The 144,179-nt window shown below is 43.6% G+C and overlaps 2 protein-coding genes, 1 long non-coding RNA gene and 2 pseudogenes across 5 annotated transcripts; 2 read left to right on the forward strand and 3 right to left on the reverse strand.

Annotated features, from left to right (window-relative positions):
- The first annotated feature begins 22,538 nt into the window (after positions 1 to 22,538).
- Positions 22,539 to 64,567, forward strand: LOC122444987 (NACHT, LRR and PYD domains-containing protein 1b allele 5-like). 3 transcript variants are annotated; one of them, XM_043473887.1, is made up of 17 exons: positions 22,540 to 22,718; positions 34,846 to 34,877; positions 36,757 to 36,801; positions 43,457 to 43,492; positions 43,842 to 43,871; positions 47,730 to 47,774; positions 48,815 to 48,862; positions 49,021 to 49,067; positions 49,164 to 49,213; positions 49,728 to 49,945; positions 50,057 to 50,307; positions 53,624 to 53,758; positions 56,528 to 56,666; positions 58,070 to 58,123; positions 58,379 to 58,459; positions 60,959 to 61,231; positions 63,067 to 64,567. In XM_043473887.1, the coding sequence occupies exons 1-17, from the start codon at positions 22,687 to 22,689 to the stop codon at positions 63,084 to 63,086; spliced, it is 1,536 nt and encodes a 511-aa protein (XP_043329822.1). In that variant the 5' UTR covers positions 22,540 to 22,686; the 3' UTR covers positions 63,087 to 64,567. The 3 variants fall into 3 exon arrangements, with proteins under 3 accessions (XP_043329824.1, XP_043329823.1, XP_043329822.1); XM_043473889.1 differs by lacking the exon at positions 53,624 to 53,758 and having other exon boundaries at positions 22,539 to 22,718; XM_043473888.1 differs by lacking the exon at positions 47,730 to 47,774 and having other exon boundaries at positions 22,539 to 22,718.
- Positions 64,568 to 70,250: 5,683 nt separating this feature from the next.
- IL12A (interleukin 12A) lies at positions 70,251 to 77,366 on the reverse strand. Its single transcript, XM_043473890.1, has 7 exons — positions 77,237 to 77,366; positions 76,465 to 76,616; positions 73,415 to 73,528; positions 73,018 to 73,059; positions 72,900 to 72,941; positions 72,658 to 72,801; positions 70,251 to 70,931 (listed from the first exon to the last, which is right to left on the reverse strand). Exons 1-7 carry the CDS (start codon positions 77,250 to 77,252, stop codon positions 70,776 to 70,778), a joined length of 666 nt encoding a protein of 221 aa, XP_043329825.1. The 5' UTR covers positions 77,253 to 77,366; the 3' UTR covers positions 70,251 to 70,775.
- LOC122444989 lies at positions 76,869 to 83,128 on the forward strand. The gene is made up of 3 exons (XR_006270410.1): positions 76,869 to 77,317; positions 77,809 to 78,139; positions 82,882 to 83,128. It is a non-coding gene; the product is annotated as an uncharacterized LOC122444989 (long non-coding RNA).
- A 3,024-nt stretch (positions 83,129 to 86,152) lies between these two features.
- Positions 86,153 to 98,177, reverse strand: LOC122444770 (annotated as a pseudogene).
- A 43,503-nt stretch (positions 98,178 to 141,680) lies between these two features.
- Positions 141,681 to 141,776, reverse strand: LOC122445653 (annotated as a pseudogene).
- Positions 141,777 to 144,179: the final 2,403 nt, after the last annotated feature.

Raw genomic sequence — 144,179 nt, forward strand, 5'->3', positions numbered from 1 at the left:
ATGCTCCTATAGATTATTACTTATGTATAAGCTTATCCAGTGCTTTTTATTTTTTAACTGGGAGTCTTTATTTTTAACTTACAATCCCTCAAATTCTGGCCTCTCATCTTGGTCTCTACAGGGAATCCACACAAATCTGAGTAAGAACCTGCTTATATCACAACTGGTTTTGTACAACAGCGAATGTTTTTGGCTCTAGAGGAAACATCATGCAGGGAACATTTGTGAAAATGTGGTTGTGAAATCATGGCAGTAGTAGCACAGTAACATAAATCAGAGGAAAAGAAAAAAAATTTACCCATAACCCTTTATCTACCCCTGTAAATCAAACTACCTTCATTTTGTCTGATTTTTTTCTATCCTTGTAATCGTGGCTACATAAACAATGGAAAAGTTGATGTGATTCTCAATGTATGCTTGCACCTCCCAGAGGTCAGACCAAAATGAGTTGATATTTCCAGATGCTTAAGCAATTACCCACAAATTATCTGGCTTTGAACCTTCTAAAGAAATAAAAATATTTTTCAGACATCGTCTACCAGAAGCTAAATGTGGCAGTATTTTATTCTCAACTAGCTACTTAAAATCCTCAAAGAATGTATTTTAAAACTTTCAAAAGAACATGTTTTCCAAAAGTGTCAAATCTATCTTTTTTCTTTCTTTTATGAGAAGTTGATAAGTGTCAAAATAATGATAAGATGTTGGAAGTTTTGTCTTAAAGTACGCAGTTTTTTTTTGGCATTTGGTTTCAAATATGAATGTTTCAATTTATCTGCTTATATTTCTCAACAGATGAAAGTGACAATAAATATTTTTAAGACGCAGAATTTAATTTTTTCTTTATTGTTTGCAAGTGTTAGTATCTTTCATAATTGGAGTCTTGTGCAATGTGCTTATGTTTTATTATCCTTGAACATATGGCTAAGCAACTTTACAAAACCCACAAGGCTTTTACGTAATGTGAGCCTCTGTGACTCCCTCAGGTTCTTTTTGGCACCATCAATATTTCATTGTTTACCATTTACTTCATGGTTTGGAATGCTTCCTGTCCTCTTCCCAACCCCATAAAACTCTGCAGCTTAAGCAGCAGCTTCAGGGAATGAGGGAGGCAATTGGTTGGGGTCTTCTGAATCCAGAGGACAGGTACAGGAGCCTAAACCTACTTTAAGATGAACTTGTTGGACCCTTAAGCCCATGAAAGAGAGTTTTAGGAGTTGAAATATAGGAGACAGGCCATTTTATATTTTTCGAAAGTTATCTTCTCTGATTCACGTGGAGCTTCAGTGTTGCTGACATAAAATTCTTACCCTTAAAAAAAAAATCAAACTGCACACGATTATGTTTAAGAATGAATAAGCAGGCTTCTCTGGTGGCTCAGAATCTGCCTGCCAAAGTAGGAAACAGGTTCAATCCGTGGTCTGGGAAGAGCCCCATGCTGTGGAGCAGCTAAGCCCGTGCGTCAAAACTATTGAGCCTGTGATCTAGAGCTCACGTGCCACAACCACTGAAGCCCTAGAACCCGTGCCGCACAAGAGAAGCCACTGCAATGAAAAGCCCGTGTACCGCATCTAGAGAGCAGCCCCTGCTCACTGCAACTAGAGAAAAGCCCCCGCAGCAATGAAGACCCAGAACAGTCAAAAAAAAAAAAATTTATAAGCATATTCCTGGTACAGACTCTAAAAGCAATCAATCAGTTCATCTCAGTCACTCAGTCATGTCTGACTCTTTGCGACCCAATGGACTGCAGCACGCCAGGCCTCCCTGTCCATCACCAAGTCCTGGAGCTTGCTCAAAGTCATGTCCATCGAGTCAGTGATGTCGTCCAACCATCTCATCCTCTGTCATACCCTTCTCCTCCCACCTTTAATCTTTCCCAGCATTAGGGTCTTTTCAAATGAGTCAGTTCTTTGCATCAGATGGCCAAAGTATGGGAGTTTCAGCTTCAGTGTCAGTCCTTCCAATGAACGCCCAGGACTGATTTCCTTTAGGATGGACTGGTTGGATCTCCTTGCAGTCCAAGGGACTTTCAAGAGTCTTCTCCAACACCACAGTTCAAAAGCATCAATTTTTCGGCACTCAGCTTTCTGTATAGTCCAACTCTCACATCCATACATAACTACTGGAAAAACCATAGCTTTGACTAGATGGACGTTTGTTGGCAAAGTAATGTCTCTGCTTTCTAGTATGCTGTCTAGATTGGTCATAGCTTTTCTTCAAAGGAGCAAGCGTCTTTTCATTTCATGGCTGCAGACACCATCTGCAGTGATTTTGGAGCCCAAGAAAAGAAAATGTGTCACTGTTTTCATTGTTTCCCCATCTATTTACCATGAAGTGATGGGACCGGATGTCATTATCTTAGTTTTCTGAATGTTGAGTTTTAAGCCAAATTTTTCACTCTCTTCTTTCACTTTCATCAAGAGGTTCTTTAATTCTTCTTCAATTTCTGCCATAAGGGTGGTATCATCTGCATATCCTAGGTTATTGATATTTCTCCCAGCAATTTTGATTCCAGTTTGTGCTTCATCCAGCCCACCATTTCATATGATGTACTCTACATAGAAGTTAAATAAGGAGGGTGACAATATACAGCCTTGATGTACTCTCTTCCCAATTTGGGAACCAGTCTGTTGTTCCATGTCCAGTTCTAATTGATGATTCTTGACCTGCATACAGATTTCTGAGGAGGCAGGTAAGGTGGTGTGGTATTCCCATCTCTTTAAGAATTTTCCACAGTTTGTTGTGATCCACATAGTCAAAGGCTTTGGTAAAGTCAACAAAGCAGAAGTAGATGTTTTTCTGGAACTCTCTTGCTTTTTGGATGATCCAACAGATGTTGGCAATTTGATCTCTGGTTCCTCTGCCTTTTCTAAATCCAGCTTGAACATCTGGAAGCTCATGGTTCACATATTGTTGAAGCCTGGCTTGGAGAATTTTGAGCATTAGTTTACTAGCGTGTGAGGTGAGTGGAACTGTGGGGTAGTTTGAGCATTCTTTGGCATTGCCTTTCTTTGGGATTGGAATGAAAACTGACCTTTTCCAGTCCTGTGGCCACTGCTGAGTTTTCCAAATGTGCTGGCATATTGAGTGCAGCACTTTCACAGAATCATCTTTCAGGATTTGAAGTAACTCAACTGGAATTCCATCACCTCCACTAGCTTTGTTCATAGTGATGCTTCCTAAGGCCCACTTGACTTCACATTCCAGGTTGTCTGGCTCTAAGTGAGTGATCACACCATCATGATTATCTGGGTCATGAAGATCTTTTTTGTATAATTCTTCTATGCTTTCTTGCCACCTCTTCTTACTATCTTCTGCTTCTGTTTAGGTCCATACCATTTCTGTCCTTTATTGTGTCCATCTTTGCATGAAATATTCCCTTAGTATCTCTAATTTTCTTGAAGAGATCTCTAGTCTTTCCCATTCTATTGTTTTCCTCTATTACTTTGCATTGGTCCCTGAGGAAGGCTTTCTTATCTCTCCTTGCTATTCTTTAGAACTCTGCATTCAAATGGATATATCTTTCTTTTTCTCCTTTGCCTTTAACCTCTCTTCTTTTCATAGCTATTTGTAAGGCCTCCTCAGACAACCATTTTGCCTTTTTGCATTTCTTTTTCTTGGGGATGGTCTTGATCACTGCCTCCTATACAATGTCACGAACCTCCGTCCATAGTTCTTCAGGCACTCTGTCTATCAGATCTAATCCCTTGAATCTGTTTGTCACTTCCACTGTATAATCCTAAGGGATTTGATTTAGGTCATACCTGAATGGTCTAGTGGTTTTCCCTACTTTCTTCAATTTAAGTCTGAATTTTGCAATAAGTAGTTCATGATCTGACCCATAGTCAGCTTTCAGTCTTGTTTTTGCTGACTGTATAGAGCTTCGTTTTATAAATTTAAGGGGCATATTTTTTCGGTTACTTGCCCAATAAAAAGTGGGATTTTTATTTTGTTATTTTTTTCTAATAAAGATTTTTATTTATTTATTTAATATTTATTTATTTTGCTGAGCTGGGTCTTAGTTGCAGCACCTGGGATCTGTTGCACCTGGGTCTTTGTTGCGGCACCCTGATCAGAGATCGAACCCAGGCCCCCTGCATTGGGAGTGTGGAGTCTTAGACACTGGCCCACCAGGGAAATCCTGGATTTTATTTTGAAGTTGCCTTTGGCATTCCATAAAAGTGTATTTTAATTTTCAGTGATATGGATGGACTTTGTCCCTGTGTATAATGGGCCTAAATAGGCTAGCTCTCATGCTAGTGATAAAACTCTGAATCCTGCTCCTCATTAAAAGCAAATTGGCTTACGGCAAAGTGATTCAGTTAGACATATACATATATCTACTCTTTTTCAGACTCTTTTCCCACACAGGTTATTATGGAATATTGAGTAGAGTTTGCTGTGCTATCCAGTAGGTCCTTTTGACTATCTATTTATATACATAGTAGTATGGATATGTTTCTATACACCTGAAACTAACACAATATTGTAAATCAACTCTGAAAAGTGAAAGTGAAAGCCTTAGTCACTTAGTTGTGTCTGACTCTCTGCGACCCCATGGACTGTAACCCACCAGGCTGCTCTGTCTGTGTGATTTTCCAGACGAGAATACTGGAATGGGTAGCCATTCCTTTCTCCAGGGGATCTTCCCAACCCAAGGATTGAGCCTGGGTCTCCTGCAATGCAGATAGATTCTTTACTATGTGAGTACCAAATCAACTATACTCCTGTACAAAATTAAAAATTTTTTAAATGATTAAAAGAAAAGAAAAAGTAAAGAGAGAAAGCAGACTGGTTTATCCCATGCTGCCTAGACTGGTACCCATGTCCCCTAAGGCCCTATTTCGTCCTGCAGGTCAGTGTTGAATCCACCACTGTGTACTGATGGCCCAACTGCAGATGTGATACGTATTTTGTACTCAAAAATATTGAGTCCCCATACTAGGGTTGGATGAGTGGTTCTTACACCTCAGCACAATTTAGTCTTGACTATGCCATTAGACATCTCATAGCCTTATTCATCTGGGGAGTGGGGTGTTCCCCAGGGGAACTCAGATCAATTGTCTGAAGCCCTCTGCTTTATTCCCATCAGAAACTCAGTGTCGGGACTTCCCTGGTGGTCCAGTGGCTAAGATTCCAAGCTCCTAATGCAGGGAGCCCGGGTTCAATCCCTAATCAGGGAACTAGATCCCATGTGCCACAACTAAGACCAGGCACAGCCAAACAAATAAATAATAAGTATTTTTAAAAAGAAAGAAAGAAACTCATTTTCTTTCTCTATTCTGTTCTACAGCTTCCCACCCATAAAAAGGGGCTTCCCAGGTGGCTCAGTGGGTAAAGAATATGCTTGCAATGCAGAAGACACAGGCAGATGCAGGTTTGATCCCTGGATGGGAAGATTCCCTGGAGTACATGGCAACCCACTCCAGTATCTTATTCTTGCTTGGAGAATCCCATGGACAGAAGAGCCTGCATGGGCTACAGTCCATAGGGTGGCAAAGAGTCAGACATGACTGAAGCTATGAGCACGCACGCATCCACAAAGACAAGGGGGATATGTATTTGTGCGTGGTGCACTGTGGGGTGGGCATGGCAACGCTATATTTGACCGTTAGAACTGTAGACTTTTATTAATATAAGCATTTGATCATCAAGGCTTATTGTTACACAGCACACCACAAGCTATACAATATTTGGCCCAATAGCCCAGTGGGAGATGTTTTCCAGGGATTTCCTGGAAATTCCTATTTTGATATCCTCTGTAATAGATGTGACCTGAGGGGGGGCGGAAAAAAGCCAAAAGATGCTGGAACATACTAGAGTTCCACTCAGTCATGGATAATTACTTTGGTTCATCATTATATTGTATGACTAAAATGTCTCCCAGAGCAATACCACTCAGGTTTGCAGATTCCAAAAGCTGAGGTGGTCTTGGCAAGCATACAGCTTTACTCTTTTAGGCATCTGGTATAGTCATGCTAAGAAACAATATCCTTCTGTTGCTCTGAGCCTCTCTAGAGGCAACAGTGCAATATTAGATTTCCCTTGTTGCATAATCCATTTATTCATTCCTCTACTCCCAGCTATTATTTCTCCTTCTCTCCATTGTCTGTGATTTTAATACCAATTTTTCCAGATTTTGAAGGGATATTAGGTTCAGCCACTGTGCGGGTCCAGATTTCTGGCAGTAATACCAGCCTATCAAGTGCCTCCCACTTAGTCCACCCTTGTTCCTATAGGGTATGGTCACATCACAACATGGTTGCACTCATTGTCACCTTAAATTTTGCTAGATAGAGTGAAGGCATGATGCAGCTCATGATGCCCTTAGGAATTCTGGCATAAAGTTTTAGAAGGTATAGTTACAATTTCTTGCTTAAGGATCACCCCTACTTTAACCTGCTTCAGTGACCCACGGTTGCAACCATGGTCCCAGAATACTGAGTCAGTTAGGAACACAGAAAGTTGAGGTGATGTGGGGAATAAGTGTATAGTTATACTAGCATTCTTCATATGCCTCCTCCCTTAACCACCCCTCCCCCAAAAAAGCAGAGGAAATCTATTGAGTGTGAGCACACACTTGGGAAAATACATAAAACCAGATCTGCAGGCCTTTATCTCCCACAATTTTTGCAGTAAATGTTTCAATTGTCCCTGCCAATTCTCTACCAAACCACTACTCTGAGGATGATAAGCAATATGACACGTCCATTAGATGTGATATCTCTTTGCACACTGCTGCACACCATGAGCTGGAAAGTGTGTTCCTTGGTCTGAAGGAACGTAACTCACTTCCTGGTCCAAATTGGTATCGTAGCTTCTGCTCCACTCCTTCCATGGTGTTTTGAGCATTCACATCTACCACTGGGTATGCAAAGTCTAGTTTGAAGTGTCTATTTCTGTTAGGACCTATGTATAGCCTCCTGGGGCTACTGGGCAGTGGCCCCATGTATTCTACTTACCAGTTGTACTTGAGGGTCTTCTCTCCGGGAATGGACCTCACGGCCGTTTGCAGTCCCTGTCTTGTTGGCAGATAGGACAGTTCTGGTTGGCCCTTTGTGCCTCTCAAGGGAAGGAGGATTGTGTAGACAGTCACCGCATCTCAGCACTGCTGCAGCTCCCCCAGAGCCACTCATTTCATAGATCCAGTTGAACACCTTAAGAGAGTGTACCAGGATACCCACTTGTTGGTTTCTATCACAGTCGAATCTGGAGAAGAGATTCTCCTGGACATTGACGTGTCCTGTTTAATTGTGATGAATTGTGCTCAGTCGTGTCTTACTCTTTGTGACTCCATGGACTATAGTCCGCCAGGCTCCTCTGTCCATGGGATGTCCCAGGCAAGAATACTGGAGTGGGTTGCCGCTTCCTTCTCCAGGGGATCTTCCCCGCCCAGGGGTTGAATCTGTGCCTCCTGCCTCTCCTGCATTGGCAGTGAGATTCTTTACCACCGAGCCAACTGAGAAGCCCTATATACATATATCAAAGGTAATTAAAATCATGCCACACACACATATCAGAGTATTATCAATCCAAATTATGGCAGTCAGCTGGTAAATCCAAATAACCCCGAGGCTTTACAGCAAATGTGAATTGTGATTCTTCTCACATGAAGGCAAACTGTAGTTGGCTCCTTTTTCAGACTGTGGTTAAGAAAAAAGCTGCAGATGACCCTACTTTATTCAAGCCTTGATAATCTACTAGAAGTCTCTATGAGCCAGCCACCCTTTTCATGAGCCACACAGGGCTAGTGTACAGAGAATTTGTTGGCACCAGCACTCCAACTTCCAATATGTCATTAATTAAAGTGGAAATCGTTTTGTGTCCACTAGACATCCAGTATTGTGTCAAGTTAACAACCTCTGTGTGGGCAAGCAAATCTATGGGTTCTCATTTAGCTTGTTCAAATAAAGAGAGCCAAAAGGCAAACTTACATGCCTTCAGTTTTACAGTACAAGATACACATACATATACATGTCAGACATAATATCCATCTCAGTAATACATTCAAGTGGAGGAAACACAACCACTTCACATTAAGTCTGTTCAAACATTCCAATTTTGACCCTAACTTTCACATTAATCCCATCACTGCTGCATCTCCATATGTGCCCAAGCTAACCATGGGCTTCTTTAGATTTTGAGCTCACCCAGAATATTTTGTGTCCACCTTCTGGTCACTTGATTCACATACATGAACATGACCTTGGGTCCCCAGCTACGGATCAGACGAAGGGACCCTGACCCTTTTTGTCACTCTTCACTCAGATTAATTTGCTGGCCCTAGCCCCCAAGGATACAAAGTTGGGTTTTTCAATGCTGTCTTTGCCTTCCCGCTTTAAAATTTTCTCTAGAATTTTACAATTGGAGTCAATAAAATGGGTTTGTTTCGGGCCCTTTCATGTTGCGGCACCAGCAGGAGAGCCAACAGTCCACTCAACCTCCAGTAGTGTCTCGTGCTTTGACCCCATATTCTTCCCATTTCTTAGTAACTTAATGAATATTTCCACCCTGGTGGGACTAGCCCCTTGACTATCCCTCTTTCCTCCACGATGCTTTTGTGAATGATTCCATTTTCTTAGACCAAGGGTAAGCTGAGATAACAATTCTGACACGATTTCTCGGACTGTTGCTTGATTTCGCAGAAGTAAGTTTACATGGGGTGTCTGTGCAGAAGGGGCTCCCTTAGTCACAGCATTTGCTCTGAGCTAAGTAAGGAGTATATAATGTGGACGCACACCCCGGTCATCATAAAGTCAATCTAGTGTGGACTGCATATTCAGCATGTGAGCTGCCTCATCTGGGGAGTTCCACTCGGCATCTGAGGGGAGGAGTCACCGGTTAACATTCTCAGTGGATATAAACCATACACTGGCTTTCGTCCAGTCCCTCAGTTCAGCTGTCCCTACAGAAACAGCCTACTGTTTGTTTGGATTATATATTGCCACCTCTGATTGTTCAATAGTAAGCTATGGGTCCTGCATCAATCAAATGTGCCCTTATTCTCTGACATTCAAAGTCAAGAAGACCACTCCTAAGTTAAGTCACACGCATTGAGCGGGGAGGGGCTTCCCAGGTGGCCCTCGTGGCAAAGAACCACCTGCCAATGCAGGAGACGTAAGAGATTCCTGCAGGAGATTCCAGGGGACGTAAGAAAACTCCCTAGAGGAGGGCATGGCAACCCAATTCTGTATTCTTGCCCGGAGAATCCCATGGACAGAGGAGCCTGGCGGGCTACAGTCTGTAGGGTCACTAGAAGTCAAACACTACTGAACTGACTTAGTACGTATGCACGTTACCCATTTTAGTAAAAGTTCAGGAAGCTGATGATATTGATCTACAAAATGAAATCGCTTCTTCAGACTATACCCTTTGGTTTAATAGTTCCTCGGTTTTGCACAGCCTTGATACCACTTCCATTTACCACCTGGACTACTTTCTTTAGGGATTGTAGAGGTATTATCTGATGTGCCAGCATCATTTGTCCCTTTGGCAGTAGTCCAGAGGGCAGCAACCGTAGCTCTGACCCACTGGGGCAAATGCAAGCATGGCACGGTTTCAGGATCTGCTCCTTTTACTTTCCTTTTAGTGATTACAGGTAAAAATAACCAAGGGATTATAGATTTAATTTGTTTCCCATTGTTCTGCTCTTTACCCCTCGGTATCCAGTTAGCCACCTCTCTGGGAATGGGATCTATCGTTTCTGATTTCCATTTGTAACCTTTATCTCTGTAACTGACAGGAGTGTGCCTGGTATTCCATCTCTATTTTGAGAGATGAGGAAACTAAGGTGCAGAGAGGTTATGTGGCTTGCTCAAGGATACACGGCAAGAGAATGACAGAGCCAGAGTGTGAAATCAGGCCTCTTTGACTTCGCGGCCTTACTTTTAACCATGAGAAACACTTCCTTTTATTAGCAGATTCTAAACCTTAAAAACTAGACTTGTGGATGCAGCTGGGGAAGCAGAGGGTGGGACTAAGAGAATAGCTTAGATACATGTACATTACCGTATGTAAAATAGCCGGTGGGAATTTGCTCTATGACACAGATACAGCTCAGACTGGTACCCTGTGACCACGGAGGGGGATGGATGGGCTGGCAGTCAGGAGGGAGGTTCAAGAAGGAGGGGCCGTGTGAATATCTGTGGCTTATTCATGTTGGTGTATGGCAAAAACAAACACAGTATTATAAGGTAATTATCCTTCAATTAAAAAGAAATAAAATTTAAAAAATTCTAATGCCCAGATTCACTTTCTAAGGAGACTGATTTAGAGATTTCCCTGGTGGTTCAGTGGATAAGACTCCACACTCCCAGTACCAGGGGGCCCAGGTTCAATCCCTGGTTGGGGAACTAGATCCTGCATGCATGCAGAAACTAAGATTTCGAGTGCCACAGGGAAGATCCCACAAGCTGCAGCTAAGACCCAGAACAGTCAAAATAAATAAATAAAATTTTTTTTAAAAGCCTGATTTAATTGGTTGATTTCTGTCTTAGTCTTTTTGGGCTGCTTTAACAAAATACCATAGACTTGGTGACTTACAAAGAACAGAAACGTTCTGAACGCCGGGAAGTCCAAGATCCAGGTGCCAGCAACTTGGCATCTGGCGAGAACCCACTTGTTTTAAAAAAAAATTATGTATATATCTTAAAATTTCTTATTGGAAGATAATTGCTTTACAAGATTTGGCTGGTTTCTGCCATACATCAATATGGATTGGCCATAGGTATACACACGTCCCCTCCCTCTTGAACTCCCCTCCCACCTCCCACCCCATCCCACCCCTCTAGGTTGTCCAGAGCTCTGGGTTGAGCTCCTGGTGTCACATAGCAAATTCCCACTGGCTATCGGTTTTATAAATGGCAATGTGGATATTTCCATGCGGCTCTCTCAGTTCATCCCACCCTCCCCTTCCCACACTGTGTCCACAAGTCTGCATCTCCACTGCTGCCCTGCAGATAGGTTCATCGGTACCATCTTTCCAGATTCCATACACATGCGGTAATACACAGTATTTGTTTTTCTTTTTCTGACCTACTTCACTCTGTACAATAGGCTCTAGGTTCATCCACCTCATTAGGACTGACTCAAATGCATTTCTTTTTATAGCTGAGTAGTATTCCATTGTATATATGTACCACAATTTCTGTATCCGTTCATCTGTCGATGGACATCTAGATTGCTTGCATGTCCTAGCTATTGTAAAAAGGTGCTCCAACGAACATTGGGGTACATGCATCTCTTTCAATTATGGTTTTCCCAGGGTATATGCCCAGTAGTGGGATTGTTGAGTCACATGGTAGTTCTATTCCTAGTTTTCAAAGGAAATTCCATACTGGAGAACACACTTTTTAGTTTATAAATAGCCTATCTTGCTGAGTCCTTACCTGGTGAAAAGGGTGAGGAAGCTCTTTGAAGCTTCTTTTATAAGGTAGTAATACCATTCATGAGGGCTCCACCCTCACGGCCCAATCACCTCCTGATGGCCCCACCTCCAAATAACTGCACATTGGGGATTAGGTTTCAGCAAATGAATTTTAGGAGGATGGAAACATCTAGTCTATAGCAATTACTAGTGGGTTGCACAGCAACAAAGACCCAGCACAGCCATAAATAAACAAATAAACATTTAAAAAAATTATTAGTGGGCCGAATATTTATTCCCCAAAAGGTATATTCACTTCCTAGAACCTGTGAATGTAGCCTTCTTTGGAAAAAGGGTCTTCACAGATGCAATGAAACTGAGGATGCTTCGATGAGATCATCTTGGATTACCCCAGTAGGGCATAATTTCAACAAGTATCCTTATAAGAGACATTCAGAGAAGAGAGACCTGAAGAAAAGGAAAGAACCATGTGACGATGGAGGCAGTTACGCAGCCACAGCCCAGGAACATCTGGAGCCACCGAAACCTGAAGGCGACAAGGAAAATCCACTCGAGCCTTCAAAGGCTGCTGACACCTTCAATGGCAACCCTGCTGACAACTTGATTTCAAACTTCCAGACTCCAGAATTGTGAATCAGTTTCTATTGTGTGAAACCTCTATGTTTCTGCTGATTTGTTGCAGTCACAGGAAATTAATACAGTTGGGGCATGGCCTGGGCAGCATATGTTTTAACCCCTGGGTGATTTGAAGGCACAGCCAGGGTGGGAATCCCTGGATTAGGGAATGTGGGAAGCATGTCCCCTGGCAGTTTTCCTCAGCTCTGGGAGTAAGTGCTTTTTGCAATATTGGTGGTGTCTTTTTACTTTAGCTCTTATTATTTTTTAGCAGAGCAAAAGGATATACAAAGTTTATGGTGTGTAAAAAGATATACAGGGATTCCCAGATGGCTCAGTGGTAGAGAATCTGCCTGCCAATGCAGGAGACGCAAGAGACACATGTTTGATCCCTGGGTCAGGAAGATCCCCTGGAGAAGGAAATGGCAACCCACTCCTAATCCCATGGGCAGGGGAGCCTGGCTGGGCTACACTTCATGGAGTCACGAAAGAATCGGACAAGACTGAGTCACTGAGCAAATAGGCACAAAGGACTTTGCTCTGTGTGGTCCTTGCTCAGGGGCTCAGGTTGACAGAGGCTGAGCTGTCTAAATGTTGCCAGTGCCAGGGCAAGAGGAAGGAAATATGGAGAATTACATACTGATTCTTTTTTTTTAAATTTTATTTTTAAATTTTTATTTTATTATTATCTTGTTGGAATATAGCTAATTTATAATGTTGTGTTGGTTTCAGGTGTATTGCAAAGCGATTGTTATACATACACATATATCTATTCTTTATCAGATTCTTTTCCCTTGTAGGTTATTACAAAATATTGAGTATAGTTCCCTGTGCTGTATGGTAGGTCCTTGTTGTTTACCTATTTTATATACAGTACTGTATATAATTTATCCTAATTTATCCCTAATTTATCCTAATTTGTCCCTCCCGCATCCTCCCCATACTGATGCTTACATGCTTCTACCCAGAAGTCACAAGCATCTTTTCCATTCACATTTTACTGGACTGAGCAAGTCGCACGGCATCAGCTAACTTCGCAGGAGCAGAGAAGTGTCCTCCCTCCTGCCAGGAAGTAGAGGGGAACAGGAAGTGGGTGGGCAATTATCCTGCCTGTCACGCCCGCTCTCACCCGGAGACAGCAGTGTGGTGGGGCTCACGGGGTGCCCTCTGCTGGAGGAGGGTGACCAACTGTCCCTTTATGCCTGAGGAGTCTCCTCCAAGCATGGCACTTTCTGTGCTGAGACTGGGTGAGTTTCAGGCCAGTTGAGCTAGTGGGTCACCCTTGCTAGGTTCTGCCTTGGGTTGCTCATCCTGAGGAGGGAGACTGGAGGCATCTCTCTGCCTGTTAATACCTCATAAGGCTGGTGTGGGGACTAAGCAAGACAACGCATGCAAAAGAGCTCAGCATTATTGCCAATTGCAGTATAAAGAGCAGTGAAAACTGAGCCAAGTCATTGGAAAAGACCATGATGCTGCAAAGATGGAAGGCAAAAGGAGAAGGGGGTCGCAGAGGCTGAGATGGTAAGATAGCGTCACTGACTCAATGGACATGAATTTGGGTGAACTCCAGGAGATGGTGAAGGCCAGGGAAGCCTGGCGTGCTGTAGTCCATGAGGTTGCAAAGAGTCAGACACAACTTAGGGACTGACAACCACCACCACCACCATTACTGTAAATATTCAACCGTGTAATCAACTGCAGAGTCTTGATAATATTGTTGATAGTACCAAAGGGGATTTAAGATAACATATTTTATTAATTAATTTTTGGCTGCACCGAGTGGCTTGTGGGATCTTGGTTCCCCATCAGGGACTGAACCCATGCCCTTGGCAGTGAAAGTGCAGAGTCCTAACCTCTAAATTGCTAGGGAGTTTCCAGATATATATTTAAATACTTGGCATAATCTTTCGCGTACAATAGGCACAACCACAAATGGCGGTTATTATCAATAGATACATATTCAAAATAGAAGAGAACCCCTTTCCCCACAAAAAAGGCAAGGAAATAAATGTGAATAAATATATTTCAGTTTAGATAGAATGGTGTTAATACATATTTTTCATCATCTATTTGCAGAGCGGGGATTATAAAAATAAATAAAAAAATAATATTCCTTTCTCTACTATTGTAACTGAAAATCTATTTCCTTGAGCAGGCTATGCAAAGACATTTGACCTTGAGACCTCGGCCAATTTAGAACTCTGTTGAAAAGCCTTTCACTTAAATGTAACATCAGTGACAAAGAAAGGAAGAGAATTAGTGGAATTCATAACAGATGATAAAAGAAACATAGGTTGTGACCTGTTAAGAGACAGGTGAAAGGAAATTATTGTGAAAGGAAATTATTTTTTTCTAGAGAAAAAAATAGAAGAGATTCATTATTTGAAAAACCCAAAATAAACATTGATTTTGAGAACAGAAGGCCTGAATCCTGATCTTATCATTATCCTGGTCCTTTAACTTGCCTTTGAACCTCCTTGGATTGGTCATAGGAACTTGTTGAAGAATGTGAAAAATATGAGGATAAATAACAAATAATTAAAATGGTCATGATTTTATTTCTTCAAAATAGTTCTAAAGAAACATTGTAAATCTTTCTCAGTTACTTCCTGCAGAAGACTCTGAACAATGAAACAACGCAAGGGTGATTAGTTTTTTCCATCTGGGTTGCTGGGGTTTCCTTTATTGCTCATTCATATGCACATCATCACTGATATTAATTATTAGCTTTTCTTGGTAATAGTTTTACCACGACACAAGGAGAGAAAGGGGGTTGCTGATGCTGGGACCCCTATCTTGGTGGGTGAGTCAGTTCAGATTGCTGTGTGTTTGCGGAATGTTACTAGAGTAATAAGGAACACCTTTTATTGGGAGAACGTGTTACAGTTTTCAGTTTACTTTCACACATGTAAACTCATGTGGCTGTGGTTCCAGGGTCACAGTACAAGGGCTTGAAGCTCTGTGGTCTCAGCACTCAGGCAGGTCACTCTGTGCCTCTCTTTTCCAGTTTGTGAAATGGAGGTAACACTGCTGTGTTCATCTATTGCATGGAGTTGCTCTGTTAGCTCAAATGAAAATAAATGCCTTGCCAACTATAAAGTTCTGTGTCAATAGAAACTATCATGTTAAAGATGAGGAAATCCAGGCTGTGAAATGTCCTTGCACTTGCTAAAGGTGTCTGGGTAGGTGATGGTGGAGTTGGACTCCACCATTCTTCTTAAAAAAAAAAAAAAAAATCGGGAGGGGCAGTCTGTTATTTTTTTGGCCACCCAGCAGCTGAACCCTCTTGCCTATGTTTTGAAAACGCCCTCTCTCTCAGAGGCATACCCCTCCTCTCATCATTTAAATGCTCACTAATTAAACTGAAAATGCTACTGCTTTACCTGGCCTCACTTAAACTGGGTGGCAGACTGTGATCTGGGCCCCAAGGCGGCTGTCTTCACTGAGCCCTTCTGAGGACTGACTTGGGTTTTGCTCCTGATGTTAATATTCCAAATTTGGCTCTTCTGAAGGAGAGTCTGTGAACTACCCAGTATCTTTATTTATTTAAATATTAAATATTAATTATTAAAATAATAAACCCAATATTAAATAATAATTTATTTATTCATTAAAAAAATCTATTTAGCTGCACCAGGTCTTATTTGTGGCACACGGGATCTTTCATATAGTTCCCCCATAGCACTGGGATCTTAGTTTGCTGACCACGAATCAAACCCATGTTCCCTGGGTTGCAAGGAAGATTCTTAACCACTGGACCACCAAGGAAATCCCATACCTAGCATCTTTAAAACCAGTACACGTCAAAGTGTAAAATGCACACAAATCACCGTATGTGTGTGTGCTCAGTTGTGTCTGACTCTTTGTGGGCCCACGGACTGTATGTAGCTCACCAAGTTCTTCTGTCCATGGAATTTTCCAGGCAAGAATACTGGAGTGAGTTGCCGTTTCCTCCTCCAGGGGATCTTTCCAACCCAGGCATCAGACCATATCTCTTGAGTCTCCTGCATTGGCAGGAGGATTCTTTACCACTGTGCCATCTGGGAAGCCCTACAAATCACTAGATTATATTAAAATGTAGAATGGGACTCAAGAGGAACTTGACTGGAACTGAGATTCTGCATTTCTAACAAGCTCCCAGGTGATGCTGCACCTGCTGAGGACCCCACTTTGTGCAGCATGCTTTTTCTATTTGTTTTCAGCTTAACAAATATCTTGACTAATACTTGTAGATTCTGTCATCAATAATGGGTGGAGGGGGCATGGTTTATACACAAATCAATACTGAAACACACAAAAAGGAAAATTTTCAATTTTTCTGGGATGACAATTATTCTATTTATCCTATTATTTTCTAGGGGAAAGGCTGGATGATGCTTAATTTTTAAAATTAAGATGAGTCAAAATTGTGTTGAGTGATATTTTATTGCTCTGTAATAACCTTTAGAGTTAACTGAAGCGATGTATACTAAAACTAGATTTGGAAACCATTCTGTGAGGTATTTACATCTTCGGGTGCATGATTAGAGTGGGGGTGTAAGGGGTGTAGGAGGCAGGAATGATAACTTCCTGACTAAAGTCACTTTCCCAGAATCTTTTCCTCATGCACTGTCTCTTTGAATAACTGAGACAAAGAGAGTTCAGCTAGATAAAGGCAGAAGCAGAGTGTGTGTATGCTGAGTCGCTTTAGTTGTGTCCAACTCTTTGTGACCCCAAGGACTGTAGCCCACCAAGCTCCTCTGTCCATGGGATTCTCCAGGCAAGAATACTGGAGTGGATTGCCAGACCCTCCTCCAGGGGATCTTCCTGACCCAGGGATCGAACCCACATCTCTTGTGTCTCCTGCATTGGCAGGCAGGTTCTTTACCACTAATACCACCTGGGAAGCCAAGAAGCAGAGTAGCCCTCCCCAAATTATGGTACCAGGTATGGACAATAGAGGCCTAAAGACTAGTGTCTAAGTCATCTCAAGCTGCCATAACAAAACACCATAGCCTGGGTGACTTAGACAGACATATCTCACAATCGTAGAGACCAGCTGATTTGGACTTTGGTGAGGGACAGATGGCTGACTTCTTGCTATTTTTTCACATGATGGAGAAAGACAGTTTTGGTGTCTCTCTTCTTATAAGGACATGAATCTCATTTTGGAGGCCTCACTATCATGACCTCATCTAAATCTAATTACCTCCTAAAGGTCCCCACCACTTAATGCCATCACATCAGCGGGGTTAGAGTTTCAACATGTGAATTTGTAGGGGGTGGGGAAACAGACATTCGGTCCACTACAACTAGATAAAGACTCTTCTAGATAAATGATTTAGCTTCGGTGCTAGGAGTCTGTCAGTTCTGGGCAGAGTTCCCTGTTACCAGTGGTGGCGTGTTTTTGCTGTAATGAACGTGCACCCTTGGTGAGCTCTGATTGGCAGCAGAGCAGTGGGAACACTTGCTTTCCTGTGGAGCCTGGAGGATGGCAACCTTCTGCCAGTTGGAGAAGGAGATGCATAACAAGCCCTGGGAGGCCATGAATAGTACCTTAAACAATAAACTGATGCTCTTGTTCTAGAAAACAAAGAAGGCAAGCTCCAAGGTAGCTCAGAACACAAAAGAGTGTATCAAAAGGACTTTAGGAAGAAAACCAGGAGTTGTGTGAACACATCAAGATTTCCCCTGGCTCATGCCAGCATCCAAGGAACATCTCACTGTTGGTTTCTTGGCTGCACATGCCTTTCCAAGGCAGAAACAGAAAGACAAAAATCTACAACACAGAGAAAACAGACATGGACAGAAAACTGAGTAGTTTTTGCCATAATTAAGTCAGAAAATGGCTAGTCTTCCCTTATTCACAGCTTCCATAAGCAATTCTCACTCTGGTATTGTAGTATTTAAGGAATTCTCCAAGATGTCTTCAAGAAATCTTTTCTCTTCAGATCTCTCTCCACTAACACCCCTTCTACAAAATTTAACATAAATAAACTTGCATTTTAAATCTGAAAACATGCATGACTCACATACAAATTTCATATAGTACATTAGGTATCAAAATGAGATAATTTATCTTTAATGGAATAGAGCTAAAAAATAAATAATAGTGCTAATAATAAATAAATGAATAGCAAAATTTGTAGCTAAGGTGGATAGATCTTTGAGATATATTATAGCATAAAAACAAATGGAAAAATAGTGCATATATCATACAATTTTGAGGCAAACACACACACAATTTTTTTTTATAATATATATGAAGATGTAAGGAAAATGGTCTGGAAGGGACATTTCCATCTGAGATGAGTAATTATCCTAGCAAAGTATTAAACAATAAAAACTACACACAAAAATCCAAGCATGGACCTTACCTAGAGAGACCCCATTTGGGCCTCAGAGAGAGAAGACACCCCATCTTTGTGGATTTAACCAAATGTGTTAGGCAAAATCATACACCAATATATTTATTTATTCTTAAAATTTTGAAAGCATCATACTTTTATTTTTATATATTTGGCTGTGTCATGAGCAGCATGCAAATAATGCCTTGGATTCCACTCTCTCAGGCAAAAAGAGGCCAGAACTAAAAAAGTGAAACAAAATAAAGATGAAGAAGTTAGTTCTGGGCCAGGTCATCCCAGTCATTTGTGGGACCCGAGGCCCAAGTACACATGGACATCCATATGTAATATGTCTAAACATGTAAGTTATAAGTCAAGCAAGCATGCTGTTTGTTACATGAAATATACCGCATCTTCCTGCTTTGACAAATATTCCTGCCAAATGAATAACTGACAGGAGGGACAGGTCAAGTGGGAGCTGTCAGAGTCATACACCCAGCAAGAGGCAGCATTTGGAGATCCAGCTCATGGTCTGTGGGTCTTGTTCTTGGTTTTCTGCTGCTGGCCTGGGTGGCGAGGGCCTCTGTGCATGTGTGGACCACTAGGCTTGCACAGACAATCTCCATCCACATCCCTTTAGACAGCTACATCTGGTCTCCCCTGGCCCTGCTATGTCCCAGCCTTGGAGAGCTGGAGCTGGTGGAGGTTGGACTGGGGAAAAGCCTATTGTGGGCCCTGGAAGTGAGCTCAGGGCATTTGAAGAGGAATGTGGGATCTCTCTACCCTTGAGCTTGGTTTAGAGGTGGAGACAGGACAAAAGCTATGGAAGGGCACATCCCTAGGGCCTCATGGACTCCTTAGCCCACGGGAAGTGTGATTGGATGAGAGCTGTGGAAGGGTCCTCTGAAGCCAGGGTCCTGGGTTTGGGTCCCCTCTTACACTGGTCTAAAGTCAGTGCTATTCTTGATTTGGGGACGTTCTGGGCTCAAGTCCTGATGAGTTAAGGGGTTTCAAGTGTCATTTTGATTATCTTATATATAGAATCTAAGTCAGTGAATTAACCTCATTCTTTCCACTTTGTGCAAAACATGGATATTTAAAAATACAGGCAACATAGCCAGTATCAAGACGTTCATCTCTGTGAGAGATACCCAGGAGTGAATCAGAGACTGACTGATAAAACCTGACCCACCTCTCTCATTCCCTCATTTCACTGGAGCAACAGGCAGAATTGTTGACACTGTAAACTGTTTTCTCTCCCGCCTTTGCAGAGTGAATATGGTTAAATGTACCTTAAAGTGCAAATAGTGGGATTCTACTGCACTAACTGTGGGATCTTATTTCCTTTGTATTACTTTTTTGCTGCATAACAAATTACCCCCCAATATAACAGCTTAAAACAACAAATATTTATTATTTCAGAGTTTGTGTGGGTCAGGAATCGGTAAATGGCTTAGCTGGGTACTTGTGGCTCAAGGTCTGTCATGAGATTGTAGGCAAGCTGTCCACCAGGGCTGCGGTGGTCCAGACTCAGGTGAGGCTGAAGGATCCAATACAAGTTCACTCACATGGTTTTTTCAGGCTTTAGTTCATTTTCTTATCATATTATATGGGCCTCCTGGAAGCCAGAAAACTTCTGGAAGGTGAGAAGAGTCAAGTGACATAGTAACATTTGGAAAGGGGGACTTCAGATCTGGCAGATGCAAGGTAACTTCCAAAACCAGGATCTGCCAACAGGTACTGTCAGGCCACCTGGGGAGTTTATGAAAAATATACCAGTATCATACACATCCTTATAGTTAATAATACTGTATTATATATTTGAAAGTTGCTTAGAGAATATATCTTAAAAGTTCTTGGCATAAGAACAAAATTTTTTGTAACTAGGTGTGGTGATGGATATGAACTAGACTTATTATGGTGAGCATTTCGCATATATACACCTACCAAATCATTATATGGTACATCTGAAACTAATAAAATGGTGTATATCTAAATAAAAAACACCTGTTTCTAGGTCTACTTTTTTTTTTTTTCTTTTGCGAGGAAGGTGAACTCAAGAGAGTTAAATGACTTGCTCAAATGCCCATAGCTAGAAAAGGACTGAGCTGGGGCTGGAACTCAGGCTCATCTGGAAGTGAGAGTTACTGTGAAAAGGTAACATGCCGGCCTGGCACCCCTCAAACCCACGTGAACATGAAGCCTGCCTCTCCACTGACAGCAGGCAGCCCTGTGTGAGTTTGTTACATGATCTGTATGAACTCCAGTTAGCTTATATGTGAAGAGGGTGTAATAGTTACCTTGTGCTGTTATTGTGATGACTGAGATGTTTTTTAATGCTCCCTTGCCAAAGAACACTAGGAATATTTCCTATCACTTAAAGAGTTGGATTTATTTCTCATTGCACTGAGGGAAATGCATACCATGGGAAACCCTGGAGGTGTGTCAGTGAGAAGGTATTAGAAAATATTATTAAAGGATTTGTTTTTTTGTAAGCTGAGTGCAGGGGCACTCAGGACACCAGAGTTCATTCTACAAATGTGTATCTTTGTAAATCTCATTCACAGAAGGGCAGACCAGAGGGAGACTTAAGGCTATAATTGGCAAAGAAGCTCTAACTGGCCAGAATGGCTGTGTGTCCACTGTGGTTGGGACGATGTTCATATTTTGTCTGTGTTTAGACATGATTAAGGAGTCTTGCTCTTGTCTTCATACATCGTGGCCACAGAGGGGCCTCGTCGGATGCTGATGTTCTGAGAACTTGTTCATGTTTATGTTCAACAGAAGAACACCAAGGCCCAGTGATAGTACCAAGGCCATCTCGTTCCCAGGTATAAACCATCGAGTCCTAGCGCTGGACTCAACTGGTGTTCCAGTCCCCGAGCCACAGTCAGCACTGAACCTCTGAGTCACAGTGAGACAGACAGGGGTATTCTGAGGTGGGGACATTTGGAGGAAACGAAAAGACAGATGTCCCTTCAAGCTCAATGACTCCTTTTCTTCCCCAGCTTCAGGCCTGCTGCTGCTGCTAAGTCGCTTCAGTCGTGTCCGACTCTGTGCAACCCCATAGATGGCAGCCCACCAGGCTCCCCCGTCCCTGGGATTCTCCAGGCAAGAACACTGGAGTGGGTTGCCATTTCCTTCTCCAATGCAGGAACGTGAAAAGTGAAAGTGAAGTCGCTCAGTCCTGCCGACTCTTGGCGACCCCATGGACTGCAGCCTACCAGGCTCCTCCGTCCATGGGATTTTCCAGGCAAGAGTACTGGAGTGGGCTGCCACTGCCTTCTCCGGCTTCAGGCATGACGCGAAGCCAATTCCATGAGGTCAAGGGTATTTCAGCCTGTGGACAATGTCAGAAAGAGCAAAGACGGGGCTGCAAGGTAGAGGGCCCATCCTAGACTCTGCCTTTGCGTCCTTCCTGCAGTAGAGGTGTACTCCGCACTTACTGTGAGTCAGACCTGGGCTTGATGCTGTGTGACACCCATCACTACATGGAAAATAGACAAGCAAAGGATCACGCTGAGAATCGGGGTAAAAGAAAACGGTACCACGAGGACCACTGGCAGTCTAAGCAGTGGTTCCTATACTTTTCTTAATGTTGGAATCACCTGGATCTTTAAGAAATATGACTGACTGGATCCCACTGCACTGATCTAATTCATCTGGGATACCACTCGGAGCATCAAAATTTAAAAACTCCCTGGGTAATCAAATGTGCAGTAAAGTTGGGAAACCATTGGTTTAGCCCGTCCACCCTTACAGTTTGGGGGGGGGGGGGCGGGGGTCACAAGGCTGTTTAACCGTATGAAAGCTGCGGTCCCTCATTCTAGACTCTTGGGTTTAGATATAAAATCTGAAAATCAATTTCGAGGGGCTTTCACACCCTAGGAAGAGAATCTGGGAATTCCTCGAGGGAGGCGGTCTCGTGAAAACCCCCAATGGGGGTGATATGAGCTCCCTGCAGAATGGCGCTGGCCCTGCTCTTTCACAGAAGCCCCGGCATTAGTGACACCAAACCTAGCTCCCGCAGGGAGGTAAGCAGCCCCCGAGCGGCCGGTGTGCGCACGTGTGAGAGTGTGCCCGCCGGCGTGCACGCGCGGGCCCGCCGGCGAGCGTGCGTTTCCGTTCGGGAGCCCGGGCGGCCTCCGGCTGCGGCCGCAGCAGCGCGCCCGGCGCCCCCTCCCGCCCAGTCCCCTCCCCCGGCGGCTCTGGCTCGCCCTCGTCCCTCCCCCGGCAGCGTCCGCCGCCTCCGGGTGCGCAGGGCCGCGCGCGGCACGCGAACCCCTCCTGCAGGCGCCCGGGCGCTAGTTGAGCGCCGAGCCCCGGGCGCGCGTGGCGCCGCCTCCCAGACGCCTAACGACGATGAGCCAAGACGCGGGGGTCGCGGGGAGCAGGTGAGCGCAGCCGCGGGGCTGGGCGGGGGTCGGGGTTTGGGAAGGAGGACGGGCAGAGCGGGGGTGGGGTGCGGCTGGCCCCGACGTCGCCGCGTGGAGAAGGGCTTTGCGGTCCTCAGCACCCTCCACCGCGGGCTCTGCTTTTCCCGTTTTCCGGACGGGGCGGGGGCTGCACTCCCGCCTCGGCATCCCCGCTCTAGCCGCACAAACAAAGCACCCTTCGGTGGCGGCGCCTGCCTGGCGCGGGCACGGAGCTTGGGGGTGGCGACTCGCCCTCCAGCCGGGACTCCGATCCCCTACCGCCGGCAGGCCCCGGGCGGCTGCACCTGGGTCGGGCGGGCTGCGCCGGGGTCGCGCGCAGGTGCTCGCGCGGGAGGCGGTGGCGCGCGGCTCCGAGGCCCCGGGCGCTCGGCCCGGAGGCGGGGCTACGGCCGGCGCTGCTGCCCCCTGTCGTCGCGGCTTGCAGGCGCCCGCTACCCGGCCCCTCGGCAGCCGCGGCGCAAACGGGGCGGCAGGTGGGCCCGATTGGTGCGCATCCACCCGGCGGCAGCGGCTGCGGGCGGCGCGCCGGCGTGGAGGGGGCTGGTCGCCCGGTGGCATCCCCTCTGCTCCCGGCGCGAGTGCACTCGCGCCCTTCCCGCCTCCGCGCTGACTCCCCGCCCCCCAGGCCGGCTTCTGCTGTCCTCGTCTGCTCCCGTCTCTCGAGCTTCAGCTCTCCGGATCCCCTGCGCCCACTGCACCCGGGTCGGGGAGGACTTGGGAAGTTTTCCTGAACACCGCTGGCGTTTTAGCCCCTTGACTTTCAAATGGTTTGAGCCGAGAGCGGGATTATTTCCGTAATCCCCTTTTGCCCATGCGTGGAACACCCCCATCACCCCCCTGCGCCAGTCATCCCTTCTGCGCTCCCATGGGGCCCTAGTAGTGTCTTTAGCACGGAAGGCACGAGATCAACATTGCTTTTAGGATATCTGCTTTTACTGTAAAGGTAGCCAATGCCTCTGTTTGTCATCAGCGTCCCACAGACCTTTAAAGGCAGCCTCTTTTCACGTGGGAATGTGTATTCAGAGCTGGTTTGGGCTGTGGTGGTCGAGTTCTTTAGAGCTCTCATCTGCAGAAGCAGACTTTTGGCATTGGATGCAGTTTCCGCGCAAGACACGTGACGGCTTGTTTGTGAAATGTATCCTTTAGGTAATCCTCTCATTGCTGTAAGCACTTGCAGGAAGCCCGCCCAAAGCAGTGCAGAAACGCTGGGCAAAGATTCAGACTGCAGAGAACTTGCTTATGGGACAGTCCCTGCCACATAACAGTTTCTGCAGGATCAACTAGAGAATACGGAGCTTTAAAGTGTTCATAACTTAAGTGTTTCGTGGATTATTCGTTGAACATTAGGCTCATATTCTTTTAGGAAGGAGGGAAGGATTTTTTTGTTTTATGTGTGATTTTTTTTTTCTCCTCTGTTCTTTATAACACTGTTGCAATCAGGAAGACAGTGTCAAAAGGTTTATTGTGGCTAGGTTCTGCTGTTGAATTTCTTGACATTGGCATTAATAAAACCCCACTAGGACAAGAACTGGGTCCACTTGGGTCATCAAAAACACTTCCTTAGAGGTGGTCAGTTAGCAGGAAGACGTGCAAATAGTGGTTAAAGTAATTTTGAATCAGTCAAATACAGCAAAAGTAAAGTTTTGTTTCAAAAGAAAAGGGAAGTGAATTGAAGTATAGTGTGTGAAATTAACATGCACGGTTATTTACACAAAACAGAGCTAACTCAACTTCTACCTACCTACTCCTTCCTAGTTCAGTTCAGTCGCTCAGTCGTGTTGGACTCTTTGTGACCCTATTACTCTGAAATGTGGGTCCTCCCTACCTCTTTACATAAAAATTTGCTAGCCCGCAATCGCTTATCTTTCTGGTCTCTTCAGGAAGACTTACTAATGAGTCATTTGCACATTTCAGTGTGGTAGCAAAGTCTGTATAATTGTGTTTCAAACAAGGGGGAGGTGTAATTCTCAGTAAACCCTAAAGCACCCTACAGATGTTTGCTACTGTTACTTGTAATTTTTAGTAGCTGCACAGTATGCCACTCTGATTCCCACATTTTTGGCCATTTAAAATGTTATTACTTATTTTTAAATACTAACCCGGGGGGGGGGTCCTCTATATCTAGGGACTTCCCAGATGTCTCAGTGGTAAAGAATCTGCCTGCCAATGCAGGAGGTGTGGGTTCAATCCCTGGTCCAGGAGAATCCCATGGAGAAGGAAATGGCAACCCACTCCAGTATTCTTGCTTGGAAAATCCCATGGACAGAGGAACCTGGTGGGCTATAGTCCATGGGGTCGAAAAAGAGTTGGATATGACTTAGTGACTCAGCAACAGCAACTTTATATCTAATTACCACATTGTTTCTGTCATTTATCCAGTGAACCTTTTTTTTTTTTTTAATAGTGCAAACTATACGCCAAATAATGTGTTAGATGCTGAGGATGTGGAATCCTTTGTTGTACACACACACACACACACACACACACACACACACACACACACACACACACACACACACACACACACACACACACAACACACACACCTCTTATTCTTCAGTTCCCAGGAGTTATAAAGGACTTACAGAGTTGCACAAGTTGTGTGAGGATGTGGAATCCTTTGTTGTACACACACACACACACACACACACACACACACACACACACACACACACACACACACACACACACACACACACACACACACCTCTTATTCTTCAGTTCCCAGGAGTTATAAAGGACTTACAGAGTACAACGTGCATGCATGCTTAGTTGTGTCTGACTCTTTGCAACCCTGTGGACTGTAGCCTGCCAGGCTCCTCTGTCCATGGAATTTTCCAGGCAAGAATACTGGAGTGGGTTGCCATTTCCTGCTCCAGGGGATCTTCACGATCCAGAGATTGTTGCATCTCTTGAGCAGCACAATAAAGCCGTTAATTTAGGTGTGCATCAGAGCAGGGATCAGGGAGGGGAGTAGAGAAGGGATCCCTTCAATTGGGCTGAGTAATGGTAATCATCCCACCCCATCCATTCCCAGTCAGGCCAGCTCTCCTTCTTGCCTGCCCTGGGCATTTATGATTTCATTCTTTTCCCTCTTCTTCCTCCTCCCCTCCTTGTCCCCTCACTGATAGAAGTGTTCCAGTTGCCTCCCTTCTCCCTTAAGCCAGCTCAGGTCCAACTATTTTTCCTCCTGGTCCCACTTCCTTTGGAGTACAGTATGCAGAGATTTCATTGACAGTTAGTTATAGGAGAAAGAAGGAAGTAAACCTTGAAACTGTTCACCCTAGTTCCTGTCACCCCACAGTTGCCATTTGGGCCATATCCCAAATGCAGTCATCTCTTCACTTTTGCCCCCCACCACCCAGGGTCATTCTCCATTCATAAACGTGGCCCGCAAAGCTAAAGTCCTATGTACTTTTCCTTTCCCAAGATGCTGGAGACCCTTCCTTGAAGTGTGTGTATGTACAGTCATACAGAAAACACAGCATCTTAAGTGTACAGCTGATAAATTATCACAGGTAAACACATCTGTGTAACCACCACCCAGGTCAAGAAATAGAACATGGCATCCTAAAAGCCCCGTTCCGTTTCCTCCTCCTTTCCTACCCCTGCATCCCAAAGGGACCAGAGATAGTTTTACTAGTTTGTAAACTTTATAAAGATAGAATCATACAGCATATGCCGTTTGTGTCTGACTTCTTTGGTGCTGTTATGTTTGCGCGATTCATCCTCACAGTTGTGTGTAAGCACTTTTTCACCCTCGTGGCTTACAGGACTCCATTTTATGACGGAATCACATTTTGTTCATCCGTTTTTCTCTTGATGAACATGGCAGTTGTTTCCAGGTTTGCCTGTTACAACTAATGATGTGTGAATCCTTTAGCTTTTTGATATCCAAAAACCTACCTGTTTGACCACTTTTCTTTTTTTTTTTTCCTGCTGGTGTAACTGGAGAAAAGGAAGGGAGGGAATAGATGAAGGAGCCAGCCTGGAGAGCTAGGCCTGTGGATTTTTCACCGTTGCTGGCACTAAATGTTTTCCAAAGCATTTAAGGCTGTGCTCTCATTCCGGGACCTGAACATAGAAGAAAAAGGTGATGGGATGGCTTACGTCCCAGGTGAGCTGATTATAGGTGGTGGTCATGGGATGCTTAGAATAAAGGAAGCTGGGTGATGATGGGAAACCTGTCCAGCTTGGGAAGTGTCCCTTAGGAGAACTGACAGCTGCTGGCTCATGATGCCCACAGCTCTTTTCCGCCTTCCCCCACCTGCCTGTTACTTTCCCCTATGGAGTCCTTGACCCCCCCTCCCCGACCCCATTCTCCTCTCACTCCCCCCCGCCCCCGCCCCAGTCTGGTCCCAGAGGGCTTGGAGTTCAGGAAATCCTTCTGTCCCTATGCAAGGGGCTATGTAGTTGGCTTCCAGACCTCAAGTCTGTGAAGACAGTTTCCTTGGAATATGCTTTAAAGTTTCCTAGTCTCCTGAGGGGTGTTTGTCATCTGGTACTACAACTTCTTGGGCAGGGAGGCCTGGCTTTTGTGGCCTGGAGACTGAGATTTTCTTTGGGGAAATGCTTGGACCTTTTGGGCTCAACGCAGGCAGTGTCTGAGCCTGTAGGCTGTCAGGGTTGCCCAGGGTCAGACATTCCCCATGAGAGATGTTGATGACAGCAGATTCTGGAACCCTGCGTTGTTTACTTCCTCCTTTGCACTCAAACTTCAGATCTTCCCAAGAGGAAGGATTTAGAGACCACTCGGTGGACCAGGTGATCTGCATTCAGCATCCTGGGGTTGCCATCGGCTTGGTTACAGAGTTGGAGTTTCTCCACCTCCCTGTCTTTCCTCATCTCCTCCCTTTCTCCCGCTGATCACACTTGCTTTTCTCCTCTTCCTGGATCTTGATCAGTTCCTTCCTGCCTCAGACAGAAGCTGTGTGACCTCAACTCTCCCTGCCCCCAATTCTTCTTTGGCCTATTCCTGCTTGTCCTTTGTGGCTGAGTTTAAATGTCAGCTCCTCAGGAAGCTGCCTCCCACCCCCCCACCCCCCAATTCTTCAATCTTAGACAGCACTTCCTTTCTCAGATGCAAGTAGACAGTCCTCCCCAGCAGGCTGATGGGTTCTTGAAGCCACAGCGCCAGTTGCTTTATTCACTGATGCCTGGCACATGGTCCATCTGTGTTTGTTAAATGGATGAATTGATGGGTAAACTAGAGGACCTGAGACAGGTTGTAAGATTGTCTCTGCTTCTAACTTGCTGTGATCTTGGGTGTGTATTAGTTTCACCTCTCCTAGAGTGCATCTCTCCCTCTGTAAAATAATGCCTCAGACTGGAAGATCTTTATAGGTTCCTTTCCGTTTCAGTTTTTGCTGAGTCTAACAGTGCGAGGATCCTGTTTGAGGGGTGGTAGCTTTCTCTGAACCCACTCCAGTGTTCTTGCCTGGAGAATCCCAGGGACGGGGGAGCCTGGTGGGCTGCCGTCTGTGGGGTCGCACAGAGTCGGACACGACGGAAGCGACTTAGCAGCAGCAGCAGCAGCTTTCTCTGAAAATGCAAAAGCTGACTTTAGCACTGAGGTTTAAGTGGTCTTAAGTTTCATGCCTGTGTTCTTCGCGTGAGAGCTGCATTCTTCCCAGGTCACCATGGCCTGCTCTGGGCTAAAATGATAACATATTGCTTTCATTGTGCTCGTCCCACATCACATACGTTTTATTTCCCGATCTGTCTTCTCTTCGGTTAGTGTGCCCCTGGGGACCAGGTTCCTGAGTCACGTGTCCCTTTTATATCCCCTCCGCTTATCACAGCAAATGTGAGTTGATTTCAGTTGATGAAAAGAGATCTATATTATAGGGAATAGTATTTTCATAGAGTTTATTCTCTGGAAAGTATAACTATTTTATGATTATGCAGATTAACTTTAGTTTGTGACTAACATTAACCCTTTTCCACTTTCTTAACCCATTTAACTTTTTTTGACCTATTTCCTGAAGGTTGATAGGGGCTAAAAGAAGTAAACCACTAGTTAGTTTCATTCTGGTGAAGAGTTAGAGGAGGATTTGGGTCTCATTATAGGTTTGTGCGCATGCGTGCTCTGTCACTTCAGGCGTGTCTGACTCCTTGCGACCCTGTGCTATGTAGCCCGCCAGACTCCTCTGTCCATGGGCTTCTCCTGGCAAGAGAATTGCAGTGAGCTGCCGTGTCCTCCTCCAGGGGATCCTCCTGACCCAGCGACTGAACCTGTATCTCTTGTGGCTCCTGCATTGCAGGTCGATTCTTTGCCTGAGTCGACCCATTATGGGTTTAATTATACCTGATAACTTTTTATTATTTACTACAAGGTGACTCTAGTTGAGAATTACCTTGACAGACAGGGACACCTTAGGACCAGAGACTAGAAAGTATCAAGTGTTTTGTCTTTACCTGCTTGGCAGAATTTTAGGCCTTTTGTTGTGAAATGTACTGATAAAAGCTTGGGCTCTGCAGTCAGATGGACTGGGCTTGTGGATAAGTTACCCAAGCCTTATTTCCTCATCTTTTAAATGGGGATAGTAGTTCAGCATCAGGCACTAAAACGTTTGTTGCAAGGAGCCCATTGATGCCTGCCAGGTCCTTGGTTCGGGTTCAGGCACACAGTAAATACTAAAAAAAAAATTAGCTATTATATTATGGTTTAAATATAATAAAATACCATATTAATAATTAGATTGATATATAATAATATATTATATATATTATATGGTGTGCTGCAGTCCATGGGGTCGTGAAGAGTTGGACACAACTTGGCAACTGAACAACAACAACAATTATGGTTTTATTTTCACTTTAAGGATTGTTGAAATCTTTAGCTGGTGAATCATTACTCGTGGAGCCAGATTTGATTGAAACCCTTCTGGCGCCTACTATGCGCCTGTGCAGTCTGCAGTCAGGCCCCGGTGCAGAGGTGGGAGAAAGGCTCCCTCGGATTGGGTGTGACAGCGCCAAGATGCAGCGTTTTTCTCCTCCCACTAAGGGAAAGAGACCTGTTCTAGGCAGGGCCTGGGAGCTGGTAGGCACAAGGCAGCATTGACATTACACCTCGTCATCACAATTGAGTTGGGATGAAAATGTAAGGAATTTTAAGTGATTAAGTAAATGTCCACTTCCATTCCCTACTGATCTCCAGCCCCTTAAATTACACTGGGAACATTTGGAATGGGTCCTCCCTCTGCATGATGACTTTCGTTTTTCCTTTTAACAAACCACATGGAGAAGCAGAAAGGAAGAAGATGTGGGGCACTTGCATCCATGGGGCGTGTCAGAGAGGAAGAAAACCTTCCTCCACCCTTCTGGGTTCTTCTGGTCTGAGGATTAAATTGACACGTGTCAGATTAACAGGAGAAAATCATCCATAACTGGTGTCCATGGGAGAGGGGCTTCCCAGGTGGTGCTAGTGGTAAAGAACTCACCTGTCAGCGCAGGAGACCTGAGAGAGCTGAGTTCGATCCCTCGGTTGGGCAGATCCCCTGGAGGAGGAAATGGAATATCTCCAGAGTTCTTGCCTGGAGAATCCCATGGACAGAGGAGTCTGGCTACAATCCACGAAGTTGCGAAAGAGTCGCACATGCCTTAGGGACAACAGCCATACATGGGAGATACCAAGGAAAAGTTGAGTAACTCTCCAAAACGGCCAAAGCCCTCACCTTCAGTACCATCTTCAGCAGGCAGACAAGGATGTTGAGGGTGGGGAGAGTCAGTTCTGGGAGGTCCCCGGGAAGAGCGCAGTAAACCCGGGTGAGGTTGTCCTGAGATTTCAGTCCCTGCCCTTTCACTGATAAGATACAGATTTGGACACCCTTACACATGGAGATTTCCCTTACAAATGTTAATGTTTCTTCCAAAAGGCCAACTCCTGCTGGGTTTTCAATGTTTTTCCTTTGCCTGCTGTTTCTTAGAGAATAACCAGCTTGAAATAATTAATATGCCAAAGCGACATATTTTAGGGGAGCAGATTCTGCTGCTTCTAAAGCAGATTCCTATACAGCGCAAGGGCCCTGTGGGCCCCGGGGGTTGCTTCCTCCACTGGTCTGTGTCTTTGCTGTTGCCCAGTGGGCGGCTCCTTCGCCTTGGGCTAAGCCCCTTCCCCCATAACTTTTGGGTGTTTTGATACAGAGAGCTGACCCTCTACCCTGCAGCCTCACTACATGGTAAAAATAAAGGTTTTCCATAAAGGTTTTCTGGTTTTAGCAGAAGTTCTGATATCTATGCACATGCATACACGTCTGGAAATGAAGATTAACAGCTGTAGAAAGGGGACTGTGAAAGGGACAGTCAGAAGTTTGTCACTGTTTTAAGCAGACATATTTTGTACAATAAGGATGTCTAACTCTTAATATATGTTCTCATCAGTCTAGTGCGGTCGCTCAGTCATGTCCAGCTCTTTGCAACCCCACAGACTGCAGCACGCCAGGCTTCCCTGTCCATCACCAACTCCTGGAGCTTGCTCAAAATCATGTCCATTGAATTGGTGATGCCATCCAACCATCTCATCCTCTTTCATCCGCTTCTCCTCCTGACTTCAATATTTCCCAGCATCATGGTCTTTTTCAATGAGTCAGTTCTTCACATCAGGTGGCCAAAGTATTGGAATCAGCATCAGTCCTTCCAGTGAATATTCAGGATTGCTTTCCTTTAGGATTGACTAGTTTGATCTCCTTACAGTCCAAGGGACTCTCAAGAGTCTTCTCCAATACCACAGTTCAAAAACATCATTCTTTGGTGCTCAGCTTTCTTTATAGGTCAGTTCTCACATCCATACATTACTATTGGAAAAAGCATAGCTTTGACTAGATGAATCTTTGTTGGCAAAGTAATGTCTCTGCTTTTTAATATGCTGTCTAGGTTGGTCAGATTTTCTTCCAAGGAGCAAGTGTCTTTTAATTTCATGGCTGCAGTCACCATCTGCAGTGATTTTGGAGCCCAAGAAAATAAAGTCTCTCACTGTTTCCATTGTTTCCCCATCTATTTGCCATGAAGTGTCAGGCTTCAACAGTATGTGAACGCTGAACTTCCAGATGTTCAAGCTGGATTTAGAAAAGGCAGAGGAACCAGAGATCAAATTGCCAGCATCCGTTGGATCATCGAGAAAGCAAGAGAGCTACAGAAAAACATTTACTTCTGCTTTATTGACTATGCCAAAGCCTTTGTGTGGATCACAACAAACTGGACAATTCTTAAACAGATAGGAATACCAGACCACCTTACCTGCCTCCTCAGAAATCTGTATGCAACAGTTAGAACCAGACATGGAACAACAGACTCGTTCCAAATTGGGAAAGGAAAATACGTCAAGGCTGTATATTGTCACCCTGCTTATTTATCTTATATGCAGAGTACATCGTGCAAAATGCCGGGCTGGATGAAGCACAAGCTGGAATCAAGATTGCTGGGAGAAATAGCAATAACTTCAGATACACACATTACACCACCCTTATGGCAGAAAGCGAAGAACTAAAGAGCCTCTTGATAAAAATGAAAGAGGAGAGTAAAAAAGCTGGCTTAAAACTCAACTTTCAAAAAACTAAGATCATGGCATCCGGTTCCATTACATGTTCTCATAATTACTTTTAAATTAAAAGGCACAATGACTGCATATAAGGGTATGAGTCTGGAGAAAAACGATGAAATGGCTGGCTTGTTCTTGTATGCATTTCATTGGGAACCATGTTTTAGTCTTTCTTAATGTCTTGAAACATTTCCTAATTTCAGGCTTACCACCACTGTCTGACCTGAGCCAGAAGTTAAGATTGAAAAATAAAAGGACTTGGGTCTGAAAATGAAAATGCATAGTTTTCCTAGGACATGGAGCTTGGGAAATACCAAATACTTGGGAATGTTTATCAGAAAAAACCGTGAGTCAGGAGGTTTTCAAAATCTGGAGGCGCCTGACTAACTTGACTGAAGAAGAGAAAGGAAGGGACCAGCAGTTGCTCTGCTGCTTTTGCTCTTTGCTTCCTCAGTTCACTGTCACTGCCAGGATTGGGGTCAGCCGGGGAAGGGGTGGGGAGTGGGGCTTTGAAGTCCCAGTGAAGTCCCAACGGTCAAGTGCTCCTTTTCTGTTTGTTAGCTGTGTGACCTTAAGCAAGTTAATGAACCTCTCCGAGCCTCAGTGTCTGCATTTGTGAAATGGCCTTCATAGGCTTATTGGGATGATTCAATGAGAAGATCCAGAAACTGCAAATAACACCATTGTTGTTTTCTTCCTGGTTTTTCATTTATTCATCCAAGATTCTGATTTGATGGGCCCAGAAAAATGGGTTTTAGAAGGCCCCCTGAGAGTTCTAATGTCTTCAAGTCCACACCTTGTGAAATGCTGTTCCTGGGGGATCAGGAGCAGTTTGGGCATCATGGTGGAGGGCGGGGCTGCCACTCCTATGCACAAAGTCTGCGTGTCTGTGGGGCACGCATAGCTGAGCTCCAGACCTGCAAGGCTCTCGGCAGTGACTTTTTTCGGGGGAGGGTGCAGAGGGTGGTGTGTGTGTGTGTGTGTGTGTGTGTGTGCTTGGACACTGAAGAACATTCCCTCTGGGGGAGCACGAAGGGTGGGGGACAAGGGAGCAGGGTGGGGGTCCACGTGTGCGGTGCCAGGGAGCTCAGCCCAGGAAGTAGTGAGAAGCCCCGGAAGGGCAAAGACATGATAAGGTCCTCAGAGGGGCAGACCAAGAGAGCGAGACAGTGATTGTGAGCGAGTGTGAGAACCCGTGAGAGAGTGAGCTTGCAGGCAGGCGGCAGCCGTGTGCGCTGAGGAGGGGAGAAGTTTGAGAGATGGGTTGGAGGAAGCGTGGGAGGAGTCTGATTGTGCTGCTTGCTGAGAAAGAGGGAGCAAGCGTTAGTGGTGACTTGGAGGTTCCAGTTAGGTGACCTGGTGATTGTCTGCGGAGACAGGTTGGGAGGAGCAGGTTTTCTTGGAGAGAAGAAGGCAAGGACTAGCTCCCGCTGACTGTATGTAAAGTGCTGAAGTGACCCTGGGCCTTAAGTACCTGGAAGTCAGGGAGGAGGCCTGTGAAGGGGTCAGAGATCTAGGATCTGAAGCTTTGGCCTGAAGGCGGGCCTGAGGCAGTGTGTGGAGGGCACACCGAGGTGGTCCTGGGACAAAGCCAGTCGCCAGGAGCTGATGGAGCTGGGAGATGAAGCACCTGGAGTGGGGAGAGGCCCCCGAGACGAGAGGAGGGAGGAGACCAGGTGAGGGACACTGGAAGCCACCCCTGAGCCTGTCGCCTGCTTCATCTAGAGAGGTGGTCCCTGAGGACGGAGAGGGCCCCTTGGGCTTGTTGGGCGGGGATCCACGGTGCCTCTAGCTCCAGTGGTTTCCGTACAAAAAGCAGAAGGCTGGTGGCTTTGAGTCTGGGAGAAGACGGGGAGTGGGAAGCGGAAATGGGGAGTTCTTCCTTGAGACCTCCGGTGAGGCTGAGCAGGGCAGAGCCGGGGTGCGGATGCAAGCACCAGATCAGGAAAGTGGAAGGACCAGCGAATTGAGTGGGGGAGCTGTCCAGGCCCTTTATTTCCCGGAAGTGCTCTGAGGGAGGAGGCTGGAGAAGCAGGTGAGAAGACCTTGGAGTGATCAGCGAGCAGCCCTCTGTGGGAACCAGGAGGAGGGACGGGAGGCCAGCGTGGCGAGGCGCGGTGGACGGATGCGCTGGAGATGAGGGGCGTGGGGATTCGGCGTGGTGACCCTGTGCGCGGTGGACGGATGCGCTGGAGATGAGGGGCGTGGGGATTCGGCGCGGTGACCCTGTGCGCGGTGGACGGATGCGCTGGAGATGAGGGGCGTGGGGATTCGGCGCGGTGACCCTGTGCGCGGTGCTGCTGGTACCCGGGGTGTGAGCAGACCGGCAGGGCTTCACCTGCATACTCCAAAGTCACCTCTATCCCTGTGGTTTTGAGTTCGGCGGGAGTGGGGAGTTGAGGGGGCAAGAAGAGCCTTGAGAAGGGAGAGAGTTATCCCACCTGCCAACATTTCTGGAGAAACATAGTATAATCATTTTGAAGACTTTCATAATTACTTGTATAAAATTAGTACCCATTTATAAAACTTTTTCTTTTCTTGTTCTAGTGATGATCACAATGCCTCTTCAGAAGAAAAAGGTATGAACTCTAAAGTCAACGTTGAGTAATCGAGAAACTTAAGCTGCACTGTGTGGACATTTGCATTTTTAGAAAATGATTTCTTTATTCATTTTATTTATTGGCTGCAATTGCCTCATTACATTCATGCAGTCACCAACTTACAGAAATGGTGTTGAAATAATCAATAGGTTAGGATGATGGGATAGTGACAGGTTTTCAGAATTTTCCTTAAGATTATTTGTCAACAGATATTTAAAACAATGAAATGTAAAGAATTCATACCTTTGTGGTTTTTATAACTTAAGAACAGAAAACAAATGCTCTTACATCTCTTTCCTTTTAAACTCTGGCTCTAATGTTCTTTTTAACCTTATTTTAAGTTCAGTAGAGTAAGAATGGAGAAGCATTGTCAACGGAATTCTCTAATTGTTCTATGCACGAGTAGATATTTTCTTTAATACTTGAGTGTTATCATCAATTATAGATACTTAATGAAAATAGCAACACCTAATTCTATCCCTGAAACTGGGTCAAGTAAAACCTCAGCTATTAAAAGAAGGTCATGGTCTAGGTTTAGGGGTTGCTGAGGCTTCTCTCAATTTCTCTCTCTGACCAGCAAAGTACCGGCGCCTTCCTTACTTTCATATTGTCCTAATTTCATTTGTCTACTGCATGGTCCTTCCTTGTCCTCACACATGCTATTGGCTAGGACTTGGATTTTCTCCTAATTTCTGCAGAGTGCCCATCACATGGTGGACAGTAAGTCAGTGAAGGGACAGTAGTCTCTGCCTGTGCCTAGGGAAAGCAGTCAACCAGTAATCGAGCCCTTTCTGTTCACCAGCCTGGCGTGGGTGAATGTTCCAGACAAATAGAGTGCTAGGTCCTGTTCCATGAGCCATCTGATGGAGCGTGGCATAAATACAGATGAGGGGCCTGGTAACTAAGTGGCCGTCCTTCCCTACACAGAAATACTCTTGCTCTAGTTGATATTGTTGGTAACTTCTACAACAGTTACCCTTCTTCTCCTTTACTATAATATTTACTATAATATCTCCATTCCCATGCACCTACACTGGCCTCGGCTCTTAGCACTTCATAGCTGAATCTCTGCAGCGGGGTTTTAGACTCTCTGGAGTCTAATGCATCTTGAACAACAGTACCCACCGCCCCCCTCACCAAAGTCCACCAGCATCTTGGGGAACACCAAGGCCCATTTCAGCTTGAAGTACTCATGTAATTCTGCATCTCCATGTCATTCCCTGTAGGAGAACCATCCCCCAAGGCCAGTTCTTCTCAATTTGCGTTTGAGGGCCTCCCTAGTCTGGTCCCAAGTTCTCTGGATCCTCACCTCCAACCTATCTGTGTCATTTCACTAAATCGGTGGTGGTTGTTTGCATGAATTGACTGTTCAGTGGGAAAGGACTCTGACTCTCTTGTATAGTAACACCATTGTCTGCTCTTCAGTTACAAAATCTAAAACCAGGTGCTTTTTTTCCCTTTCTGGTGTCAAGTTACTTAATCACCAGGGGTGTTTTTAGGGAGCGGCTAAGTTGATCAAACAGAGACAGTGCCACTCCTTTGGCACAGAATTGAGAGGTTGCCAGGGACCCAACCAAAGGTCGTTATAAAGTTTATTGGCTTTCTGTTTGCCCTCTCTTGGAAAAGGCTTAAGGTTGCTTGGTCTAAATCTTTTTTCCTTTGAGAATATGCCCTTGCTTACCATTTGTAACTGGGTTTTAATTTGACTTTGCCGCTTTGGGTTTAAAAAGGTGATTCGTTTATAGAAGAGGAAGCTGCTGTTATTTTTGGTTTAGCAATTTTTTACAAAAATGAACACAATCTTCTATTTTATCCTTGTATTTATACTACTAAACTTGATTTCTTTCTCAAAATTTAGATTGCCCCAGCCCCAACCTAGATACTTCAGGGGACTCTAAATCAGGTAAGAGATATGATTAACATTGGTAAATGCCCGAATGAAATTTTTATAAAATAAAATTCATTGCAAGATAAATAACAATTTATTCTTCTGTTTTACTTCAAGCAATCTTCATGAAAGATAGGAGCTTTCATCTTTCTACTTGAAAGAGCTGATTAAGTTTTAAACTTTCATGGTTACCTAGCCTAGTGAAATCAGTAACTTAAACTTCAGTGATGAAGCTGTACTTAATGAAACTGAGAATTTATCTGATGAGGCAACTGGACCATTTTCTGGATTGGTTTCACTAACCTAATACAGGGTCCTCTGCGAGTCCAGCCAGGTGGTGGATACTTGGCTGGGGTGGTCCTGGGAGGTTTTCCTGAGGAGGTGATGGTTGACTTGAACTCTGAAGGATGCATTGCGGTAACAGGGCAAAGGTGGGGACAAGGGTTATATGAGTTCAAAAGACTTGCAGGTGTATATGTCCCCATGTGGGAAAGTGCACAGTGCTTGTTTGCAGAGACTGAAGAAGGTCAGATGACTGGAATCAGCGAGGGGAGGGGTGGCAGGGCCAAAGTCTGTCTGTAGAGACAGGTGGGGGCTAGATTGCATAGGACCTTTGGATTACAAAATCTTTACTCCAGAGTGGATGTACAGATGACCAATAAGCACATGAAAGATGCTCAATATTATTTCAGGGAAATACAATTCAAACCCACAGAAAGATGCCACTTCACAGCCACCAGGGTGACATGAAAAAGATAATAGCAAGAACTGTCAAGGATGCGGAGAAATTGGAACCCTCATACACTGCTGATAGAGGGCTTCCCCAGTGGCTCAGTAATAAAGAATCCTCCTGCAATGTAGGGGATGCAGAAGATGTGGGTTCAGTCCCTGGGGTGGGAAGATCCCCCTGGAGGAGGAAATGGCAGCCCACTGTAGTATTCTTGCCTGGAGAATACCACCAGAGGAGCCTGGTGGGCTACAGTCCATAGGGTCACAGAGAGTCAGACACGACTGAACACCCACACCCACCCACACTGCTGATAGGAATGTAGATTGACACAGCCACCTGGGAGAAGAGTTTGGTAGTCCTCAAATAGTTAAATATAATTGCCACTTGACCCAGCAGCTTCTTTCCCTTGTGTATAGCCAGGAGAAATGGAACCGTATGTCTACCAAAGAATTTGTGCATGCATGTTCACAGCAGCATTATTCATGCTATTCAAAAGTTGGAAGCAGCCCAAAAGTCCATCAAGTTTTAAACGCGTAAACAAAATGTGGTGTGCCCATTTGTTTGCTGCGACTGCTGTGAGAAAGTGCCCTAGACTGGGGAGCTTAACCAGCAGAAGTATGTTGTCTCACACTCTGGGGGCTAGATGTCTGAGTCAGGATGTTGGCAGGGTTGGTTCTCTCGGAGGACTAGGAGGGAAGGTCTGTTCCAGATCTCTTTCCTGGCTTTGTAGGTAGCCATCACCGTGATCTCATGATGTTCTCCCTGTGGTGTGTCTCTGGGTCTGAATTTCCCCTTTTGGTAAGGACACCAGTCATCTTGGATTAGTGTCCACCCTGATGACCTCATTTTACTTAAAGGTAAATACTTCTATGAAGACTGTATCTCCACATAAGGTTATGTTCTAAGGTACTGTGGGTTAGGACTTGAAACATGACGTTTTTGTTGGGGGGCACATTCAATGTTATAACACAACACAGTGGAATATTATTCAGCCATAAAAAAGAATGGAGTGGTGATACATGCTACAACATGGTGGAACCTTGGAAACATGCTCAGTGAGAAAAGCCAGGTACAAAAGCCCATCTCTTATGTAATTCCATTTATGGAATTTATCTGGACATTTATGGAATGTCTAGAATATGAAAATCTATGCAGGCAGGAAATAGAGTATTGGTTATCTAGGTCTAGGGGGAATGGGGAGATTGGAAGTGATAGTTAAAATGTACAGGGGATTTTAGGGGATATTGAAAATGAAAAATTGATTGTTGTGATGGATGTACAGTTGTTGTTGCTTAGTCATGTCTGACTCTGCGAACCCATGGACTGTAGCCCACCAGGCTCCTCTGTCCATGGTGCTTCTCCAGGCGAGCATACTGGACTGGGTTGCCATGCCCTCCTCCAGGGGATCTTCCCAACCCAGGGATTGAACCCAGTTCTCCCTCATTGGAGGCGGATTCTTTACCATCGAAGCCACCAGGAAACTGTGAATATATGAAAAGCCATTGAGTTGTACACTTTGAATTATGTAGTGTGTGAATTAGATCTCAATGCGGGAGACCTGGGTTCGGTCCCTGGGTTGGGAAGATCCTCTGGAGAAGGAAATGGCAACCCACTCCAGTATTCTTGTCTGGAAAATCCCATGGACAGAGGAGCATGGTAGGCTCCTACAGTCCATAGGGTGGCAGAGTCGGATACAACTGAGCGACTTCACTCACTCACTCACTCACTCACTCAAGGTTGTTATAGAAAAATAAAAAAAGTTATATCAGAAGAAAAAAATCTAAAGCTTGTCATCCAGAAAAAAAAATCCATGTTTTCTTGAAACATCATTTCTGTGCTCAATCATTTCTGTGCTCAATCATTTTCTTGAAACATCATTTCTGTGCTCAATCATTTCTGTGCCTAGGGCCGTTCGTCCTGAACCATTTTGTGGGACTGTGGTTTTTGCATGCTTGATTTACTCCTGTGATTAGGTTTATGTGCAACAGAATATATTTAGGACAGACAAGTAGCAAAAGTTGTCCCTCTAGTTTGTTTTCTTGCCTTTGTCATTTCTGAAAACAGGGCCACCTGGCAATCTTGTTGCCAGATGGGAGTTTTTATCTTTATATCTGGAAGTTTATTTTCCCCTTTTTCATCAAGGTAATTTTGTACTGGTTTGGTGATTACATCAGTTATCTTTATGAGGTTTCTGTGTTCCTAGTGACTAAAGAAGAATGGTCCCTAAAGTTGTGCTAAGTACCCTTTGGTTTTAATGTCAAATAAAAAAGTAGGAGAACGATGGTTTCGTAATATGCAACCAAAATGAAGATTAGAAGGCGATTGTGCAAGGACCGCTGTCTACGAAAGGAGAAAGCCTGCTGCTGCCAACAGTGTCTGAAATTGAGAGTTAAAAATGTTCGAATGCAGAGTATAGTAGATAATTCAGATTCTCGAGTGAGGGGAGAGACACTTCAGGTCAGAGTGGGGTGAAGCCTTCTCAGCTGGCTGAAGGGAGGCTGGTCAGGAGGTGTAGGTGGGAATCCCCTGGCGGTCCGGTGGTTAGGACTCCACACTTTGACTGCTGCGGACCGGGCTTCTCGACTGGATAAGGCATGGGACGTGGGATTTCAGTTGGCCTGCTGTCACATTCCCACTGTTCCCCTTCTCACCCTTTTGTCCTTCCTTTCAATTTTTTTTTTTTAAGATTTATTTTAAAAAGTTTAGTCTATTTTTAGTGGAATAAAATGGGTCAAAGGAAGGGGTGTAGGTTTTGTCTGCATCTAGGCTGGCATTCAGGACAGCTGGGTGTGGTGAAGGTGGAACCCATCAGGATGAGAAAATGAGAGAAAAGAAACTCAGAGTTGGGGACTGTTTGCATGCTAGCTTCCCCAAACAGGGCTCCTGCTGCCAGAGCTCTAACCTACGCAAACGTGGGGAGGGTTTAGTGCTGGTGGTAGCACGCTTGGGCTGGCCTGTCACTAGAGTTTAGGAGTGTGACCTGTTAGTTACAATCGCTACCCCTTAAAAGTCGTGACTACTGTGTATGAGGCCCTGGGCTGGTCACTCTTCACAGACTTCTTATTTAGTTCTCAAATATGTGCCATGAGACAGAAAAATGGTCCTGGGGGCTTGAGGGGGCTTGCAGGGCAGGGAAGCAGAAATAGAAATCAGGAGTCTTAGGCCCCAGACCAGAGGGAAGGTGAATTGAAGGGATGGCCCCAGACTCCACTTCCCAGGGACCTGGAGCAGAAGGTGGGCCTCACCTGGGGCTGGTCCAGGCAGAATTACATCCCTGCAGAGATCCTAGGGGCTTCCTAGGTGGTGCTAGTGGTGAAGAACCCGCCTGTCAATGCAGGAGACATAAGAGAGGCAGGTTCGATCCCTGGGTCAGGAAGATCACCTAGAGGAGGTCACAGCAACTCACTCCTCTGTTTTTGCCTGGAGAATTCCATGGACTGAGGAGCCTGGTGGGCTACAGTGCATGGGGTCTCAAAGAGTTGGACATGACTTAGCACGCACGTGCGCACACACATACAGGCAGAAGTCCCAGACTGCTAGAGGGAACTGGCAGAATAAAGACATGGTAGGGGCTGCTCAGTTCTTTAAAACGGGGCAAAGCATTTGTTCGTTCACACATTCATCATTCATGGAACATCTATAGCGATGGGTGCCAGGGGGATCAGGGTGGTGAGACATGGCCTCAGTCCTCCAGGGCTCATGCACCAACAGCTCAACAAGCAGCCACTGCTTGACAGAGGGGTAAACGGATGGATTGGAGAGAGGCATGGCTCATCTGACTTGGTGGGGCAGAGGGAGTCGGTCCACAGAAGTGACTTTGGGCTGGCTTCTCTTGGATACCTTGGGGTCTGGGGTGGGGTCTGGGGAAGGGCTATCCAGGCAGTGGGATGGTGTGTCTGAGGACTTGGAGGAAGGAGTGGTAATCATGCTGGGGTGCAGCTTGGGGAATGAGGAAGTGATTACAGTGGGTTGGTTTTCAGCCATGGTTCTCAGCCCTGGCTGTACATTCAAGTTATCTGGGGACCTTTATCAAAAATGCTACCCCCAATTAGTTAGTACCCCCTAAGCAAGGGCAGAATCCCAGTGTGGAAAGCTCCCTCGGTGGTATCAGTGTGCATCCAAGGTTGAGAAGCACTGCTCTGGGCTTTGAGCCCTGGAGGACCAAGGCCACGTCTTATCACTTTTGATTTCCCAGCCCCTGTCTCAGTGCCTCGCCTTCCACTCAGGCATCATCTCATGTAGGAACCGCCTCCTGCTCCCCTTCTTCCCACTCCTCCTGTCCATCACCAGCTCCTGGGTGTTAAACTGCTGAAGCAATAAGAAGCATGTTTGCAAGTGAAACAACATAGTTAAGAATTCAAGTTCAAGCTGGACTACCCAAGTTGATATCTTAGCTTCAGACTCCCTGGGTGGAGAATAGGAGGTAGTGGGGTGGGTGGTGGTGGTGGTCTTACATAAGGAAATTAACTGACCTCAGCCTACCTCATTGGGCAGTTGTGAGGGCTAATGTGTTAACATATATAAAGCTCTTACATAAATGTATGTAGATATATATATGCAAAATGAGTATGTAAATGTAATTAATGAATACATGTAAATGAGTAAGTATATATTCTGTATAGTGCCTGACACATAGTGAACACCCCGCAAAAGCTGCTCTTAGCTGCTATATGATTGTTCTCATCTTTATTCTCGAATCTTTTCTTTTCTTCGTATAGCTATTGCCCATCCTTGGTTTTGGTTGGTAGTGTGTGTGTATGGAGGGGAGATCTGAGAATCGTATTAATAGCTTTCCACGTACTACTTACTCAGGGGATCCCAAGCAGGGTGAAGCAGGAGGAGCACTTGAAGGGGGTGGGTGAGGGAGAGAGCGGTGCCTTGTTGCTTGTCTGCTCTGTCAGGAACAGGTCAGGGTGCCCTGGGAGCTGGGGGTTGGAATCCGCTTTGGGAGTAGGTCATAGGTCGTTGCGGGGCTCTCGAGATAGAAGGAAGGCTGGGTGTGTGTGGGAAGTGGGGCCTGGGTATTAGTGGTTGGGTGGGCTTCCCTCGTGGCTCTGATGGTGAAGAATCTGCCTGCAGTGCAGGAGACCGGGGTTTGATCCCTGGGTGGGAAGATCCCCTCGAGGAGGGCATGGCAGCCCGCTCCAGTATTCTTGTCTGGAGAATCCCCATGGACAGAGGAGCCTGGCGGGCTACGGTCCATGGGGTGGCAAACAGCCAGACACAGCCGAGCACCCAGCACACACATTAGGGCAGATGGAAGGCACGCAGAGGTCGGTGGAGAGCCAGGATAGATGGGAGAGCTGTGTGGACTGGAAGGGCCGGTAGATGCCTTTACCTGTGGGAACCATGGATCTGTCCCATGGGTCTGGGGCTAGTGGGCCTTTGGGGACATCGGGGAAAGAATTCCAAGCTAACTGTGGGAACAGAAGCCTGCTTGCAGTGGACAGAGAGTTGGGGGTGAGGAAAGGGAGGGAACATTCTTGGGGTCACTCTTTGCAGAAGTAGTTGAATCGTGTAGACTCTTTGTCCTGTGCTTCAGGGAAATGGCAGGTGGCATTACAGAATGCTGCACTGTTGTGTCGTTGAACTTGGGTACGGAACCTTCTAGATGCACAAGTGCAGAGGCAAGATGGGAGCAGTAAGGCAGGTCAGGCTGGGCGAGACTTGGATGACACCCAAATGAAGTGGTTACTGCAGCCAGAGGGTGATTTGGGCTCAAATTTAAGTAATTAAAGTGCATTTCATCCAGCTCCAAAGGATAAAGCCTTCTTTTCTCGTAAATCAGACTAGTTTGGGACTCAGTGAGAATGCAGTCAAAGGAGGAAATTAGTTGAGTTTGGATCTGTTTTATTATATTTATAATTTTAAAAAATAGTTCCTACTTTTTTATTCATTGTGTGCTTCTCCTGTGTATCCTATTTTTTTTTTTTTTTTAAGGCGAGGACAGCAGTTCTGAGAGCGGTTCTGAATCTGGTGAGTTATCTGTGTATGTGTTTCTTTAATAACAGAATTCTAGTTAAACATGGACACCTTTATTTTTATTTTAATGTAAAGCCCATACCACTGATGTTGCTTGAGGACATAGTAATTACAAGTGTCCTTTTTGTGAAGTACCGAAAAGTACTTACATGGTAAATAATTTCTAGTTGGCAAGTAAAGTGGCAAAACAGGATGAGCTGAGGAAGAAAGACAGGAAATGGTTGCTATTGGTGAGAGGCAAACACTTTACCTATTCTTCCATTTGCCTGTGTGTTTTTTTCTTAGTTGTCATATGCATTTCATATGACATATGATTTCAACCTTTTTTTTTTTTTCCCCGTAGATAATGAGGAGGCAAAACCAGAAAAAACAAGTGAGTATATCCTTCCTTCTTCTGACTTTCTTTTTTGTTACTGAAAGGAAGAAAGAAGGATAGGCTTTGAGATTTTTAAGTTGCAGGTTGCTTGCTCATGATCTTTTTCTGTGTCAGATTGGGCTCAACACTGGGAAATGAATAAGCATTTTGAAAATTTGAGCTCAGTACACTTGGAATACAAGGGGTGTGTTCCTGGTCTGCACTGATGCCGAGACTCTGCCTGTGCGGCTTTGCTCTGCGGTTCCCAGAGGAGAAGAGATTGAGGGACTGACCAAAATCTACAGCCACAGCCTCTGCTTCCTCTCGTGGTGGGCGCTGCTCACAGTTAATCACAGAGTAGACTGTTCACTGCTGAAAATGTGGTACCATTTGTGGTTTAAAGTTTCTGGCTTGCTGTTCTGGTTGTTTATGAACAACTTGAGTCATGAAACCACTGTAAAGATATAGATTCTAAATATAAAATTTGCTTTTGGTCTAAAGTTTTGTGAAAAACTTAAGTTGCATGACTAAGCTTTTATTTTAACTGATTTTATTATTCCTTAGGATTTTTTTCCCCTCCCAGTTCTTAGAATATAATCTGCTTATGAACACAAATACTATGACAAGGCAGTCAGGGGGTTTCTTTATAATATTTTAAAATAAATGAAGTCTTTTCACTCAGAAGTCCTGTATTTAATCTAATTCTCTCTGCAGTTTCCCAGTGGGGAACCCATGAAGGTAATTGTAAGCTCCTTGCAGTCATGTTGTGTATAGATAAGAACCTGTAGTTATTTTTGTATCACACGTGGAGTAGATGTCACCATCTGATACCCATAAGGAATAATGTATACCAGCCTTCCTACTTCCAATCCTCCTTATTCATAATAAGGATTATTTCATCCAATTAAATGCAATCAGAATTCCAAACTCCATAGATTGGACTAGAATAGAAATGAAGTCAGAGGCTGTGTCTTGGGATCTGTTCTTTGTTGTCCCTGGTTAATAACTGAGTAAATGACCCTGGAGACGCAGGATCCAGAGACAGGGCCACCAGGGTCCAGGCAGCCAGGCTTGGCCCAGGGCCTCGCCAGGGTGGCAACCAGGTGGAAGACATTTGGAATCTGTGAGGCTTGATATAGGCTCGGATTTGAATGGGAAGCTGGAGTCAGTGCCATCAGACAGGGCACATGTAGGAGATGGAGCTGCTGGACCTGGCCCTCAGCCCTGTGAGACACCTGGATGTCCAGGGCTATCCACAGGGCTGCCTTTCCCAAGGTTCTTATCTTTGTTAAAAGACCTTTTATCCTCCACCTTGGGGAAGAGGTCAAAAAGATATCCCGCATTCACCTCCATTCTCAGGTCAGATGGGAGGACCAAATAGTCTACCCTGGGATGCTGGCTTCTCTGTGGATGGGCCAACTGGTCGTGCAGGCTCACCCATCATCCTTCTGATTGGACATACCTTCTGTTCTGAGCTCCATAGTCACCTTAATTGCATGGATTAAAGAGAAGCTGAGGGTTTTGTGTTAGAGAGAAGTGCATCAGTTTCTCTGCTTTGGCTGGGAAGACCTGGTGGAAGACTGTGTGCTAGGCTTCTCTAACAACTTTCATTTTCTTAGCTCCCCAGGCAAATAGCAAGACACAAAAAACATGGGATGTGGATGAAATGCAGTGTAGATGATAGTCATTAAATATTTAGAATTTTATGATGCTTTTTAGGATAGCGATTGTGGGATAGGATTGAAATATTTTCCAGTGCAGGACTTGAATCAGTGTTTCAGAACCTTCAGATCTATGGTATTCTGAGTCCAGAATTCTGAATATGTTTAGTCTCTATTTTCTAGTTCATTTTAATGCTGTTTTTAAAGTCTGGTTCTGTCTTGCAACCCCTGGTCTCCGTGTAATGTCCTGAGAGCAGGCAGCTTGTGTAGCAAGGACTGGAGCCAGGGTCCTGGGGTGGCAGAGACGGGGTCCACTCCTGGGCATTGGTGGTGGCCTGGACCTTCCACATGTGCTCAAGATGCCTGTCTTACTAATGGGACTCATCCTCCCAAAGGTTGTTCAGATCCTTCAAATCTAAAAGCAAGTATTCAACATATTAGGTCGTCTCCCAAGTGAACGGTTATTGTCTGCTTCAGAATTATTAATGTTTTTGAGTTTCACATATCACCATAGCAAAATAACAGCTAGTACTCACTGACTGCTTGCTGAGTGCCAGGCGCAATCCCTACCTATAATTTAATTTTCTGTCTTTCTGGGCGGTGGTATTACGTTAATTCTCATTTAACAGATGAGGAAAGTAATAGACAAAGATTTCATACATAACTAAAGAGCCTAAGCTCATGCAACTAGTAGCCGGTGTAGATAATAGAAAAATTCACCACTGTTCCCTTTCATAATGTATTTTTGGATTCTGGGATTCTAGTCATTCAGAAAATGAACACTTACCAGGCCCTGGGATTACAGTCCTTGTGAGACTTGCATTCTAATGGGGAGAGAGACAGGAAGCAGAAACACTGAGCTGATCATGTGCGAGGTGGTGAGCAGTGCCCTGATGAAAATGAAAGGGGGAAGAGATGTGTCAGGCAGGCCCTTGCTTTGGGAGAGGGGTGGAATGTCAGGAAAGCCTCTCTGATAAGGTGACATTTGAGCAGAGACAGCAGGAATGTGACCGGGTGAGCAATGTGAATATTCAGCCCGGGAGACAGAGTGCAAAGGGCCTGAGGCAAGAGCTTGCTTTGGTGTGGAGAGTGGTTCAGAGTGACTGGAGGGCAGTAAAGGCAGGGAGGCTGGCCAGGGACGAGTAGTGGGGAGCCAATGGAAAGAGTCTGCATGCTAAATCAGAGACTCTTAGACAATTCCACCTTCAGTTCAGTTCAGTTCAGTTCAGTCGCTCAGTCGTGTCCGTCTCTTTGCGACCCCATGAATTGCAGCACGCCAGGCCTCCCTGTCCATCACCAACTCCCGGAGTTTACTCAAACTCATGCCCATCGAGTCGGTGATGCCATCCAGCCATCTCATCCTCTGTCGTCCCCTTCTCCTCCTGCCCCCAATCCCTCCCAGAATCAGGGTCTTTTCCAATGAGTCAACTCTTCGCATGAGGTGGCCAAAGTATTGGAGTTTCAGCTTCAGCATCAGTCCTTCCAATGAACACCCAGGACTGATCTCCTTTAGGATGGACTGGTTGGATCTCCTTGCAGTCCAAGGGACTCTCAAGAGTCTTCTCCAACACCACAGTTCAAAAGCATCAATTTTTTGGTGCTCAGCTTTCTTCACAGTCCAACTCTCACATCCGTACATGACCACTGAAAAAACCATAGCCTTGACCAGACGGACCTTTGTTGGCAAAGTAATGTCTCTGCTTTTTAATATGCTATCTAGCTAGGTTGGTCATGACTTTCCTTCCAAGGAGTAAGCGTCTTTTAATTTCATGGCTGCAGTCACCATCCACAGTGATTTTGGAGCCCAAAAAAATTAAGTCTGACACTGTTTCCACTGTCTCTCCATCTATTTCCCATGAGGTGATGGGACTGGATGCCATGATCTTAGTTTTCTGAATGTTAAGCTTTAAGCCAACTGTTTCACTCTCCTCTTTCACTTTCATCAAGAGGCTTTCCTTAAACACGCCTAAAATCAGACGTCAGTTCCTCTCTCACTGCTCTGCTATCTCTAACTATGCTAAGCTGAAGGGCTGATGCCAGTCAGGCTCTGTCTTGGGGATAACAACTCCAGCTTAGTTCCCGACTTCTGGCCCCTCTGAGGGACTCTGCATCGGGGCCTGTAGCTGCCCCGCTGAGACACTGGTCTAGCTGAGGGGTGACTGGTGAGGAGCTCGTTCCTGACCACCTGTGCCCTGAGCTCGTTTTGTCTCCACAGATGGGGAGCTAGGAGAGTCTTCCGCCGAGGAAGCGTCTGCTCGGGGTAAGAGTGAGGCGGTGCCCTTGCCCTCCTGTGTCCCCTACGGTATCCTGTCCGCCCTGCGCCCGTGCTGTGAGACGAGGGGGATGCGAGAGCTGTTTGCTTCAGTGTCCAAAGATCAGCTAAAGACTTAATGTGCCAAAGTGGGGTGCATGGACGCTTTCACATTCAAGCTTATTTTCCTGCTTTATACCAGGGGTCCCCAACCCCTGGGTGACTGTCTGGTACCATTAGGAACCGGGCCACACAGCAGGAGGTGAGCGGTGGGCTAGCGAGCGCAGCTTCATCTGTACTTACAGCCACTCCCCATTGCTTGCATTACCGCCCGAGTGCCACCTCCTGTCAGATCAGCGGTGGGACAAGATTCTCATGGGAATACAGACCCTCCTGTGAACTGCCCATGGATCTAGGTTGCCCACTCCTTATGAGACTTTAATGCCTTAGGGTCTGATTCTGCCTTCTGATGTGTTGTATAATTATTTCATTATATATCACAATGTCATAAAAATAGAAATGAAGTGCACAATAAATCTAATGCACTTGAATAATCCCAAAACACCCCCGCTCTCACCGCCCCCCAGTCCATGGAAAAATTGTCTTCTGTGAATCCAGTCCCTGGTTCCAAAAAGTTTGGGGACTGCTGCATTATACCTACAGCAAGACTCACAAACAGGATGTGTTACGTATCACCGAATCCACTCAAAGAGATGTTTAACATACGTTTAAGGTTCCTGTTGGGCTTGCCCGGTGGCTCAGTGGTAAAGAGTCCACCTGCAATGCAGGAGACACAGGTTCAGTCCCTGGGTCGGGACAATCTTCTGGAGCAGGAAATGGCAACCCACTCCAGTGTTCTTGCCTGGAGAATCCCATGGACAGCGAACCTGGCAAGCCTCAGTCCATAGTGTCGCAAAGAGTCAGACACGACCGAAGTGATTTAGCACAAAGTTCTTATTGTTTGTGAAGCTGGGTGTTGGGGGTGGGGGTTAACTGATTTATCCTGTGACTGACTTATGCCAATACATGTGTGACAATATCTTTTACAGTTGAAGAATGGGAGGATAAAGAATTGCCCACACAGCATTTTAATTCAGGTATGAACTTATATTCTCCAAAATAGTCTCATTATTGCTGAGGGGGCCTATATCTTTGAATTTTGTAATATGGTCGTATCATATATATTTGTCAAAAAAATTTTATCTGAAAATGCCAGTCACATTCCTATAAGTAAAATTTTTTCTCTATCATTTAGAATCTAATAAAATCCAGTCTCACTGTGAACACTGTAATGCTGAAAATGTAAGTATGTTTTTAATTATAAAGGATGGCTCTTTAATTTGCTTTATTTAAGAAAATGACGTTTACTTATATGTTATATCTGTGCTTTTTCTCCAGAAACACAATGAACTGGTGACTCCCAGGCTTCTTTCCCGAGGACAGTTTTTGTGAGTCATTGGGAGTACGGGAGACATGACACCATTGGTAATTTATCTGTCTATGCAAAAATAACCCCAAGTTGGGGAAACACAAAACAGCATAACTTCACACATTTTATGTACTTTCTTGGATTTTTTTTTTTTTGTATATATATCATTTTATTTATTTGTTTTGGCTGTGCCGAGTCTTTGTTGCCGTGGGAGCTTTTCTCTAGTTGCAGAGAGTGGGGGCTGCTCTCCTGTGGCACACGGGCTTAGTTGCTCCGAGGTAGGTGGGATCTTCCCGGATCAGAAATCAAACCCGTGTCTCCTGCTTTGGCAGGAGAATTCTTTACTACCGAGCCACCAGGGAAGGCCTTAGATTGTTTCCTTTGAGAGTGATGCTGCTTCAAAATGTTACGGAGTTCCCTCAGTGCTTTTGAGTGAAATTAAATAACCAAAAAAATGAGTTAAAAAAATTTTTTTTGAAGAAATCCTCTCCTAACATCAGGACTTGACGGGTGTTCTTATCTGTCCATTGTAGGCTGAAGGTGGATGGAGAGGGAACTTACCAGTGCACGGAGACTGGTCTGATATTTGAGGTTAACAGGAAAGTTGATATCAAGTATTGCGTCTTGTCCTGGAGCAAATACTCAGACCTCATTGTGAAGCCCTGGGCCGTCGGTGGACCCTTGTTTGATGTTAAATGTGACCCGCTCTGTCTTACCTCCATTCAGTTTCCACATTCCCTCTGCTTGGGTCGTGAGTACTTGTTTGCTAAAAGTTTAATTGGCATGTGCATGTGTGGATGTGTGGGTATGTGTGCAACGCATGCAATGCCCAGGACACTAATTCACCTTCATGTGCTAACAGACCAAGATGCCAACATGACGTTCAAAGTCTTCCACGTTAAAAGTACTGGGGCCTCATTAGAATATACTGTGGACCATTCTGCCACCCATGTCAAATGGCGTGTGAGTTCTCTTTCTCCTGTGGGACCCGTTATTCAAAGCGAAGAGACGGTATTCCACCACGGGGCGGTGATCTTGTACAAAGCCATCGACCATAACCCGTCCTTGTCTTTTCGAGTGTATGTAGCAACCAATAATGAATCCTTCATCAAGGTAAAGTCAATGAAAGTGAATACTAAATGTTGAATACTGTGTGTTCAGACTTTAATGCAAGGTCTGGGTGATGTCTGTTGATTTAAGATCTGGGTGTCTCTGTTGATTTAATTGTCTCCCCACGGTGGGTCTGATGTCATGCTCACTCACCGACGTTATAAGATCAGTGCCAGGTCCTCAGATCCTTGGGGCATGGGTGTTTATACACGTGAACAGCGTCGGGAGGAGAGCAGATAGGAAAATAGCTCTCTAGAGGTGGGTGTGGCACAATCAAGCAGGCCTGGCCTCAGAGAGGGTTGCCTGGAGAACAGCCAAGGCCATCTATTCTTTACAGCCTTGCTGCTGAACATGTGATTTGGGGACCAGGGAACCAGGAGTGGCTGGTTGCTGTCAGCAGGGTGTTCCTTAAAATGCCAAATCTCAGCACCACCCAGACCTGCCTGCCCTGCTCAGAATTCCCAGGTAACTGGGACATTACAGTTGGCAAGACACCTGCCCTGGATTCACTGGGGGGGCCGTTTTGGGTCTTTGGGTCAAATGTAGGGAGACTGGAGATTCCTCCTTGGCTTAACGCTCTGCCAGTAAGATACACCTCATAGGGTAACTCATTCCAGAGTAATTTTTTGGATAAAAGTTGACGTTTGGTTCGTGGGTTCAGCATTCTAGGTTTTGTAGCAGTAGATATTCATGAAGCACCCAATACGTTTAAGGTATAATGACCTGAGGGGAAGGGTTTGAATATTCATAATGGAACCCGTTTGCCAGAATGCAGAATAAATCTATGTTGTTTAGCCCATTTTCTGAACTATATCATTGAGAACAGAGGATTGAATCTCCTTTTATACCCTGGCCCACTCTAAATACAGTTATAGTGACTTAGAGGTGGGTGGAGCACTGACAAAAGATAAAGCAGTGACTCAAAATTATCCTTTCAGATTCAAAATCAGGGTTTGACAGATGTGAAAAAAAAATAAGCGTTCGGTTCAGTTCAGTTGCTCAGTCATGTCTGACTCTTTGGACCCCATGAACCGCAGCACGCCAGGCCTCCCTGTCCATCACCAACTCCCGAAGTCCACCCAAACCCATGTCCACTGAGTCAGTGATGCCATCCAACCATCTCATCCTCTGTTGTCGCCTTCTCCTCCTGCCCTCAATCTTTCCCAGCATCAGGGTCTTTTCAAATGAGTCACCGCTTTGCATGAGGTGGCCAAAGTATTGGAGTTTCAGCTTCAGCATCAGTCCTTCCAGTGAACACCGAGGACCGATCTCCTTTAGGATGGACTGGTTGGATCTCCTTGCTGTTCAAGGGGCTCTCAAGAGTCTTCTCCAACACCACAGTTCAAAAGCATCAATTCTTTGGCCCTCAGCCATCTTTATAGTCTAACTCTCACATCCATATATGACCGCTGAAAAAACCATAGCCTTGACTAGACAGACCTTTGTTGACGAAGTAATATCTCTGCTTTTTAATATGCTGTCTAGGTTGGTTATAACTTTCCTTCCAAGGAGTAAGTGTCTTTTAATTTCGTGGCTGCAGTCATCATCTGCAGTGATTTTGGAGCCCCCCCAAAGTAAAGTCAGTCACTGTTTCCACTGTTTCCCCATCTGTTTGCCATTAAGTGATGGGACCGGATGCCATGATCTTAGTTTTCTGAATGTTGAGCTTTAAGCCAACTTTTCACTCACCTCTTTCACTTTCATCAAGAGGCTTTTTAGTTTCTTCACTTTCTGCCATGAGGGTGGTGTCATCTGCATATCTGAGGTTATTGATATTTCTCCTGGCAATCTTGGTTCCAGCTTGTGCTTCCTCCAGTCCAGCGTTTCTCATGATGTACTCTGTATATAAGTTAAATAAGCAGGGTGACAATATACAGCCTTGATGTACTCCTTTTCCTATTTGGAACCAGTCTGTTGTTCCCTGTCCAGTTCTAACTGTTGCTTCCTGACCTGCATACAGGTTTCTCAAGAGGCGGGTCGGGGGTCTGGTATTCCCATCTCCTTCAGCATTTTCCACAGTTGATTGTGATCCACACAGCCATGATAAAGTATACTACTTTGTGAATTATAATTTGAGTTATAGAATTTATATCAAGCTACCCACTCCCAGTGGTTTTAGGTTGTAGTATTTGCATGCTTTAAAAATGTTATACAGATTATAACTAGCAATATGTATTAAAGTGTAAAAACTTTAAGTAACAGATTTTTTTGTTTCCTCCTAAGAAAGTAAAATATGCTTTCTGTAATCTCACTAAAGATAATACTTTCAGTTGGGAAAGTAATCTTCAAAGTGGTATAAAAATAACTGCACCTAAAGTATAATTCCTGGAGGAGGAAATGGCAACCCACTCCAGTATCCTTGCTTAGAAAATCCCATGGACAGAGGAGCCTGGTGGACTATAGCCCATGGGGTCACAAAGAGTTGGATATGACTGAGTGATTGAACACACATACCTATAAAGTAAAATTAGCATAGATTTGGAAAAAGCACTATTATTTAATGAACCTTATATTTTAAAAGTAAATTCAGTTAACTGAAAGAGCATGATCCAGACTTCCTGGGAAGCTGGGGTCAGGAGTTGATTACATCAGCAGATGTGGAGAAGGCTGCCGTCAGGACAATGGAGAGCGTGGCATGGGGAAGGCAGGATATCCTTCCTGGCTGGTGTTTTATTTTTACACCTTCTCCAGTTAATTTTTTTTTTTCCTGTGTAGGAAAAGATTTCCTTGAACTCTGTCTCAAAAAACCTAAATTTTATATTCAGCCATACAGCTACTTTACCAAGGGAGCTTGGGCCAGAGATTACATTCACCTCTTGGGGGGCCTTGGAACAATACATGTAAAATCGGTGTCCCTCTAGGGCCACGTCAGAAAGAGAGTTGTGTTAGCAGGATGGGAACATATCCAGTGTGGGGCAGAGACACTGGGAGTCAGCTGGAACCACTGCCAGTGAAAGAGGTGCTCTCTGTTCACATGATGGGCATGGAATTAATCCGCATGTGTCATGCAAGTGCTCATGTAACGTGCTCAGACCCTTCAGAAGCAAATTAGTGGTGCCACAGAGGGTATAAGTGACCCTTCTGGCTGTAGTGCTTTTGTGGGGAGATGTTTGGCTGTGTGAGAGATGCGTAGGACAGAGGTGCCTCCGCTTCTGGGCCTTTTTCCCCTTGTGATCACTGTGGGACATCCTCCCTGGCCGTCACTTCTGTAGGAGCACATGAAAATAATGCGACTGGCACATACACTGCCCGGCTCTTGACTTTGACTCTCACAGTTGTTGCTGATGGATTTCAAAACCCAACCTATTTCCACCTTTAGGATATTTCCAAGTCTGTAAAGCACTCCTCTAAGAAATTCATGAAAATCGACAAGCCTCCAGTTTGCCAGAAGTTGCTGCAGAATGGGAAGAAGTACAGGCTGATCAGTGAGCCAGAAGCTGAGATCACCCCAGAGGTAGACACTGTAGAAAATCAGCTTGGAGTAGCAGTGGGGGGAGTGTGTAGATTTCTTAGATAGAGCATCTTGAAGATATTTAAAAATAATGCATTTTGTTCTCCTTTTTTTATCTCCTAGTGTCTAAGAAAGCAGTTGTTTTGTTAAACTTGCATTTTATTCCAAAGGTGCTGTTGAATTTCAGGGTTCATCTGCAGTCATCAAAAATATAGACTCTCCATTTCTCTTTACCTTTGAAAAGGTTTTCAGTTTTCTTGCATTTTAAATTAAGTTATTCAAATAATTTTAGCTTCAAAGGAATACAAAACTTAAGTTTAAGTCATGCAAAGCATTAAAGGTTAATGGAAAAGAGTTGCTAACAAAGGATATCGGGCTTTTCCTACTGGAAGGCATTTGAAAAATAGTTATGGGAATAAATTGTTAGATTTGAAGCATTCACTGTACACACCATGACACTTGTAAGTGATTTTGGCTTCCCGGAAATGACTTAGTTATTTTTAAAGTTTATTTTCATTATGTGCCCTGGGTGTATGCCATAGCTTATCTAGTCTGGACATCTGTGTGGAAATTCCTTTTGTCTACCTCCTTTGTCTGTTTTACAGTTTATGAAAAGTTGAAAACATGTTTTGATTCCATATTAAAAGTGGGAGGCCAGAGAGCTAATTGCAATGGTCCATGTTGCATTGTTTTATTGCATTGGTATTATCAGGGCCTTGCACCCTATAGAAGCAGTCAGGTTGATCACGACAGTCTTCCTTCCTGTTTTGTTTCAAAGCGTCTCTGCACATGTTTTGAACCATTTGAGCCATACAATAACACGGCTGAGGAAGCCAATGTGCAAAGCAGGTGGGCGCTCTGCCCAGGCCACATAGGCCAGCAGAGCTTGCCCATGGCCCCGACTGCCTTGGCTCCTGAATCTACCGTCTCCCCACTGGGATCTGAGAGGTTGATTTTCATCCCTTCCATACTGATCAGGCCCCCGCAGATGGCACATCAAGAGAATCACGAGAATCAAACTGCAGCCTTGTCTGGGCAGTGGAACTAAATGAGAAGGGTGTGCTTTTCAGTGGCCTGTGCAGCATAATGGATTTCCCTGGGAAGCTTTAAAAAAAAATTCGGTGGCCTGGGTCCCACCTCCAGAGATGCTGACTTAATTGGTCTGGGAATGGCCCAGGCATTGGACTTGTTAAAGCTCCCAAGGTGACTATAATGTGCTGCCAAGGTTAAGAACCACTAGGAGAGGGAAGAATACATATTGAATGGGTGGATGTTCCCAGAAAGAGACCGAGGGGGTCTCAGGAGTTGTTTCTTACAAAAGATGTTGATAGCTAGAGGGCTTTAAATAGTCTGCATTCTAGTGCATAGTCAGTCACATAGTGGGTGCATAGTCTGTCACTAACTGAGTGCTCTCTCTTAACCAAATTTCTGGTCTATAAAATGGGGATAATCTCCCAAGATTGCTGTAAGGATCATATAAAGTAATGGTTTGGGGCACTCCTGAGAGTTGTAAAACTCCGTGTAAATATAAGGTGCTCTTATTAGTTTTATACCATTAATGATTTGCTTAACTGACATCAGATGTGCCTATTACCAGCCCACCTGATAAAAGCTAAGAATTAAAAAATAGGTAAGTCACAGTCTTTTCCCTCAAAGATGCCAGTGTAGTGAGGGAAATGCTCCATTCATGTAGAGAAATAATTTTACTATAACGTGGCGTTCCTTTAGAGACAAGTACAAGTGCAGTGGGTTTCCAGGAAGGCTTTCTCGTGGGTGATGTTGGCTCTGGGTTTGAAGGGTGAGGGATTCCCTGGGAGAGACAAGCTTTCCCAGGCTGTCCTGGGAGAGGTGGCCACAGGTGCCTAAGGAGGGCACGGAACTGTTCAGCTGGGCTGAGCCCCAGGAGAGTTCTGGGGAAATGAACCTGGAAGGATTTAGGAGAGTGGAGTTAGGGGAGGCGCTGTCTCAGCTTTGTAGAGCTCGGTGACTGACTGTTGGAAGGTTAGGAGGATAATACTAGTGACTTGGAACAGAAAGGAAGAGGAACAGATTAAGAGCATTAGTTTGTATTGGTGACACCCGGTGCAGTTCACTAATGTTTTTTTTAAAGATGTATTTCTTGCTAGCCAAGAAGAGAAGCAGAGGCATGGGAAGCCAGGAGACAGTCTGAATAGTGGTTAAGAGCTCAGACTTTGGAGTCACAGACGTGTATTCCAGTTCCAGTTCCACCACTTAGATGTGGACTTGGGCAAATTCAGTCACTTCTCCGGGATCGTTTACTCATAAAATAGTGATAACAGGATTTGTTGGGGGAAGGTGGTGTTCACTGAGGGAATGTGGACACAGCACTGCACATAGTTCTGTAAATGTGAAATCAGTTGGACAGGTCAGAGAATGATCTAAGAGAAAGGTGGTAAAGAGCTTAAAGCACCTGGGAGAGAGTGGCTGATGGTTGAGCACAGGTTCCATTTGGGGAACATGAAATATTGGAAGTCGGGAAAGGGCTGAAAAGTTACACTTTGGAAAACAAGGGCCATGGGACTAGAAGCTTCAGTGAGGTGGAAAACAGTTCTAAGTAAGAGTAAGGGGGGCTGAAAGCGGGAGAGTGAGAGGAGGTGTGGTTAAGGAGTGGATTTACAAGGTCAGAACTTCAACGGGTGTCCACTGAAGCACTGACCCTTCTCATTGCCTTTATTCCTTATCTGACATTTTATGTTGTTAATTAATGCAACTTTTAAATTTACGAAAACCACCTTTTTTTTTTTTTTGAAGGAAATTGAATTTGTGGATGGTTCACTTTTAAAATTGAAAAGTTATATTGAAGTGTATCTGGAGCAACCAGTGGAGTTTAAATTACTCTTGGTTGAAATGGATTCCGAGGAGATTGTATGGAAGGCAAAACTGAGAGAGTGTGAGTATCTTGTATCTTTATTGACTCAAAACTCTGTTTGGCAGGTGGGGGGTTGGGGAGGGTTGGGGGGACTGGCTCGGGTGGAAGGCAAATAGGTACTCGTCTGTTCCATCACCGTAACATCAAAAAATTCGATTAAGAGAAGCAGAGGCCCCAGTTCTTGGGACAGAAGTGCTGGCTCTGGTTCTCAGGCCTCCACCGTCAAATCCCCACATTCAGCAGATGCACAGAGCCCATATTTGCTATTGAGGCTTTATACTCCAGAAACAAAACCCAATCTAATCCATTTGGGATTCTGTCCTAGTTTAAGCCAGAAGCTTTTGTATAGGTGTGACTCCTGTTCTCAATATTATACCCTTAAATTAGCCAGTTTGAAACAGGCCCTTTTATACAAACTACCGTTACTTAACCCAGAGGAGTCCTAGTTTTGGGATTCTGTATTGGAGATTGTATTATTTAATTTGCTCAAATAAATGAACCTGAAAGATGTTAACTTTTTAATCATAGCAAATGCCACAGTAATAAAGGTATTTAATATGTAGCAACCTGAATAACAGATGTTCTTCCAGACTAAGCCTCTTGGCAGTTTTAAAGACCACTTTTTAAGACTTCTTTTTAAAACTTTACTTAATAATATTCTGCCTCATAAGATGGTTCTGCTTTCTGTTGTTTTGGGGAGGCCTATCCTAATGATGAACAGAAATTGCCCATCACTCATAAGATGTCTTCACTTAAGGGACCTGTGGAAGGCCTGCCCAACATAAAGGCGTCTGTTTGAGCAGGGCTGAACTCATGGGGCAGGTGGTGTCAAATCATAATGAAGTGTCTGCAAAGAACCCACCAAGTATACATAATGATAATACATATATGAGATTCTTTTACGTGTGTGTATTTGTGTGTGTGTGTGTGTGAGAGAGAGTCACTTAGCCATGTCCGACTTTTTGCGACCCCATGGACTGTAGCCCACCAGACTCCTCTGTCCATGGAATTCTCCAGTCAAGAATACTGGAGTGGGGTACATATAAATATACTTAAAATTTAAAGATGTTATTTATTTTTAAAAAATGTTTATGGCTTCCTTCTCCATATGGCACGTGATGTTCTATTTACAGTAGTTTTAGATTTAGAGAAATACGGAAGGAATGATATTTCACCTGGCCTCTGGGTGTGGCAGATACCATGCCGGCAGTGTGCAGATGACTGAAATATGGGAAACGCTGGTCCCACCAGACATGCTGGAAGGAGTTCAAGCTCAGGGTATTTGCATACATACCAAGTTAAAACCCACATTTGAATTTGAGAGAGATTACCAAAACCCTAGAGCTTCACGTGCTTTCACACATCGATGCTTTAATTCCAATTTCATGCCGCTTTTCCAACTGCTGCTTATTGTACCTTAACAGGTGACTGGGTTCAGCAAAATCGGAACCAGAACATTTCAAAAAGCTGCACAAGTGGTAAGTGCTTGTAAGTGGACATTAAACTCGTCTCTTCCTTCTATCCACTAGAATTTTAACTCTGCTTTGCAAATCCAGTAACGTTCAGGATCTGTTAAGTGTTCCGTAACTCTTAATCATCTGAATGAGCTTTGAATCCTTTTTTAATTTGCTGTCAGAATGATGATTTTAAAATGATTTTTGAAAAGTCCGGCTTGAAGATGGGTGGATGATAAAACCCTAAGGGAAAGCCAATTTGCTGTTGTTTTTTTAAAGGTAACAGGCGACGAAAAAGGAGTAGCAGCTTACCCGATGAGATGGTCTATGATAAAAGAATGAAGCAGATTGACAGTTCAGGTTTGTAAAAATGTCCTCTGTGGCTGTCAGTCACTTCCTCCGGTCTCCCCCAGGACATTCATCTGACACATGTTCTTCTTGGGTCAGTCTCCCTGGAGTCATATCCTAGGTGTGCCTGCTCTCCCAGCTACCTTCCCGCTGTGTCCAAGCTTCTCAGGCCTGGATAGAGGTCCTAGGTGGCCTGCCCCAGCCTCCTTTTCCACCTTGGCTGCCCAGTCCTACCCTGCACTTGGTGAAAGTAGAATTGGGGGCCAGGGGAAGGTCTTGCAGCCTGTAGGGCCAGTGGCCATGGCCTGTCCATCTGTGCATCTCCTATAGCACTGAGCCTGCAGCCTCTAATGTAGAAGATAATGAGCGTTCACTGAAGAAGTGAATAATGAACGTCCATGTGTGCATTCACTGGCTTCACAGTTACTAACTATACTTGGGGGGAGGGAGCCACCAGCTCAATTATTAGAGATAAAGGTCAAGTTAATTTCTTCCATTTAAATGGCAGAGACCAAGGCTTGATAGCTGTGAAAAGACAGTAGAGATTTAAGCACTTAACAACAGTACTCCAAGGAACCAGAAGATGGAGTATGTACCTCAAAATTCAAGTCCAACCAGAATTCATAAATCAAAGTTTAAAAACCCAGGCTCAAATTACACAAGACAAGATCTTAAGGCTTTGGGGGCCTCATGTAGATGAACCCTTTCATCAAAATACCTTTTATTATTGTAAGAAGGTGTGAATCTAAAAGCAGATAAACTCTATAGACTAAAATAAGATGTTATTCGCTTGGAGTTGAAGAGGATGATGTATGTCTGATTTTACTGTATATCACTAGAGAATTGTTTATTATTTCTATTAAATGAACATCAAAATAAATGAGGCTCTGGAATTATTTTTAAAACCTAACCAAATTGGAATACATATTTCTTTCAGTTTTATTGAAATATAGTTGACAAAAATTGTATATAAGTACACAATGGGATGCCTTGATGTATGCATACATTGTGAAATATTTACCGATCGAATTAATTAGCACATCTATCACCTCACACAGTCACCTTTTTTTTTTGGTGGTAGAACTCATAAGACCTTCTCTTAGCAAATCTCAAAGAGTACAGCATAGTATTTATTATTAACTGTAGTCATGCTGTATATTAGATCCTCAAAAATTATTCACTTATAACTGAATGGGACACATAGGAAAATTTTTTCCTCTTTTGCAGTTATTTGGCTATTTAAAATTAGCTCCAAGAACAAGTAGCTAGACATAGAATAAAATGATCAAATACTACCTAGAAAATTAAGGATTTCCAGCCTTTTTCGAGTTGACTATGTGGTAGCAAATAAATTATTAATGATTTACTTTTGTTTAGATATTTTCACATTTTTTAAGATACTGAGTGACTATCCTGATGGTTTGAGGCTCAGCATATCACCATATTGCTTTTTAAAATATAGTCATCTCTTAACTCTAAGTCACTTTGAGATCTTGTTAAACTTTCGATACAGAATCTGACATGGTAGGTTTGGGGATCATCCCGAGAACTTGCGTTTTGGATGGATGGATTCCCTGTGTGGTTTCTCTTGCAGCAGTTTGAGAGGAACAGAAGTCACATGTGTTAGAAGACCACTAGGGGGCAGTGGCCGCCCTTTAGAAACCATTCTTGAGTACAGTGGTTAGGGTTCAATATAAATGTTAGGTTCCCTTCATTAGACTATTGGCTCTCGATGAGCGAAGTGTTATGGTTCTGGAGGAGGGGCAGGAAGGATTCTTCCTCTCACCCTCTTATGGCAGCTCCAGGGTTTGTAAGGCCTGGAGGATCCTTAACGAGACTCTACCCCTGGTGAGCTTGGCTGTGTCATAGCACAACCATCTGAAAAGTGTGAACATAGAAAACCCAGCTGGGGCTGGTATTTTGTATTGGGTCACTGGTTTGCATTGGCAGACATAATCCCTTCCAGAATGATGACATGGTTTCTTAGTGAACAACAGATACTAATATTACAGACGCTGTACCCTGACTTTTCTGTGGAATATGCTCTTCCCCCTAACGCCAGGAGATGGCAGAATGGAGACTGCAGTTCATATCTCTTGCTACCCTCTTAGGTGACCACTGAAGTTAGCGCTTTGTATGTGAAGATGCAGAGATGGGCAAGGGGAAAAGTTGTATATTTTTCTTTTTGAGCCACATAAAGTATTTTTGGTGCCTGATTTTTTTTTTCCCTCCAGCCTAATTTGTGCAGTTTTGCAAAACAATTTCATTCCCTGAATCACTGAATTATCCTTGTGAGCATTATACCCCAGTTCAACCTTATGTGTAATCATTCCCTTCGGTTCTTCTAATAGTTTGGAGAGCAGGGATTTTTTTGGTGCTTAAATTTATTTTAAAAGCAGTTAAAGTTTCAAATCATGGTATCCTTTTTTATATAAAGAGAATACATTTTCATTGTCAATGACTATAAATGAAGTGTTGAGAGGAACTACTGAATTCTTCGTGTGCTTTTAGATGGGGTGAAGACTAAAACCCTGTTAACAGACACTCAGTTGTTTAACCTTGCTGAGAAGCTGGGGAAGGAGTGGTTAAAGATTGCCATTGCCAACCTGAAGCTGAATATTAGCGAAATCGATGCTATCCGGGAGAAGGAAGACAATGTTACAATCAGTAAGTTTAAGATGCTGAAGAAGTGGCAAGAGAAGGAGCAGAGTAATGCCACAGCTCAGAATTTATGTAACTGCTTAAAAAATGTTGATTCAGTTGAAGTCCAAGATGTGCTGAGAGGTAAGCAAAAAATTATCTTAGTCATTTACTTGGGGTCAAGCTGTGTCTTTGTAAATAGCAAATCTGTACTCTAGAATGTGTTAGTCACGTCTAAGCTCGGGTTCAGAAGATTGTGCAAATGCTCCGCAGTAAGCACATGGGTCATAATCTAAGTAAAGGTGATTCACGTGTGGCATCAGAGGAAGTATTTGAATGCCATCTCAAGTGCTGGCTAGGTGTGTGACCAAGCAGGTTTGTTTGTTTTTTTTTAATTGAAGTATACTTGATATACAGTAAGGTACAGGTGTACAATGTAATGTTTCACAATTTTTATAGGTTATATTCTGTTTACAGTTATAAAATACTGGCTATATTCCCTGTGTTGTGCCATATATCTATGACTAAGCAAATTCCTTACCTCGCCTGAAGCCTTTATATTCTCATCTGTCAAATGGATGCAAAACTCCCAATGTCCTAGGTCTCTTGTGAGAATGAAAAGAGATAATGCATATAAAAGCTCCAGGTTCAGGCAGCGAGACTCAGGCAGGAGTAGATAATGTCCTTTCTTGTTCAGTTGCTCAGTCATGTCCGACTTTTGCAGACCCCATGAGCGGCTGCACGCCAGGCTTCCCTGTCTTTCTCTGTCGCCTGGCGTCTGCTCAAACTCATGTCCGTTGATAATGTTTTTAACTGGAGACCTAACTGGGGGCCTTGAGCCTTCCAGGCTTTCTGTGGTGTTGATGCAGTGCTCCACTTGGTGGCACTAGTGAGCCTCCAGCAGCAAAGATGGGAACAGAGAGCTAAAGGGAGTTGTTTCTGGTCTCAGTCCAGAAAACCACAGGGTTCCTTCCTTTGTGTTGAAGCACTTCTTTTTTTTTGTGGCTTGACTTAGCATATTGTTAGACCCAAGGTCAAACCAATTCACAACTTGGATTTTTATTAATATGTATTGTTACCATGATTAACAAATGCTGTGTTACTTCTCAGAAGCAAGTCAGAGAGAGGTTTTTATTTGGAATTCTATGCGGACTTTTTGTTCCTTAAAGAATGTAAAAGTGTGTCAGCCACCCCAAAAGCTTATATGAAAAGTTAAAGTCTGGGGTGACCTCTCAGGATGCAGTCAGGTGTGGAGGGCGAGCTTTCTGAACGCCCCCACCAGTTTGGATGCAAGAGCTGCAAGCCAATAGAATAGCCAGTTTCAACATCAAATTTCTTTTCCTTGAATATGTTGAAATTATGTAAATCACTGAGGCCCACATGTGGAAATCTCCTTATTTGCATATAGGCACTTCTGCCTATTGACAGTACTGGCCTCTGCTGTGTTGAGGAAACAATCATAGCCTCTTCCATCAAAGGAAGGCTTGGAAGTCTGACCGTCTCACAAATCCTGTAGAATGGGTGGTTATTTGTCGTTTTGTTTTTATCTGCTCTTGACTTCGCTAGACGCTTGACTTGTTGCCACATAAAGCTGAATAAGGATTTGTGACATTTTTTTGGCAGTGAAATGGATCATAAAAGCTTATTTGTCCAATTTGTCATTGAATAGGAGAAAAATCTTCAGTGAGTTACAAACGAACAAAAAGCCAGAAATTTTCCAGTGTTTTCTGCCCTCCTGTAGCCAAAATATCTGGGTGATTGGCTGACTTTTGTGTCTTTATCAGGGCATTTTAGTGTCTTATAACTGCAGCCTTAAAAAATTGCACTGGTTTATCTTCATCTCAGGAAAACCCAGCCACTCCAGCAGTTCCTTTTTGAAACGGACAAGTGAAACGGCAGTTTGAAACGGCCTTTCTTTAAACGCATGTGCTCTTTCCCCACAACAATGAATCCCTGAATTCGTTTCTCTCCCTTGTTAGGCTTCTTACAGGAAACGTGAGGTTTGAAAGATGAGCTGGAAAAGGAAGCCTCAGGAACTTCCGCCTTCAAAGACTGTCTCCGTGGTAATACGGCATAGACTTCGGGACCCAGAGCTACACAACCTGTGGAAGCAGCTCCTTTCACAGACCACTTGCAGCTCACATTATTCAGGGGCAAAGGGAATGTGAAATATTTGGAAACCTTGAGGAAGAAGAAAAAACCTCTATAATATCAAGAATTTTTTTTTGTACCTCCCACTCTCACCATCCCACCCGGCTTCCCCACCCAAACACATCCACTTATAAAGGGTGCCTAAAATGACTCAACAGCAGTCAGGCGAGAAATGTGGTAATTTTCCTACTGGAGTCTGTGAACTATGAAATTCCTATCAAGCGTTTGGAACATTTTTTTTTAGCAATTAAGTGGTGGAGTACTTAAATTGCACCAATTTCACCTAGCTTTTTTTCCTCGTGTCATTAATGATGAAGAGAGGCTCCTGTTCTTTTAGCTCCCACACAGTCAGACACTCATGTGCTGCCGGGTCCAGTATGTCTTTTTATGTGAGGTGTGATTTCCGCGTCTCACATTACTAACCAGTCTGGCTGGTGGTCTGTTAGACCATTAAATCAATCATGTTACCTGGCCCTAGGGTCATTAGAAAGGATCATAATCCTCTCCCCATCCGGGCTGGTGCAAACGCTCACAGGTGGTGGCCTCATCTTAACTGGGGAAGTTCACCTGGATCCATCGTCAGAGTCCCTGCAGATTTTGTCAACCTTCTGAAATCACCAAACACTGCATTTCTTGACCTTGACCCTGGATTGTTTACTTGGCGGGGGGGCGGGCAGTGCGGGAATGCCACTTAGAAATAGCCTTAGTCAGGACCAAGGAACACTGTCGTCTCTTCTTGAAGAGGACTTGCCCGAGGGAATCATGGGCCATATTGGCTCTTGTTAATGGGTGAAATCTTTTTTTTTTTAAAATATGTCTTAATATGTATAGATATTGTCACTCTCCCAGAATCATGTGTGTCGTGATTAACATTTTGGATATGTTTTGTTAACTTATTTGAAGAAACTATAAATTACCATTAGTCCCCTGTAGACAGTAGCTGGAGAGTAAATTCAATCTTAATGAATTAATCAGAGGAACACACTTTATAGCTTTGCCTGTGAAGAACAAATTCATTTTATAGGGAAGAACGTATTGATATTATTAATGATCAGGGATCCAGTGGAATTAAAATCAGTGTCACTTTATGAGTTTTTTTTTTAATTGTTCTATATTTCAGGAAACACATGGAGTTTTAACATTCAGAAGTGTAAAATACTTAAAGGTCTTGAATTTTTTAAGTGTTTATTATTTTTTGTAAGTTGTTTTCCAAAGAAAATCGCAATTTCAGAGGTGCTTTGTATATAAGCTGGTTTCCTAACAATTTCCAGCCTTTTTCCTACTGTGGATAAAGGGAAGAACAATAAATCTGCATCTGTACAGTGCAAATATGTCTTCTTTGTGTTATTATTTACTTACAGATTACTTTTTTTTTTTTTTTCAGATTACTTTTTAAAGCATCATCTTCCTTGATTATTATTATCTTGGCTGTTTGGGCATTAGTTGGTTTTGCTCCCAGACCCAGTTCTTGAAGTAAAGTTGAGTGAGGGTAAAGCAGGGGCACATAACCCAGGAGTTTTCACAGATTCAGGAGCACCCCCACACCCCCTAACCCTTCTCCCTCCAGGAATGTCCAGGAATGAGTTCTCCCACCTGTGCATGGGAAGGTATGTTTTTATTTAAAACCAGGTGTATTCATAGTGAGCTCCTTACCTGTGTCTCTCTGTAACAGGATTTTCCTGCACATTTGCGACAGGTTTTGTCATTTTGGGGGGTGGCTTTAGGGGACAGGCTTTCTCCCCTGCTTTGTCAAATGGAAGTGTTTTCACTCCATTTTCTAAAGAGGACACTGTCTTTGCTGAATTGAAGTGTGTTCTCATGAGGATGGTTGTTTTCAGCAGTTGGTCCAGCCTGTGGCCATTGCTGGAAGTCCTCAGGGTGAAGCAGCCTGCTTCTTGCTGAAGGCGGAGATCCCGACTGCTGGGAGCGCGTCTCTTCCAGCCTACACACCGGGGTTTGAGCATTTCTGATAATGGCTCTGTGGCTGCTGCTACTTAACAGAGGCCCTGGGCTAGAATTCTGAGTGCAGAGTTCTGAAGTTCTTCCTGCTTTTTTAAGCTGAGACCTCCAGCCTGGAGCCTCCAGAGGACTCAGATCCAATTTACTCCAATCATGTTGTAAACTCCTAGTTAAGCAGCCTGGAGTTAGGCTGCCATCTTTATTCTGCAGAAGTCCATTCTTGCTGTGTGCTTTAACCTTTGGCATAAGTTTCATTTTTAGAAGGGGGTCTTATCTGTGCATTTATAGCAGTGTTTTGTTTTCAAGCAAGTTGGGAAATCTAAAAGATGGTTTTGTGACATAAAAACTGTGGGGAGGGGCTTGGATGAGTTCCATGTTTTCTTTAGCTGGAGGAGCCTTTTGTGAAAGGAAGTCTCACCTGGAAGCTGCATTGGTGAAGCATTCAGAAGTGGCGCTGCTCTGGTTCGGGGGTTACTGAGGGCCGATGCGGGGTTGTTGAGGCGCCCTGCTGGACCCCTGACTGGCTCCTGTTGAGCAGTGTGTGAACCAGCCATTGAGGTGACTGCTGTTGAGATGACTGGGTCTCTTGTAGCTTGTATCTGTGACATCTGCAGTGGGAAATAACCCCATTTTCAGTTCACTGGTAATCCTTCGGTGGCACATTGCTCCTGATGGACCACATAATCCCAGGCCATAGATATGTTAATCGCTTAAATCATCCACCCTGTAGAGGCCTTCCAGCCTGCCTTTCCCTCTGTAGTGATGAGAGCACGTGATGGCTGTTGCTCCATCAGCCCGGGTTCCGGAAGAGAACAGCAGAGCAGAGCCCCCAGCCGATCCACAGTGAGCCTGTTCCTCAAGCAAGAAATGGACCTTTGTTTTAAGCCAGGAAACCAACACTCGGAGGAGCCTTGGTGACTTTCACGGGTGTTCCCCCATTCTCAGCAGGTGCAGTTGTTTTGAGCCAGGGGAACATATGCATTCTATAATTTTTTTGTGTGATTGGAAACGATTTGATTTCTAAAAGACTTTCTTATTTATTCTTAGGTTAAAAATGAGAACCGTGGGAACTTGTGAAAATTTGCCTTTTTCTCTGTACCATTTTTAAGTGCCAGGGCCTGAGTCCACAAATACAGGAGTGACATGACCTTGCCTGTACTTGCATCTCTCACAGTGCAGTGAGGGAGAGGGGAGAAGCTTAAGTAGATTTGATGTTGTTTGCATGGTTATGATGACTCACTGTGACCTGAATTATGGTTTAGTCGCTAAGTCGTGTCCAGCTCTTTTGCGACCCTATGGACTGTAGCCCACCGGACTCCTCTGTCCAGGGGATCTTCCAGGCCCAGGGATCGAACCCATGTCTCCTGCGGCTTCTGCACTGCAGACAAATTCTTTACCACTGAGTCATGGGGGAAACCTGTGACCTGCGATTGAGAAGCCAAGGGTACGGGTTGCAAGCACGGGGCAGAACCAGGCCGCCGGGGCTCAGATCCCAGCGTCTACTACTTCCGATGTAAGCCTCTATGGTCTCTTTCTTTACTTCCTCATCCATAAAAAGGGGAAGGCAATGGTGCCTCCTCAGGGTTTTTGAGAGGATTCTGTGCATTTGTGGTATAAACACTTGCAGAAACATGCTTGGTACTTAGTAAGCAGGGGTAAGCATTAGTTCCTGTTGCTTCTAGAAAAAGGTTACTTGAGTGTATTGTCTCTGATGTTACATTGATGTCATAATTTACACTCATAATTTTAATATCATACTAAAAGATACATACAAATAACTAAAACTTTTGAGTTGTTGACCTAATACATGTCAACCAAAAAGTTGATACAATTCAATTTTTGAAAAATATGGTTGGACTTTCTTCCTTATTTAAATGTTTTCTCAGTCAGCCCAGACTGCTACAACAAAATACCACAGGCTGAATGGCTTAAACAACAGAAGTGTGTTCTCAAAGTTCTGGAAGTTGGGAAGTCCAAGATCAGGGTGCTGGTGGATTTGGTGTTTGGTGAAAACTCCCAGGTTTGCAGCAGGTCATCTTATTACTGTGTCCTCACATTGGGGTTGGGGGAGACCTCTCCAAGTCTCTCTCTTTTTTTTTTTTAACTTTATTAACACAAGCCTTCTTTTTTTTTTTTTTCCTTTTGCCACACTGCAAGTCATGTGGGATCTTAATTCCCTGTCTAGGGATCCAACCTGTGCCCTCTGCATTGGAAGGCAGAGTCTTAACCACTGGCCCGCTAGGGAAGTCCCCTCCAAGTCTCTTCTGACAAGGGCACTAGTCCCACGAGGACCTAACCTCCTAAAGGCCCCACCCCTCATACTGTCACACTGGGGATCAGGGATTCCATGTGTGACTTTTAAAGGAACACAGACGTTCAGTCCATGGCAGTATTGTAGATGCACTTTGCCTTAAAACAGGAAGCCACAGTTGTGCTAGCCGGAAACAACCATTTAGTCCTCAAGCAGGGAAACTGCGTGGTCCAGGCGACACAGCCACGGGGACTCCGGCCTCTGTCCCTTCTGGCTTCAGACAAAGCCCGTGTTCCCCCCGCTTTGACTCCCAGGCTTGCTTTCCTCATTAGGGTGTCTAAGGCCCTTGTGCATCTCTTGAGTTGTAACACACCCACCTGTGGCTATCTGGCCGGATCACTCTGCAGAACTGACCCTTTTTCCCCAAAGCTCTGGGCCTTCAGTGGGGCCACTGTCAGCTGTTTTTTAATGTTAATTCTGGGACTCAGTCATTCTTATTTCCTTTTTAAAAAGTGATTTGTTATCAAATTTCTCTAGTAGGCTGGATCTGAGGCCTATTTTGAGGAGGGACCTCAGTCTTCCTGTTCCCTTGTTCCCCACCCTCTGCTCTGGGAAGTTAGGACCCTGCTTGTTTGACACCGTGTCTTGGGCCAGACAGTCTTCTCTGCTGAACGCCCCCAGGTAGGCGACTGCCCTGGCAGGACAAGGCATCACTGAGGTCTTCAAGCAAATGATCTAAGAATTTTAGAACCTTGATGTTGAGTGTGGAGCAGAGGCCGGCACTGTACTGAGTCATTCAGTCCTCACAATAGTGCTGTGAAATAGGGCTACAGTTTTCTGAATTTCACAGATGAAAAGCAAAGAGCAAAGCCATCTGGCCCATCACCAAACCCAAGGGCTAATAATCATGATCAAAAATTGCTTCCATTTGTTTTGTACATATTACATGCCAGGAGTTGCTCCATGTAACGCTTGATCTGATCCTTTGAGGTAGGTTCTAGTATTATCTTCACTTTCTAGGGGGACATGTGCCACACAGCTTGCAGGATCTTAGTTCCCTGACCAGGGACTGAACCGGTAGCCCCGGCAGTGGACGCACAGAGCCCTAAACATTGGACCACCAGAGAAGTCCCTATCTTCACTTTTTAGAAGAAAAAATGGACAGGGAGAGGTCAGAACAACATGGTCATGTCATACCAGTTGTAAACGGCAGACTAGGTTTAAATGAGAAAAACCAGAAAACTGGTCAAGTAGTGAAGAATGGACTTTGTTGTGAAGATGTTTCTTGGGCTAGTAATGTTTTTGAAGGGATATGTCATGGCAATTTCTGGAACCAAGGAGACACCTGTGATCATTTGTTTAAACCCAGTCTATAGCATAGTCGACAGTCTTGCCTGTCCTCATTTCTGGGCACAGACAACCTTGCCATTCCAAGGAGGGGCTGGGGTGGGATGCCAGCAACTCAACGGCGCCAGTCCATCAAAGCCCCTGAGTTCTTGCCATGATCAAAGCCGGCCGCCCAAACCCTGTACTCAAAGGCAAGAAACTCCTATCTGTGAATCACCTGCTGGCCATCCAAGCTTGAGGAGGAGTCCCTAAAGAAGAGGAGGCATGTGATGGGATCTTAGCTTGATGATTTCTATCCAATTGCACATCAATTTGGCAGGGGGAGACTCTGAAAAACGAGTACGTCTCTCCACAGATGAGGACCTGGGGTGGCCATATACACTCCCCTCCCTGTTCACTGGGATATGAATTGAGTTCTGAGGGGAGGACTCACCTGAGAAAAGGTAGGGGAGACAGGAACGGACTCTGAATAGTCCATTCCTTACGGCCTTTTCATATTAAGGAGGAATGTGATTAACAGAGTTTGAAAATTGCATGGTATTCCATCAGGTAAATCTTTTAAAATTCTCATTGTTCAAAGAATTAAAAAGCACATCTCTCAAGCCAGAACAAGGCTATTATCCATGCGGTTTGGGCAGGAGTTCTATATAATTTAAAGCAAAGGGAGAGTTTTTCTTATTGTAATTTAGAAATAATTCTCCCCTGAGAGACCAAGAGGTCACAAAAATTAGAATAATGTAACTAGAAAGCCTCTTAATGATGTTTTTCCCAGTTGGAGGATGTTATTATGTGTTTGGCTAATGCACAGTATGTTACTGGGCTGTGGTTAATAGAAAAAAGCATTTTTATGTGTTTTACTTTTTGATTCAGATGTTGAACAAAAATAATAAAGTATATTTTCACAGGTTCTAATTTCACTCAAACGGCCTCAGTATTAAAGTAGATCAGTCTTATGAGGCTCCCTTTAAAATATGAGATTAAAGGACTTCCCTGGTAGTCCAGTTATTAAGAATCTGCCTGCCAATGCATGGGACATGGGTTCGATCCCTGGGTCTGGAATGATTCAGATGACATGCCACAGAGCAACTAAGCCCGTGCACCCCAGCTACTGAGCCTGTGCTCTCAGCCTATGCTCCACAACAAGAGAAGCCACGGTGAAGAGAAGCCTGTGCGCCGCAACTAGAGAATAGCCCAGTCACTTGCTGCAACTAGAGAAAACTCACATGCAGAAACAAAGACCCAGCAGAGCCAATAGATAAATGATAAAAAATTTTAGAGATGTTAAAAAAAATAAAATATGGGATTAAAGGAACTAGTCAATGGGCAAGAATATCATGGCATTCTTTCCAAGGTGACTTTTTTCAAATTTCACCAGTTTTCAGTTTTCCCACAATGTGTATTTTAGCACTCAGAGCATTCCAATCACATTAGAAAAACAGAATTACTTTTTTTTAATTAATTCATTTTATTTTTAGAACAACATAAGATACAGCTCAAATCCACTTGGCAATAAATATCTTAATAAATATAACATAAATAAATATAAGTTAGTTCACATGCTTTCATGGACACAAAATTATATAAATAAATACTTTAAAATAAATTATGTTTGAGTGTTTGTTTCTACAAACACTTTGGTACTAAAATAGCTTATAATTCCTTGCTCTTCTTTTAAAGGGAAAAAAAAGAAAACACGTTCTGTGAGGACATTTTCCCTCATCAATTTTCTCATGAAAACTTATAAAAATAACTTATCCCTAGTAAATATGAAATAGACTTGATCAAAAGAATCATGTGGATAGAACAGTCACACTCTGCAAGTCTGGAAAGATGACTCAACAATCATGAGAATTCTGTACCAGCTTCAGTAGGGACAGGTCCAGCCACCCCCTCCCCAGTTCTTAACCCATGCCCAATTACAATCTCTTTGGTTCCAATTTTTGTAAAAATGATTTTAAGGTTAGGAGAGACCTCAGCATTCTAGGAAGAACTCAGATAGCTCATCATTCTGTCGATGGTCACCGCACGAATTCTGAAGGCGTGAAGAAGGATGCAGAGCTTGACTTTTGTCTTGTAAAAATCCATTTCTTCCAGGGAGGGTTTCTGTGGCACAGTCTCACTGTTGAAATTCAGGGCCTAGGAGAATAAATATTGAGCATGACATAGACGGTATTCCAAAATTAAAACGTTCATCTGTAAAAATGGGTGAAGCCAATACACGTCTCAGAGCCTGCAACCCACTCCCTCATTCCCTCTCCTAAACTCAACGCAAATCCACTCCCAGCCAGATGGGCAGGCAGAACCTGAGGGAAGAAGTGCTCATTATCCAAGCACATGGACCTTCAGTGAGTTCTGAAAAGAGCCTGAAAGCTATTTAGAAAATCATCAGTGGGAGTTGCATTTTAGAAAGGAACAATTCTGTTAAGAGACATCTGCTATGATATCCAATTAATTTTTGTCTGTTACATTAAGAAGCTATGTCCTTTTCAGAAGAGGGAGGTGATGCATTGCTACTGATCGGAAACTGTCTGTCAGTATCAGACCTGCTGGCTACAGATGCTCAGTCATGTGAAATAAATCAACCTGGCACTGGGTCTCCCAGTTCGAGCCCTTTAATTTGATAACGCAAGACTGTGTGCTCAGTCGCTCAGTTGTGTCTGACTCTTTGTGACCCCATGGACTCTATCCATCAGGCGCCTCTGTCCATGGGATCATCCAGGCAAGAAGACTGGAGTGAGTAACTATTTCCTCTGCCAGGGGATCTTCCCGACTCAGGGATAGAACTTGGGTCTCCTGCATTCGCAGGCAGGTTCTTTACTGCTGTGCCACCTGGGAAGCCCGTATATTTGCACAATGATTGGCACTTTTGCTTGTACTTCCTCACAAAAAGCCCAAAAGAAATGTAGAGTGGGTCATCACCCCATTTCACAGAGGAAGAAACTGAGGCACAGAGGTACAGAATGTCTGGGCATAGTTGTCTGATTACTGGTGGAACTGACTCCATTCTTGGTCCTGAAAATAAAATGTCATCTACAACTGTCTAGATGGTAACATTCTTTGATACTTGCGTGATGTTCACTGCCTTTCAAACAAGTAATTTGGCACCAAAAAAAGAAAAAAAAATTAATGAAATAAAAAATAAATTTCTTTTTAGATGATCATTCTTGACGCCGTATTTATCCCATGCCCTGGTCACCACAGCAGCACCCTGCTCTTTACTAAGCGGTTATTTCTATGTTTCATATTAGCATCATGTGCTCTGGTGATTCAGGAGATAACAAGGCAAGTTCTTGTCTCTGAGTTACACTGTGGACATCCCCAGGTGATAAGTCATTTCTCTCTTTCACCCACATTTTGGTTCTAGATGGGTCCTATCCGGGCACTAGACTAGTGTGTTTTTACTAACAGTATTTGCAGATATGCATGGCCCCTGCCATGAACATCGCAGAGGTTTTTAGAGATGTGTGAGAAGATGAGTGGAGTGGAATCCCTTTTTGGAGGTTTAAATCCTACCTCTGCCATTTCCAAGCTGTGTGACCTCGGACAAGTGAACAACCCTCTAAGCTTGGGATTCCTCCTTTCCACAGACCCCATGTGGTTGCTGTGGGGACAGCGCATGTCCGAACATCTTTGCCCAGAGCCTGGGGCACACAACATGATCTACAAACAGTAGGCTGCTCTCCTTAACGTGATCGGCTCATGTTGCCCGCTCACTAGAGGGTGCCCTCGAGGCTATCTCCCCTACAATGTAGCTGGCTTTTGAAGGTGGCATTTCAGGCCTCCCCCAATACAGGAAGGGCTGACGAGCCCTTCATCAGGGACCCTGGCTGGCTGTCTCAGCATGAAGGACGGGAGGTCTTACCTGCATCAGCTCAGCAATAGCTGCCAGCATGTTCTGGTCTAGAAAGATCTGCCTCTTAGGATCCATCAGAAGCTTTGCATTCATGGCCTGGAACTCCATGTGGTACATCTTCAAGTCCTCGTAGATACTTTTAAGGCACAGGGTCTGGGTGATACAACGAAGTGGGGAAAGAACCATTGAAATGGGCTAAAAACATCCCCCAACCCCAATGTTGCATTTGAAGAAAGAATCTTGTGTCTTACTGTCATAAAAGAGGTCTTTCCAGAAGCCAGACAACTCCCATGCTATAAGAAAAAAATAATGAGATATCAATGATATGAATTCATAATATGAGCTGAAACCTTCAATTTTCTGACTTACAGTTATTAAAGAGGTCTCTCTGGAAACCAGGCAACTCTCATTCTAGAGCAAAAAAAAAAACCAAAAAACAAATCACACATTGAAAAGATACTAATTCTTAATATAAATTTTTCTGACTCCTCAAACATCAAATTTTTTCACTGTGGTAAAAAACACATAAAATTTATCATCTTAACTATTTTAAAGTGCATAGTTCAGTAGTGTTACGTTTATTTTACACTGTTGTAAAAAACCACATATTTTTACACATTTTTGTTTCAAGTTGAACTTCTACAATGGGGCCTGTTGACATCCCATGAGGATGGAGCCCAGAAGCATGCACATTTTTGGAAGAAGATGAGACCTGATGCACAGCCCTTAACCATGTTATAAGCTTTGGGAGGAAAATCCTCTATACCGTGGCTAATTCTAGTGGTAAACAGGCCTCCACTGTGCTGGTTTTATCTTTGGTGATATCTTCATGATCGATCTCCTCAGAAGTGCAGGAGTAAAATTCTAGGGTTTGTCTGGCCTGTAAAATATAAAAAAAAACTCAGCTTATGATATTAATAAGGCACCAGGCTCCCTGTAATGCTGGCACCAAAGCAAGAGTTGGCTGCCTTTGACCGCCATCTCTGACCTATAGAAAATTCAAGGTCTTCATAAGACCAAAGAAACAGGTCATTGACACTCTCTCCCACTCCCTCCTCTCCTTTTGCTTATGACATGTTTCTCCGGATGATATGTTTTTCCGTTATGTAAATACTATAAATCATTTCAACAGGCTGTGCTAATCAGCCTCTACACCATGCTGGGACACTTGCTTCTGGTGAAAACAGTTTTTTTTTCCTTTTGCCAAAGCATCTGTGTTTTATGAATATCTTTTTCAAATATAGCTTCTAGAGGGGGATTGTTAAGGTCACCACTTGATGGATATAACCAACATGCAACCATGAAAACAAGTGGAGATTTAATGTGTAGTATATACACACACACATCATCTTACCAGCATGCTGAACATATTTATGAAATTTAGTTTAAGAAGTCAATGATTTGCTGATTAAAGATTGAGATCATTTTTCCATTCAACAAGCCTGATATATTCTATGCTAGGTACTAAGGAACGTGACAAAGAAGGGGATTATATTATTCCCGCCAGGATTCCCAGTTCAGCTGTGGAGACAGGCCAGTGCCCAAATGACCAGGGGACATGCCAGCAGGTGAGAAGGGCTGAATTGAAGGGTCAGAAGGCTCTGAAAAGGGAGTGGAAAGAGATGAAAAGGTTCCCCAGGGATGGGACATCCTCAGAGGAGGGGGATCGTCAGGCAGAGGGAACAGCATGGGGCATGAATCAAAGCTTGAGACTACAGGACACATGTGGCAACAAGTAGTAAAGCTTGCTACCCTGTCTGCGGTAGGAAGAAAAATGCCCCTGCCAGAGATATCCACCTCCCAACCCCTAGAACCTGAGACTATGTCACATTATGTGGCAAAGGGGAATTAAGGTTGCAGATGAAATTAAGGTTGCTAATCAGCTGACTCTGAAATAGAGAGATTATCCTGGAGTGTCTGGGTGGGTCTAGTGTAATCTCTGGGTCCTTGTAAATGGAAGAGAGAGGCTGGAGAGTCAAGGTCAGAGAGATGAAGCATGAGAAAGACTCATTTGTTGGCTTTGAGGATGGAAGGGGGCCACCAAGGAATGTGGGCTGCTTCTAGACGTTGGAAAAGGCAAGAAAATGAATTCTTCTCTAGAGTCTCCAGAAAGAGATACAGCTCTGCTGACACCTTGATTTTAGACCAGTGAGACCCATTTCGGATTTCTGACCTCCAGGGCTGTATGATAATAAGTTTGTGTTGCTTAAAGCCATTAAGTTTGTGGTAATTTGTTACAGCAGCAATAGAAAATGAATACACTGCTCCTGGAGGCCTGAGCAGGTTGTAAAAAGTTAGATTTGCAACTACACTGCAACAACGAAAATAAAAAAATCTCCAAATAAGACACTAGCTTTATTTCTGTGATAACTGCCTTCCTTTATTCCAAAATGAAACAGTGACTATCTATATTATTATGGCATTGTTAAAAAAGATGAATCCATGAAATAGTGCCTGGCATAGGCACTCAATAACTACTTTTTAAATGAAAAAATGAATAAATAGAGCAGAAAAATTATATATATATATATTTGGAAATGTGGGTCCAACTGCTATAGTTCTTCAAATCTTTTCAGGAGAAGCTAGAAATCTGGATTCTTATATGAACAGTCTACTTTTTCAATGACATCAAACTCAAAAATTAAACTATAAAAGACACTGGCCAAACTTGACAGATCTGTGGACTGGACATGGCCTCTGAATCACATGCATTTGCTACCTCTGCTTTCTCAACAAGTAGCCAGCTGATTTGTTCTGGCAAACTTGACACAGGAATCATATTAAAAAATCAAATTGAGTTCTGTGATCTTCTAACCTTTGGTGCTGCCTCTGGGGAGTAGAAGAGTCAAATTTTTCACATGAAGCATCTATTTAAATCAGAGCTCCTAAATTTTACCCATACCAAACTTTTCTTTAGGAATCAAAGGACTTACCTCTGCAGTTTTCACTTGGTGAGCTGCCTTTTTAACTAAGATGGATTGAACTATAAGGAAAAATGGGCAGCCCATTATGAAAGGTTGCGGTGGGCGGGTGGGGTGGGAAGGGTTCCTTAAGGAGAACTTGTGGCACTGAGCTTACTTTAAGACATTCATAAAGCAACAAGCTAGAAATATTCCAGGAAGATTTACTAGAGAGCAGGAAGGTCAAAGGACATCTTTAAAAACATCAGTTTAGGCTGTTGCAGCCAAAGCAATAGATGTTGGAGTGTTTTTAAAGGAAGAAGAAAAAAAAATTTTTTGCATTAAAATATGAAAGCTAAAAAAAAAAATGAAGCTTTAAATAAAATTAGATAATTCACCCCCTAGAAAAGGAAGCCTGGACGTGCACTTTCACAAGCCCCCTGAAATGTGTTACTCTAACAACAAACGGAGCCACCAGACTGGAAGTTGGCGAGGAGCGTGAGGGGCAGGGCCGATTCATCTTTGTAGCCCCTGGAGCACAGAGGCCGCCCCTAATAACAGTTTCCTGGATTGATAAGTTGTCAGAGGAACAGTGTGGGCCTGACACAATTCCATCTCTGTTGGCAGGCTACAGGGAACACTGTAAATATCCACTTTCCTCTGTGTAGGCACAGCCAAAACGAATGCCATTGTAATTTATGACCTCGCCTGCCTTCTCTGGAGACACAATTTCATTGAGACTCTTAAGCTAATAGTTGGGCCATTTGTAAAGTTCCCTCTTTCTCTCTTGACAGCTCCTGATTAACTTCCACAATTTCCCTGCAGTTCCTTCAGGTGACCAGGGGTTCAGAGCTGTCCCTTCACTAGAGAGACTGCAGTGGGAACACGGTGGGGACAAGGACAATGAAAAGCTCACCTTCTGCAGTGTGTCGCTGACGGCCCTCAGCAGGTTTTGGGAGTAGTTGAGGCAGCTCCTTCCTGGGCCTGCTGTGGTCGGGGGGAGGCTCCTGCCCAAACTGAGGTGGGGCAGGTGGTGGAGGAGGACCAGGGTGGACAGGAGGAGGAGGCCTGCAAGGGAATCCAGGGCAAGAATGAGCAGGCCGACCTCCACCTTCCATCTCCTCTGGCCATCTCCGCCCATCTCCTTCCTGGGCGCCAACCTCCCACTGATCTTTCAGAAACTGAGAGATGATGAATCAAGCTCTTGAAGGGCAGTGCTCTGTTCTAGGGCTGAAAGCCAACTCACAGACACTATTGCCTTGTGAGTTCAGACCAGGGCGCAGGGCAGAGTTCACCCAGAAAAAGTCTCCGTTTCAGGAAGAGGGAAAGCGAGGCCAGGTGGGGAAGCCACCCAGTGTTTTGGAAACAGTGGGGAGACATAGCCTTGCTTTGAAGCCGACTGGCTGGGATCTGTCCTCTTAATGGTGTCTCCAAGGGAGCCTGGGCAAGAAATTATCCTGCGGGGCCTCAGTTTCTCTTCTGCGAAGTGGGCATAATACTTAGCTCCTGGGGTTGTTCCACGGTTAAGAGAGAGGATGTCTCATCGGGCGCAGGATAAGCCCGCAGTGTCTCCCTGCATCCTTCCTCCTCTGCACGAGATTGCCGTCTTCCAGTCTCCACGTAGCCCATCCCAAGTTTCTGCCTCCCGGCCGCGGTCCCCCAACCCGAGCGCGAGGCTGGTTACTCACTGCGAAGCGGGCACATGCTGAGCGGAGCGGCGGGACGCGGAACCGAGCCGGCAGCTGGACGCAGACGGGTGCACGCGGCAGGTGAGGGTGGTGGTTGGGAGGCCAAGCCAGGGGTCACATTTTTATAATTGCCCGAGGCGCGGTAGGACTTTCCCGGGACTCTGATCTCTTGCTTGCTTTCTCTCTCTGTCTCTCTCTACATCAGCTTCTCGATGACACGTGGAGTCTAGCCCGCGGGGCTGGAGCGCTTTCGGATTAACTCCCCGTGCCCCCGGCCGCAGTCGTTCCGGGACGGCCCCGCCGCCTCCGGCCTGGCCCAAAACGAAAGTGAAATTCGGCGCCGCGTCGCGGCGCAGGGTCCCCGGGCAAGCCCGACCCCTGGCTCGCCCCCTCGGACGCCCCCCGCCCCCAGCTCCCCAGCCCTGGCCCCGCCGCTCCGCAGCGCCCCCTCCCGACGGAACACCGAGTAAGGCCATCCCCCGTCCATCCAAATCTAGGATGAGATCTGACCTCTCGCCTAGGTCTGGATGGGGGTAGGCAAATCATTCAATCATCATTCATTTTTTTTTCAGAGAGTCCACGGTGCGCCAGGGCGACACTGACAGGCACCCAGCAGTGACCTGGTCACTTTCGGCTCACTCCCACACCAAATCTGACTCAATGTGTTTTATTCCTGGGTACCATCTTAAATACAAAAAGAGATGAAATCAGACTGGCTATGCAATAACTACTCTTAGAGAATCCAGTTTCTTACAGCGTCCAGGAGAGAATCGTTAGAGTTTAGTGGGATGGATGTACAGAGTCCTGGGAGGAGAGGTCGGAGAAAGGTCATCAAGGAGCCATGGCGTTGAGGAGGCAGCAAAAGCGCCCAGAAGGAGGGAGCTGCGACTTGATTGTTGACAGGTGAGTAGACATTAGATGGGATGCAAGTTCTAGGTCGAGGGAACGGGGATCAGACACACAGTTGGGGAAGGTAAAGGAAGGGGGTGATCTAGCAGTCCTGTACAGGGTGTGAGGGTGGAAAGGGTGAGGGTGCTGTTCTGTGAGGGTAGGGTCTGTGCTGGGAAGTGTACATTCTGCTGAGAATAGTGGGAAGCCTTCTAGGGTTTTCGGCAGGAGATGCGGTTGCATTTGCATGATGGGAAAATCAGCAGTAGTGTGGAGGATGGGGGCTTCCCTGGTGGCTCAAAGGTAAAGAATCTGCCTGCAGTGGAGGAAACCGGGGTTCAATCCCTGGGTTGGGAAGATCCCCTGCAGGAGGAGGGCATGGCAACCCACTCCATTATTCTTGCCTGGAGAGTTCCATGGACAGAGGAGCCTGGTGGGCTACAGTCCATGGGGTCACAAAGAGTCGGACATAACTGAGTGACTAACACACCAACGCGGGGGATGGGTCCCAGGGGTCAGGAGTGGAGGGCATGACCAAGCCCTATTCAGATTGGAGACTCAAGGGTGGGCAATGGAATCCTTAGGGTGGGGAGGGACCGAGACTTGGTAACTCCTCAGGTGAGCAGGATAGGAAGGTGCCGAGGATGGCTGAAGAGAGCTTGTTCTGGTTCCTGCACAGGGGTTACTGTAAGAGGGGAGTGAGTTTGGAGGAGACACTGAGAAGTTCCACTTTGGATGTGTTGGGTTTGAGGTTCCTGTGGGACTTTTCAGTTCACTCATTTCTACCATGAGCGTTAGTCACCCTGGGTATGTATGAAAGGGAAGGGTGTGTTTGGTCATCCACTCAGGGCCTCCAACGGATCTGACTGCACTATGGCCCCAGGACTTCAGTGTTCAGTGTCCAGTGTCCGCCTTTGGGCAGATGCACTCATCTTGTAGAGGGATAAGCCTTTTGGAATACAGGAGAGAAGAGTGGTGCTTCCTCTGGATCCCTGTTGAAGTCTGGATGGATGAGCTCATGGTAGGCCTTGAGATGTTACCATGAATGCATGGCAGGGCCAACCTTTACTAAAGATGTGGTGATGAAACCAATTAGGAGAAAGCTGTGTTAACCCCTCCTCTGATTCCAGCTCTCTCTTTTGTTGGTATCAGTCCCCTTAGCAGATCATCTGCTATGAGGTACCCACCATAGGGACTTTTAGATGTGTGTAAAATGAGACCAACAGTTGGTCTCTAAGGCTCCTTCCGATGTGGTCTATGAATTACCCCTTGGGGATGGAGAGCAATGCATTGTCAGAAATGGTTGCATCTGCAGGTTGTGTGAAGCAAATAAGGGGTGCTGAGCTGTACTGTTGCCATGGGGATTTAGGATGGAGTTACATGTACTTAAAGTCAGAGTGAAATCAAGTTTAGCAGAGCCACTTCTCCCTTGGAAAGGCTGTCTCCTGTGAAAAAGAATTTCTGCAGCGTAAATGAGCATAGGGCCTCTGCTCAGAATGGATTCTTGGCCACCGGACATGGTTGCTAACCTGTACTTTAGTGAAACAGTTCTCTGATATGCTGCACATTCTGTAGCCAAGGTCAAAGGACAGCCTTCTTCTGAGATAACATTACTTTTCTATAAGAGACATTCTTTGCCCATGATCGCTACTACATGATGTCTAACACTATACTGGAAGTCTTGGCCAATGAGATAAGGAAAGAAAAAGAAATGAGAGATTTAAAATTGGAAAGTAAAAGACAAAACTCTCGTTATTTACAGTTGATATATAAAAAAGCAACAGAAAGAATAGATCAAATACTAAACTAATAAGAGAATTAGTCTGTATGGACTCTATCTATAAACTTCATTGGATACAAATACTAACTTTCAAAAATCAACCAAATTTCTCTACATCTGTAACAACCTTTCAGAAAATATAATAAAAATAATGTACCAGATAGTAAATAGACAGTAATAAAAAGAAGATACCATTCACAATAGCAGCCAAACTATAAAGTAACTGCCTGTTGATGGAGAAGCAATACAGTGGTTAAGAATATGGACTCTAAACTTTTTGAATCCAGGTTCTGTTAGTTACTTGCTGTGTGTTCTTGTGCAAATTACTTATCTGTCCAAGCTCAGTTTCCTTATCTGAAAAATGATGATAATAAATGTACTGTAGGGTGGTTGTGATTATTACATGAGTTAATGTAAGCATAAAATAATCTTTGGGGAAAATTCAGTCAAGAACATAGAGTGATTTAATTTAAATGGAAACACATAACCTTGGAAGATCTTAAGATATAAATAGCCCAAGTCTCTTTTAGTTAATTCACATATTCAATGCAATCCCAATACAAATTACAAATAACTTTTCTGAGGAACTTAATAATAAGCCTAATCTAAAATATAAAAGAATAAAAGCACATGAATATCTAAGTTAAACCTGTAAAGAAATAATAAAGATAGGCAAATAGCCCTACCAGATATAAAGATATAATTCAGAGCAATAGTAATAAAAATAACATTTGGCAATAGGACAATCAAATGCACCTTTCAAACAAAATGGAAAATTATAGACAGACTCATATGTATGTATATTTAGTATAAAGGTATGATGACACTTAGATCAATCTGGGAAGCATGGATTGTTTAGTAGAAAATATTATCATACAAAATTGGAGCCACTTAGAAGGAGGTTAAAGACTAAATTTGAAAAGTAAAATTAGTACAGTAGTAGAAGAAAATGTAGGACACTATCTTGATCATTCAAGAGGGGAAGGACTTCTTAAAAACATGAAAGCCCCAAGCCATAAGTGAAATACTCATATATTTGATTACATAAAATTAAAATTTTCTGTAGTATGATTTCCTGTTAACTATGGACAAAGTTAACAGATAGCTGACAGACTGGGAGAAAATATTGTGCAATGTCTAAAACCAACAGGAAAGTATAGAAGGAACTCCTAAAAGTCAGTAAGAAAAAGAAACCCCAATGACAATGGGCAAAACTTATGAACAGGCAACAATATACAGAGAAGAAACCTCAAAGGATAACCAGAACAGCAAAGAAGAATAATATATCACTTTGACCTTTTAGACCACCAAAAAAATGAGTACACTGGACACTGACAAGTGTTGGTGAAAATGTAGGCTCCTGGGTTCTTTTTATGTGATACAAGTAGACTGATGCAGCTATCCTGGAGGGCATTTTGGCATCTGGCTTCAGTTGGATTAAGTACATGCACACCTGATTATCCAGTGTTCTAGCTTGGGTATTTATCCTAAAGAGATATAGATCTCCAAGGTCCATAAAACGGCATGTGTGAAGATGTTCAAAAATGTTAAGTCATTGGTTGTAGTGGAGGGAGTTGGAGACCATCTAGTTGCCCACCAGTGGGGAAATGAATAGATAGAGTGTGAGGGATCCACTTCATGGAGTATTCTGCAGCATTTAGAAGTAGCAGACTAGATGTATACACATCAATATGAGTAGATCTTTAAAACATAATACTAGGTAAAAAACCTAAAGATAAGACCAGAATAAGATCTGTGTATAATACTAGACACAGACAGTTCAATCTCTTGCAGTCAGGTTTGTTTAGGGGTACAAAAAAATTGGATTTTAGAAAAAGAAAAGGCAGCATCTCATGATTGAACACAATATTTCTGCAGCAAAATGTAGGAATGTGTTACATTAAGTGGATAAAGGTTACAAATAACCTCATGTCCCATGTATCAGATTTTACTAAGTGAGTTTAAGGAAAAGCTTTTGGGGTCCAGAACTGTGAGGTTTCAGAATTGCAGATAAACAATTGCAGACTTACGTTTACTTTAATGAGAAGAATATATTCAAAATGGTACATGTTATACAAGGACACTCACAAACAAATGAAATGTGTTAAACATATTAGGATAGATCCCACTGAGGAGTGATGGGATGAGAATGAGGAATGCGGATTAAAAATATATATATAAATATAAGTGTGTGTGTGTGTTTCAGTCTCAGTCGAGTCCAACCCTTTGCAGCCCCATAGATTGTAGCCTGCCAGGCTTCTCTGTCCATGGAATTTTCCAGGCAAGGATACTGGAGTGGGTTGTTTGCAAACTTTAACTGTAGTTTGGTACATTCAGATAGTTTTTCTATTAGTCATGCTTTTCCCATTGGGTTTGAGCAGTGGGCCACTCTGAGATCTCATCTAATAGCTCCATCACTGGTAATCAGAGGTCTTTTCAGATATTTGGCAGAATGTTTTAAGGTCTTGTATCACAGTTTCTCAGCTGGACATTGTTCCCCAGAGGACATTTGGCAATGTCTGGAATAATTTTTGGTTGTCATAATGGGGACAGGAATTGCTACTGACGTCTAGTGGGTGGAGAAATGATGCCACGTGTTGAGTACAACATCCTATGGTACCCAGGATGGCTGCTCCCACCCCCAAACTGAAATAAGTTACACCGTCCAAATTATCAGCAGTGCTGGATACTGCAGCTGTATCAGATATCAGTAGTTGCTCAGACTACCTGCCTTTGTTGTTATTCTCCTTGGGAGGCAAGTTGACGGTCATAGGCTCTGAACTGAAGACTTAGCACTGTATCTTTGGTGCCATGATTTAGAGTGGCAGCCCATTCTTGGAAGAAGTGAGGTTCCAAAGAGGTTTGTGATCAGTTGAAACTGTCAGTGTGAATCTATAGGTGGGTATTGTAAATGCCAGGGTCCTTCACAACACAGCGAGGATTCCGCTGTCAGTTTTCCTCCAGTTCTCTTCTGTAGGGATCATTGAATTTGAGCATCAATCAACTGGTGTTCTCCTGCCAGACACCTGACAGAGTGGGGTGCAGTACAGCTCTACTCCTGAAAGGTGACCTGTCAGGGTAAGAAGCACAGCCTTACATTCCTGTTACGTGCCGAAGAATTGATGCTTTTGAACTGTGATGTTGGAGAAGACTCTTGAGAGTCCCTTGGACTGCAAGGAGATCCAACCAGTCCATCCTAAAGGAGATCAGTCCTAAATATTCATTGGAGGGACTGATGCCGACACTGAAGCTCCAGTACTTTGGCCATCTGATGTGAAGAACTGACTCATTGAAAAAGACCCTGATGCTGGGAAAGATTGAAGGCAGGAGGAGAAGGGGGATGACAGAGGGTGAGATGGTTTGGCATCACCAACTCGATGGACATGAGTTTGAGCGACCTCCGGGAGCTGGTATTTGACAGGAAAGCCTGGTGTGCTGCAGTCCATGGGGTCACAGAGTCTGACACGACTGAGCGACTGAGCTGAACTGAGCTGAATAGACAAGCCTCAGGCATGACATGTTAATGAGACTGGAGCAATTTTGTTTTTGGTGAAGTGTTTCAGCAGCAGGGAGAAAAGTAGTGAGCTGAGCCAGAAAGACTGACTTTGCATCTATGATCAAAAGACCTTAATTCTAGCTGGCTTCTGCTACTTGGTAGCTGTATATAAACTAAGACAGGCCACTGCCTTTCCTAATTTTCATATCTGCAAAATGGAGATGGTAATGCCTTGTTGCCTAGTTTAGTCATGAGGATCAGATTATATAATCTATCACCAGGTAAGTATTTTGTAAAGGTGGAGAGCGTCCTCACTGTGAAATACCACTACACAGTGAGAGGAGTAGTTAAGATTTTTGGATTAAGGCACACGGTCACTAGTTTCTTCCACAACTGCCTCTTGGCACTCTTTTAAATGTTAAGTGGCAACTTCCCAATGAGGGGAAAGGGGAGTCCTAAATGTGCATAGTATTGTTTCTATAGGCAACATTATATGTTATCATACTGTCTTAAAGAACCTCAAAAAATACTAACAGTGGTCTTCAAGAAAAAATTTCCAAGAAAGATGTTATTATTGCTCACTGATGCTCCATATTCATAAAGGTTTTCATGAATATCATTGCAAATTTTTCTGCATCTTGAGACAGTTTAACAAACAAGCAAAAATAATACAGCTCCTGGCCATCGCAGTCTCATGCCTGGTGAGATCACCTGATGCTTAGACATTAAAAAGAAAAAGATGATAAATTTGATAATATAAAGAACAAACATTTCTACAGCAAAAGGATACCATAGATAACAGTTAAAGGCAAATGATAACCTAGAAAGAAAACATTTGCAACAGTATGTGACAGATCAAGGGCTCATCTCCTTAGTGTAAGAATATGAATATGAAAAAGAAAAAAGTCAACAATCCAATAAAAAAACGGGCCAAGGATATGAATAGACATTTTGAAGAAATAAAAATATAAATTACTTAGAAACATATGACAAATAGCTGCATTTAAAATTAGATAAATGCAAATTAAAATGATTAAATATGGTTTTTAGCCTTATACTTCACAAAACTAAAAAGTTTGATGATTTATGGGTGTGTTGAAATTGGTTGCCATATTCTGTTGGAGGGAGTGTAATCTAGTGCAATCTATTGGAAGCATTAGTTGGCTTATAGCTATTAAAATTAAAAAAATACACATATACTTTTGCTCAGCATTTCTATATCCAAGAATTTATCCTATACACTATTTGCACATGTTGGAGAAGGAAATGTCAACCCACTCCAGTATTTTTGCCTGGAGAATCCCATGGACAGAGGAGCCTGGCGGGTTACAGTCCATGGGGTCGAAAAGACTTGGACACGGCTGAGCAACTAACACGTTCACATATACATGAGGACTTATTTCCATTGAAAGTATTATTTTTAATATCAAAGACCTAGAACACTCTAAATGTCCATTAATAGGGGCTTATTTCATTAAAGCATAGTTCATCTTTTCAACGGACTCTTCAGTGTAGCTTGAGTTAGATTTATATGTGTGATAGGAACAATCTTCATTATATCAAAATTCATGTGAGGAAATTCCCTAGCAGTCCAGTGGTTAAGACTTCACCTTCCAATGCAGGGACTGTGGGTTTGACCCCTGGTGAGGCAGTTAAGATCCCCCAGGCCTCGTGACCAAAAAATCCAAAAGACATAAAACAGAAGCAATGTTGTAACACATTCAACAAAGACTTTAAGAATGGTTCACATTTGAAAAAAATCTTGAAAAAAATAGTTATGTGAAAAATCAAGGCCCAGGGACTTCCCTGGAGGACCAGTGGTTAAGACTCCACACTTCAAATGCAAGGTGCAAGGGTTCCGTCCCAGGTCAGGGAAATAACATCCCGCATGCTGTGAGCCATGGCCAAAAAAAATAATTAAGGTTCAGCGTCCACTGTGTAGTATGCTTCTGTTTGTGCAAGGAAAAGGTATATACATATATATTTATACACACACGTATATATGTACACATAGATGTAGGTATAGCATCAACATAGATCTACATTCATAAGAGCATAGAAAATCAATGACCATTTCCACTAGAGAAGGAGATTGAATCTTTGAAGTACAGAGAAAATCTGCTTTTTATTGAATAGCCTCTTTATTGTTTGAATTATTTAACATTCAAATATATTGCAGCTTTATTTATTTTTGTTTCACTTTGTTTTACTTGTCTTTTAAAAGATCACCTAATGGCAGGTGGAGTGAACTTTCCGGAGAGCTGCTGGGCCCATTCTGATAGCTCTTAAAATTTTTTTTTATTGAAATATAGTTGATTTACACTGATGTGTAATCTCTGGGGTTTCTCAGGTGGCACAGTGGTAAAGAATCCGCCTGCCAATGCAGGAGATACTAGAGACTTGGGTTCCATCTCTAGGTTGGGAAGGTCCCCTGGAGAAGGAAATGGCAACCTACTCCAGTATTCTTGCCTGGAAAATTCCATGGACGGAGGAGCCTGGTGGGCCAGAGGTCCATGGTGTCACAAAGAGGTGGACACGACTGAGCACACATGCGCGTGCATTCCGTCCATTCATTCATCCATCCATCCCTTTATCATTTCACTTGTGCTATGCATGTAGTCACTATTATGTGACTCACTTTATTTCACTGGCTAGAGCCTTTCTAGCCTCTGGCCTGGTAGAGTGGAAACACCATGGGCTTTGCAGAACTGGTTTAAAATCTAAACCTCCATCACTTTCTTTTTTTTTTCTAATTGCAAAGTAAGTATACTGATGATAACTTTATATAATTTACTCCCTATATTTGATGTTACAAACTTTAGGGTCTTTGAGATATGCAGGATCCTTATATGTAACTGGCATAACCCCCTATATTTGAGCTCTCTTAATCCTTTTTGTGATTTCTTTTTGTTTCTTCCCACAAAGACCTGTTATGTGCCTCCCATAAATGCATCCAGTAAATGGAGAAATAAACTGGGATAAAAGCTGTATATTCTTATAATCTATATGGTTTCCACACCAGATATAATTTTTCAGAGGCTCTTTATAAGGATTTTCCATTGGAGCAGGCAGGTCCTCCTTGCTTGCTATCTGTTTATGTTGTGAACAACTTCACAGCACTGCGTGAGTCCCAGAATTTGTGAGGCAGACAGCAGCTGTCACGAAACGCAACTTTCTCCTCCCTAGCCTACTGCAGGAGCTACCATAGAGGCCACATGGTTTCTTGCTCCTCCCCTCCCCCCCATCATTTTCTAACTGTACAGTTTTGGGTTATTTCATTAGCTTTTCTGAACTCCTAAAAACAGGAGGAAAAACACCTACCTGCTGGGATTGCTGGGACAATTTACTGGGATCATGTACACACAGTTGGGCAATGGGCGAGGCCCTGTAACACAGCGGCCTTGCCCTTAGTATGTCAGCATGTTGCTAGTTTCCTTTTGTGGGGCTGGTTTCTAAACAGTGATTGATGAGGCTTTAAATAATCCCTGGAGGGCCCATCAGGAGCCCTATTCTTCAGTGAGTAGAAGGGCTGAGGTTAGTTTTTTGAGGCTGTATGGCCCCTCATGTGGAAGGAAACAGAATATTCCTAGTTAAGACAATCCTTTTTTAATTCTTAAAAAACAGTGAAAGTTTCTCAACATACGAGACCTGAAAAACAGGCTAGCTAGTACTAGCTTTTTAAAGTCTCCAAACAGTCATTTTTATAGTTTTATATAGTCATTACTCATGATTATTTTCCAGTGTTTTTCATTCCTCCACATTTGTATGATCTTATACCAGAGATAATTATTCTTTCTGCCTAAATGGCTCCTTTTAGACTTCTTTGTTTTAAAGCACAGGTCTGCTGGCAACAAATCCTTTTACTTTTTGTCTTAAATGTCTTTATTTCGCCTTAATATTTGAAATATACTTTTGCTTGGCCATTATTTTCTTTTAGCATTAGAAGATGTTATCCCAGAGTCCTTTGACTTCCATTACTTCCGTTTCTCATTGCTCTCCTGAGGGTAATATGGAAGATAGTCTGACTGATTTTCGGGAGGACTTTCTTTTTTTGTCTTGTTTTCCTAGAAATTTGGTTGTGCTATTCCAAGATGTGTTTTCCTTTATATTTATCTTGCTCAAGGTTTGTAGTACTTCTTGAATCTATAACTTACTTGATCCCTTTAAATCTATAACTTGATCCCTTCAAATTGATTTTGAAAAATTCTCAAATATTGCCCCTATTGCTCCAATTCAGTTTCATTCTAGAACACTTCTGGAATTTAACTACACATATGTTTGACCTTTTCACAATGTCTTACATATCTTTATGCTATTTTCTGTATTTTTCACCTTTTTCTTCTTTTTTTGATTTGGATGCTTCCATCTGGATATTTTCTATTAACCAATCTTCTGAATCGCTAATGCATTTTTCATCTATCTAAACTGTTGTTAAATTCAATTATTGAATTTTAATTTCATCTGTCTAAACTGTTATTAAATTTATTATATTTTGCAGTTTGGGAATTTATATTTGGCTTTTTATTTTTAATACGTAGATTTCAAATCTCTGATGAAATTCTCCATCTTGTCATCTAATTTCTTGAGCATATTGATCACAGTTATTTTGCATTCTGTGACAGATATTATCTGTGACAGATAATAATATGGATCATCTCTGTATCTCTTTCTATTGTGTGTTTTTTCTCTTGCCCCGTCTCTTTGTATGCCTGGTAATTTTTGATTGAATGCCAGACATTGCATATAAAAAGTTGTAAAGACTGTCCATGATGTTAACTCTGGCAGATGGTCAGATTAAAAGCAGAATACCTTAAACTAAAAAGGGAATAAGCTGACTTGAGCCTGGGTTTTTAAGCCTTTACGAGGCTGATCTGTATCTATGTACCCTTATTTCTAGAGTGTAGTTCAATCAGTTCCACTGAAAGCAGGAAGTGTTTACAAAACCCACTCTGCTTTGCTAGGCTCTGAGTGCTAATGTTTATTTATCCAGCACTATGTCATTAGCTCCGTTTAGTTTCTCAGTCCTTTTGTTCTGCCTCTCTTAGTCTGCTCTGCATACTAACTGGCAAACATGTAGAGGCAAAAACTAGATAATTCTCTTTAAATCAGCTCTCTGTACGCTCTTTCCCTCCAGAATCTTAGCAACTCAAGTTCTGGTTGTTTCGCTGGCCCTGAGCCTCAATATTTGTCTCTCCAATGAGTCTACCAAAACTCCTGCTCCCCTTTTCTGCTCTTTAAAAGCCACTCTCTGCTCAGCGTCTCTATCCTCTATTCATTATGCATGTGAGTCAGCAGATACTCAGTAGGGATTGGAGAAAGTCAGGTTTATCTCCGTGAGTTTGCCTTCTTTTAGGGATACTGACTTGACTCTTCAAGCCCTGGCTGCCTCAGTGGCTCTTCAATGTTTTCAGACATTAACATTTTGTTTTTTAATTTAGTTCTACCTATTTTCATGGGAAGTTTTTTTTTTTTTTAAACTACAAGCTAGCCTGCCACGACTAGAAATAGAAACCAAATAGCCATTTTAAATACAGGGTCTGCTATGCATTCCAAAGTTAAAGCTTAAATTCAGAGTGGTTATGACAACAGATGGAATTCTTTTTAAAAATAATATACTATCCTTGGGACTAGAAAAACTGTGATGAACACAGAATAATAGGAATGACCTTTGGGACTTCCCAGGTGGCACTAATGTTGAAGAACCTGCCTGTCAATGCAGGAGATATAAGAGATGCGGGTTAAGATATAAGAGATCCCTGGGTTGGGAAGATCCCCTGGAGAAGGAAATGGCAGCTCACTCCAGTATTCTGGCCTGGAGAATTCCATGGACAGAGAAGCCTGGCAGGCTACAGTCTATGGGGTTGCAAAGAGTTGGACGTGACTGACGCTACTTAGCACAGGCTTCCCTGGTAGCTCAGCTGGTAAAGAATCCACCTGCAATGCAGGACGCCTGGTTTGATTCCTGGGTCAGGAAGATCCCCTGAAGAAGGCATAGGCTACCCACTTCAGTATTCTTGGGCTTCCCTGGTGGCTTAGTCGGTGAAGAATTCGCCTGCAGTGCTGGAGACCTGGGTTTGATCCCTGAGTTGGGAAGATGCCCTGGAGAAGGGGATGGCTACCCACTCCAGTATTCTGGCCTGGAGAATTCCATGGACAGAGGAGCCTGGCAGGCTACAGGTCATCGGGCGGCAAAAAGTTGTACACGACTGAGCAACTTTCACTTTCAATTTTCACTTAGTACAGCACAGCATATAACATAGGTATTACTTTTATCATCCTCATTTTTGTAGATGAGGAAATTGAGGAACGGGACATCTTAGTGAGTCACTAAAAGTTATATCTAGCAAGGAACGGTACTGGGATTTGAATCTATGTGGGGTCTGATATTCTTAGCAGAAGCTTAGAAGTTTAAACAAGGTCTTATTATTGAGAAGGTAATATGATAATCTTTCTCTCTCTTCTTTAACGGGTAATGAGAAATATACAGAGAGATTTTTACACCATAGCATCCTTCAGGAACTCATTGCATTCTTCTTTTCCATTTGTATCCCCTGCATGCCTTGCACAGAGATGGGCACATGCAGAATCACAATAAAACCTTTTGATTTCCACATTGGAGCTGAGATCTGAAGTTATATTTTATCATTTGTCCTGTTGCTTTTCTTATGTTATTAAGAATTCAGCAACACACATGGCACTTGTGAAAATGAAATTTGGGGTTACACAGTATGATTGTGTAGGCCAAAGAGATAGTTTAGAGCAAAATCTACCCTGTGCTTTGCTTGTCAAGCTAAGTGATAGCCACTGCAGCGAGGAGGAAGGAATGCCTTTCTCTTACTCACATTCTGGACAGTTCTAAGAATTTTTCCTTGTCTATCTCACAAGAGGCATTACCAATCTTTTCTGGCCAAAACAGTTGGACAGAAAGACGTCTAAACCCAGCAGCTTGTTATCATATATTTCTGTTTATTTGGGACCCACTGCAGGGAAATTTACAGGGTCTGGTAACACTGATCTCAGAGTAGGGAGAAGGAAAATAGGACAGGAAAACACTGGCCATATTTGTACTTCAGAAAGGGAAGAGTTGAATCAGTTTTCTGTCCCCAGATGCTACCTTTGGTATCAGACCAGAATAGATTTCCAGAGAAGGAACTCCAGGTGAAAGCAGCAGTCAGGACCTTTTCTGATATCCTACAGTTTCATTTCCTCTGTTGTTTTCACGGCATGAAATGCCCCAGTGTTTCTCTCCTAACTCATGGTGTAAATTTACCCAGTGTCAAGGAATTTCAAAGAACTTGGTGGTGGTGGTGGTTTAGTCGCTAAGTCGTGTCCGTCTCTTGCAATCCCATGGACTGAAGTCTGCCAGGCTCCTCTGTCTGTGGGATTCTCCAGGCAAGAATACTGGAGTGGGTTGCCATTTCCTTCTCCAGGGGATCTTCCTGACCCAGGAATCAAACCCAGGTCTCCTGCACTGCAAACAGATGATTTACCAACTGAGCTATGAGGGAAGTCCAAAGAACTTAGTACTGTATATTTATTCTACTGGTAGTAATAGCCTTTTAGATGATGGACACAGAGCACTATTGAGCAGTTTCTCTCCAGCAGCTGAGAACTAATGTTTCCACACCCAGTAAATATTTAGCTCTATAGAAAGATTAATCAAATATATTCTCATAAAGCACTTGAAATTGATCTATTTTGGATTAAATAGAGCTAAATAATTTCCTGCAGCAATTTTAGGACATCTATCTAATAAACAAGTTTCTACAATTGATTTCATTTATTAATACCTTGGGATTATCTCAACCAAAGAATCTGAGGATAGTCAAATAAAAAACTCACTGTATTCTAAGCAAAGTTCCAGCAGACCTTTCAGATTATTAAATAATTAGAATAACTTTTTATTTGTTAAGTTGTTCAGGGACTTTTTTTTTTTTTAAAAAAGACACTGATCTCTTTTGAGGGGCTATGACCAAAACATAGTAGTTTGAAGGTTATGAGGTCTGTTTATAATGATGAATTACAAGGCTGTTTATGTTGATCCCTTTTCTTGCTGGAAAAAAAAATCCAAATTTGAGCCATTGACCCTTAAATAAATATTTCCCTTGGAATAATAAAGAAAAACATACCCTTGTTAAAATAACATATAGAGGGTAGAAAACACCTTTCAGTAGACCCTTTTTGCTTCCAGGTGGAAACCAAATAGGTGAGTATTTTTAGAATACTGAGGCTTTGTGTATGGATACAATAATTGAGTGACTTCAGCTATTTCAACAGGGAAGCTTGGTACTTTTTATGACTGTGTTTAGGGGATTTTGCACCCAAATATTGCTCTGGCTAGCAGTAATTTGGGGAAGGGTGATGTTACTGGTTACTGGTAACATTGACTACATGATAGCTGCTAGTATTGACTACCTGATACGTTCTAGGGACTGTGCTAAGCAATTTTATGTTATTTAACCCTCAAGACAACTCTTTGAGTTAAATAACCATTACTATCCCTGATTTACAAATGAGGACACTGAGCTTTAGTGAGGTTAAATAACTTTCCTAAGATAGTAGAGCTGAGATTTGAACCCAGCACCTCTTTGCTACTCTCTTAAAATACTGTGGCATGAGCAGGATGGTTGAAAGTAGTGGGAGGGGAGCGTAAGTTAATATAAACCTTTTGGAAAGCAGTTTTGGAATACTTATCAAAAGGCTTTTAAAATGTCACATGTTTTGACCAAGTAATTATACTTCTGAGGGTCTAGTTTAGGACATTGTTCAGAGATTTAAATAATGATTATGTACAAGGATGTTCACTGAAACATTATTTATAAGAGTTTATAATATAGATTGAAAACTAATGTTCTCTAGCCCCTACTAATTGTAATAGACACATAATATAAATCACGTCAAAGGCATAGTTGGAACATTATGTATCTTTTAGTAATAATATTAAAAAATGGTTTTTTGGGGAAAAGGTTCAGAATTTGTTGTCAGGTGAAAAAGAGAGATGTAAAACTGTGCAATATATAGTATGATTATAGTGATGTTTAGAAAGGAAGGAAATCCAGCAAAATGTCATCTGTGAATAATGAATGATGAATAATTTTTATTTTCTCCTTTATGCTTTTTGATATTTAAAATATTTTTCTAGAATGAGTACAAAGTACTTTCATAACCAGAAGAAAATGCTATTATTAATTTTGTTTAAAGAACAGTAAATTCGCCAACATTGCAATTTCCACTGTCAGCAAGTCACCTTTTTTCTTTGAATTAAAAAAAATTTTCTTTTGCTCTTAGTCTTATTTTTGGCTGTGCAATTTCTATAATATCACTGGAGAAGAAATCCTTATCCCAAGCAAATAATTACCTTGGGAGAGAGTAAAGCCCTGTGTTTACTCAAACCTTGCCCTAAACACTGTATGTAGGGGCTCTCCTTGTGCCCACTCAGCCATGTCCAACTCTTTGTGACCCCACAGACTGTAAACCATCAGGCTCCTCTGTCCATGGGATTCTCCTGGCAAGAATACTGGAGTGGGTTGCCATTTCCTCCTCCAGGGGATCTTCCCGATCAAACCCATGTCTCCTGTCTCCTGCACTGGCAAGAAGATTCTTTATCCTTGAACCACCTGGGATCCCTAAAGTATTTATTGGGTTGCTCTGGGTCTTAGTAGTGGTATGTGGGATCTAATTCCTGGACCAGGGATCAAACCCTACATTGGAAATGTGGAGTCTTAACCACTGAACCACCAGGGAAGTCCCAAGCTCTCTTTGGACACATTTAAATCCCCTGAGCTTTCCCAGCAGATGGCAGGGAGACACCGAAAGGCAGGGCCCAGGGAGCTGTAATCAGAGCGCATCAGAATTGAAGGACGTGGTCAGAACGTGTCCGCCGATACTGACACTAATCAAACTAATAGGATAGAGCTTCTTCCTACCAAATAAAGGTGCTTCAGAGAAAATTTGTGAATATTCTTTTGTTTATCCAGCATATGTTTGTAGATCACCTTCCATGTTAAAAAATCTGTGTTAGGAGGACTTGGGAACGTTCATATGGATTTAAATCAGCCGTGATGAGCCCACGTGGCTGCCTGAGTTTTTATTAAGATGACAGAGGTCTCCAATCAGGGGAGCAGGGACTCTCTCACCTTAGTTAAGATGCCGGCAAAAAGAGTTTTCAGATCTCATTGAAGTTGGGAGATATCCTAAGACTTCATAACACCTGCATAATGGACACTTAAATCACCTTCCATATACATAGTCCTACATCCTTGCCAGACCCTAGTCATAAGTGGGAAGGTGGACTTGGGAGAGGGGAGGAAGGAATGCAGACATCCATTAAACAGTGTTTAGTGAATAGAAGCCTGAGCAGTGGTAAAACACAACTGAAACAGACCCAGTTCCATCTTCCTTCTCCTGTTAATAGTCTCAGGCTAGAGTCTCATTCCTTTAGCCAATATCATAACGAGTTGGAACACCTCTACAAGTGCTCATCCCTAATTCTCTGGTCTGACCTGGCCACCTCTCCATCTGTATTTCCCACAACTCTCCCTCTTGTTCCAGTCTCTCCAGAGACACTGGGTTTGGCCATGGTACATGCCAGCCGTGTTCCCACATCAGATGTTTCGGCTTTCCTGTTCCCTCTCTGTATTATAGTCCCTTCCCCACCATCTTATGTAAAACACTCTATTTCCTCCCCTGACCCCTGGGACTGTCCAGCCCCCTACTCAGTTTGACTGTGCTTTTGTAACACTTACCACTATTTGACAATATATGTTTAGTTGTTTGTTTATTGTCCTACATTAGAATGTACATTCCATGAGGGCAGAGACTTTGTCCATTTTATTCTCTGTTGTATTTCCAGCACATAGAACAGAGTTTGGTACATAGTAAGTGCTCAAAAAATAGTTATTGAGTAAAAGAATAAACATACTTTTCTGGAGGGTGGTTTGGGAATATGTGTCAAAACATAAAATGATATATACCTTTGAGCTAGCTAATCCAACTTCTTAGATTTGTATTAAGGAGATAATCATACAGTTGAAAAATAATATACACAATGAGGTTAATCAGAGGGTTGTTTAGAGCAACACACAGAAGGAAAATCCAAATATCCATTAGTGGAACCTTGTGATAGAGGCAAACTGATTGACATCATTATATGTAAATCAATATTTATCAAAATGGAAAAATGTTTACAACGTATTAGGGGGTGAGGAAAATTGATTCTGGAAGAGCTTGTATGGAATAATTACATCTAATAAGATTCTATCATACTTTGTATGTATCTGTGTATAGAATAATGTGAGGGCAAGTATTGACCAAAATAATAACAGTAATCTTGGTGGCTGGGAGTGGGATTTGGGGTAATTTTTACTTATCCTATATACTTTGTGTATTTTTTGAAAACAAATGACCTTGTATATTTCTGAAAAAAATTTAAACAAAGTTAATAGAGCTCTTTTATAAAGTTTTTTCTACTTCAGAGTCGATTTTAGTTTGCCCTGTGTCATAGTAGCACCCAGGTGACTGACTCAAGATGCCTGAAGGAGTACTGCAGGTTCATTCAGGTCCCTGCAGGGGTGGTTCGCTGAGCTTCTAGATGTTTTAATGCCTTTTCTGCATTGCCCTGCCACTGCCCTGATAAACACTCTTTCCTGGTTACACAGCCCTGGTAGCAGCTGCCCCCCCATTCCTGCCCCCTCCTGTCTGTCTCGTCCAATGGAGCAAACTAGAGGGGCTCCCCATGACCCACAGTGGACTCCACACTCTCGGCTGGTCGTCTGGAGCCGCCCGCACACACAGCCCCAGCGTCTTTCCCTAACCGTGTTCTCAACCACTCTGTTATTCTGCCATTTCATCTGCCTGGTGTCTTGGGCTGTGTCCCAATGCCCCCCTTTCTTTTTCTCTAGAATTCCCTTCTCTCTGTCTCCCCTTCTCTTTTGGCCCCTCTCACCCTTGTCTTTTCCAATCAAAACCCTAGAGAATGACCTTCCAGAAAAACTACAGTACCTAAAAATCTGTATTAATCCTTTGCTTCTTAGAAAATGAGTTTCTTTTGGTTTATGTAATGGGTATGTATGACTGGTAAGCTCTTTGAAGGCAGGAAGTATGTCTTATGCTTCCTCACGTTATGTATTGAATCTATTTGTTTATTCATTCAGCAGATTTTCGTTAAGCACCTGCTGTGTACATGACCTTGGGCTAGGTTCTTCTTCTTTTTTTCTGTGATAGGTTCTTGAAGAGAACAGTGAACACACAGGAACTTCTAGTCCAGGATGCCTCTATGGAGGGCCTTACTCATCTTCAATCTCTTGAGTGATAAGCTTCCTTATAAACTGCATATCTATCAGTAATGCAGATGTGCCTTCAACAAGGGAATGGTTTGTAAGGAAGAGGGATCAGTAACTTACACTTGATTCTCTCCATTACCAATAAGGACTAACAGAAAAGTTTTTGAAAAGAAATAGTCTCTTCTCTTGGTCCTCCAGACACTACAGATCCTAGACTGTATAGAAGGAAACCTTCATCAGATTTCTTTTTTTTTTAAACATGTGTTTGGTTTTTTGTTATTACTATGTTTTAATAAATATGTATTTATTTATGGCTGCGCTGCCTCTTCGTTGCTGAGCGAGGGTTTTCTCTGGTTGCAGTGAGTGGGGACTATTCTTCATTGCTTCTCATTGTGGTGATTTCTCTTACTGCAGAGCATGTGTTCTAGGACTCATTCAGTAGTTGTGGTGCATAGACTTAGCTGCTCCAAGACATGTGGAATCTTCCCGGATCAGGGATCCACCCTGTGTCCCCTGCATTGGCAGGTGGATTCTTAACCACTGGACCACCAGGGAAAGTTCCCATCAGATTTCTTGATGAACAAAGTCTGTTGAACCAGGCAAGCTTCCTGCTGAAGAGAGGACTGTCATAATACTAGAAGGTAGATCCTGAATGTTCCCAGACCTTTGTGAACTGTCAAATGGATTATTCTAGGATATAATTTCCTCTGTGAACTGGAGCAATTATGTAATATGATGTACTTCCTAAGTTTTTCATGATATTAGAAACCATGAGGTTAACAATGTTGAGTCTACTATTTTTTTTAATTTAAAATATAAAGTTATTAGATTTCCCTGGCAGTCCAGTGGTTAAGACTCTGCCCTTCCATTACAGGGGCAAGGGTTCAATCCTGTTTGGAGAACTAAGATCCCACATGCCTCACAGTGTGGTAAAAAAAAAAATGAAGTTATCGTCAATAAGTTGGAAAAGTAGCATAAATATGAGTAAGAAATCAAAGATCTCAGCAGCTAAATTAATGAAATTCACACATCTCAGTACTTACCCTAAGTGTTTTAGGGGGATTCTTGGTCAATAATTCCCCTCGCTTTGCCAGGCCACAAATTAAGTAGTTAATTCATTTTATTGAGAAGTGAATGAAAGATTAAGAACTCTGAGACAAACATAATTTAAAAGGCATTTTCAATAGAATCCCTTTTGCTGTCTACTCAAGGTAACATTAAATATTGATCAGTAATGTTATTGCTAGAATTTTTTTTCTTTTGTCTCAAAAGTCTCAATGGGTATATTTGCCTAACCCCTTTCTTTAACCAAGATAATCTCAGTAGACATCCAATTACGACATTTCCTTTCTCATTTAGACACTGAAAAGTCAACATTATTTTAATAGAAGTATCACAAAGTAGCATGTATCTGTAATTTTTCAAGACACAGAGCAAATGTAGGAATTTTCAAACATATCTTTTTTCTTTTTATTCTGTTAGGAAAAATGGCCATAAAGATGACCATGCATTATATTTAAAACATTTTTTTTGTTTTTTAATTTTTACAATGTTATGTTGGTTTCTGCCATACAACAGAGTGAATCAGCCATAATTATACATACATCCCCTCTATCTTGAGCCTTTCTCCCTTCCCCCCATCATACCCCTCTAGGGCATCACAGACTGGGCTCCCTGTGCTACACAACAACTTCTCATCAGCTAACCATGTATCATTACACATGAGAGTGTATATTAGGGCTTCCCTGGTGCTCAGATGGCAAAGAATCTGCCCGCAATACAGGAGACCTGGGTTCAATCCCTGGGCTGGGAAGATTCCCTGGAGGAGGGCATGGCAACCTACTCCAGCATTCTTGCCTGGAGAATTCCATGGACAGAGGAGCCTGGCGGGCTACAGTCCACGGGGTGACCAAAGAGTCGGACACGACTGAGCAACTCAGCACAGCACAGCAGAATGTGTATATATTGATGCTACTTTCTCCATTCATCCCATTCACTCACCCCCTTTCCTACTGTGTCCCTGAGTCTCCATTTCTTCCCTGCAAATAGGTTTATCAGTACCATCTTTTCTAGATTCCATATATACACATTAATAAACTGTATTTGTTATTCTCTTTTTGACTTCACTCTGTATAACAGGCTCTAGAAGGATGTAAATATTGGTGTTCTTTAAGAGACAAAGGTCAATAAAATAGACAGTTTTCTGGATCACTTTCCTAACAATGTGGGTTGAAGCAGCCAGGGTGGGTTTGGTGGCTACGTGGGATTAGGGATCAGGCTTCTTCAATCTTCTTGCTACATCATGACATGCAGTTTCTATTTTGTGGGCCAACAGGACCGTTCTGGCTTCAGTCAGCACATCTGCATTTCAGCTGGTGGGAAGGGGATAGTTGGAAGGAGAGAGCACACTTCTTTCTGTGAAGGGTAGGACCCCAAATTTGCATATATCATTCTAATCATTCTACTTACCTCCCACTGGCCAAAACTTAGCCACATGGCTATACCAAGCTACAAGGGTGGCTGAAAAATATCAACTTACTTATGTGGCTTTATGATGAACTAAAAACTCTATTCACGTGTAAGAAGATGAGAATGGAAATAAGGAGACAACTGGCAGTCCCATTCCCATGTATAAACAAGAAGGGAAAAGAAAGGAAAATGAAAATTGGGCAAGTTAAGAAAGGGAGAAAGAGAAGGAAAAGTCTAAGGTTGTTTTGGTAAAGGTAGACTATATTTTATGGTGTTTTCGTATTTGCTGTTGTTCAATTGATTCTGGTTGTCCAAATTTATTTCTCATCACTGCAAAACCTCTCTTTATCTCTTCTCAGTAGCTCTTAATTATGGAATTCCTTTCAAAGAATAAATATTTGTGAGTGCTTTCTGCAAACCTGTAGAAACTGTAGTAGGTGTCAGTCATACAGTGGAGAATAAGAAAGCTGAGTCCCTACTTTCCAAGAATGATTTGAAAGCATGAGGTAGGGGAACAGATACTATTTGAGTAATGGAAAAATGATGAATGATAAAAATGAGGGGCACGGGGAGCTATGGGAGCATAGGGGTGAGCACCCAGGCTTTGCTGGGGAGGGAATGATTTCTCCTCTTAAATGCCTTTTGAGTAAGACACCCACAGAAGCCTATTAGAAGGTGAAAACTATTTTTCTGGATTCTTTTGATCCCAAGAATGTTACATGTGAGCATGCTAAGTCGCTTTAGTCATATCCGACTCTTAGTGACCTTATGGACTGTAGCCTGCCAGGCTCCTCTGTCCATGGGAGTCTCCAGGCAAGAACACTGGAGTAGGTTGCCATGTCCTCCTCCAGGGGATCTTCCTGACCTAGGGATCAAGCCCACGTCTTTTACATCTCCTGCATTGGCAGGTGAGTTCTAATTGAACCTAATGAAACAACCAGGTCGGCAGTATCTACTGCGTCTGAGATACCGGACCAGACACCCTGGGGGCTACAAAGGAGAACAAGAGAGGGTCTCACATCTTAAGTAGCTCATGCTTTACTGAAGGAGACAACAGTGCAGCTCAAGGCATTGTGATCAAAAGCCACAGTAGAGATGTCCACGAGCCCTAAAGGGAAAGGGAGATGAATGCTAACTTGGTGTGGGCTCAGGTTCTGGGAGACCTAGAAACTGGGTCTAGCTAGCTGGCATGCTAGCTGAGCCTTGACTACTGTGGTTTGGTGGAAGGGTGTTCTAGGAGGACACAGCTGGAACAAAAGGCACAAAATGCAGGGTATGTTTAAGGACTGACCTTTAGTCAAAGGTAGCTGTGGGAGTGTTGGGGACAGAGGGCTGTCACGTGACCCTAGACATGGACAGTTAGAATAGATGCAGGGAGGCCTGGATCACAGCACTAAGGACTTACTTCTGTAGGCCAGGGGAATTTGGTCATCAGCTGTACTCTGCTTTTAGGTGCTAACCACAGAGAGGGGAAATCTGAGGCAAGAAAGCTAGAAAGGAGGGTTTTATTTTTTAATTTTATTTTTTATTTTGGGCTGCACTGGGTTTTCATTGCTTCACGGGCTTTCTCTAGTTGTGGCGAGCAGGGACTACTCTTCTGTGGTGCATGGGCTTCTCCTTAAGGTGGCTTCTTTTGTTGCAGAGCACAGGCTCTAGAGCACTGGGCTTCAGTAGTTGTGGCGCATGGACTTAGTTGCCCCTTGGCATGTGGGATCTTCCTAGACCAGGGACCAAACCCACGTCCCCTGCATTGGCAGGAGGATTCTTAACCCCTTGGACCACCAGGGAAGTACGAAAGGTGGGCTTTAAAGTGTAAGGATGAAGGAGAGACACTTTAGTGAGGAAGCTGAGCATCTGTTTGGATGTTTGCAGGAGTGAAGATGGGGAGGAGAAGCACAGAGGAGAAGAAAACTCTGAGATTTTAAACCTGAGCGATTGGGAGGAGATTGCTGACATTTAGTGTTTCAGGGAAGAAGAGACGAGAAGCGTTGGCTAAACACTCCTGGCTGTCTACCCAACAGCCATGTCACTGCTCTTCACAGAGCCCGATTTTGTCATATGTCAACCATTCCAGGCCCTTAGAAGTGTCCTAACTGGTGTAAGCCAGTCAGCTCAGGGCACTGCCCCTGCAGACTGTCAGTGGTTTAGGGGTGGACATGGCACTTAATTGGCCCTACCTTATGGAGTGCATATTCCAGGTTTGGGAACGCACACTTCATGTAACAAGTGCATGGCAGAGTCAGGTAGCTAGACATTGAGATGGAAAAGGGAAGCCCCAGGGAACTGAAAAGACCAAGATGATCTTAAAGAGAAAAGAGCTGAGAAAATCAACCCCATCAAGTTGTTTATAAGCCCCCTCACCCTTGATCTGTACATGGATAGACCTGGCCCTAAATAGGTTGCTGAAGACTATGAGAACTGAACTATGTGACAGGCCACCGTGCTGGTCTCACGCTGGCCCCTGGATGGCACATCCAGTAGCCCTGCAAACTCAGAGAATTCAACTGTCATTAGAACTGCAACCCTCAGAGGACTGGTCAGAACCTGTGGCCTGAACCCAACCAGATCAATTGCCTGCTAAGACAGAAATATAAAAATGCTCTATAGGATTTAAATAAGATCCTGAGCCTCATTACATAACAATCAAAATACCAAATCTACAATCCAAAATTACCATCATACAAAGAAACAGGGAAATGTCAACTCACAGGAGACAAGGTAAGTGATGGAAGCCAACAGATTTTGGAATGATAACTTAAAAAAAATTATGTATTTATTTATGGCTTCACAGGCCTTCTCTCATTTCAGAGAGTTGAGGCTACTCTTTGTTGCAGTGATTGGGCTTCTCATTCTGGTGGCTTCTCTTGTTGTGAAAGATGGGCTCAGTAGTTGTGGTGGACCAGCTCAGTCGCCAGGGGGCATGTGGAATCTTCCTAGACCAGGGACTGAACTCGAGTCCCCTGTGTTGGCAGCAGAATTCTTTTTTTTTAAAAATGTATTTTATTTTTAATTAGAAGACAATTGGTGTTGGAGAAGACTCCTGAGAGTCCCTTGGACTGCAAGGAGATCCAACCAGTCAATCCTAGAGGAAATCAGTCCTGAATATTCATTGGAAGGGCTGATGCTGAGGCTGAAACTCCAATACTCTGGCCACCTGATGCAAAGAGCTGACTCATTGGAAAAGACCCTGATGCTGGGAAAGATTGAAGGCAGGAAGAGAAGGGGACGACAGAGGATGAGATGGTTGGATGGCATCACTGCCTCAATGGATATGAATCTGAGCAAGCTCCAGGAGTTGGTGATGGACAGGGAGGCCTGGCGTGCTGCAATCCATGGGATCTCAAAGAGTCGGACATGACTGAGTGAGTGAACTGAACTGAGAAGATAATTACTTCACAATATTGTGATGGCTTCTGTCATACATCAACATGAATCAACCATAGGTATAATATGTCCCCTCCCTCCTAAATCTCGCTCCCACCTCCCTCCCATCTCACCCCTATAGGTTATCACAGAGCACTGACTTGAGTTCCCTGAATCATATAGCAAATTCCCGCTGGCTACCTATAACCACTGGACTACCATGGAAGTCCTGGAATTATAACTTTTAAGTGGCTGTTATATAAATGCTCTAAGAAGTAAAGGTAATCATTCTTGAAATGAATGGAAAGATAGAAAGTCTCAGCAAAGAAATAGTGGATATAAAAAAACCAGATGGGAATTTCTGAACTAAAAAAATAATACAATAGCCAAAATAAAAAGCTCCCCAGATGGACTGACTAGCAGAATGGATATAACAGAAGAGTCAGTACATTAAAGGAAAAGTCAATAAAAATTATCCATCACAAACAACAGAAAAAAAAAAAAAAAAGATTTGGCAAGGGTAGGGAGAACATAACCCCTCTTTCTCCTGTGGGAGTATATCAAAAGGTCTAACATTCATGTTATCACAGTCCCAGAAAGAGAGTAGAAGAAAGAAACTTAAGAAAAAATATTTGAGAGAATAATGACTGAAAATTTCCCTAATTTTGAAAATGAGCAGCAGAAATACAGGATAAGAATAAAGAGCAAGGCAAACAAAATGTCATAGAAGGCAACCAGGGACTGGAAAGATTCTGGTCATATGAATGCCCACTGCTGCTCCTTACTTACTGTGAGACCTTGGGGAATTTTGCTTATCTTTCTGAGTCTCAGTTTTTTCATTTGTAAAATAGGTAGAGTAAGACCTACCTAAAATAAGGCTATTATGAAGATTGAATCCAGTGTTCTAAATAAAAGATTTAGCACAATCCTTGACTCACAAGAAATGTTGAATAAATAATAGTTTTGTTAAAAAGAAAAACAGTGTGGGCAGCAAAGAAGCCAAGGATGATGAGGACTGAAAAGAGACCGTAGGGTTAGGCACGAGGGAGATGATCATCTGAGATGATTTTGGTAGCACGATCAGAGCAGGAACCAGACTATTGTGAGTTCAGGAGTAAATGAGGGGCGCGGGAGGGGAAGTCAGCACAAACATTTTTTGACAAAGTTTGATGGTAAAAGGAAGGTGAGAGCTAGAAAGATTGCTTGCGAATCCAAAGTTGGTGGACTATTCCTTCCTTTTTCAAGATGGAGAATCTGATCCTGTTTCTTTAAACTGAAGAGAAGGGGCCCAAGAGAGAAAGCGATTAATGACTCAGGAGAAAAATAGGACGCCTGATGGCACATGGCCTTGGAGAAGATAGAAAGTAATTGGATCAAACCCACAGTTGCTTTTGTGGGTGTGTGGTTTGTGTGTGTGTGTGTAAGTTTTTGTTGTTGCAGTGGCTTAAAGCAGAAATAACAAGCTTATTATAAAAGAAGGTACATGGTTATCATGGTTTGTTTATTGTTCTAAAACAGAAGCTCCAGTACTCTGGCCACCTGATGAGAAGAGCTGACTCACTAGAAAAGACCCTGATGCTGGGACAGACTGAGGGCAGGAGGAGAATGGGGCAGCAGAAGATGAGATGATTGGATGGCATCCTCGACTCAACGGACGTAAGTTTGAGCAAACTCTGGGAGATAGTAAAGGACAGGGAAGTCTGGTGTGCTGCAGTCTGTGGGGTTGCAAAGAGTTGGACATGACTGAGTGACTGAACAACTAAAACAGAGATTCTCAGTCCTTTTTCACAGTATGGTCCTTGAAGAAAATAATAATATCTGTAAGATATATGGGAATAAACCATAGGAAGGCTGGAGGCAATTTTCTATAGCTTGGTGAAAAATTTTAGTGTGTTCTTATATTATATAATTATGATAATAAAATTAAAATGTAATGTATTAGGGAAGATATTCAATATTGAATTTATATAAAACTTCCATATTAAATATTCTCAAATTATTTACCTAAAAACTTAGGCTTCCTTCTCTGAACATAACTTTAAGATTATAAGCCTGGACTTCGTTGGTGGTACAGTGGATAAGAATCCGCCTGCCATTACAGGGGAAAGTGAAAGTGAAGTCGCTTAGTCGTGTCTGACTCTTTGCGACCCCGTGGACTATAGCCCCCCAGGCTCCTCCGTCCATGGGATTTTCCAGGCAAGAGTACTGCAGTGGGTTGCCATTTCCTTCTCCAGGGGATCTTCCCAACCCAGGGATTGAACCCAGTCTCCTGCATTGCAGACAGACGCTTTTACCGTCTGAGCCACCATAGGTTCAATCCCTGGTCCGGGAAGATTCCACATGCCTCGGAGCAACTAAACCCAAATGCTGCAACTACTGAAGCCCGTGCGCCTAGAGCTTGTGCTCCTCAGTAAAAGAAGCCACTGCAATGAGAAGCCTTCACACCACAACGAAGAGTAGCCCCTGCTCACTGTACCTAGAGAAAGCCCTCACAGCAATGAAGACCCAGCACAACATAAATAAATAATATTTTAAAAAAAGATTATATGCCTGAAAGAGTTATCAATATCCATTTATGTTGACTTTTTAATGATCATCTTTTATTACTCAACATGAATGAGAAACTTTGTTCATATAATTTGCTAGTTTTAAATATTTAGTTTTTAATCTTTAAAATGTATAATAGTTGCCAAGAGAATCTAACATCTCTTTCATTCTTTCATAGACAAATGTGATACTGAAATTTGCTGTGATGATGCAAATAGACTTTTCAAATCAATGTAGCTTTTTCATTTCATGTGCTTCAAAGAAGTGATGAAGCTCTTTAATGTGAAGAAAAGACTGGTGTTATCTGAGCAGTCACTTTGCAAGTAGTTTGAAGGTCATTAAAAGAATCCATCGGCACAAAAATATGGCTGCATCTCCTGTGTGTCAGGACCAAGATTTCAACCTTCCCTGAGCCCCTTTGGGCTGTGATCTGGGCCCGTGGGCACTTGGTACCCACACGCCTCCAGCAGCTCCATGATCCCAGGGCTACAAGGCAGAGACATGCTCCGCCCTGGCTAGAGGGCACTCCTTGGGTTGGTTTAACAGATTGGCACAAAGCAAGGTGTGTGGGATGTGGTCAGTTGTGCTCATTGCTAATAGTGATCTCGTAGTCAGAATTATTCTGCTTGGGACTCTTTCTTGAGTCTCCAAGGAGCATCCTGATTGTAGGTGACTAGCGACAAGTGGCCGCACCAGACCTTCCCTGACTGCTGGCAGTCAGTATTTTACGGAGCATCTGAGTCCCACTCTCAGCACAACAGTGGACGGCATGAGGCACACATGGAAAACTCCAGTCTAGAAAGACCAAGGAAGGAAGTACTGACGTTAATAAAAGAGTGAAAAGGATGACTTAATAAATTAAAGATACGTACATAGAGGGGGATTCTCAGCTAGCTCAGTGGTAGTGAACCCACCTGGCAATGCAGGAGATGCAAGAGACACAGGTTCAATTCCTAGGTTGGGGAGAGCCCCTGGAGTAGGAAATGGCAACCCACTCCAGTATTCTTGCCTGGAGAATTCCATGGACAGAGTTGCCTGGTGGGCTATAGTTCATGGGGTCGCAAAGAGTCAGACATGAGTGAAAGACTGAGGACACCTGCGTGTATGCAAACATGCACATATATATTAAGATAAATATCTGAAAATTACTGGATTTTATTTACTAACAAAACTAGTGATGAAACATAACGGAGAAAAATATTGCATTCCCAATAGCAACAAAAACGATGAAATACCTAGGAATAACTTAACAAGAACTATGAAAGATTTATATGAGTAAATGACAAGATTTTATGACAAGATATAAAAGAAGACTTCAATAAATAGAACCATACTGTGTTCTTGGATGGGAGAACTGACTATTATAAAAAATGTCAATTTCCTGCCAAATTAATTTATAGTTATAATATAACTCCAATCAAAATCCCTATAGGGTTATTTTTGGAATATGACAAAATCATTCTAAAATGCAGCTAGAGGACAACAGTCAATAGTAACTAATATATTTTGAGAAAATAAAACAAAACAGGTGGATGGCAGAGAGGGATTAGTTTTCCCAGAAAGTGAAAGACATCAGAAGAACAGTAATGCTTTCAATTTGTTTCTATTACTAGTATAGTTTAGTGAAACAGAATAGATAGGCCAGAAACAGACCAAGCTTCAATCACCGGGTAGGGAAGATGCCCTGGAGGAGGGCATGGCAACCCACTCCAGTATTCTTGCCTGGAGAATCCCGTGGACAGAGGGGCCTGGAGGGCTACAGTCCACGGGGTCTCTAAGAGTCCAACTTGACTGAAGCGACTTAGTACAGCAGGGCCTGAGTTCACGAGATGATATGATAATGATAAAGATGGTGTCACAGAAAGGACTCAAGTGGAAGATTCTCCGATGAATTATGCTAGATATTTATTGGTGTGGATGGAAGGGGTTGGAGAAAGGAAGGGAGAGAGACTGTTCCTAAATGTGTGTTTCTCTACACAGAGTCTTTACATCGAGTCCCACGTCCCACTTCTCTCCCAAGTCCTCACTTTCTCCTCCCTAGAGTGAGAGGAGGGAAATAGCTCACGGATGAGGCTGTAAGAAGAAATACAGTGTTAAGTGGCTCAGGCTCCTCCTCTCTTAGATCTGCTGGGCTGCAGACTGCTGTTCTGCCCTTTGCTTTGTGGCCCCTTATTGGAGAAGTTCTTGCTCCTGCCTGATGGGAATTCACTGGGGTCTATCTAGCACAGCCTGCTTCCCAGGTGGCGCTAGGGGTAAAGAACTTGCCTGCCAAAGCAGGAGACATAAAAGATTAGGGTCTGGAAGATCTCCTGGAGAAAGGCATGGCAACCCATTCCAGTATTCTTACCTGGAGAATCCCATGGACAGAGGAGCCTGGTGGGCTACAGTCCATAGGGTCTCAAAGAGTTGGACACAACCGAATTGACTTAGAAGGGCCCGAGTTCACGTGACTCCAATTATTTAGTCCAGGGGTGAGGTATATTGACAGGCTATTTTGGCTGTTTATCTAAAACTACATGTTCTAGTCAGCTTTACCCAGAAATAAAGAAGACAACATCTGGCTGCATTGTGCCTTGTGTCTTTATCTCTTAATAGGTTTTCAACTCATGATGGAGAAAGGATATTATTTGTTGGTCCATCTAAAACTCCAAAACTAGACCAAATGGTTGACTGGCTGGGGGAAAAATTCATATCATAGCACATGCAGATATATGAAGAATAGCTTTTATAAATGTCAAACTGTTAGAAACAAAAACTGGAAAATGTTATAAAATATCTGGATCAGAGAAGACTCTCCATGGTTACAAACAAATGCAAAGATCCCAAAGGCAAAGATACAAAGCTCTGACAAGATTTAAAAATGGTGTGTACATATTAAGAAGAAAAAAAATGAATGAAAAGGCAATTTTCAAGCCAGAAAATTATTTCTAGCAAACATTACACACAGTTACTGCCATAGATTTCTCAATAACATAGACAAAATGACCAAGAACATGAATATCTCAACAGATGAATGGGGAGAGATATTTAATAGGCAATCCACAAAAGGAAAAGTACATATAGCTAATGAATATATGAAAAATATCATATTCACAAATGATCAAAGAGATGCAATTAAAATGAAACGCTATTCTTTGTGTATCCAGTTGAAAAAAATGATAAAACAAAAATACTAGTACTGGTGAGGGTATAATGAAGTGATCACTGTGACTAATAGGAACATAAATCAGTACCATTTTTCTGAAAAGAAATTTGACTACATTTATCATAAGTCTTAAATAAGTCTTATTTTGACTCCAATAAATCTAGGAATCTACTATTAGGAATTTGCAGAAATGTCAAATAAGATTTATGTGCCTAGGCTTTTATGATAAAATATATGGAAAACATATGTATGTCCAACATTAGTGAAAGTAAGTACATTATCATAGAATATTATATGACCATCAAAATTAATCTACAAAGTGCTTTAAAATTACCTAAGAAACTAAAACACATCAACAACAAACTTATAACCCTATTAAAACAAAATCATTTAAGGCAGCTTGTAAGTAGATTTAAAATTCAGCAAGATTGCCTAAGTTAGACGTAGGTGAGGGAGAGAGGCCAAAAGAGTAGGGACAAAATAGAGCTGGAAAGAACCTATTACAAAAATGAAAACATTTGCTCAAGTCTGAACATTGGCTGTGGTTGGGCAACAAGTCTGACTCTACACAGATACAAAAGGGAATTTGTTTTGGGACATCACGGTGTGGAATTTGCTAGGGAGGCAACATGAGATAAATACGAAGATTGTTGTTGTTTAATTGCTAGGTCGTATCCAACTCTTTTGCGACCCTATGGACTGTAGCCCGCCAGGCCCCTCTGTCCATGGGGTTTTCCAGGCAAGAATGCTGGAGTGGTTTGCCGTTCCCTTCTCCAGAGGATCTTCTTGACCCAGGGACTGAACCCATGTCTCCTGCTTGGCAGCTGGATTCTTTACCCCTGAGCCACCTGGGAAGCCCACAGAGATTGTTAGTCATGATTAAAGTCACATATGAGTTCAACAATATGATTTTGTGGAGGATCTCCTTGGCAGGCCTCTGTGATTTTCTCCAGCTAATCTCAGCAGCTTGGAAATAGCAGAAGCCACAGCATCAGAGGCTGAGAAAATGAGTGTTGGGTAGATTCAAGTTTGAAAAATGGACACAATGAAGGTGGGAGAAAACCAGGGTGGTAAAAGCATCTGGGGTGCTGGGTTGGGCAATCATTTATTCACTCAATAAAAAGTTACACTTTTTGACACATGTGCCAGGCACTGTCCTAGTGATTCTTGGATACATCAGTGAACATAACTTGAAGGTCTCTCTATATGAGAGTGGGTGGGGAGGGGACATAGTATAAATAATCATCACAATAGCACTGCTGCGCTCAGTCGTGTCTGACTCCTTGCGACCCCCTGGGCTTTAGCCCACCAAGCTTCTCAGTCCTGGAGTTCTCCAGGCAAGAATATTGGAGTGGGTTGCCAGTCCATTCTCTAGGGGATCTTTCTGATCCAGGGATAGAACCCTGGTCTCCTGCATTGCAAGCAGATTCTTTACCATCTGAGCCACCAGGGAATCCCCAATAATCACAAGACATGTGCATAATTAAGAACAACAGAAGTGATTGGGCAGAGTGTAGGGCATTGGGCGTGTGGACCAGGACTGGGTAAGGGTGTGTGATCAAGGCAGTGAGACTTCGTGGAGGTGAGGGGTGAGTCAGGAAGATGTCTGGACCACCAGGATCTGGAACAGGCAGTGAGGAAAGAGCAGTGAGACAAGGACCTAGGTCTTAGATGGAGAGAGTGAGAAGGTCTGGTTACAGTTCATGTGGGAAAGAGAGAGAGAAATCACGAAGCTGTCCCAAGAGTGGGGAATTCCTGAGCTTGGAATCTTAGCTATTCACAATTCTTAAAATCATTTTCCTTACAGAATTATCAATACGTTAAGATTTCCCAGTTACTTTTTTCTTTCTTTGTTTCTTCTTGTTTGACTTTTATAATGGCTGAAGAATCTTTACTTAAATATAGGCTAGCTTTTCCCCCTCAATTTTGGTTTAACAAGATCAGAGCAAGTCAGAAATCTCCAAGGGAAAATTCTTCAGGAATATGATTTGATAAATACCTGATGCCTCCAAACGTCTTGAGTGGAATTTAGAAGACTGATAGAGAATTTGTGGTCAAATTGTTAGAAAGCATGTTGGAAAATAATCAAATAAAAATAGATAATTATTAACTTTAGATAGATAATTATTAACTTTATTTACACAAAGCTGTACAGGAAAGGGCATATAAATCATAGTTTAACTTCTGACTCAGTTTCAATAATGGCATCAGAATAAGGGAACAAGAGGAACTCAGTAAGGGAGAGGCAGTGGTCAGACCCCACTCAGACCCAGTACCTGGGAGCTGTCTGAACCATGTACAGAGGGGAACATGGGCCAGCTTGGCTCCAAACTGAGAAAGAGTCTGATTCTCCCAACATTACCACCACTGGCCTGCCACCCTTTACAGAGAATTCATTTGCTTGCTAAAGAATTGGTCCAAAATGGCTTGCGAAAAATATCCCAGCAGGTCCTTGACAAACCCCCAAATGGGATGGGAAAGAGTTAAACAGGATTGAATTGTCAATAAATGATATGTAAGAGCATCAGCATAGAAAGCTTTCACGTCTGTCTCAATTATTTAATCTGTGACAGTTCAGATGTTTATCTTATCTGCCCTGGTGTTAATAAACACTGACATCTGAAGTGAAGTGAGCTGTTTCCACATCCTTCAGAAATGGAAATGGAGGTGTTGAGGGAGTGTAGATGAATTCAGCTCCTCTTTAGTTGTTTCCAGCAGGAAGTTGTTCCAAATAACCTGTGACATTACCAGAAATAGGAGAGGTTGCAAGGTTTTTTTACATGGAGTGATAATTCCAGGGGGAATGATCAGAAGTTTTCTTAGAAAAAAAAATGATAATGGATGGAGATGGTGAAAGATATTCTAAGGAATATAGAATTAAGAATATGTGAGATGCCAGAAACCAAGAGAGGCTTGCCTTACGGACTATGGTTTAGGAGTATAAGGAATTATGGTACTAACTGGTCTCTAGCTTCCAGAGAGGAAAGGCAAAGACCCTTAGTGATATCAGTCTAATAACTGGTCACACTTAGAGACTGGGGCTACATAATGTAATACAGCAAAGCTCTGCAAATCCATGATTCTCTGTGATCCTGGAGGCTCCTCTTCCTTCAAGGCTAGGAAGGGAACTCTTTGGTTCCAAGAATGCTCACATCTTGCAAAAATTAGCAGTGGTGCTCAGTGGCTTGGAAGTCTATGTGTAGTCATTGTAATTTGGGATCCTGTCTATGATAGGAATAATGAACATCACCCATTTAAAAAGACTGTATCCATTTTATCCTTTCAAGTAGTTGTAGAAGTTTATAGTTGTAACTTTGTTTTATTTCACATCATTGTGGCCCCTGTGATGTATGAAATGCTGAAATCCAGAGAGAAAGTGAAGTGAAGTCTCCCAGTATTTAACTCTTTGCGACCCCGTGGACTGTAGCCCACCAGGCTCCTCCGTCCATGGGATTCTCCAGGCAAGAATACTGGAGTGGGTTGCCATTTCCTTCTCCAATTCAGAGAGAAGACAACCCCAATTATGAATTTCCCTAAGGGAAAATAGGTCATGCTTTTTAACGTAATTACAGCTATATTCACATGTATGTGTGCACAGTCATTTCTGACTCTTTGTGACCCCGTGGACTGTAGCCCACCAAGCTCCTCTGCCATAGGATTTCCCAGGCAAGCATACTGGAGTGGGTTGCCATGCCCTCCTCCAGGGTATCTTCCTGACTCAAGGATAGAACCCATGTCTCTTGAGTCTCCTGAATTGGCAGACCGATTCATTGCCACTAGTGCCACATATACAGAAAGAAAATCCCTAAAAAACACATCAACTATTGGCAGTGAATTTTTAATTGTTCCTTCAGATGTTTCTTTGCTTTTTAAAATGTATACAATAAATGTAAATTATTTTATAATAAAAAACAACAGAGGTTGTTTTGGAACAGAAACGCAGAATTTCTTCTCTACAGCTGAATCAGAACAATCCCCAAATTCTCTGTCATGTGGGATAAGAATGCAATTACACCATAATTTTAAAATAGAAAATACTGAAGAGTAAATACTTGTGATGTGGGAGGAAGCGTCTTCAGTTCCCAGGTGTTGGAAATAAGGTCAAAAGCTAGCAGTTCGTGGGAAATGTGGCTGCTGTCTTGTCTACAAGAATTCGGTTTGCCTGGAAGTAGTCACCCATCAATTGTAAGCCACCCCAGGACTGTTTATGAAATCCAGAGAAAACTTTGATTGCTTCACTCACTTTGTCTAGAAGGTTCTTCTGGATAGGAGCCCTGACCTTGTCTCAGTACTGAAAACCAAGAGAGAGAGTGCAAGCCTAACTTTCTTCTTGCCTCAGTCTTGCTTTATAGATGCACTTGATGGAAACATCTGTTCCTCAGGTAAAGTGTAAATATTTTAAACACTCATGGGTCAGACATTACCAGTGCTTTAATTTTTTAAAAATTTATTTCTTTTTGGCTGTGCTGGGTCTTCATTGTGGCGTGCAGGCTTAGCTGCCCTGCAGCACACACGATCTTAGTTCCCCCACCAGGGATTGAACTTGTGTCCCCTGCGCTGGAAGGCAGATTCTTACCACTGGACCACCAGGGAAGTCCCCCATCACTGCCTTCAGATCAGCTTTTGAAAATGAAAATGTTGAAGTCCTGTTTGGTAAGATAGAGGGTTCTACTTTGGTTCCCTCCATCAATTCAATGAACAGCAGTTATGTCAGGACCTTTATAGTTGACTTGGCCCTGTATCATCCCAGTGACTTTAGGAGAATCACCTTGGTCTCTCCTTCTGACATCTGGTTGCTTGCCTTCCAGATGACCCCCAATATTTCCTGCCTCCTCCTATCCATACCCTTGGATAGCCCCCTCCCACTCTGTACCAGGTAAATAAATGGGTATTTTCATGTGTATTCTATATGCAAGAAACTGAGTCTCAAAGGAGTTAAGTACCTTGATTAGTATAATGGGCTAAAGCTGATATCAAATCCAAGACTTAGTTCACCTTTTCATGATGCTGTTCCTTGAAAGGAGAAGAAATGGAATGAATGAAATCAGGTGTTTTTCACTGATTCAAATGGTTGCTTACAGGGTTAAGCAGAGCCATCCCACCCAGTGGCAATATACAAACACAAGTTTACCCTTCAAAATTCTTTTCAATTAAATATATTAATAAATGATGAGTAACATCAAGAGGCGTGTGTACCTTGCCTCCCGTCCTCCTCTGTCCTTTTAATTAATCAACCCACCCCCTCTTATGTTGGTACAGAGATAGATTTACATAATATCCTTGTTGCCATGGCTGATATTGCCCTTTGTTAGTTAACTCTTAAAGGAGGAGTCGTGTAAAAGCCTCTAATTGACCATATGAATTATGCATAAGGGCTCAACTCAAGTCATGCATATAAAATGGGCATTAAGATCACAACCTTTACTATCTTATTCTTATATAAAGTTCTCCACACAGGGCTTGCTAGCCTAGGCTGCAGCTCTCTCGTGGCATGAAATGGAGTTTGATTTATTGGTTTGAACTAATTTACAAAATGGAGGCCAGTAACCAAGAAAATCAAGTTGTATAAAGTTGCCATCTGGCAAATGATAATTACACACTTTTTAAAGTTTCCTTCTACCTTGTAGAACATTATATAAAACTCTGTGGGCACAGTGAGTGATGAAATCTAATTCCTTTTCCTCCTGCCCAGCCAAGAAGAACCAGTTTGAGACTGGTGAATGGATATGCTTGAAAGTTCAGAAGGTACAGAGGAGATTCATATTCAAACCTCATCTCCTGTTCTCCAAAATGAGGGACAGTCCATTGCTAACTTTAGAAAGGTGGTGATACAGTTAGTTCAAACCCATCTTCTCACCAAATGCTTAGGCTCTTAAAGATTCAAGGATACCTCACTGAGGGTGTCTTGTCTGTTCTTTTGTCCGAGACTCCAACTAAACTCTGGGCTTCCCAGGTGGCGCTAGTGGTAAAGAACTCGGTTGCCAATGCAGGAGACACAAGAGATGCAGGTTTGGTCTCTGGGTTGTGAAGATCCCCTGGAGGAGGAAATGGCAACACACTCCTGTATTCTTGCCTGGAGAATCCCATGGACAGAGGAACCTGGCGGGCCACGGTTTGTAGGGTCCCAAAGAGTCAGACACGACTGATTGACTCAGCATGCGCACTAACTAAACTGTAACATGGCCTGTTGGAAAAGGGCATCCCTACGTGGTTTGATTGGATCTTGTTTGGGAGAATTTGGTTTTGTTTTTCAACCTAAGTATAGCTTGTTGATGCTTTCTGATGATGGTAATGGAAAAATCAAGATTTGGGTCAGCTGGCATGCATGCCTAGTGTAAGCCATGGCCATCCTCACCAGGCTTCCTGTCCCTGATGTGGTCTCCCTGCCTCCCTGCTCACTCCTGCCCATTTCCACACAGCAGCTGAAACCACTGATGGCTTCTTGTCACACTTAGCGTAAAGTCGAAGCTGCTCACTCTGCCCTGTGATGCCTCTGTGACATGGCCCTGCCTCGCTTTCGTAACTAATTTTGTGCTACCCTTCCCTTGCCCATCACTGTCCAGTTTTTTGAACATATTCCTTTCAGTTTTTTGAACATATTAAGCTTGCTTCTACCTTTGGTCTTGTTCCTTTTGCCTGGAACTAATTTTGTGCTACCCTTCCCTTGCCCATCACTGTCCAGTTTTTTGAACATATTCCTTTCAGTTTTTTGAACATATTAAGCTTGCTTCTACCTTTGGTCTTGTTCCTTTTGCCTGGAATGACCCCAGTGCCCTATCATTGCCTTCCCAGCTCCTTCCTGTCATTTCCATTTCTTATTAAAAGTCACTTCTCTGGAGCATCCTTCCCTGACCACTCAATCTGAATTAGTAGTTTGAGCACATAACTTGGTTTCATTTTCATCTTATTAAGTCCTGAAATTTCCTTGTTTATCCAATCTATTTTAGTGTCTGGCTTTCCCCTACCAAACTGTAAGCTCCAAAGGCAGGAACCTTCTATGTGGAACACTGGCTGGCACTAGCAGACACTCAGTGTTTGCTGAGTGAGCAAATGAATGAATAAATGCCTTTGTTTTTGTTTGCATCAGTCATTTTAGAAAAATATGTTGGTCTCTTTTGATTTGAATTGAGTTCAGTCGTTTTGTAAAAACTAATCTTTCCTAGTTAAAATCAATTCATAGTTTAATAAAAACAACTGCAGGAGCCAGGTCAAGTGTCCATAAGTTAGTGTGGGCTTCCCAGGTGGCTCAGTGGGTAAAGAATCCACCTGCAATGCAGGAGACGCAAAAGATGCCAGTTCGATCCCTGGGTGGAGAAGATCCCCTGGAAGAGGGCATGGTAACCCCCTCCAGTATTCTTGCTTGGAGCACCCCAAGGATAGAGGAGCCCGGTGGGCTACAGTTCATAGGGTCACAAAGAGTTGGATATGACTGAGCACACACCTCTCACATGTACAATTCAAATCTCTGACTCAGATACGTGCAAGCACCATTCGAGTTACAATGACTGGTTTTGAGACTGCCTTCCTTTGCCTTCATGAGAGCTCCAAGGACCCAACTTAAGTCCTGTTTTTCTGTAAATTTATTAACCCACAGAATTGCTGTCCTCCTCAACTCCCTCCTCCTTCTATAGTACTGAGTATTCCACTCATCATCCCTTAGAGATGATAATTAACTATTAGATAATCTCTGCCCTATTGGGTGGTGGGATTTGCAGGTAGGTTGCTAATTCTTTGAAGACGACATGAGGGTCTCTGTCCCTTTCTTTCTCCTGAGCGTCTGTCTTAGACCCTTTCACACTGTGCTTGTCCTATGGATAGTCTGTTGACCTGCAGAACCCAACTCCAGTGGCTTTTCCTCCAGCTTTGTTTATTTTTAAACGAGTGTCAACTCTTAGCAGTGGTGGGGTCCCAGGACAGCGTGCCCCTAATTCTGGCCGTGATCTAGGGCAGTAGGCAGGGCAGAGTTCAAAGTGGGGATTGAATAGTAGAGTGCTTCCCCTTTCCCTTGTGGTTGAGAACACCCAGTGAAGTCATTCTTAGCTAGAAATGGGTTGTAAAAAGGCAACAACCAGATTCCTTTATCTCCCAGAATAGCTTTTCCCGAAAGAGGGAGATCTTTGCGGCTGAGATAGAGCCTAATTTTAGCTGACACTGCTGGGCATCAGTTGGGCACCCTGGACCATGACATTCTCCCTCTGTGGCCTGGGGCCCATGAGCATCCCTTGCCAGATAAATGATGATGCATTAACAACTGACTCCAGACATCTTCTTCCCCTGGAAAGGGGTTTGAATCTTGGAAGAAACCATGTCTTTAGTATAAAGATACGTGTTGCAGTCCATGGAGTTGCAAAGAGTTGGACACGACTGAGCGACTGAACAGCAACAATAAAATGGTGAAAAATCTCACTTTTCTTCACAGCAGACAAAATTCCCTCTTCTCTGTAGGAAAACTGTTACTCTTAAGTGATTCTTTTTTAAAGACATTTGGCAGGAAGGTGGGCATCTGAGTTATAATCTTAGGTCCTGGCACTGCCTTCTAAGGAAGGTACATTCCAACAGTTAAAAAGCGCAAGGACAATTCCTTCCGCTAGTTCGTTCTCACTGGCAAGGTGTTTCTTCTCTCCTACAGATTACTCCTTTCATCTTAAAAGCCTTTCTGCCTTTCTGTACTGTGCTTTTATTAAAACATAACTCTCCCTGACAGGGATGGACCCAAAGACGTCCATCAAGGGATAGGTTATGGATGTGGTCCCTCATGTACACGCTGCTTGGAGTCCTGTAATCATATAACAATCCTACAGTATAGAAGTGACCACACTACTTTTCTCATGATTGTCACCTCCCCAAGTAGACAGGGACCCTAGAGAGCAGACACCTTATCTTAGCCATCTTTTCATCCCCAGGGCCTAGTCCAGTGCCTGGCACACAATGGGTCCTTAAGAAATATTTCTGAATGAGTGACCAACAGTGTTAGATGCTTCCAAGTCTAGAAGCCAGCCGAGCTGAAGGCAGCACACAGATGCTGGTGAAGAGTAGTGGGGAGGGGGTCTCCACAAAGAAAGGGAAGCGGACCCCAAGACTTCGGAACCGTCTGCCCGTGGTGACTCACAACACAGATGGCAACAAGGAGAGCTGCCTCAGTCGGAAGAGAGTGAAGATTCTTGAGATGCATCTGGCCTACTGACAAGCCCAGGCCCCTCCTTCTGTGACTGTGGTGACTGAGTGAAGCTGTTTCATCTCCTCGCTCATCAGTAAAATCCTTCCTTGGCTGCAGCATTTGGAGTGTGAATTATAAAGATAACCCTGGGAACGGCACCTTCACTAAACCGAGGGAATTAATCTGGGCTTCAGGATGGGCTGTGCCTGAGATAATGGCAACTTGATTTTCTCAGGTCAAATCTCCCCCTGAAAGGGGAAAACCGTATTTCCTTGCCGATGCCTCGCTGAGGGCTGAGGCTGGTAGTGGCTGCTGCCTGGCCACAAGACGGTCCCCATGGTGCATAGGATGATATGACAGTGGGCCCCTGTATAGCCACCCCCCCATGGCTTCCCACACGGAGTGAGGCAGGATCCTGGGGGCTTGGCTGGGATGGATCGTCCCCTAAAGCAGTCCCCTGACTGTCCCCTAAAGGATAGTCAGCTCCACAGGTGTTTCAAAAAGAGTTTCCAGCATGCTGTCCAGATGCCTACTTGTCTGCAAATGGTGTGTGGGCTCCTCTGGCAATTTTCTTGCTAGGAGCCGTTGCTACTTCTGTCATGACAATAGCAACAGCTAATCTTTTTAGGAAGCAGTCTGTGCGAGGCATGGTTCTGAACAATTCTGCATGTTCGTGTGTGCCTGTGTGCTCAGCCTCTTCATTGTGTCCGACTCTTTGAGACCCCATGGACAGTAGCCCACCAGGCCCCTCTGTCCTTGGGATTCTCCAGGCAAGAGTACTGGAGTAGGTTGCTGTTTTCTTACTCCGGGGGAATCTTCCCAACTCAGGGATTGAACTCTCTTCTCTTGTGTCTCCTGCATTGACAGGAGGATTCTTCACTACTAGTGCCACCTGGGAAGCCCCAAGTGATCACTCATGTATGAATTCACCTAATCTTCGTAGCACCCCTGTGAGGCAAGGACTGTGAGCTTCCCCGATTCACAGATGGGAACAGATAAAGATAGGCAGTTTCAGGGCTGTACCTTAGGGGTCCTTTTCCCATTTGAGAGTGATGTTTGTATAACAAGGCTGGGCTTTGGGGTTTCCCATCTCAGGGAATCTCTGTCTGACTGGTTCCACATCCTGACTGGCTGCCCTCTTTGTGGCCCCCTTACCCTGACCTTTCATTTCCATTGAGTGTCTGACAGTCAATTCTGAGTTCTGTCTGAGTGTCCTGGGCTCATACCACAAACCAGCCCTGCCTCACCCCGGCACACAAAAAGCTGGCCTCTGGAGTCCCTTCCTGGGGTCAGATGGGTGGTTCCACAGGCTGCCGGGCTCCAGAGATAAAGCACAGGGTGGGGCAGAAACACCAGGTCCTCTTGTGAGAGCAGATGCCCAGCTGCGGACAGGGCTCCCTATGGAGGCAGAGGAAGCACACGCACATTCCATTTCTATCATTGGGGGTGCTGTCCAGCTGCTGAGACTTTGGAGGACAACGTCAAGTCCATAGACTTAGAGTTACGGATTTAAAATCCATGTTCAGTGCCCTCATCCCCACCAACATCACCCAGAATCCAGCTTCTCTAAGATACCTTCACTTGAATCCCCACAAAACAGCCACTTTGCCCACCCAATTCTTTACCTTTTATCTTCTGTACCTGGCATCATTTAACACCCCCCCACCCCCACTTCATCCACTTACTTCTTACCCATCACCTTACTAGCCAATCTACACCTGACCTCACTGCTTCGCATTTCAGCAACAAGTGTCTCCTGGGTTCTATTCATTGCTCTTGCTTATTCTCCTTTTTGTGAGTCATCTTGCTTCCCTAAATAGACTGTAGATCTGGGAAGTCATCTACCAGACTCCCAGCATCTAGCCTAAGGCTCGGCAAAAAACAAATAGCCCAGAAACAGACTCTGCTGTTGATGAGGTGTCATCTTGACTCTTTGCATGGACATCAAGTATTCTGATGTCGGATGGAAGACTTCCTTAAAATTGGCCTCCTCTGTTGCTGTCTGCCTCTCTTCTATACAATCTATAAATCTAGACCAACCTCCTACTTGTTCTCTTAGACTTTATTTGTCAGGTCTTCACAGACTTAAAAAATACATGTTTATTTATGTGACTGCGTCAGGCCTTAGTTGCATCACGTGGGAACTCTGTTGCAGTGCTCAGACTCTAGTTGCGGCAGGCAGGCTCACTGGCTGTGTGATGCGGACTTAATTGTTCTGAGGCATATGGGATCTTACTCCCCTGGACAGAGATCAAACCCATGTACCCTGCATTGGAAGGCAGATTCTCAACCACGAGACCACCAGGAAAGTCCCTTCATAGACTTTTTTTAAAGAGCAGTCTTAGATTCAGGGCAAAACTGAGTAGAAAGTACAGAGCTTCCCCGTCTATCCTCTTTCCTCGTGTATGCCCTTCTTTCCTCCACTATGAGAATCCTGCACCAGAGACGTACATGTGCTAAAATCAGCGACCCTAGATTAACACACTGTGATCCCCCAGAAGCCATAGCTTACATCAGGGTTCACTCTCAGTGTTGTCCAATCTATGGGTTTAGGTGACTACTTAATGACATGTGTCCATCACTACAGTATTGCCCTAAATATCCTCTGGGCTCTGCCTGTTCATCCCTTGCTTGCCCTTAATCTTTGGCAGCCACCAATCTTTTTATTGTCCCCATAGTTTTGCCTTTTCCAGAATGTCATAGAGTTGGAATGATTCAGCGTGTAGCCTTTTCGGAGTCAGCCTTCTACTTTTCATCTTTCCATTACTTCCTTTCTCAGACCCTTTTCAAATTCAAGGTTTGGGTCCTTGGTTGTCTTGGGTAATCACATAGTGAGCACAGCCAGTAGGGCATCTACGTAAAGAAAAAGACCGGGGAACATAAGGGATCTTCAATGGCCAGAAATTCCCCTCCCACTCTACCTTCTGTTGAGACTGCCCTTTAGGTTAAGATGTTGAAGTTCCCTGTTAGTATCTGGAAGGGGTGATTATTATTAAATTATTAAACAATAACATATTGACTCAATAGCTAAAGGATAACAAGAATCTGGGTGAATGTGCCTAAAAGGTAGGGCTTCTGGGTGCCAAGGAACTGAATAAGGAGTTTCTTGGGTTGTGTATAGTTGCACAGTCTGGACACCTGGAAAAGGGAAGAAAGAAAAATGTGTGGTATCATGGAAAGAACACACTTGGGAGTCAAGGAACAGAATAAAGTATTCCCTAGTATCTTAGTTATCTGTTTCTGTGTTGCAAATTACCCCCCAAAATTAGTGGCTTGAAACAATAAATTTTTGTTATCTTGCAATTTCTATGTGTCAGAAATTTGAGAGCCACTTAGCTGGTAGGTTCTGGCTTTTGGTCTCTCGTGAACCTGTAGTCAAGATGTTAGCTGAGGTTGCAGTCATCTGAACACCTGACTGGGTCTAGATCCTTTTCCAAGGTGGCTTACTCACAAAGCTGTTGGTAGGAGCCTCATTTCTTTGCTGCCTGTTGGATGGGGGCCTTAGTTCTCTCCACAGGGCTGCTTGAGTGCCCTTACAACACGGTCACTGACTTCCCCAAGGACGATGAGCTCAAACAGGGAGGAGACCGCAATGCTTCTTGTGACCTGGTTACTATACAGTCATCTCTACCATATTCTTTTTATTAAGCATCAGTTACTAAGTCCATTCCATGCTGAAAGAAAGAGGAATTAGTAGACTCTACTTCTTTCAAGGAGTTTTGGAGAATCTGTGGACATATTTTAAAACCTCTCTATCTTTTTGCGCTGTATGTATTTACACAACCTGAACTCCTGGAAAAGTGGAGAGAGAGAGAAATGTGGTATAATGGAACGAATGGTCTATTTGGCATCAAAGCCCTGGTTTGGGTTCTGGCTTTTCCATTCACCAGCTGGTAACTCCTAGGAAATCATAAGTACTCAGAACCTTCCTTACCATTATCAGAATTAAGTGGATGATATGCCTTCCTTACAAACTGCCAGCCTTGTAGAGGCTGAGGGTGATGTGTGTGAAAATCTATTTGTACATCATAAAATGTTATGCAGACTTACGCTGCTTTTATTTTATTTTTTATTACTATTATTTTTTATTTTGGCCACTCTAGTGTTTGTTTTGGTGTGTAGGCTTTTTGTTGCAGTACGTGGGCTTCTCTTGTTACAGAGCATGGGCTCAGGAGTTTCCTTTCGAGGGCTTAATTGCCCTACGGCATATGGGATCTTAGTTCCCCAACCAGGAGTTAAACCCACATCCACTGCACTGGAAGTCCCAACTTACTCTGTTTTTATATTCTGGCTGGCTTTGCATGTGCTAAAGCAAAATTTACCCTCTTCTCCTGTGGGCAGAACCCAAACATCTGCCCTGTTCCCATCAAAAAGTGATGGTCGCAGAGTTCTTACCCAGTTCTCTTTCAGGATCAGGGTTTTTCAGGTTTCAGGGAATTCATGGGGTTAGGACTTCTTGTTACCTACGCTTTCCCAAGTTCCTCTGGAGGCTTGGGTGAAACATTCTATGAAGACTGCAGTCCCATTTCTTGTAGAAGCAAGTTGAAGAAATCTCTAATGAGGATCAGATAGACTCCAGTTCAGAGGACAGATGCATTTTTGTGCCAACAGAACATTGTATTTAGAGCCTTTTCTATGCTTCATTTTCTGTTTTATTTAGTTATGTGGTAGTAAATTTTCATTGAAATGATATAAAAGCAGATCTGTATGTTGGGGATGGTATGATTTTCTTTCCTTTAAACTCATTTCCATTGGTTATTGCAGGTCAGGTCCCTTTTTAAAAGAATTCTTTGTGTTTGAGTCATTAAGCACTGAAAAATGTAGACCTTAAAGGCTTGTAATGATGTCAAATGATGTGCTTGTTCCACAGGACCCTGTGATTTCCACCTTTACCTCCTAAAAGCTTTCCATGTTGGGAACAATCTTGGGATTGTAAAAGATGGTAGACATTAAATTTTATGGAGTAATCGGTGAAATCAGTTTTAGCAGTGTAGCCATCCAAACAGGTATCATCCAAAATATTCTCTAGATGGACGGTTAAGAGGGAAGGAAATACATCTTGAAAACTGGAAATGGGCTCCTGCAAAATTCACTGTAACCTTTATTTTTCAACCAGGCCAAAACTACCAGCCAGTCAGGACTTCCCTGGTGGTCCAATGGTTAAGAATCCACCTTCCAATGCAGGGGAGGCAGGTTCGACCCCTGGTTGGGGAATTAAGGTTCCACATGCTGCAGGGCAACTAAGCCTGTGTGCCACAACTAGATAGAAGCCCACACGCCTCAACTGAGACTCGAAACAGCTCCCCCATCCCCCCAAAAAAACTACCAGCCAATCATGTGTGGCTTTCTCTGTGTGATGACTGCATGTGACTCTATTTTTCAGAGTCTTGGTCCACGTAACATTTCCACTCTTTTAGAAGATGATGGACCCAAGCAGACTGAGCCCAGATTATCCTTAGGGCAAGTCTCCCCTTCAACCCAGTCACAGGGGATTCCTGTTATCTCAAGGTACTTAACACTCTTACAGTAAAGTCAGTTTAAATTCTCTAGAAAGTATTTAATAATGGATGATAGATATATTTTTTTAACCAAAAGACTGGGGTAAGTAGAGGAAGATAGGGAAGAGTATGGCTCCAAATTGGAAATGATTCATTTCCTATACAAGCCCCTTTCTTCACTACGGCAGAGATTGCCAGTTGTCAAAGCATCAAGCCTTTCCCTTTACTCTCCAGAATCTAAAGAAACATGCCTCTAGTTTTTATTGAATAATTTAACTTCAAATGTTTATTTATTTATTTGGCATGCCAGGTCTTAGCTGTGGCCCACGGGGTCTTTGATCTTTGTTGTAGCACATGGGATCTTTAAGCTATGGCATGTGAACACTTAGTTGCACCATGTAGGATCTAGTTCCCTGACTAGGGATCAGACCATAGTCCCCTGCATTGGAAGCATGGAGTCTTAGCCACTGGACCCTCAAGGGAGTCCCATGCCTCTAGTTTTTAGCTGAACACAAGGTCATCCAACATCCAACAGGTACACTGCGTACTGAAGTTCTGGGTGGTGGTACATTAAACAGAAATAGGGTCTGCACCTCCCAGGAAGTTTTCTTGAAAGGTGGGGTTCTTGCTTCTCCCTTTTTCCTCTTCTAGTGCCTGGAATGCAGATATGATGGCTAGAACTGGAGCTGTCATCTTGGATTGGGAGGTGGTGTTAGGAATTGGAACCACATACAGCAGAGTCATAGAATAAAAAGAGCCAGGCCCACCCTTCAACTCCACATATCCACTGAAGGGTTGTCCAGCTGGCATCTTCACCTTACCATGTTGCCTCATGATGCTGTGAACACAGGAACAGTGTTACCGGGTGGTTAAGAATGCCAGCTTTCAAAGTCAGGTGATTTGGGTTGAAATCCTGGCTTCACCACTTACTAGCTGTGTGACCTTGGGCCAAAATGGCAACCCACTCCAGGACTCTTGCCTGGAGAATCCCATGGACAGAGGAGTCTGGTGGGCTATAGGCCATAGGGTTGAGATGACTGAAGCAGTTTAGCACAGCACTTGATCATGTAGTGCCAGGTGGCAAATTCCTCCCATTTTGCATACTGGTACATTTTAGGTCAGAAATTTAGACAGGGCATATCAGGACAGTTGGTCTCTGCCGTCTGGTGTCTGGGGCCTTAACTGGAAACTCACAGGCTGAGGGGGTAGCTCTGCAGCTGGGGGCTGACATCATCTGAAAGCTCCTTCACTCCCACTTCTAGTTGTTGAGGTTGGCTGGCAGCTGGGACCTCAGCTGAGACTATCAGCCAGAGAACTGCCCACAGCCTTTTCATATGGCTTGGGCTGCTTCTCCATGGTGGTTACACTCCGACAGCAAGTGTCCTGAGAAAGCCAAGTGGAAACCGGATCACTTTGCTGAGAAAGTGAAAGTCGCTCAGTCATGTCTGACTCGTTGCGACCACATGGGCTATATACAGTCCATGTAATTCTCCAGGCCAGAATGCTGGAGTGGGTAGCCTTTCTCTTCTCCAGGCGATCTTCCCAACCCAGGGATCAAACCCAGGTTTCCCACAGTGCAGGCGGATTCTTTACCAGCTGAGCCACAAGGGAAGCCCACTTTGCTGACCTAGCCCCAGAAGTCACAGAGCATTGCTTCTGTCACATTCTGCTCATTGAGACAGTCACACAACCCTTCACCCCCACCCCCCAGGTTCTAGGGGAGGGGAGATGGATGCCAACTCTGATGGGGAAGTGACAAGGTTCTGGAAGAGCAAGTGTGCTTGGAACTATTATTGGAGCTAATTTTGGAAAAGAGAGTCTGCCATACTGTCTCAAGCTTCCTGTTCTTCCTCTGCAAATGAGGATAACCATATCTACCTCGTAAGGTAGCAGAGACACTGAAAATATGTAATCAGGAGTAAAGCCTGGACACTTAACAATCACAACAGTCACTGGCATGAAAGCTTTAGTCTAGAGGACAGTCCTGGATGTCCCCAGAGGTGAGGAAGGCTGGAGAGAATGTTGTGAACATGGAGAGGAGGGCTGTCACTCAATGGTCCCAGGGCAGTGTGTGTTTTACCAACCAGTAAAGAAATATTTCATTAGCTTAAAAACCTACTGAAGGCTGAATGTCAGCTCTGCTTGTAAGGTTCTTCTGAGGATTAAATAAGACGTTGCATATAAAGTGCTTGGCACATGGTAAATAAACAGAATAGACAGTAGCTATTATTGTTATAGCTGGTTTTGGTACTTTTCCATTCTAACACACAATGTGAAGATTAAAATCTTAAAAACATGAGACCCCCCTGTAATGTTTCTCTTTTCTTTAACATGAGGACTCACTGTCTTTACCTCCCCACAAGCTTATAGGCTCTGTGAGCATCCAAGGTCTTTAACAAAACAAGTGGATGACCTTTCAATGGATAGATTTTTCTTAAGAAATAAGGAGCCTTTTTTTTTTTTTCCTTCTTACTGGAAACCATGAGTTAGTCAATAACAGCATTGCTCTGTATAAGTCTCTTCAACAGTTGTACAAAGCTTGAAATTCTCCTCCATGTTTTGGTTACACGTTGTCTGTGAATTGACGCGGTGACAGAATAGAAACAAAAGAGTATTGCCCAGCTGTAATTTCAGAAGGGATTTCTGTGGATTCATAGAGAAGTGTGCTTTGCCCCATGGAACCTCGTATCCTAAATTTAGAATAGGCTGAGAGAGAGAGAGTTCGGAGCTGTAGTTCCTCATAGCACAGGAACCTTCTTTAATAATGAAATTAGGCCCCCAGAACCTGACTCACTAGCACATTTCCTGGACCTGAAAGAGCTCTCCGGAGCTGGGCTGGCAGATATCTGAATTCTCTGGAAAAAGGCTGATTGATGGTGAAGGATTTTCCACAATGCCGGGGAGCCACATTTTCTTCCACATCAGCTGAGAAGGTTCAAATGAAAGCTGATAACTGCTGACAGGAAGGAAAGCTAACTTTAGCTTTGAGCAACTACGCAGCAGTCTAGGCCAGAACACCCAGATATCTCCTTGGTTCTGTCTCTGAGCCACTCCATAGTTCTCTGGGCTGCGATTCAGCGTGTTTCTGCTGCGGGAGTAGGCTCCACGCCGTGCCTGCTGGGGTCTGATTGGGCCCTGTTGCAGCCGTGGTCTTCTCCACCCTGAGGCAGTCTCTGGGATGCCGTGGGTGTTGGGATTTCAGCCTGTATGGATTGCGGTGTGTGTGCCTGTGTGTTCAGTTGTATCCGACACTTTGTGAGCCCTGTAGCCCGCCAGGCTCCTCCGTCCGTGGGATCCGCCAGGCGAGAATACTGGAGTGGGTTGCCATTTCCTACTGCACGGGGTCTTCCCAGTCGGGATTGAACCCGCATTTCTTGAGTCTCCTGCACTGGCAGGTGGATTCTTCACCATCTGAGCCACCTGGGAAGCCTGTGTGGACTGAAGTGGGAGACAGTAACCCCCCATTAGCCCCTGAATTAGTACAGGGAGGGTGCTGTAAGGCACTAAACTCCCCTGGGGCAAAGTTGGGGGACAGCCGAAAGGCAGTGTGTACGTGGCACCCGCAAATTTCTCTCCTCACTCGTCTTCACTGGTTTCCGGTGAGGCACTCCACCGTCTTCTCAGGCCTCTAGGTGAGCTCCTGGGCCATCGGGGTTCTCCTGGAGTGGCTGAGTCTGTCTCTGCCCATTCCTTCTCTGTTTTCCTGTTAGTAGCCCAAACATGGAACCCTTCTTCCTCTCCCAGGCAAATAACTGGCCTCTTGGCAACGCTCACTGGGGCCACCGTGTTTGAGATGGGAACACGTATCTCCTAGATCTTTTACTGTGACCTGGAGACCTTCACTTAACCCCGTTAATCAGAGGAAGACGAATTTTAACTGGGCTCTAATCCAGTCATCTACTACAAAAGCAAATTTCATTAACCTCTTGGTTAATGAAAGGCCTTAACAAAGCTACATGTACTTCACCTAGCTGATCTTTACTGATAGCAGATTCATTCTCTTATTTATTTATTTTTTATTCACCAAACACTTACAGAGTGCCTATTGCATACAGGGCACTGAGTTGTGGGGATGCAATGACAGTAAATAGTTCCAAGCACGAGGCATCCCACTTTGGTGAGAGACAAATGAAGAGATGAGGTGGGAGCAGAGTGAGGTCACTCACTCAGCCTGGGCTTACTGGAGTCTGCTTCCCAGACTCAGTGCCCAACTGGAAACATGATCAGAAACTTAAGACTGTTGGAAAGCTGTTTCGGTGGGGAGGATAAAGTGTTCAGGAAATAGTCACTCATGGGTTTTCTCAGCTCCTGAGAACCAAGGAGAGGGAGGGGATCTTGAGGACACACTACACAAACCTGAAATGTTCTCAAATGTCTCCAGTGAGCTCAGCTAGGTGGGTAGGAAGGAAAACTTTGGAAGGGTTTCTGTTTAGTCCAGTCATTGTGGAAATCCAATAGTCTACATTTTGGCGAAACTTTTTATTTCGAGGATCAAAGCCGGTGTTTCTCAAGTGTTTTTAGAGTAGGATTTCTACATCATGTTCCAGTAACCCAATATATTTAAAAAATGATTTCCACCTGAAAATTGTTTCACAAAACAATACTTAAACTGTGTGGAATGCACTCTCTTTTCTCTCTCTTTCTTTTCCCGTTCTCCTCCTTTCCTCTTCTTTCCTTCCTTCCTCCCTTCCTTCTTTCTCTCTTTCCTCTTTCTCTCCCCATCTCCCTCTCCTGCTGGTAACTACCCACTAAAATAATTTAACAGATAACTAATGAGTTTTTAATGCCCAGCTCTAGAACCCTGAAGGCTTCCCTGATAGCTTAGTTGGTAAAGGTGTATCTTTGGCTCTGCCCATCATGTCTGCAAAAAAAGGCACTTAGAGGTCAGGGTGGGAGCCCTGGCTGGGACAGGAGGGCTCACCAGAGCAGCATTTTGCTCTGCATAATTCAGTGAATTTATTTTTCTTCCTGTGACTCGTGAAGCTTTCAAGATTGGCTAGAGCAGGTCTTGCTGCACCATAGAACAACTTTATTCTATGAGCTTTATCCTCAGAGCTTTCTGAACCTAATAAATCTAAGCACTTGGAAATGACTTCAAATTGTTAATTGGAGTCATTCTGGAAACATCAACATCAGAATTAGTTCATGCTCATAAAGAATACTCAGCTCACATTTAATATTTTTATTTCTTGTATCTGAGTAGTTGTTAGAAAAACCCTATTCAGTGTGGTTCAGTGGCTGGGGTTCCTGCTGGAAGTCAGGCATGTCACTAAATAGATGGTGCCCCAGTTTGTTCATCCATTAAATGGGAGTAACAGGGGAGCTCCCTGATGGTCAAATAGTTACAACTTCACCTTCCAGTGCAGAGCGTTCAGGTTCTATCCCTGGTTAGGGAGCTAAGATTACACATACCTTTCAGCCAAAAAACCAAAACATAAAACAGAGGCAATATTATAACAAGTTCAATAAAGACTTTAAAAATGGTCCACATAAAAAAAATCTTTAAAAATAAATGGGGGAAAAAAATAAATAGGGTCAATAAGTCCTGCTTTCATTGGAGTGTTGTGAGAATTAGAGGGTAGTAGGCTGTCATGCTCTTCACAGGGTTCCCGGCTTAGGGCAGATGCACAGCGGTGGCTGAGGTTCGGTAACTGCCCTCCAGCACGCGGACTCCAAACTCATCGCCTTATCCACCTTGCTCAGGTCAGCAGTGCCTGCCCATAGCTCTAGGAGACCGTTTTGCTGAGATATACACTAGGCATATTGAGATTTCTGTGTTTAGATCCTGCTTGATTCCTCCCCAGATGATCTGCCTCACTCGTTGGAAGATAGGAGAGCACTTGGCTACAACGAGGAAGTGAAATTCTCCACTGCTTTTCAGGAGGAGGCATAAGGAGGCTGTCAGGTTCAGACTCCCATGCATGCCTGCTCAGTTGCTCAGTCAGTCCGACTCTTTGTGACCCTTTATTGACCATAGCCTGCCAGGCTCCTGGGTCCATGGGATTTTCTAGGCAAGAATACAGGACTGGGTTGCCACGCCCTTCTCCAGGGGATCTTCCCAACCCAGGGATTGAACATGGGTCTCTTAAACGTCTCTTGCATTGGCAGGTGGGTTCTTTACCACTGGTGCCACTTGGGAAGTCCCCAGGCTTCCCATAACTATCTTTGTTTTCGTGGGGATGTCCTCTATGCAGAAGACTCACCCTTGAGGGAGAGACACAGACAAGACTCCTAAATGTGACTGAGTTTGGATTAAAAGGTGACAACCATGGTCTGTGATTTGGGAAAGGAGAGAATGAGGACTGAGGGGGAATCCCATGGACAACTGAAATCTGGAGAGCACTTACTATAAAACATTTATTGTGCACCTACTGTTCATACTACCCTGTACCAAAACATACAGACCACCAAGAGCTTGCTAACTGAGAGTTAAAATATATTTGCAGATTAACTTTCAAAACTGAAAAGAACTCATGGGCCACTGAAGAATGATGCTCCATGCCTATTACTTTTTGCCACAAAGTGTAATGCATTCTAGACATTTTCCAGACAGGCCCCATGGAGAATGCTGGACTGAAGCTGAGTCCTGCTAGGGATAAACTCCAGATGAGTGCATAGGATGGGGAGAAGGCCATACAGAGGAAGAGAGTGCTTTGGGGAGAACCTGAGTGTCCCAGGGGGAGTGGAATGGAGCACAGGGGTGTGCACATATAAGAAAAAAGACTGAGCAGTTAGACAGGGGCCAGATTGTACTTGCCACCCAAGGTGCCTTTTATCCAGCTGTTTCATGTTCCTGCAACAAGCCTTTCACCAGAGTTGCTAACAAGTAATGGAAGGACCAGGGCTAGATTAAGGTCAATCTATGACCTAAACACAGACCAACAATGATGCCTCCTTGGGTGGTCCATCACTTCAAATAAAGGATCTGTTACACAAATCAGTTGAGGAGTTAAATGCTGGTCAGACCCAGCCCTTCTGTTTATGCTGGACCGAATGAAGCTCTCACACTGTGAGATGGAAACAAATGAGCTATCTGATGACACCTTCAAATCAAACTTAAAATTTAGTCACTTGATGGGTCAAAGAATATTGTTTTTAATGGTTTTGATTGAAATTGAGCATAAGTGTATAATGACAATTACGGAAAATTTAACTCGGGTCTAGAGGGGCAGTGAAGAGTTAAGGGCGTGAGCTAGAGGTGCTCCTTTCCTTTGGGCAATGAAGGACATGCTAATTTTTGCTTCATATTTAATGCAGGACTAGAGAGAACAAGAAAAAGAAGAAAGGGCATGGATACTTCCCAGGCTTCTGTAAGGTTAACTGGGAGGGGATGGCTGTGAGCATCCTGAGGCATTTTTGTCCCCAGGTCTGACCCAGGATCTGTCACACAGAATTCAAATGAACAAACATTTATTGACTGTCTACTATGTGCTGTTGTTTCAAACTAGCAGTAAAAAAAAAATGACCAAGACTGGGTCCTTCCTTGAAGGTATTCATAGCCTGGTAAGGGAGGCAGGCAGTGAGGAGGTGAGACATAGTGTGATCACAAATAAGATAGCCCCTTCACTGACTCAATGGACATGAACTTAAGTAAACTCTGGGAGATAGTGAAGGACAGGGAAGTCAGTCCAAGGGGTTGCAAAGAGCCAGACACAACTTAGCAACTGAACAACAACAAGGAAGTGGTGTGTGGGCTGCCTTTGGAGGAGAGGAGAACGCAAAGGGTTTTTGCTAAGATGAAAATAAAAGGTGTTTTAGGCAAATCTGACTCATTGAAGATCAATACATACTTGTTGAATGAATGAAGAAGTGATGAAAGAACATGTACCCAGGCATAGCACAATGCACTAGCATAGGGTAGTACACATACAATCCAGAGAGAGAGAGTGCATCATTTGTGGTAAGTTTCGTATACAAGGAAACACTAAGAAAGCCAGTCCTGACCTCAGATGCTCTACTGCTGCAGAAGTTGTTGCAAATGGTTTCCACGAACACTATCCTGGTAGAGAACTAGTTAGTTTGGCCCATCAATAGAAAGACATCAAAGGAGCTACGAAAGGACAGGTGTCCGTAATTCTAGTGAAAGGATTGACTGGATACCAATCCAAACTCCAGATTTTATATGTTTATATCTATATTTTATACACATGTTATGTATATATTTTATATGCATATGTAATGAGGCTACCCAGGTGGCACCGTGGTAAAGAATCTGCCTGCCAATGCAGGAGACTTGAGTTTGATTCCTGGGTCAGAAAGATCCCCTGGAATAGGAAATGGCAACCCACTCCAGTATTCTTGCCTGGAAAACTCCATGGACAGTGGAGCCTGGCAGGCTACAGTCCATGGGGTTGCAGAGAGTCAGACATGACTGAACCAACTGAGCACGCACACAATGCCTGTCTATATAATATGTATATATCTTATGTACCAATACATTTTTAGGAGCAATATATGGAGCAATATAGAATCACATTATTCTGCCCCATCCTTCCCAAGGTGGATTATTTCAGAGTCGAGAGGTCAGCCAGATGTACATGGTTGGAGCATTGCTAGTTCTCCTAGGAGAGGACTGGCAGTAACATGGCCAGGCTCGTAAGAATGCGTGCACATTGTTCTCTATTGCCTTCCATTTTACTCCCCTTTCTCTCCTCAGAGTGTGATCAGGAGGGAGCAGAGTTCTAGGAGCACAAAAAGCAGAAAAGGACAGGTGGAGTCTCTTTCTCATCCTGCCAGGGTCAGGGTGGGGGCCTCTGTGCAGCTTTAGGGACTAGCTAGGTAGGCAAGGCCTTCAGGGGCTTTCTAAGAGTCTTTCCCTGATCTCATGACCCTGTTTACTATGTGCTTAGTTGGAACCTTCTCCCCACTGCTAATAATATGCCTTGTATTACGTAATAGTGTAGTATCATAGCCCCTCTCAGAGCACTAGTATTCATATCCTCTCATCTGAAACTTACAGAAGCCCTTGTTCTATGCTTTCTTCTTACAGATGCAGCCCAGATCTCTACACTATCAAAGGCCTCTGCATTGAACAAGCCTGTGTGACTTGGCCAGGAAGCCACAGGGAGGTGCATATGCCAATACGCATAGAAATGGGGCTCCTTTTTTTCACAAAGAAAACAGGCTTCATTTTTCCCTAGTCCATTGAAACTAAATGCTTGAGCCTCTTTTTATATGCAGAAATATCCCCAGTGCAAAAAGAAATAAAGTTAATTCAAGAAGCAAATATCTACCTACAGGTATCTGAAACAAAGGTGGCCAGGTAACCCAAATTTCAAAGGAAAAAGCCCAATTGCTAATGTTTAGTACTTGTATAGCTGATTTTATATAAATATAAATTGCTAAATTTCTTTGAATTTTGCCTCAATGAAGATGCGTTGTGTGCCGCTAAATGTGAGACACAAATCAGAGAATGATTTATGATCAGATTTTATGTCCTAATTTTTGTTTTCGGAAAAATGCAGTCACCATTCTTAAAAGAAAACAGTATCAGCCTTCAAATTAGTTTCCTAAAGTAGACTGACCCCAAACTGACTTCATCAGGAACCAGATTGGTATAAGGCAGGGCTATATCTCCAGACCACGGCAAAACTCACTGATGGACCCTGGGGTACAACCATCAAAGCAGTGTGAAGCTGAACCACCCGGGAACTGGTCCAGAGCTCCTTACCCTGCCTCTGCCTTCCAAGGAGGATTGCTTCCGGATGTGAGACATAAGCCAGACTTACAGGTGTAAAGAGATAGAACCCACGGCTATCAGAACAAAAGGGGTGAGGGGTTAAACAGATCACTGTGGTAAGGTCATTTGTCCATTATGCTAAAGAATACCAGACATTTTTTTTTTTTTTAATTTTTAGAATTTTAAACTTGTTCCTAAATTTTTAAACAAGTTCTTAAGCTTGCTAGAGTTATGTGTGAGATAAAAATAAGTTGGTTCTCGTAAGGAAGAATGCCATTTTGCTATTTGTAGCAACATGGATGAACTTGGAGTGGAATAAGTCAAGGACAAATACTGTATGGTATCACTTATATGTGGAATCTAAACAATACAGCAAAGTAGATAACAAAAAAAAGAAGCAGGCTCACAGATCGCAAGAACAAACTAGTGGTTACCAGTGGGGAAGGGCAATAAGGGGTGGAGGTCCAAACTGTTGGGTGTAAGGTAGTCTCAAGAATGGATTATACAACATGTGGAATATTGCCAATATTTTGTAATAACTTTAAATGGAAAGTAACCTTTAAAAATTGTATTAAAATGTTTAATTTTTTTCAATTTTTAAAAATTTAGACGTTTTCCAAGTGATTACCAAAAAAAAAGCTGGCTCTGAGGGAAAATATGAGAATCACTACTGTGAGGAAGGCATGTAAACTTCAGGGCAAAGCCATGAAATAAATGTTTCTTTTGGCTACTCTGACAGCTTTCCAACTTCATGCTTTCTGTCTGCTCCTGATCAGTAATTTCATGGTAGATAAACTGTTGTTATAATTAACTGCAAATACATATAAAGCATAGATGCATGAAAAGCTGTAGCTTCTTTACATTTATTGGTTATATATATATATGTTTTCAGGCATACAGCATTGTACTTTGACATCTGTATATACTAAAAAGTGATCAACACAATAGACCACAAGTCTTGTTACTATCCATCACCAAACACAGCTGACCTCCTTCAGCCATTTCACCCACTCCCAATTTCCTTCCCTTCCAGCAACCAGTAATCTGATCTCTGAGTTTGTTTTCGTCTTGTTTGTTCATTTGTTTTATTTTTAGGTTTCACATATGATTGAAATCATATGGTATTTGTCTTTTTCTGTCTGACTTATTTCACTTAGAATAACTTCACGGTCCATCCATGCTGTTGCTAACGGCAGGATTTCCTGTCTGTTTGATGGCTGAGTAGTCTTCCACTGTGTAGGTACACCTCATCTTCTTTATTCCTTCATCCATTGATGGACAGTTAGGTTGTTTCCATAGCTTGGCTATTGTAAATAATGCTGCAATGAACACAGGAATGTATATATCTTTTCAAATGAATATTTTCATGCTCTTTGGATAAATACCCAGAAGTGGAATAGCTAGGCCGTATGATAGTTCTATTTTAATTTTTTGAGAAATCGCCACACTGTTTTCTATAGTGGCTGCACCAGTTTTCAGTCCTGCCAACCACAGGTGAGGGTTCCCTTCTCTCCACATTCTCTATAACATGTGTTATTTCTTGCTTTTTCAGTAATAGCCATCCTAACAGGTGTGAAAATTCTGGAAGAGATGGGAATACCAGACCACCTGACCTGCCTCTTGAGAAACCTGTATGCAGGTCAGGAAGAAACTGTTAGAACTGGACATGGAACAACAGACTGCTTCCAAATAGGAAAAGGAGTACATCAAGGCTGTATATTGTCACCCTGCTTATTTAACTTATATGCAGAGTACATCATGAGAAACACTGGGCTGGAAGAAGCACAAGCTGGAATCAAGATTGCCGGGAGAAATATCAATAACCTCAGATATGCAGATGACACCACCCTTATGGCAGAGAGTGAAGAGGAACTAAGAAGCCTGTTGATGAAAGTGAAAGAGGAGAGTGAAAAGTTGGCTTAAAGCTCAACATTCAGAAAACTAAGATCATGGCATCCGGTTCCATCACTTCATGGCAAATAGATAGGGAAACAGTGGAAACAGTGGCTGACTTTATTCTTCTGGACTCCGAAATCATGCAGATGGTGATTGCAGCTGTGAAATTAAAAGACGCTTACTGCTTGGAAGGAAAGTTATGACCAACCTAGATAGCATGTTAAAAAGCAGAGACATTATTTTGTCAACAAAGGTCCATTTAATCAAGGTTATGGTTTTTCCAGTGGTCATGTATGGATGTGAGAGTTGGACTATAAAGAAAGCTGAGTGCTGAAGAATTGATTCTTTTGAACTGTGGTGTTGGAGAAGACTCTTGAGAGTCCCTTGGACTACAAGGAGATCCAACCAGTCCATCCTAAAGGAGATCAGTCCTGGGTGTTCATTGGAAGGGCTGATGCTGAAGTGGAAACTCCAATACTTTGGCCACCTGATGCAAAGGGCTGACTCATCTGAAAAGACCCTGATGCTGGGAAAGATTGAGGGCAGGAGGAGAAGGGGACGACAGAGGATGAGATGGCTGGATGACATCACCAACTCAGTGGACATGGGTTTGGGTGGCCTCCGGGAGTTGGTGATGGACAGGGAGGCCTGGTGTGCTGAGGTTCATGGGGTCGCAAAGAGCCGGACACGACTGAGCGACTGAACTGAACAGGTGTGAAGTGATATCTTATTGTGGTATTGGTTGGTGTTTCCCTGATAATTAGTGACATTGAACATCTTTTCATGTGCTTGTTGGCCATCTGTATGTCTTCTTGGAAGAAAAAATATCTATTCATATTTGCTGCCTATTTTTTAATTAGATTTTTGTTGTTGTTGAGTTTATGAATGACTCAGGCATTGTCTTAGCATCCTCAGAAGGCAGAAGGAAACAGATGTCTCATGAAGCAGGAGAAATTGAGGCACAGCTATGTTGAATTCTATATGGCACTCCAACTTGTAGGAAAAATAACCTTCAATTTAAAGCTATTGCGTGAAAATCATACTAACGTTAAAACTTTAGGTACCCAATTTTAGTTGAATCAGGTACTTTTGGCCAGAAACTAGCAAGACAAATCACCAAAGAGACTATTTCTTGGGATTCAGCCAATCATTCAAGATCTTTAATGCATATGGCTCCTCTCAAGGGCCATCATTCTCTCCTGTGGTGCTCCTTTGGGAGACTACATAAAAAACTGATTCCACAGCTAGGAAACTCTCTTTTGTGGTTTGGAGGGAAATATGCATTATGAAAGATAGTCATTTATTTTTGGCTTCAAAGATATGACTGGTAAAAACAGTAGCTAAATCACATTGGAGGGGAAAAAGAAAATAGGTTATCATTTCCTAAACCGAGCTCCTCTGTGTAATAGTCTCCCCTGAGATGCTGACTGGTGTTTAGTGAAAAATAAGAGAGGGATCCCTTATGGCAGTTCTGAGCAAACTGTCACCCTCTTGGAGATTTGTAATTCACATCAGCACTTTAAGGGTTTTGAGAAGACCTGTAGATAGTATTTAATTCACATATTCAATCAACAATACTTTTCGTATATTTCTTGTGTGTCAGGGACTTTCTGGGCTTTCCCTGTGGCTCAGCGGTAAAAGAATTCACCTGCCAGTGTAGGAGACTGGGTTGGGAAGATTCCCCTGGAGAGAGAAATGACAACCCACGCCTGAAGAATCCCATGGACAGAGCAGCCTGGCAGGCTATAGCCCATGGGGTCCCAAGGAGTAGAATATGACTGAGCGACTAAATAACAACAACAAGTACTTTCTAGGTACTGGGACAGGGTGATCGACTTTGCCCCAGCAGTCCCCCTACTTACATCTGGCTATGCAATCCTGATGTTAGTGTAATCCACCAACAGGACTTGTTGCTAAGAATGCCATTTATGAGACGCTGGCTACGTCTTCCTGAGTTTATGTGAGCCTCCAGCCTACAGGACTTGGAGGCTTCCTCCCTCTTGAGAATACAAACTTCTTCAGGGAGCTAAACTGTGGAGCTGACCGATAACATTGGGTGGGATTTGCCCATAGACTGTCAACTACGAAACCGAAGATGGGATGGTAAATGAACTTGGGCTGAAACAAAAAACAAAACCAAAATTTCAGGACAACTGAGTCATCTATCCAGAGGCCCTGTGGAGACTCCAGGTTTGAGGCAACAGAATGGTATCTTAGGAAATCAGACTCAAGTGGGAGGGCTTGAATCCAAATGTGAGAGAAGCCAACAGTTCTTGAAATCTTTGAGGCCTGTTTATCATCATTTTTATAAGGCATCTATGACCTTGGCCAAGGGGAAGGAGGGGACATTTAAGGACAGAAGTGATAGCTGAGAGAATGTGCCTACTCATATGAAATCTTGTATTTTACTAATGATCTCATATTCTGTTCAACAGGGGTCAATAGTTGTTTGGCAGCTCTTTTGAAAAATGATAACTAAAAAGATAAAGTCATAGGATCAGTGAAAAGTATGCGTGGCCTTGAAACATAAACTCCCATATTCTCCGCATAGCTTTGGGAGCAGAGGATAACAGTTGGGGAAGGGTTACAGGACTGAGTGGCTAGTTACGTGTATTTTCTCATTTTTCCCCTGTAGATTTGAAAAGACCTTACTCACATCTTCCACATAACTTTTAATATATCTGATGACTGTTATCAAGTGCCCTGCTTTGCGAAGCCCCACCAGTTTCCTCAGACTTTTCTTCTTCAATCTGTTTATTCAGACTGAAAAACGACCTCAATTTCTGTAGCCTTCCCACATAATGATCACTTTTCCAGCCCATTTATCATTTTCATTGATCACCAAGGAGTCTCTTGGTTTCCAAACTTATTTAGAATCCGGACTTCCCCAGAAGTGGTCCATGCAAGTCCATCTGCATCAAGAGGCACTCTCCTGTCAGAGCCCAGGGCCTGGGTGGACTCCAAACCCCGCTTGAGATGTGGTGTTAGAGGTGAGAAGATTCCAGGGAGTGATATTTATTTTACACACATCTCCAAAAATAACTGCTAGTTTCTTGCTTGAGAAAGGATGTTCAATCAACACATAGTTACATTTACATGTCAAGTTTTCATCAGCCTTTTCACAATGGCCTTTCAAGGGAAAAGACTGATAGGAACTTTTGAACATTAGGACCTCATTTCTTTCTGAGGGTGTTCTGAGGATGGAGCTCAGGCAGACCCAGAACACTATGTTCCTGAATCATTACTTTATGGGACGATCCTGTGGGTTCAGTGATTGAAAATCCACCTTGCAATGCAGGAGACCTGGGTTCCATCCCTGGTCAGGAGCTAAGATTCCCACATGCTATGGGGCAACTAGAAAGCCCATGAGCCACAGCAAAGGCTCAGCGCAGCCCCCGCCCCCCAAAGATTTCCTTGGTGATGCAGTAGATAGGAGTCCCAATCTATCTACTGCCAATGCAGGAGGTGAGGGTTCGGTCCTTGGTCTGGGAAGATTCCATGTGCTGCGGAGTGGCTGGGTCATTGCGCCGCAGCTGTTGACCTCGAGTTCTGGAGCCTGCAAGCTGCAACTACTGAGCCCAAAGTGCTGGAGCTATCAAAGCCTCAGTGCCTGGAGCCCGTGCCCCACAGCAGGGGAGGCCGCAAGGATGAGAGCCTCCTGCCCGGCAATGAAGAGTGGCCCCCCTCTCGCCGCAACTAGAGAAAACCCGTGTGCAGCAGTGAAGACACGGTGCAGCCAGAAATAAAATTTAAGAAAAAAAAAGAAAAGGGAATTATCTCTTTCTGTCTTGGAGACCTGCCTCATGAAACCCTCCTTCCTGCATAGCAAGAGGAAATTCCGCTTATACTGACACCACTCACATTTGTGGGGTTTTTCATTTTCCTCTTTCCGAGGTAACTGTCTTTCTTCCAATCAACTCACTGGGTGTTGGCAACTCTTCTTTATTTTGGTTTCTCAGATAAGTGCGGGTCCTGCTCTTACAGGGGGCCCCACGCCCACCCCATGAGCTCACAGGTCTCGGCCTCTCTCACTTCTCTCACCATTAGTGCTAAGCCCTGTGGGGTTTTTAAACCCTGTGTGTTGAGCAGTGAGACTCTGCAGGGCAGTTTGTTGTGAGAGTAATGCTGTTTCTGGTGAAAAGGCTCAGTATTTTGGCCTTGCTATTCATACCTGCTTGAGGCCAAGATAAAATGAAAGTTCCTGTTTACCCTTTTATGAGAAACGCCCACAAACGCCTCAAACCTCTTCCTCAAAGGCCCCGCTCTGGTTCCCTCTGGTGTTCATTTTCGAGAGGGAGTCCCTGACCTTTATGGAACTGGCTTCGGTGAAGAGCTTCTACATTTTGAACATGAGTTAGGAGTTTTGTTTTCCAAGAGCTCTGGCTGACTGAGATCTCTGAATCCCTCTTTAGAATTCAGCCCAGTCAGGTCCCAGGGCTGCTCAGTCTTAGTCGAGCTCAGTCAAAATGTCCAGCCTTTACTCAAGTCAGAGCTTTGACCCTCCTCCCTGTGGAAGCTGGGTATTCAAACAAAGCCTTTCTGAGGAACTGACATAAGAGCTGAAGGGCCAGGTCACTTGAATCATAGCCAGAGGAATGACGAAGGGTTGGCCAGACATATTCTTGCTTACATAAAATCCAATCAAGGCCTTGATTGTCTTCATAAATCCAACTTCGACCTTGGTCTACAGTTCAGTTCAGTTCAGTCGCTCAGTCGTGTCCGACTCTTTGTGACCCCATGAATCGCAGCACGCCAGGCCTCCCTGTCCATCACCATCTCCTGGAGTTTACTCAAAAAAAAACCATAGCTTTGACTTGACAGACCTTTGTTGGCAAAGTAATGTCTCTGCTTTTTAATATGCTATCTAGGTTGGTCATAACTTTCCTTCCAAGGAGCAAGCTGTCTTTTAATTTCATGGCTGCAGTCATCATCTGTAGTAATTTTGGAGCCCAAGAAAATAAAGTCTGTCACTGTTTCCACTGTTTCCCCAGCTATTTTCCATGAGGTGATAGGACTGGATGCCATGATCTTCATTTTCTGAATGTTGAGTTTTAAGCCAACTTCTTCACTCTGCTCTTTCACTTTCATCAAGAGGCTCTAGCTCTTCTTCACTTTCTGCCATAAGGGTGGTGTCATCTGCATATCTGAGGTTATTGATATCTCTCCCGGCAATCTTGATTCCAACTTGCACTTCTTCCAGCCCAGTGTTTCTCATGATGTACTCTGCATATAAGTTAAATAAGCAGGGTGACAATATACAGCCTTGATGTACTCCTTTCCCTATTTGGGAGCAGTCTGTTGTTCCATGTCCAGTTCTAACTGTTGCTTCTTGACCTGCATACAGATTTCTCAAGAGGCAGATCAGGTGGTCTGGTATTCCTATCTCTTTCAGAATTTCCCACAGTTTGTGGTGATCCACACAGTCAAAGGCTTTGGCATAGTCAATAAAGCAAAAGTAGATGTTTTCCTGGAACTCTCTTGCTTTTTTGATAACCCAACGGATGTTGGCAATTTGGTCTCTGGTTCCTCTGCCTTTTCTAAATCCAGCTTGAACATGTGGAAGTTCACAGTTCACGTACTGTTGAAGCCTGGCGTGGAGAATTTTAAGCATAATTTAGCTGGTGTGTGAAATGAGTGCAATTGTGCAGTAGTTTGAACATTATTTGGCACTGCCTTTCTTTGGGATTAGAATGAGAACTGACCTTTTCCAGTCCTGTGGCCACTGCTGAGTTTCCAAATTTGCTGGCATCTTGAGTGCAGCACTTTCACAGCATCATCTTTTAGGATTTGAAATAGCTCAACTGCAATTTCATCACCTCTTCTAGCATTGTTCGTAGTGATGCTTCCTAAGGCCCACTTGACTTTGCATTCCAGGATGTCTGGCTCTAGGTGAGTGATCATACTATCATGATTATCTGGGTCGTGAAGATCTTTTCTGTATAGTTCTGTGTATTCTTGCCACCTCTTCTTAATATCTTTTGCTTCTGTTATGTCCATACCATTTCTGTCCTTTATTGTGCCCATCTTTGCATGAAATATTCCCTTGGTAGCTCTAATTTTCTTGAAGAGATCTCTAGTCTTTCCCATTCTGTTGTTTTCCTCAATTTTTTGCATTGATCATTGAGGAAGGCTTTCTTTATCTCCTTGCTATTCTTTGGAACTTTGCATTCAAATGGGTATATCTTTCTTTTCTCCTTTGCTTTTTGCTTCTCTTCTTTTCACAGCTATTTGTAAGACCTCCTCAGACAGCCATTTTGCCTTTTTGCATTTCTTTTTCTTGGGGATGGTCTTGATCCCTGCCTCCTGTACAATGTCACGAACCTCTGTCCACAGTTCTTCAGGCACTCTGTCTATCAGATCTAATCCCTTGAATCTATTTGTCACTTTCACTGTATAGTCATAAGGGATTTGATTTAGGTCATACCTGAATGATCTAGTGGTTTTCCCTACTTTCTTCAATTTAAGTCTGAATTTGGCAATAAGGAGTTCATGATCTGAGCCAGTCAGCTCCCAGTCTTGTTTTTTTCCGGCTGTATAGAGCTTCTCTACCTTTGGCTGCAAAGAATATAATCAATCTGATTTCAGTATTGACCATCTGGTGATGTCCATGTGTACAGTCTTCTCTTTGGTCGTTGGAAGAGGATGTTTGCTATGACCAGAGCGTTCTCTTGGTAAAACTCTGTTGGGCTTTGACGTGCTTCATTCTGTATGCCAAGGCCACATTTGCTTGTTACTCCAGGTGTTTCTGGGTTTCCTACCTTTGCATTCCAGTCCCCTATAATGAAAAGGACATCGTGCGCTTCCTTGGTGTCTCAGACGGTAAAGAATCTGCTTAGTTAACCTTCGCTAATTCTTCAGATCTTAGATTAGATATTTCTTCTTTCGGGAAGCCTTCCCTGACGACCCAGCTGAAGCTATGTTCTACAGCCCTGTACTTGTTAGTCCTTGTGATTGCGGTATCCCCACTGGACTGTGAGTTCCTTAAAGGCAGGGGTCATACTTGCCTTATTCACTCCTTGATCTCTGACACTGAGCACAATGCCTGGCACATAGTAAAGGCTCAGTAAGTATGGGAACAATGATGGCTTGAAAGCCATTGTGAGACCCTGAAAGCAGCTGCAGAGTCTGGAGTCTTTTCAGACCCGTTTCCCTGTAGTGCAGCAGCATGAGAGGCGCTGATGCTGACGCAGCTGGGACCTGGAAACCTCAGCACTGAGGAAACCAAAGTCTGTTCCTCTCTGGCAGCAGAAGGAGCTGCGAAAATGTACTGATGCGGGGGAAGAGAGTCTCTCTGCAACCACGAATCGAGGCTGGCAAGCTTGAGGCCTCTATCTGGATGCCACAGGTCTGCTCTGCCCAGGGCCAGCTGGAGTGCTTTGCCTGGCAGCCCGCTGCAGGGGACTCTGGTGCCACATTTCACAAGCCGCCTGGATCCAATCAGCAGATCTGTCTCAACACATCTGTTGATATTCTTCCTCTGAAATATCAGCCCTCATTCAATACTGATGATTTGTCCTTTCAAAGTCAGGGCAAGGGCAAAGGAGGCCAAAGGATTTGAGAGAGAAGGGTGGAGAGGGCTTAGCTGGGAGGGAGACTGATTTGCTTGGTCTCCATTGCCTTGGGGCTTTTCTGCATAACCAGAGATGCTGGGAAACCAACCACTCCAGCCTGACTAAGTGCTAGAAAAAATAGCAGAGGACAAACTCCTCTCTGGTGTGTCCTCAGAGTTGTCACTGATAGCATCTCCGCTGTCTGACTCAAGACAGGGCCGGATCTGGCCTGCCAGAGGATTGGGGGAACATCCTCACCGATGTGGGGAGAAGGCTTGCAGCCTGGCAGAGGGGCCAGCATCCTACTCTCTGCTCAGTAAGGCAGGTTCAGACTGTGGATGCTGAAGCTAGACTATCTGGGTGTGAAGCCAAGCTCTGCCATTCCTTCCTGGCTATGTGATCTCAGGGCTTGCCTTGTGGCTCGGTGGTAAAGAATCTACCAGCCAACGTAGGAGACACAAGAGACACGGGTCTGATCCCTGGGTCAAGAAGATTCCCTGAGCAGGAAATGGGAGCCCACTCTAGTATTCCTGCCTGGGAAATCCCGTGGACAGAGGCGTCACCAAGAGTTGGACGCGACTGAGCACAAACATGTGATCTTAGGTACATTACTTAAAAGTTCATTTTTTGTTTTGTACCTATTTCACATTTTATTTTCCCTCTTCCTAACATCCATTTTATTTTGTATTATGTATAAAAATATGGAATGCTTCAAGAATTTTCATGTCATCCTTGCACGGGCCCCATGATAATCTACTCTATATCTGAACAGAGCAGGACCGGATGGTCCTTGCACCCCACCATGTCCTCTGCCTGCCTTTTGCGGTGGAAAACTTTAGTCAAAGAGTAAGTTTAATCGGAGAAATGAGGACATGTGAAAAAGTGGAAGTGTTAGTCACTCAGTCACGTCTGATTCTTTGCAACCCTATGGACTGTAGCCCACAAGGCTCCTCTGTCCATGGGATTTCCCAGGCAAGAACACTGGAGTGGGTTGCCATTCCCTTCTTCAGGGCATCTTCTCAATGCAGAGGACATGTGAAAACAAAGGAAAACCGTCAGAGGAGATCAAATAATAATAATGTACTCATTAAGCATAGTCAAGGACCTTTAGTTCCTTCTCAAAGACTATAGATAACATTCTGGTCCATATCCTGTGAGCTGTCTTATAGATACTGAAACCCCAGGTGGAAGAAGTTAACCCCCTGATGACCAGAGTGTACCCACAACATAAACTGCCACAATTCCAAGAACTGGCCTCAAAGAAATGGGGACAAATGGACCCTGGAACTGAAGATTAACTGTACCTAAAACAATCAAGATAACGCTGTTCAGACCACCAACGACCAGTTTTAAGATGACTGTCAGAGCCTACTGTGCTGCTTCTGTGTGTAGTCCCCCTACCTCACCCCACTTTCCAGCATCTGAAATAAAGCAAGCTTTCCTTTCCACCAACCTGGCCTGTTTATTGGCTTTTGAGCAGTGAGCAACTGGACACCATACACCTTGCGGTTACATATCGCTCCAATTTTAGTATATGTGCTGTCGAAGTGAGCACCTATTTCACAGTTTTAAAGTCTTTAGAATACTGCCTGACACCTAGTAAATATGGAAGCAGCATTTTCACTTGTAAAATTGGAGAACTAGACCCAATGAACTCTGAGAATCCTTTCGATATAAAATTTATAACCGCTAACGTTGTAAATCAACTACACTCAAAAAAAAAAAACAAAAAAAGAAACCTCACAACCTGCTTGAGTTCAAGTCCTAACTCCACTATGTGGGATTTCTCAAGATCAGGGACTGGCTATCCCTGGGTCAACTTTGTCCGCTCCAAAGGGCCTGGGACAATGCCTGACACATAGTAGGTACTCAGGACATTTTGAGTGTGTGCATGAATTGTCTGGTGGGGATCCTATAAAAAGGAGTAAAGACTTGTTATGGGGACTTCCCTGGTGGTTCAGTGGTTAGGACTCTGTGCTGCCAATGCAGGGGAGTGGTTTTGACTCCTGGTTGGGGAACTAAGATCCCACATACTGCTCTATGTGGCCAAAAGATAAAAAATAAAATAAAGATGAAAAGAAGACTTGTTAGGAAGCATAAGTGCTGCTCTAATAGCTAGACTAACTGCCCAGGAAGGGCCCTCCATGAAGGGGATGAGACCTCCTGTCCTAACAGCTGGATTTGTGGTCTTGAGGAGCTCTGAAGCCATGAAGAAAAGAGAACCAGAATTCGGGGGACCCAGAGAAAAAGAAATTTGTGAGGAAACTCACAGTACTCTGTGGTCTGGGCCTTGGAACAGGGAAACTGGCTCCAGCTGACCTGGAGCCCAGCTGTCCAGCAAAATGGTATAACTAGCGGCCCTGTTCTCCTCTATCGTGTGCCTTGGGGCAGAGGACATGCTATGTCCGACAGCTAATTTTAATAAACTAGTCAACGAACGGAGAAGGCAATGGCACCCCACTCCAGTACTCTTGCCTGAAAAATCCCATGGACGGAGAAGGCTGGTAGGCTGCAGTCCATGGGGTCGCGAAGAGTCGGACACGACTGAGCGACTTCACTTTCACTTTTCACTTTCATGCATTGGAGAAGGAAATGGCAACCCACTCCAGTGTTCTTGCCTGGAGAATCCCAGGGACGGGGGAACCTGGTGGGCTGCCGTCTATGGGGCTGCACAGAGTCGGACACGACTGAAGCGACTTAGCAGCAGCAACAGTCAACGAATGTTAAAGCATTTCTCACAATATGGAGAGAAGGGAAGGCTGTGTGCATGCTCAGTCGCTTCAGGCTATGCCTGACTCTTTGCAGCCCTATGAACTGTAGCCCACCAGGCTCCTCTGTCCGTGGGATTCTCCAGGCAGGAGTGCTAGAGTGGGTTGCTGTGGGATCGAGCCCACATCTCTTGCATCTTCTGCATCACAGGTGGATTCTTTTTTTTTTTTTTTTTGTTGGTCTTGTTTATCTAACAAGACCTCCAAAAATTATGCAGACCCCTTAACTACCCGAGTCCTAAGTATGAAACAAAGGACTCGGGTGTGCGCACGGGGGAGCATGACCCTAACTCTCACAGGTGGATTCTTTACCCTCTGAGTCACCTGGGAAGCCCAGAGATGGCTAGTTGTTGTTCAGTTGCTCAGTTGTATCTGACTCTTGGTGACTCCATGGACTGTGGCATGCCGAGCTTCCCTGTCCTTTCC

The sequence above is a fragment of the Cervus canadensis genome, chromosome 7 (genome assembly GCF_019320065.1).
Source record: "Cervus canadensis isolate Bull #8, Minnesota chromosome 7, ASM1932006v1, whole genome shotgun sequence".
Lineage (NCBI taxonomy): Eukaryota > Metazoa > Chordata > Mammalia > Artiodactyla > Cervidae > Cervus > Cervus canadensis.

Excerpts from the sequence above, each read along its gene's own strand:
- IL12A (XM_043473890.1), bottom strand. Across the intron at positions 72,942-73,017 it reads GAGAGACCTCTTTAATAACT|CATGGGAGTTGTCTGGCTTC; the intron begins GTAAGTCAGAAA and ends TTTTTCTTATAG. Across the intron at positions 70,932-72,657 it reads CTATTGCTGAGCTGATGCAG|GCCCTGAATTTCAACAGTGA; the intron begins GTAAGACCTCCC and ends TTATTCTCCTAG.
- LOC122444987 (XM_043473887.1), top strand. The coding sequence starts at position 22,687 with ATGAGCCAAGACGCGGGGGTCGCGGGGAGCAG. Across the intron at positions 36,802-43,456 it reads TTCAGGGGACTCTAAATCAG|GCGAGGACAGCAGTTCTGAG; the intron begins GTAAGAGATATG and ends TTTTTTTTTAAG. Across the intron at positions 49,946-50,056 it reads ACATTCCCTCTGCTTGGGTC|ACCAAGATGCCAACATGACG; the intron begins GTGAGTACTTGT and ends ATGTGCTAACAG.